Consider the following 137,901-nt stretch of genomic DNA (forward strand, 5'->3'; position numbering starts at 1 on the left):
GTATAGATTGGGCATGAGTGAACTGGGAGTGGGAACTGACAGAACGGGATACTCTGGATAGTCTTATGTATCTTTCAGTAGGAGTAGCAGAGAAAGCGTTATTATTATTTGTCCTTGTTACAGTCTCATTTTTTTTTATGTCGGCATAGTAAGGATAAAACGTGTTTTTAATTATGTCGCATTGTGTATTTTCTGTCTCTCACGAGCGCAAGCGGTAAAGCACATCTATACGATCCCACCATCTATGGTACAAAATTTAATACTCAAATTACTCAAGCCAAAGCCGTGTATGTTGGGTATAAATGTGTATATGTTCTGTAAATGTATGTAATATAATTATGTTATTGTTGTTTTAGCATGTATTTAGAGATGTGGATTTATCGATTTTAATCATTTTATATATCGATATTATCTACACAGCGGAAAAGGGGGCCTACCGCGAAAACCGAAATTCGCAAATTGCGGGGATCTTTCTCTTTTACTCTTAGTAAGACGTAATCAGAGTGACAGAGAAAAATGCCCGCAATGACGAATTTCGATTTTCCCGGTAGCCGCCCTGAACAGCGATTAATTGAAGCTTCAATATCTTCACTAAAAATTAACATCATAGAAATGCTTATAGATTATAAATAAATTAATATAATAGGGACATTCTTACACAAATTGACTAAAGTCTCACGGTAAGCCAAGAAGGCTTGTGTTGTTAGTACTCAGACATCAACGATATATATAAATACAAATACTTAAATACTTACATAGAAAACGTCCATGGCACAGGAACAAATATCAGTGCTTATCACACAAATAAATGCCCTTACCGGGATTCGAACCAAATTCGAACCCACAGGACCATCGGCTTCATAGCAAAGAATATAATACTCTTCATAGGCAGGGGCATACCGGTCATCAAACTGAATATAATAAAATAACTCAATTATTGTGGAAAACAAATTTTTGTTAGTTAATAAATATCTGTTACTGAACGAAATTGCTGATGCTGCGTCGTTGCAAATCTAGCAAAATACGAAGAAAAACGAAAGCGAGTTGAGTTTCAGAACGCGTGGCCATTTGACAGATAATGAGGTGTTTGAGAATATTTTTTGCCATTATTTCCAACACGTTTAAAGAATGTTATCAAAATAGATAACGATGCCGTATTATCATTCGACTAGCAGCTCGTGAAGTCGTGCTGGCGATAACAACTGCATTATAATAATAAGTTTTGGTTAGAAATGCGCGTTCCTTGACGGCACGGCTCGCCGTTTTTGGAGTCGTGTGTTTCGTTTATTTCTGTAAAGGGCGCGCAAATATTATGTATGTTATATAACGAATGTTGTTATTTTAACGCGAGTGAATTAATTTGTGTAAGATGAGGGTGGTGGCATTGGTGAGCGGTGGGAAGGACAGCTGTTACAACATGATGCAGTGTGTAGGCGCCGGGCATACGCTCGTAGCCCTGGCGAACCTCCAGCCGCAACACAAAGGTTAACACGTACGCTACTCGATATAGACGCATGTGTCGTGTGTCACATTCCCTAGGAGCTTGTTGATTGTGGCAACAGATCATGTCAACTCTTTACTGATAAGAGAATTGATGCGTTAATTGCTAATTAATTATTGTCACGGTGTTATGTACTCTGAAATACACAAGGCATTTGTCACTTAATGTGTACAATAAATTTTAAAATCAGAAAATTTATTTTTGTCATATCATAATGAAATAATATAGGTAATTTAATTTATACAATAAATTCGAATGTTGCTATTTATTGTAATGATTTTTAAAAAATCTGATAAAGACTACCATAACAGGTTTACTTCTAAACCTTTGTCTTATATGTAAATCCTTTCATTATGCATGAACTAAGTTGAATATGATTCCTGTACATTATTTTGTACACACAGGTCTATAAAAAAATTCTATGAATGTATGTAATATAATTATGTAATTAGTTCAGATAATAGAAAACACTACAAATGTATATTAATTGAAAGTACAACATTTGGTTTGGGCTCTTTTATTCAGAACCAGGAGTAAATATCTCAAAAACTAAATGTGACATGCCTAATTTTTTTGCTACTTTGTGATGCTTAAAAATGAGTATTTTGTATGAAAATGTTGAGACACTATTTTTATTAATACATGTTATAAATACTGTTCACTCAATAAAATGATCTTTAATACTTATTTCAGTGGTGGGCAAAGTATGGCCCACGGGCCATCTCCAGCCCGTGATAGGATTTTATCTGGCCCACCGCTGTTCCTTCAAAATAATTTGTATATGACCCGTGAAATAATAAAACTGCATTTTAGCTGCAATTCTGGCCCTTCTCTGAAATATCTTAAACTGTCTGGCTCACCATGAAGAAAGTTTTCACACCACTGACTTATTTTAATAAATTTTTATCTTTTTATCTAATATCTGACACAATATGAATATATAAGAAAAAACTTACCAAAGTCTGGGTGTAGAAAGTTTACATTCCAAACAAGTTTTCAACACACATTTAATAAATTAAAGTTCTATTAAGTCATTCAAAACTTATTCAAGTCTTATAAAAAGTAACAGCATATTAATATTATCATATTTTCAGATGAGCTGGATAGCTACATGTACCAAACGGTGGGCCATCAGGGTATCGACCTCTATGCGGAAGCCATGGGCCTGCCGCTGTACAGGGAGGTGATATCTGGCACTGCGGTGAACCAAGGCAAGATCTACAGGCCCACGGATGATGATGAGGTGGAGGATATGTACAGGCTGCTTGCTAGGATCAAGGTGAGTTAGTTTTGCAGTAGATAAATAGACAAACCCTTTAAAAAATACTTTACTAAGGGTTTATATCCCAGATACTAAATTAAGTAAGTAAACACAATATCAATCATTACATTTTGTATGGTAATGCAGCAGAAAAAAGTTTGCTCTCATAGAAAAATCAGGGATACATTTTTCAACATGGAAAATCAACATGGTTTTTGAAAAATCGATTTTTCTTTGCTAGGGACCATTCACCTACCTACACTACATTGTTACTCATACCTTTCCATGTGAAGTATTAAAATTAAAAACTAACGTAACTTCGAAATAAAAAAAAATTGTGAATATCTTTAATACCAGAAGCACTTTATACTTTTGCAACACTTATGCTTACGCCTACCATCTATAGGCATCTTGCTTACTGTTGCAGTAGAAAGTGCTGCTAGTTTAATAGATATTTGCCATTTTCTAAATTACCCTGCTTTCAAAGTTACCTCAATGCACCTTCTTATCCTTTTTTTTTTAAATACTGCTCCATGTTTTCCTTGCAGCCAAAAAGGGTCTCCTCCATAAGTGTACAGAAACATATCTATTATCATAATTGTGTAACTCTAGAAAAATATTTCAATGTAGTATTTTGCTCTACTCTTTTAAATTGAGAAAACATGAAGAAATAAGCCACATTCAAACACTATTGGCCTACCTTGCTAATCACAAGTGCAGTACTTGCATGAAAAATATTGTTTAAATAAAGACCTTTGAGTTTTCAACTGTGATTACTTGATTAGGTACTGCATTTGTTAAAAGGCATTTACGTCATTGTAAAGTTTTGTTTTACTTTTTTTCATGCCAATGACCAGAAAACTGTTTGCCATCTCAACTAATCAATGTATGTCTTGTTATCTTGCCGAGAGTTAAATATTTGCTTAGTACCGTATTCCATGTCATGAAACAGAATACTGTTAATACCTATGTGAACAAAAGTTACATGTTAAAATGTTGTGAGGAAAATATAACTAGAGTATTTAATAAAGTGATATTTTTATACTTTTCTACCCTTAATATTTTCCTATAAAATATTTAAACAGTAAATAGACTTCTCATTTTTCTACTTGTGGGACGAGTGGCTTGTTCTGTAGCAATTTTTAATGTTCGTCAAATTGATCTGTAGGAGAGACAGATATCAAAATTATCATTAACAAGTACTGGCACGTGTCATTTTAGGCAAGCCACACAGCCACATAGTATATAAGTAGGTACGGTCACGTCTGAAAATATCGATACGAAAAAAGTGCCAAAAATATGTATAAACGACTTTATCGCCCATTTAAGGTAGTGTTTACATATTTTTCGCACATTTTTCGTACCGATATTTTCAGACGTTACTGTACCTCATAGTACTAATATTATGCACCCTGCCCGGGTGTCATGTACTGACTACATTCAACTTACATCTGTAATGCACATGACTTTTAATATCAAATAAATGAAATGAAGCCCATGAATATATAATTAGATATATCTAAAATATCTTAACTTATATGTGTGTATGTTTAAAAAAAAAACAGAACGCTCGTGGTAGCAGGCCACTTAGTAGCAATATGTTTATTTTCAATATGACAAATGCTATGCAACACACCCATCATACGTAGACCTTATCTCGTAGCAGTAAGGTTCAATTGTGACAGTGGCTGTACACAAGCGTATCACATATAAAAACACTTGAAACATCATATTGTGTTTACAAAACTGTAACTTATCTCACATAATAAATCAGCGCTTATGATAACTATCTTATTTGCTCCTGTTTATAGTATGACGTCATTTTTAATCGTGTAATCAATTTCAGGGTGAGATGGATATAGAAGCAGTTGCAGTTGGGGCCATATTGTCTGATTACCAAAGAATTAGAGTAGAAAATGTGTAAGTTTGTATTAAAAAAACTGTGCGAAAGTTACTCCCACTTATGTATATGTTTTGTGTTATGAAATTATTAAATTGTTTAGGTATCTTATGTATTTTTACATGTCCAAATAAAGTTACCAGACCTAGAAGTAACAAGAAGTGTTTCCCTGAGTGTCTCAACCTTCTAAAATTTAGTTGATTTGTATTATATATTTAATATGATATGAGTGTTATTTTCGTTATGCGATGTGTTCTAACATTGACGTTTGAATACTGTATACTTAGTAGAGAAATTAACAATGTACTTTTTAGGGTTCCATACTACAAAGGTACAAAAGGAGCCCTTATGATGCGACTCTGTCCATCCGTCTGTTTGTCACAATGCTAATTATCTTGAGAACTACTTAAGCTATTATCGATTTGAAATTTGGAATAGTTATTTTATTTAATATTAATGCATGTTTTTGCAGTTGGTATAATCGCCATCAGGTATATCGTAGTGACAAAGATGCTCACAAATGTCTGAACATCTAATTTCAAAGTGATAGAGTACATGCTCAGATAATTTTGAGCATCTTGTTTTCTTCACTATATCTAGATGGTGGCTGGACATAGTATGTTATGCATTTATATTTTATTTTGAAGTTTAGGTGTTAGGCTATTAAATTGAAATTCAATGTTTTCAGGTGCCGAAGGTTAGGTCTAGTCTCACTCGCCTATTTATGGCGAAGGAACCAAAAGGAACTTTTACAGGAAATGATAACTAGCAATGTTGAAGCTATTATAATCAAGGTTGGTAAATTCTGTTATAACTTTTACTTTCTAACACATCAATTTGTGAAATTAATGACTACTTATAAATCTTCTTCACCTTTAATCGGATTTCGAGCGCGTCGTGTAGGGCGCGCGCATTATGTACGCCTCGGCCACGAATCAAGCGTGCATTTTGTGGCCCTACTCTCATAATGTTACGATATGTTCGCACTGGGCTGGGTGCGTGAAGCGCTGCATTCAAGCGAGCGACATGCTATGCTTTCACCCCACTCACGCCCCGCTGCAGTGTAACGAAGCTTTTGAGGTCCATTTATCACTTGGGAAGAACTTGGATAAAAACTGTCACTCGGTCCAATACCATATCAAAGGTAGGACAAACGGTAGGTAATTTACTCAATTTTGCCGTCTTACGTCCATAGGTGGCCTGCCTAGGGCTGGATCCGAACATACACCTAGGCATGTCAATCCGCGACATCCAGCCGCACCTGCTGCTGATGCAGGAGAAGTACGGTCTGAACGTGTGCGGCGAGGGCGGGGAGTATGAGACGTTCACACTTGACTGTCCGCTTTTTAAGAAGCGGCTTGTTATGTAAGTTTCGAGAAACTCATTATTACGAAACCCTGTTGTAAGTTTTTAAATATCATTAATTTCTGTAACAAAGTCTGTAACTTTACCCTTTGACCGCTAAAGACGGCCACCGAGGCGCATGGCTAAAGCCCAATATCAATCAGCCCTCGTGCATTCCGGACGGCGCGTCGAATGATAGGAAAGGTTGAAAGGTTAAAAAATCATATGCTGTTTTCTAGTTCCACTAATGCAATAATGACTTTGAAAAAAACATAATTTTGCTGCAGCACTACCCAATTCCATTTCTGATTTCTTATTTTCTAACTGGCATTCGTACATATTTTGTCATTTGATTTATTAAGGAAACATGAATTCAGGACGTACCATCTGCTTTTCGTTTTCAATTTAATCTACGAGTCACTTATACTCTGGCATCCCAACTTTGTCAGTAAAAAAAGGCGCAAAATTAAAATGGTTTATGGAAGTCTATTCTTCGCGCCTACATTTTTAAAATTTGCCTCCTTTCTCTACTGACAAAGCTGGCTTCCGAGACTATATGTAATTTTCTTCTCTACAGTGATGAAAAAGAACTAATAGTCTGTTCTGACGACTCCGTCGCCCCGGCCGGCTACCTCAACCTCAAAGTGCACCTTGAACCTAAAACCCAAGAAACAGCCATCGAACTACCTCCCACTGTGAAAAACGCCTTAGACTACGTAAATGACCTTAGTGACACCGTGTTCAGCGACCTAAGCGACATCGAGCTGAGCGAGACGGAGTTAGAATCTATAGAGAAGTTAGAAAAGGAGGAAAAGAAAAAGCATAAAGAACTGAACCCATTGCTCAACACTCAAGATAGCGTAGATACCGACCAGAATGATAGTGTAGAAAGTATAGGTTATAACTACGACATGCACGAGCATAGAGAGATCCACCCAGTCTTGGACCATAGCTCTATATATGGAAACAGCCACGGGTGGTACTATATTGGAGGGATAGTCGGAGAAGGAGTGGACACGGCGCTGGCAACGAAGGATGCTATGAAAAAACTCATTAGTAGGTAAACTTGTTCACGAGATGTATTATTTTGGTATTTAATATATATTTAACAGTTTAAAAAAAGAATTTGTGGTTAACAGTTAACACCACGTTTCTTCTAGCTAACGATAGAAGAGCGTAATTACTAATAATTATCGCTAACATGTTCTTCAGATGTGGCTGTGGCTGACCTTCTCTATAGTATGTACTTGTAGGTATTTAAATAAACGTAAACAAACAATTTGTTCATTTTCGGGTAGTTATAACATTTATTGGTTAACCAACCAAATACAAAACCACCTGGATCTGTCACTGAACGATCCGACTTTAACCTACATTATTTGATCGCGTAATATTCTCATCTACCCTCAACTGGCTTAAGGATTCAATTGAGGGTAGATTTTGTTTACGTTTATTTAAATACCTAAAAGTACAGACTATAGAAATGTAAATTTGTTCACACTTTACTGATTAGGGTATAATAAATAGACCCTAGCACTGTATAGTAAAATTGTTTTGAGCCATGCATTCTTGTTTGAATGATCTTGTCTGTTACGTCTGATGTATGTCTGTGCTTATCGTGTATTGTCCTTGAAAATGTGACATTCAGTGTTATTTTCCGGATAAAATTGTCTTTCGTTAATAATGAATTACTTCTATTTCAATATCGAATAAGTTATAAATTTGTTTCTAGCCATAATTTAAACTTAAATGAAAACTGCATCGTCTAAATTAACCCTTAAATTATTTTCCAATTTCATATTAATGTCCAAAGCTAATTCCATAATGAATTCCAGACCTCCTAACCTCGCAAGACATGCGTCTCGAAGACGTATGCTCCGTCAACATATATATGAGAGATATGGGCGACTACGCGGCCCTGAACGAAGTATATGTGGACGCCTTCAACTTCGTGAACCCGCCGACCAGGGTGTGTGTACAGTGCCCGCTCCCTGATGATGTGGGGCTCATATTGGACGCTGTAAGTATTAAACTACAAGATATACGGTCTGTCGCCATATATATGAGAGGCATGAACAACTATGTAGCCCTGAACAAAGTATATGTGGATGCCTTCAACTTCGGGAACCCGCCGACCAGGGCGTGTGTGCAGTGCTCCCTCTCCCTGATGATGTGGCGCTCATATTGGACGCCGTAAGTATTCAACTACAAGATATATGCTGCGTGAAGATATATATGAGAGACATGGGCGACTATGCGGCCCTGAACGAAGTATATGTGGACGCCTTCAACTTCGTGAATCCGCCGACCAGGGTCTGTGTGTGCAGTGCCTGCTCCCTGACGATTTGGGGCTCATATTGGACGCTGTAAGTATTCAGCTACAAGATATATGCTCTGTCACCATATATATGAGAGACATGGGCGACTATGCGGCCCTGAACGAAGTATATGTGGACGCCTTCAACTTCGTGAATCCGCCGACCAGGGTGTGTGTGCAGTGCCCGCTCCCTGATGATGTGGGACTCATATTAGACGCTGTGAGTAATCTAATATACGCTTCCTCAATATATACATATATGCGAGATATGTTCAACTTTTTACATACAGTTAAAATCTTTGTAAGGGAGTTCATCCAAAGTTGTGTAGTTTATTTTTGTGTAATTTATAACGTGATCGTGTCAATGCAGGTAGCGCATAAGTCGAGCAGCCAGAACTATGACCCTGACGGGAACTCGAAGGAACGAGTCACGATGCACGTGCAGGGAATCTCTCACTGGGCGCCGGCCAATATCGGACCTTACAGTCAAGCAGTTAAAGTAAGTTTTTCAATGATAAATATTATTTTTAATCGTTTTAAACTAGGGAGATATCCGTAGGGATGGCCTGTCAATAATCTGACCATCTCCAATCGCTGCTGATTAACAATTGTATGGATTATTGCATTCTGGTTAATTTGTGGAGGGTCGAAAAAAATGCCCATCTGCGAATTGTCGTAGCACTGTCTATTAGTGAGCCAAAACACATTCATTCCTACTACTCCCAGACATCAATTGTGGGCAAGTCATGGCTTTATTTTATATATGTTCTTTCAAAAGAGTACATTCGTCGCGAAATCTGATCTCGTCTTCGATCTGACCTACACACGCGATTTTTCCGGATGAATTTGTTCCTAATTATCAGTTTTAATATTGCATTTTTTTTTGAGGTGGGCGAAGTAATCGGCACATGCGGTCAAATAGCTCTCGTGCCCGGCTCCATGCAGCTGCTGGACGGCGGGGCGCGCCGCCAGTGCGCGCTGGCGCTGCGCCACCTGACGCGCGTGGTGCGCGCCGTGTGTCCGCGCGCGCACATCCGCAGCGTGGCGCAGGTATGTGGGGCCCGGGGCAGCTGCTGGACGGCGGGGCGCGCCGCCAGTGCGCGCTGGCGCTGCGCCACCTGACGCGCGTGGTGCGCGCCGTGTGTCCGCGCGCGCACATCCGCAGCGTGGCGCAGGTATGTGGGGCCCGGGGCAGCTGCTGGACGGCGGGGCGCGCCGCCAGTGCGCGCTGGCGCTGCGCCACCTGACGCGCGTGGTGCGCGCCGTGTGTCCGCGCGCGCACATCCGCAGCGTGGCGCAGGTATGTGGGGCCCGGGGCAGCTGCTGGACGGCGGGGCGCGCCGCCAGTGCGCGCTGGCGCTGCGCCACCTGACGCGCGTGGTGCGCGCCGTGTGTCCGCGCGCGCACATCCGCAGCGTGGCGCAGGTATGTGGGGCCCGGGGCAGCTGCTGGACGGCGGGGCGCGCCGCCAGTGCGCGCTGGCGCTGCGCCACCTGACGCGCGTGGTGCGCGCCGTGTGTCCGCGCGCGCACATCCGCAGCGTGGCGCAGGTATGTGGGGCCCGGGGCAGCTGCTGGACGGCGGGGCGCGCCGCCAGTGCGCGCTGGCGCTGCGCCACCTGACGCGCGTGGTGCGCGCCGTGTGTCCGCGCGCGCACATCCGCAGCGTGGCGCAGGTATGTGGGGCCCGGGGCAGCTGCTGGACGGCGGGGCGCGCCGCCAGTGCGCGCTGGCGCTGCGCCACCTGACGCGCGTGGTGCGCGCCGTGTGTCCGCGCGCGCACATCCGCAGCGTGGCGCAGGTATGTGGGGCCCGGGGCAGCTGCTGGACGGCGGGGCGCGCCGCCAGTGCGCGCTGGCGCTGCGCCACCTGACGCGCGTGGTGCGCGCCGTGTGTCCGCGCGCGCACATCCGCAGCGTGGCGCAGGTATGTGGGGCCCGGGGCAGCTGCTGGACGGCGGGGCGCGCCGCCAGTGCGCGCTGGCGCTGCGCCACCTGACGCGCGTGGTGCGCGCCGTGTGTCCGCGCGCGCACATCCGCAGCGTGGCGCAGGTATGTGGGGCCCGGGGCAGCTGCTGGACGGCGGGGCGCGCCGCCAGTGCGCGCTGGCGCTGCGCCACCTGACGCGCGTGGTGCGCGCCGTGTGTCCGCGCGCGCACATCCGCAGCGTGGCGCAGGTATGTGGGGCCCGGGGCAGCTGCTGGACGGCGGGGCGCGCCGCCAGTGCGCGCTGGCGCTGCGCCACCTGACGCGCGTGGTGCGCGCCGTGTGTCCGCGCGCGCACATCCGCAGCGTGGCGCAGGTATGTGGGGCCCGGGGCAGCTGCTGGACGGCGGGGCGCGCCGCCAGTGCGCGCTGGCGCTGCGCCACCTGACGCGCGTGGTGCGCGCCGTGTGTCCGCGCGCGCACATCCGCAGCGTGGCGCAGGTATGTGGGGCCCGGGGCAGCTGCTGGACGGCGGGGCGCGCCGCCAGTGCGCGCTGGCCCTGCGCCACCTGACGCGCGTGGTGCGCGCCGTGTGTCCGCGCGCGCACATCCGCAGCGTGGCGCAGGTATGTGGGGCCCGGGGCAGCTGCTGGACGGCGGGGCGCGCCGCCAGTGCGCGCTGGCGCTGCGCCACCTGACGCGCGTGGTGCGCGCCGTGTGTCCGCGCGCGCACATCCGCAGCGTGGCGCAGGTATGTGGGGCCCGGGGCAGCTGCTGGACGGCGGGGCGCGCCGCCAGTGCGCGCTGGCGCTGCGCCACCTGACGCGCGTGGTGCGCGCCGTGTGTCCGCGCGCTCACATCCGCAGCGTGGCGCAGGTATGTGGGGCCCGGGGCAGCTGCTGGACGGCGGGGCGCGCCGCCAGTGCGCGCTGGCGCTGCGCCACCTGACGCGCGTGGTGCGCGCCGTGTGTCCGCGCGCGCACATCCGCAGCGTGGCGCAGGTATGTGGGGCCCGGGGCAGCTGCTGGACGGCGGGGCGCGCCGCCAGTGCGCGCTGGCGCTGCGCCACCTGACGCGCGTGGTGCGCGCCGTGTGTCCGCGCGCGCACATCCGCAGCGTGGCGCAGGTATGTGGGGCCCGGGGCAGCTGCTGGACGGCGGGGCGCGCCGCCAGTGCGCGCTGGCGCTGCGCCACCTGACGCGCGTGGTGCGCGCCGTGTGTCCGCGCGCGCACATCCGCAGCGTGGCGCAGGTATGTGGGGCCCGGGGCAGCTGCTGGACGGCGGGGCGCGCCGCCAGTGCGCGCTGGCGCTGCGCCACCTGACGCGCGTGGTGCGCGCCGTGTGTCCGCGCGCGCACATCCGCAGCGTGGCGCAGGTATGTGGGGCCCGGGGCAGCTGCTGGACGGCGGGGCGCGCCGCCAGTGCGCGCTGGCGCTGCGCCACCTGACGCGCGTGGTGCGCGCCGTGTGTCCGCGCGCTCACATCCGCAGCGTGGCGCAGGTATGTGGGGCCCGGGGCAGCTGCTGGACGGCGGGGCGCGCCGCCAGTGCGCGCTGGCGCTGCGCCACCTGACGCGCGTGGTGCGCGCCGTGTGTCCGCGCGCGCACATCCGCAGCGTGGCGCAGGTATGTGGGGCCCGGGGCAGCTGCTGGACGGCGGGGCGCGCCGCCAGTGCGCGCTGGCGCTGCGCCACCTGACGCGCGTGGTGCGCGCCGTGTGTCCGCGCGCGCACATCCGCAGCGTGGCGCAGGTATGTGGGGCCCGGGGCAGCTGCTGGACGGCGGGGCGCGCCGCCAGTGCGCGCTGGCGCTGCGCCACCTGACGCGCGTGGTGCGCGCCGTGTGTCCGCGCGCGCACATCCGCAGCGTGGCGCAGGTATGTGGGGCCCGGGGCAGCTGCTGGACGGCGGGGCGCGCCGCCAGTGCGCGCTGGCGCTGCGCCACCTGACGCGCGTGGTGCGCGCCGTGTGTCCGCGCGCGCACATCCGCAGCGTGGCGCAGGTATGTGGGGCCCGGGGCAGCTGCTGGACGGCGGGGCGCGCCGCCAGTGCGCGCTGGCGCTGCGCCACCTGACGCGCGTGGTGCGCGCCGTGTGTCCGCGCGCGCACATCCGCAGCGTGGCGCAGGTATGTGGGGCCCGGGGCAGCTGCTGGACGGCGGGGCGCGCCGCCAGTGCGCGCTGGCGCTGCGCCACCTGACGCGCGTGGTGCGCGCCGTGTGTCCGCGCGCGCACATCCGCAGCGTGGCGCAGGTATGTGGGGCCCGGGGCAGCTGCTGGACGGCGGGGCGCGCCGCCAGTGCGCGCTGGCGCTGCGCCACCTGACGCGCGTGGTGCGCGCCGTGTGTCCGCGCGCGCACATCCGCAGCGTGGCGCAGGTATGTGGGGCCCGGGGCAGCTGCTGGACGACTATAGTGGCCTAGTATTCAAGTTGGTTGACTGTACAATCGAAGTCAGATTTTAAAGTACAAGTGCCAAAGAACATAACCAAAATTATACTTTTAATTATAGTTCTATAAAGTTTACTTTGATTCTTATAGAGTGTTTGCTACATGACGCACGGCGGCATCGCGAGCGAGGCGCGGCGGCAGCTGGAGCGGCGCACGGCCGGCGCCATCGTGCAGTACGCCGTCGTGGGCGCGCTGCCGCGGGGCGCCGCCGTCGAGTGGCACGCCTGGGCGCACACCGACAACAACCGCTTCGAGTGTGAGTAACAGAGAGAGACGAATGGCCGGCGCCATCGTGCAGTACGCCGTCGTGGGCGCGCTGCCGCGGGGCGCCGCCGTCGAGTGGCACGCCTGGGCGCACACCGACAACAACCGCTTCGAGTGTGAGTAACAGAGAGAGACGAATGGCCGGCGCCATCGTGCAGTACGCCGTCGTGGGCGCGCTGCCGCGGGGCGCCGCCGTCGAGTGGCACGCCTGGGCGCACACCGACAACAACCGCTTCGAGTGTGAGTAACAGAGAGAGACGAATGGCCGGCGCCATCGTGCAGTACGCCGTCGTGGGCGCGCTGCCGCGGGGCGCCGCCGTCGAGTGGCACGCCTGGGCGCACACCGACAACAACCGCTTCGAGTGTGAGTAACAGAGAGAGACGAATGGCCGGCGCCATCGTGCAGTACGCCGTCGTGGGCGCGCTGCCGCGGGGCGCCGCCGTCGAGTGGCACGCCTGGGCGCACACCGACAACAACCGCTTCGAGTGTGAGTCTATAACACTAAATATTGTGATACCCTCAACCGGGATGAATAGGGACTAGACTTAAAATGTGATTAAACTGATAATTTCTGTCAATATCTTAAAAAATACCTACACAAATTATATCATTCGGTTGAAAATAATACTAGGTATTATAAAATATAATTTGTGTAGATATTCTTTAAGAAATTGACAGATAAATCACATTTTAAGTTTTGTCCATATCCACCCCAGCCGTCCCTATTCACCCTGGTCTACGGTACTTCCTGCAGAATGAATGCGGCAACATCGCGACAGTTGGAGACCAGTCACAGTCGTTACAGACAACAACCGTGAGTCACTAATGATGCACGGTAGCATCGCGAGTGAAACCAAGTGACGATTACAAAAAAACGAAGGCTAGATTACGCGATACGTAGCCAATGCCTTACATATGTATGGAACCATGTATTCTCACATCACGTAACGATTCGAATGCGAACACAATGTTACATATAAAAACTCTTTAGGTTTTTTATTTTAGTCTGTTGTCTAAGAAAACAAATGAATGGAACAGAAGATGAATGAGTTGTTAAGGAATGAAAATGTAGTAAGTTTTGTGGAGATAAAATAAATATTTAATGCGTCTTCATTCATCCATTCCGATTTTGCCAGTTAATCGAACCCTTTTCTTATATTTGTGTTTTTAGATGAAGAAACTGGTTGCAACGTGGGCGACTACAAAGTGGCGATCACCAGGCGGTGGAACTACGAGAACACCGTCGCGGCGTTCGTGTGCTACGTCGCAACAGGTTCGTTGAATGTATTCAAGGTTGAACAAATACAACATTTTTGATTTCGATTATAGAACACCAAATTAAAAGAAAAAAATAATCTTAAAGTTGATACAACTGCGTCGACTTTTAAACCCGCAGCTTCCTTCGATAGCCTTTATATTGCACGTTAGATTCAAAATTATATTCAAAACTACAATATATTTTTGGAATGTCACCCTGTTTTTCCAGTGGCTTTCCAAAGCCTTTTTTCGGGGAATCCAACCTCAGTATTGACCAGACATCAACCGGAATACAGATTCTGGAAAAACGGACATAAAAGTAAACCGATAGGACAAAAAATTGTCTTTGGACTGTACACGACCGACTCTGCTGACGGAAACACTGACAGTTTAAGGTGAGCCGACGCTAGACGAGCCGAGCACGAGCAGAATCGTTCTGGGCGTCGTCGTTCGTGGCTCAAGTGTGGACTTACAACGAACCTACAACGATCACTGTCCTCTAACGTTTTCATACCTTTTGTATTCGTCAAAAAACCGACAATTAGCGGAGCACAGTCGAGCACGAGCCAAATGCTGGAAGCGCGCTCGTTCGCACCTAAAGGTTCCTCCAAGATAAAACGACACTTAGACTCCAAAACAGATCATTAATCTTAATATACAACAGTTTTGACTTCTAATTTTATTACAGGTTCTTCCCCCTCCACATGCCAGCTATCGTTCCCCAGCGAGGAAGCATGCGTGTCGCACAGAGCGCGCGCAGCCCAGATGACGGCGGCCGAGATAGAAGCTGTTCTAGAGTACGCACTCGGCAAGTTACTGCACGGGCGGCCTGAGCCCACCGCCGTGAAGATGAGGATATTCTACCAGGTAACAGTTGTTCCTTGTACATTCATACTCCACATGCCAGCTATCGTTCCCCAGCGAGGAAGCATGCGTGTCGCACAGAGCGCGCGCAGCGCAGATGACGGCGGCCGAGATAGAAGCTGTTCTAGAGTACGCACTCGGCAAGTTACTGCACGGGCGGCCTGAGCCCACCGCCGTGAAGATGAGGATATTCTACTAGGTAACAGTTGTTCCTTGTACATTCATACTCCACATGCCAGCTATCGTTGCCCAGCGAGACTTGTATCGCAGATACGACGGCCGAGATATAAGCCATGCTGAAATACGCACTGGACAACCTACTCTATGGTCGCCCTGAGCCCACTGCCGTGAAGATGACGTTCCACCAGGTAACAGTTGTTCCTTGTACGTTTATATTCCATATTATTATTATTATTTGATACACTAGCAGCTCTTGGAGCTGATGCGTGTATATCACAGCACTTGTCTTTATTTAGCACTTTTTAATGTTCTAATATGTGTATCTAGTCTATTTTTGAAAGAGTTCATCGACCGGTTTCTGATAGAGAGTTCCACACATTTACTACACGATTTGGTAAGAGTGTTTCCTAGGTAGGGATTGCAATCCGGTCCGGCGGATCCGGTAATCCGGCCGGATCCGGCACTTTTCAGGAGCTACCGGATCCGGTAAAAATCACCGGATCCGGACCGGATCCGGCGAAATAAAAAAACGCCTAAATACAGCACGCGCTGTGCGTTTCAGATGAGGAAAAGGCGCTGGATGCGAGGTATGAAGTTGAACAGAACAAAAAATTAATGAAAAAGTTTAATTTTAGTAAGATAAAAAATATTTATTATGACGATGACTGGGAACAGAAGAGGATTTCTTCTTCTTTCATGTTGGTGGCACGATATGACGATTACATAAATACTGTAATAGAAGGAAAAATTTAAGGATGGAAATGCCATGGAAGGCATTTGTAATTTATGCTAAAGAGAATGTTAATGTTGTCATAATGTTGGGATAGGAGATTAAAAGTAAACAAATGAGCAGGATTAAGTCTGCGGTACTCAACCGACTACAGTTGGGCTCATCAATATGTGTGAATGAATATATGATAATATTGATAATTTTTAGTTTCCTCCGATATATGTATATATATGATAAAATATAGATTCTTTTCTATTCAAATTTAAGAGAGAATTTATTGTCTTTACAATTTCATCCAATCTTATTCAATTTCCTTCATCTCCTGATACATGCTACTCTACGTCTAGCCAATGCTTTATTTGATCTATGTAACTTTTCTTAGGGAGTCCCTTTCCGCGATGGTTTTCAATCCTACATTCTATTATTTTTCGCATGTGATCGTCGTATCGTGTTTTGTTCCCTATAATTTGACCAATATACTTTTCTATAAATTAAAAAAAGGACAATTTTTTAAGTCATACAGTCTACTACTTTCTCGGACAAAAAATTAGAACAAGATAATACTCGCGCATTTATACTTGAGCGCATTTAATATCATAATTGGTTAAAAGTAAAATATCTTCTTTTGTTACTAGAATCAAAGAGAATTAAGAAGACCAAGAGTGCTCACTCCATACAACGGTTTTGTTACCAAAAATACTATTATTTTCGTAGTCTACATTTAGCGTCAAGTAGCGGAACTCTCAGTACTGCTACTCGACAATATCACGACAAACAAAAAGTCTAATGCTCAACGATTTTCATCTAATATTATAACCAGAGTAAGCGTAGGAGTTGAAAATATAGTTCCGGTTACTCTGGTTATAATATTAGGTAGATGTCGACTACGAATATAATAAGCGTTTTGGTACCAAAACTGATGTATAGACTGAGCACTCTATGTACTTCTTATTTCTCTATGCTAGTATGGATGTTAATACAAAGAATTCAATCAAAGAACAGTTACGAAAACTTGTCCTTTCAAGGAGCTCCACCCGACATCCTATCATCAGGCTTTGGAAACTAATCAAATATATAATTGTAAACGAAAATTTGAGCACTTGTAAATGGTTAAATATGATAAATTACCAATTTCAAATTTTGTTTTTAAAGTGATATTGATATTATGACACTTTTTACTACCAAGTTCTATTTTATTGTTAAGAAGTTATTGATTAACTTCAAATTATAGATTTAGGAATACGTATTACGCAAAAAATTCGAAAAATAAGTAATTTAATTAACTTTAATATCCCTATACCAAACCGGATCCGGTCCGGCCGGATCCGGCCGGATTATGGCCAAAATCCGGCCGGATCCGGCCGGATTGAAAATCAATCCGGTTTGCAATCCCTATTCCTAGGGTTGTTAGCACATGGAGGTTTGACTAGTTTTTTAGAGTGTCCTCTCAACTTTACATTCTGGCTTGATATATATAGGTCTTTAACATTTGGAACATTGTAGTGTCCAGACAAGATGTCCTTCAATGTTGTAAGACCTAATTCCTGAAGCCGTTCTTCATGTGGCTTGTCTTTCAGTGAAGCAACCATTTTAGTTGCACTTCGCTGTACTTTTTCCAGCAAAGTGATGTCCTTTTTATATGGCAGCTATCGTTCCTCAGCGAGACGTGTGTCGCAGGTACAACGGCCGCGATAGAAGCCGTGCTGAATTACGCACTGGGCACAGTGGTGCACGGCTGCCCCGAGCCTGCTGCCGTCAAAATGAGAATATTCTACTGGATAGGCGGGTCCACACAGAGCGAGCGAGCACGTATGTGCGAGGCAATATTGTCGCGCACAAAATGGCCAGTGTAGCCGTGCCTCGGCCGAGGCGGCGCGCGCGTTTTCCTCGCCTGAGCGTGTCGCCTCGGCCGAGGCACGTCTACACTGACCGGTTTGTGCGCGAGAATATTGCCTCGCGCGTATGCTCGCTCTGTGTGGACCCGTCTGATAACATTAATTTCTAGCATACGTACCGGTTATTATTACCTGCTGCCTGATAGCTATAGTTTTTTGTTTTTAATACCTTGATTGTACCAATGAGTTTTGAAGCAAGAGAAGGAAAACATCGTGAGGAAATCTACATACGTCTATGATGAAATTTAAAGCTATGACCCCAACCCGCATTGGGCCAGCGTAGGGACTAAAGCCCAAGCCCCCTCGCACATGAGAGGAGGTTTGTGCTCAGCAGAGGGACGTATTATTATTTTTTCATCACACTTGTTCGAAAAAGATCTTATTTCATGCAGGTGTACTGAAGGACAAAGGCCTATTTTGTTCCCGCGGGAATTATGGATTGAGAAAAAAAGCTATAGCTCCCTAGGGAGTTATAGCTTTTTTTTAAATTATGTCACTTATTCATACAAATCAAGTAGCATAAATGAGTTTTACATTTAAAATACTGACGTTTATAATTTAATATTTTTGTTTATGTTTAAAATTATTTAATTTGATTAATTTAATACCCGTTTAAAATATTTTTACATCATTTTCAATCGTGGCTGAATGCCGAATTAGGTCTGTGCCTTCGATGCCTAACCTGTCAAGAAATTACAAAATGGCGGACGAATGGTTGATATGTCACCGTATTTAAGAATAATTTCGCTTAAAATTTAGTTTTTTCTTCGCAAGTGTGTTGAAAAACATTGTGTGTAACTCCGGGGATAAGAATATTGCAAACTCGGGTCCTTAATTCCCTCCACCCTGCGGCTGTCGGGAATTACCACCCTCGTATCCAAAATTTAACTTACCCCCACGTTGCACAATGTACTATTGTGTTTGACCTTTAGAATAGTGTATAACCATTGCCTCTAGGTGTGGAGCGCGCCGCCGCCGGCGCGCATCCTGCAGGCGGCGCGCGGCGTGGGCGCGCGGGCCGCCGCCACCGCCGTGCCCGTGCTCGCGCTGCACAACGCCTTCACCTTCCTCTCCATCAGCGGCCTGCGCTTCGACGAGTGATCCTCGGGTATGCTGCACTTTCTACTTATTGTACGACACTATCTACACATACACATTAAGAGCTGGTTGGGGTTCTATCTCGATGACGAAAGCCCTGTAGAAGCATGTCACATAGACTCCCTTAGCGTGCCGTAAAAAGTTAGGAACCTATGTTGCTTCTCCGACGAGAAAACGTTGACACTACGTACCGCCTTCACCTTCCTCTCTTATCAGTTGCGCTTCGACGAGTGATCCCACAGGTCTACTACTATAGTCTAAAATCTCTAAGAATGAACTTTTGACACACCGCAACGCCCTTAGAACGTAAACGCGCAAGACACTTTGAAATTATAAACAAAATCCCATAACTAAGGAGTGGTTTAGAAAAAAAGTAGCAGCACATTATGTGGATTTTTCATTTTATTTAGTGATAATTATTAAGTAGCGCATTTTTAATAATCCGTACATATTATTCTATACAATTAAATACAATCGTATTTAAAATAAAAGGGCGAATTGAAGTGTTCGCCTTCTATATTACATGTCTCCTAAGACTTTTTGAACAGCATCTTCTGTGAGAATGTATGAGGTGTTTCTCATAAACATAGTTGTTTCTTTAAATTTGATAAGCTCCTTAATACACTATTAAATCCTATGTTCGATATTGCACATTTTTGATTTGACTTCACTTTGAAGTAGTTACATGGAATTTTCATTTTTGTGTATTTGCGATTTTTACAGATATTTGTCTCCCATAGAAAAACCTCTGTCAGAGGTTAGACTGGAGAGACTTCCTAACTACCGAAGATGAACTCCAGTATATTGGTATAATTTACTCATAAGATGATATTCCTAAAAGCATACAACTAGTTGTGAAAATTAAAATTCAAGTGTGGCATTGTGGAAAACGGCAGGTGAAGATCGTCAAATTGTGTTGTACAAAAAGTTACGAAGTACATTGCAATAAAAATGAGAAAAGTCAAACAATATGATATTTCTCAATATGATTTTATTGTTATTATATAGTATTTTATCTACGGATTACTGAAAAAAATAAACTACTTCATAATTAGTAAAAAATTATAAAATATACTAGATAATTCACTGCCACTTTTTTACTAAACCACTCCTTATATTACACCTTGTCATGTACGTAAACACAATATTTCACTTTTCATAAACATAACTTAATGAATGTTACATTTCTTCATATCTTAGTTATTGAATATTTTACGATAATTTAGAATGCAAACAGTTACGGTCTACGTATTTTTTTTATTTTATTTAGTGTTGTGACCATGTCTGCTGTTCGGATTCATGTAACATTTCCGTAAGTCGATAAAAATCGATTACATAATCAATAGGCAATATAAATATCTTATACCTTTAAACGAGCAATTATTGTATATATATATTTCTGTGATCTCTGAAACAGCTCTAACGATTTCGCTGAAATTTGGTATATGGGAGTTTTTGGGGGTATACAATCGATCTAGATTAGTCTTGTTTGGGAAAACGCGTGTTTTCGAGTTTTCATGCGTTTTTCTTTCGACGCAGAATATGGTCGCTAATTTCATGGTTCCGGCCACTGTCCGTCTGGTCCAGCGGGCTAAGACGCGGACAGGAAACGAGTGTTACGGGTTCGAATCTCGCCCGGTGACTAACTTTTTTTTTTTTTTTTTGTATGTTCAAGTTTATATATATTTTTTTAGACAAGTTTAATTTAGTAAAAAAATGTAGTTAAGATTATCACCTATACACCACCATATTACAATAAATAGTACTATCTATTAATTATGGAAATATTATAATGTCATACATAATTAGTAGATATCAATTATTAATTTGAGAAGATTTTTGATACTAAATATATAGGCATATAACAAGAAAAAATGTGTTGTGGTAAAATCGATTCGGATAATTCATAATTAATCGCTAAATTTGACACACGATACGTCTTAGCCCCATCACTAATTACGTAACTACTCAAGTGTCAAAAGTTCATTCTTAGAGATTTTATATTATATTAGTAACCAGTGCTGAACTTTGGCTAGTGAGTCTTGTCACAAGCTATTTTTGAAATTCTTTATATGGCAATAATTTTAATGTTATTGCTGGATGTTTTTTTTTTTCCGCATTTTTTTTGTCAAAAATATCTTTTCAATGTCAAATGCCATGTCTGGTTTAGGTATACGTCCATGGTGAAGGAGCGCGACCTGTGTCAATTTTCATTACAACATAGCTTGATGAAATTCAAAACTCAAAACAATTATAGCTTGTCGTTGCTTTGAAGAAGCTATATCACCAATTTTGGCAATTTTATTTTGATACAAAGCCCCCTTACAATCAAAATGGCGCGTGTTATGGCTCCTAATGGTCTTTCTTATTTTATCTACACACAACCATATCATAAACCCTCTTATCATGCTTAAAAATCCGCAAATAACGGCAAGTAACAGTATACACAATTAGGCATTAAAACACTCGTGTGGTCCTGAGTTTCATAAACCCAAACTCATATTTAACCCTTTTCCATGTGCGGCCAATCTACAAGGTTTTCCCAAAATATCCAATCATATTCCAATTAAACCAGCTTTGATGATTCATTTGAAGACAAGTAACATTTCCTAAAAGTGTAATCTAATTTGAACCTTAAATCGGGATGCTAAGGTTGAAATTCTAATGGCGCGTATGTGGTCGATAAATCGTACTATGCCTGGAAAAGGGTTAACGCCTTTCACTATGTAGCAGCCACTTAACTACTTTTTTATTTACTCCTTGAAATATACTTACGAAAAATATTTTTTGTCCACAGAGTGCAGTTTTCTTCTCCAGAGAGAATGCAGATATGCTTTATTGCCAGTTTATGAAATATATTTGCTGAATATTTTCAGTGTTTATATGAATTTTGTTAATTATGCTACCGAGTTTACGATAACATAAGTCAAATTATATAAATTATTTTTATTGCATTTCTTGTCTTTTTATATCTGTTTTAAGTTATGTAAAGAAAACAAAAGAACTCAAATTAAATTTATTTTATTTTTTTACAAAATTGACCGAACAGTGCGAGATTTCTAGAACGTTTACACTTGCATTAAGTAGACATAAAGTTATCAATATTCTCTTAGAAGTAAGTCTTAATTCACCTGCGTCAATAAAGCAATACGAATCAGAGGTGTGACACATGGGCCCACCCAAACCAGTATATATTTAATATAAAAAGTCATAACATGATTCGTTGAAATAAATCTGGGGACATAAATTTTGTCTTAAAAATTGTTACTAAGTAAACTATGATTAATAATAACCGAAGGATAACTATAAACTAAACATGATACATTAGAGGTCATCGGTTTGATGAATGTTACTGATACTGCACTTACAGAATTCTAATACAAGTATAATACACAACATAGGGACAATTGCACACAGCAGTGGTTAAAACACGACAGCGCAGAATCGTCAGTACAGCGAGCGTTACGTATAAGGCGCGGACTACGAGGAGCGGCGGCACACAATGCATCATCTTCGAGCTCGAGCTCGCTCTGGAAACGGATACCACCCAATTCGGCTATATTTTATTTAATACTATCTTTATAACACCGTACAATAAATAATTTTCTTCGTAATGAAAATAAACATATACTCTGAGTTTAAATAATTTATTTGATCTTTCTATTAATAATCTATATAAAAAATTGGGTTCATAAACTTTCCAGAACGATGAGTAAATTAGAACACAAAATAGCCTAATGGTTTTGTACTTTGAAATTAAGTATAGAAGAAAATGACATTGGAAAGCTGCTGAATTTCATTCGAGTAATTAAACTACAGAAACAAAATCTTATTTTAACTATTTAGTGCTTTTAATCAACAATACCTTAATTAATTGAATGATTCTGCGTAATATAGGGGGAACTCGCCCTCCATCATATTCAATATTTCATAAGTATATAAGCTTTCACTGGACTCCTACCGGCATCCAATGATTCCGGGCATATCTCACTTTTGTAATATATTTTAAATATCTCAAATACAGAGGACACAAGATTGTATACAGTTGTATCCATATAAAACTAAAATAAATACCTTACAAAGGAGAATTAACAATAACTAAGTTAATCTATCTCAAAACATAAAATGCGGACTGTCTTGATTAGATCATTTCTTTCACAGCGTTCAGCCGATATTCGAAAACAAAAGGGGAAAACAATTCATAGAAACATAACTCAAATGCATCAAAAGGCAGACGTTTCTATCATATTTTTTTATTATATCCAAGTAAAAAAACAATCGTAGAGAATACAACCTAATTGTCAATTTTATGCAAATATAGCTCATACAAAATTATCATGTTAGTGCTACACTAGTTATAAACAAATTCGTAATAATCATAACGAAACAGCGTGTGCTACTCTGCAGCGGCGCCACCCTAATGAAAATTTATAAATTATATGATGAAATGATGTACCTAAAACGTACATCATGTACCTATAATGTTTATGGCTGTACCTGTACTAGGGAGCGAAATAATGCGCATTGAAAGTGGCGCCGCTGGGGAGCATACTCTGTAGCGGCGCCACTTAGTACACATATATATATAAATGATATAAGCTATTTTTTTCTTATGTAAATTCATGTACTGCTGCTGTTTATTACGTACGTATTGAAAATAATCATTAAAATCATTTAGTGGTTTTATTTACTTTCATTAATTCCGCGTTCCGTGAGCGTCAGAATGGCGGGTGAACTTGAGCGAATTTCAACAAAATATTTACAAACATATTGTATCTTCTGTGTACTTCAGTGTACCTTTAACAGAAACCAGTGTACCTCTCCCTAAAACGAGATATTTAACAAAAAAGTACTACAAAATGGTGGACGTATTTTATAAAAATAGCTGCATCTCTTCCCAAAATAAGTTACGTCCAATAATATGTCCACCAGGTGGACGTGGTGTTTATAAATATTTCGTTGAAATTCGCTCAGGTCCACCCGCCATCCTGACGCTCACGGAATTAAAGAAAGTAAATAAAAACATTAATTAATGAATTTAATGATTATTTTCAATAGGTAGGTAATAAACAGCAGTACATCAATTTACATAAGAAAAAAAATAGCTAATATCATTTATATCTATGTGTACTAAGTGGCGCCGCTACAGAGTATGCTCCCCAGCGGCGCCACTTTCTATGCCCATTATTTCGCTCCCTAGTACAGGTACAGCCATAAACATTATAGGTACATGATGTACGTTTTAGGTACATCATTTCATCATATAATTTATTAATTTTAATTAGGGTGGCGCCGCTGCAGAGTAGCACACGAAACAGCAGCACTCGTGAATCTTCTCTCCAACATAACAATTCTCTGACCGAAAACGGTGCTTGTGTACAGAAACGGATTGGCGGTTCACATCTTCGCATCTCCCAAGCAGTTGCAGCATGAAATAAGTTATAATTATGAAGACCACCACGCTTCTTTACCCAAACATTCGTCCAATACATGATTTTGACTTACAGGATACTTTCAAAACAAAACTATTAATATTAAAAATAGTATGATTGCCCAGCTACCCAATATAGTGAAGTTAGTATTACTGTACAGTTTACATGTTAGTTTATCTGCGACCTACATCTATCTAACCACTTCATGTTTAACTTCTGTTAAATTAATCCGTCTACACCCACTAGGCATAATATAACCGCGGCGGCGGTCCGGTCACTCGGCCGCGAACATCACGAAAAATAAAGAGTCGGTCGACCCGGCCGAATACAGCTAGTATCTCTTCACTATCCGATAACTTAAACATACGTAGCCTACTAGTTAATCGTTACGTTAATCAGATTTACGCGACGGGGTCGCGCGAGCGTATCGAAGCGAACGAGTCTTACACAGACGGCACTATACACAGTTCTATACACTCGGACGCGGTCAGTCCTCGAAGGGCTGCGGCTCGGCGCCGTCGAGCGGGTCGTCGGGGTCGGAGCTGAGGTCGGGCGCGGCCTCGGCCTCGGCCTCGGCCCCGGCCTCGGCCTCGGCCCCGGCCTCGCCGCCGGCCCCGCGCGCCCGGGAGGCCAGGTACTGGCGGTGCGCGTACTTGTTGAAGCGGCGCTTGGCCATGAACAGCGTGGCGATGGTGCGCGGCGCCAGGCGCGCGGCCGCCGAGCGCGACGAGATGCCGGCGCGGCGGCAGTCGCCGCACGTGTAGTCCAGCACGTTCAGCGCCGCCACCGTCTGCCTAACGCAGTCTGCGCACACACGGAGATTAATCCTTGCCTTGCCCGAACTAATGAGCGTTACAACTCAGCCGTGTTAACCTTCTGACGCTTTATGAAGTTCTTCTCACTCTTTTGCGAGTTTTTCAGCGTACGCTGCTGAAAAAGTGCAGCGTCACTGCATCCTAAGTTGGTATTTGTTCAGAATAAACTAATTGGCGTTGAAAGGTTAACATGAAAGAGCCTCCTGCTCAATTTCGTAGACTTGCCATGTTTTTCAAAATAAATGCATAAAGAACGCTATAGCGATAATGTACCGCAGTCTCTAGCGCACACTCAATGAGCTATAGGGTGCAGTCTTAATCCTATTTTAACGACAATTTGCGGAATATGTATTTTTTTTTTCAATTTTTAAACCTTTATTTAAAGCAAAGAGCTTATTGGTTGTAAAGTGGTTTAAAATATAAGAAATAGTGCCCCTGAGTTTGACAGCTCAACAAGATGAAACATCAACTTCTGACAACTAAAGTTAGCACGCAATGTATGGAATGGAGCAACACCACAGCAACATCTTCATTAGCGGCACAGCGTCATTTACATTCGCCGTCAAATTTAAAATCCATGCACGTATGTCTAAGACTTAGAGGTCTCTAAAATCATTAATCTTTTTTTTATGGTATAGGCCGTTTTATATTCTATAAAGTTGAGTCTCTGCGTATCGATAACAGTGATATCGATATTTAATTTTGCCAATCCTTCGTTTTAAATAAAATAAGTTCTAGATCAGGAGTCACCTAATGGCGGACCGCGGTCCGGATCCGGACCGTCGACCTATTTTATTTTTTTGCTTATTTACTCGTAATAAACTCAAGTAGAAACGGACCGCGATGGTTATTTTATTTTAAGAACTTGACCCCTAGAGAAACTAATTGATGACCCCTGTTCTAGATATAGACATTACATGAGTCATGTTTTTTTACATCATGTTAACTTTCTTTGAAAAAGGCTGTTCAAATCAACGAACTGTTTGAATTTGTTAAACATTCTAGAAATCTAGATGATGTATTTGGAGCACTATTTTTATTTTGTTGAGCACTCAAATAAACAAATTTCGATCGAACTAGCGTCCTTCATGTATTTATTTTGTAGCAAAAGACAACCAATTTGTATTTCGGGTCACATTAAACTCGGTTTTACATGTAGCAGTTTAAATAACAAGAAATTAAAACAATGTATGTTACAGATTTACTTAGGGCCACTTGCACCATCCAACAAACCCGAGGTTAATCAGTTAACCCAGTGTCAAATTGTACTGGTAACCAAGGTTACCGGTTTAACCAGTTAACCCCGGGTTAGTGTAATGGTGCAAGAGACGCTTAGACAAACTTCTGACATATATGTTTTAATTTCACGTGAATGTCGAAAAATATTTTTTATGACAATATCTAAACAAATAATATAGTATGGTCACCTACAAATCAAATTGGTTGACAACGTCAGGTTATAAGTTATAAAGTAGACTTGATACCATTTGAGTTATTGGCATATTCAAGTTCACCATTCATAAGTAACCCTTTCTCACTTATGTCACATACGTTTTAAGAACCATATTTAAGGATACTGTATATGCCTCTCTATCGCTCTTGCAAAATCGAGCGATAGAGAGGCAGATAAAGAAATTTCGATTTTCGTTTCTGTCGGTTGCGCCTTGGAAGGGAACACATTATGCGATTCGAATTGGTATTTTCCAGTTGCGGTTGGTATTGCTGAAAAATGACATTAAACGTTTGTTTAATCGTCGCAACGCTCAAGATTCCACATGTCGAACCACTCGCTACCCTCGTGGTTCAATTTTGGAATCATTCGCTTGCTCGGGTACCAATATTAGCACGAGCGGTTAAACTACAACTTTGCCCCCTTGTAAAACAAATAAATATTATTTACTTCGCAGTGCCTTAATTAACTTGATAAAAAAGTCCGGGCTCATTTTTATACTTCGTAGCTGTCACGCAATACAGACTCAGAAATGTGACATTTAAGTAATAAACTTTCTCTTTTACTCTCACTAAGACGTAATTAGAGTGACAGCGAAAAATACCTGCAATATACGAACTTCGATTTTCGCGGTTATAGCTCCGAGCCTTATTCCCTTCTTTGAAGATATGTAACATATACAGCAGAAAGTTATTGTTATTATAAGTAATTTATCTCAAATGGCATCAAGTCACATAATCGTCATATCTTATTCTATATCCCTAACACGCTGGACAAAGGCACACAAATCGGTCTATCGGCCGATAATACGGGGTCATTTCATACGCGACCCGCTACCGACTAGAGGCATCATTCGATCGCTGTGTATATACATCATGCCACCTTACACTGTCTAATACATCTAAAACACAACTAAGCTTCCTATCGATGTGATGTCTCGTCTGTTTATTTGAGGATATATATTTGATTATTTATTTCCTTGGGTTTTAAGTTTAAGGTTGGAGGTGGTAAAAGGTTTACTAGTTTATGGAAACAGCGATACGTGATGCAATATAAAGAAGCGGTAATAGCGAATATATAGCTACTTGAAGCAACCGATCTATGTAATGAAGTATATGTAACATGCAGAAGGAATGGAGCAAAGCATCAATTTCGAGAACACGTTTTTCTAACAAAAATAATCAATCATATTTGGCAACAATAGAATGTGTGCAAAATGTGTTCTCGAATTTGATATCAAAATGCACACAGCATTATAGCAGGCAGTAAAGGATGGTATGGACTTGCACATTAAGCTACAAGAAATTTCTAAATTGAGTTTTACAGTAAGATTCCTTCTAGTAGCTTACTGGCAAGCCTTAAACGGACTGCAGAATCATGTAAATAACTCTCAATTTGAAGAAATAAATGGTAGTTAAAGCATTTTAATGTGATACATTGACAACTTGTTAAAACCTAAAACAACAGTTTACTATAGAACCGGTTTTCTGTCGTTGCAAAAAACCGGTAAAAATAGTATTAAATTCTGACCACTTAACTCTAATGCACAACAGGGCGTTACGTCTTACCCGCACTGTACAGTAGGTATAAGAAGGATTAAACACATAAGTAGTGTATTTGTCTATAATAAATATTAGTGTGAAGGTTTTTGAGAATTATTGTCCATTCGACCGCAGCCCGTGCCCTGGCCGTGACGTACCTTGGTGCAGCTGTCTATCGCAGAGCTTACATATGACGAGTTGCATGGTCCCCTTGGGGCCGATGAAGGAGCGCTCGCACAGCGGGCAGTAGCGACCGATGCGATACGCCCTACGCACGCACACACACATACGCAACGTACGCGCACAAGCACCGGAACACAGAAACACGCCATTAGTTCATACACGGAGCTAGGACTGTCGCTATTTTGTTACTTGCCTTCAGGTTTGTGGTGTTTTTGGGTAGGGGAATTGTGTTAGGTTTAGGTCGTCAAAACCGAGGTCAGAAAATGTTTAAGTTTAGCCAACCTTCATGTCTCTAGAAAAAGTAAATAAAAATAGTTGTGATTAACTCTTTGCTTCAAACTTTTGATTTTACCGATATTTTTCGAGACACAATAGTTGGCTAGACTATGATATTCTGCCGCGCTAAGTATGATCTCCATGTTTGCATTTGAGATCTCGTTCAATTGTATAAGTATGTTATGTATGAGAACAAAGAATACAATTGAATTAGTTTTCAAATGACCGGCGGATATGCTTAGTGCGGTAGTATAATAGGCTAGTTTCCTGTACGAGTCACACTGTCTAAAAGCAATGGAAATGCTTATATTTTGAACGATTTTTAAGTTGACAAAAACTCACATGCGACTTGATCGTTACACATATTGTGTCGCTAGTTTTTCTCTACTAACTTAGGTAGCTAATTTAATTATTATATAATATTTATAAAAAAAGGAAACTAGCCTAATCTTTGATTTGAAACTATATCTATTCTGGTGTATCAGTGTGCTAAATTTCGTATTTCGTTTTAATAGCCAATGTGTGGTTGTGTGGAAGTTGACATATTTACTTTTAAATTACACAGAGCTAAGTTTCATTGGAGTGGTTCAGAATTAAGATACATTTAGTGTGGCATGCTGAAATTATAGTATATAAAATTTTGTAGTGTTGTGCCCAAAGACAAGTAACAAAATAGAGTCGAGTTAGTTAACGCTGGAATGTATAGGATACTACGCCCGTGTTAGTCAAGTCTGACATAGAATGAAACATTAATGACAGTTAGTTGGCATAGTCACTGCGATGATGATGATGACACCCATTATCACAGATGATTCCAAGTTTAATGAGGCAATACGCAAAAAAAAACCTACGTCAAATATTCTACAAATAACAAAGTGCTCACAAATATCTGAACACGCACTCTAACGCCTTAACAATAGAGGCGTGTTCAGATATTTGTGAGCACCTTGGCCGCTCCGATATAACTGATGGCCACTGTACATGTCAATATTTTAGAGTTATTTTAGAGTGAAATAAGCGACCGATTGGTTTAACAAGTTTAGAAGGTATCTAATGCACAAGAAGTTGCTATATACAAATAAAGATTTTTAAGTACTTATTACTTATGCCAGTTATGCCGCTATTCATAAATGTCTAAATATCTTAAATAGTTCAATATAGTTAATTCTTATTTGTCGCAGTGGCACTTAGACATTAGTGTGTTAGAATGAAACAAATTTGAGTTTTATGAATAAGGGCGTTTGTACAACTTATAGCAACCTCAAGGCTTTATTTATTTTAAAATTTGAGCTATATTACCTCAATTAAAACATGGTTTTTATATTAATAACCAAATTACAGTAAAAATGAATAAGGAAACAGTAAAGTTGGCGTGGCTGCTAGGAAGAGACCCCAGATCATTTTGATACCATTTCAACAAATACCAATATTGACCAGAAAGAAGATATATACAACAGCAGTGGTGTAAGTTTTACAGTGACCTCCAAACCAATTTGAACATGTTAGTTGATTCAACTTTCCTGTTTATAATCGAAATAAAGATTGTTCGCTCTTCTAAACATCAAAGTAACATAAAACTTTATTTATTTGAACAAACAGCCTTCATACATAGAGATTAATAGAAATAACTTAAAAGGATGTGTAGCATGCATACCTATCGAATTATACTGGGGTTGTGCGAAAGAATGCTGCGTTGGGCATAGACTGCAGGGGTAAGGTACTATACCGGAGTAAGCACAAGTCAGTGAGCCGTCGTGTTAGTCCCACACGCTTGATGTCAACAAACTACCAAGACCAAAACGTTAACATTACACAGAGTTTGAAATTATGTACTTTCGTGAGAGCTTGGAATTGTTTTTCACGTTTTATTTGGCTGCTCTGGTTCACTTCAAATGACTCGGCGTAGTTTCATTTGACTGCATGAGTTCAATATTTTTAAAACTGGAACCAACTAAGAACCTATCCGTATTACATGTATATTTAGTTTGACATAAGTTGGGTGAAGACCTTAGGTCCAGTTCTAATTTATCTATAATTCTCAAGTTATCGTAATTTTTATATTTTTAAGGACTTCTTATATAAAACATATATATATATGAAAATATGTAGATACATATTGTTTTTGCGATACTTATTTTGTACAAGTTATAAGTCATATTATGTTAGTGAAGCCTTCCGCCTTCAAGCATTATAATTTATAATAATACTTAGCTAGTTAGGTACTTAGTTGAAATATTTACATTTTATTGAGTAACAGTATATAAGACGAATAGCTCCATTTTCAGGAAAAATATGTAAATCAAGTTATTTTTTTTTTAAATCGATATATGATCTATACGAGTCATTTGTGATACATTTGTAACTTAACAATCATTCCTACATTATCAGATATAATCTTACAGTATTCCTAACGTCAACAATAACCATTTAACTATGTACCTACTTGTTTGATAGATTCCTGATCCAGTAATAAAATAATAATAAAAACCACCTAGCAGTTGTAACATTTTATTCAGCTAAGAATGATGGCGAACCCTATTTTGAAAAGAGGCCTATCAAGAGACCGTGTCGGATCGGACGCGTACGGCGCACCGCGCACCGTACTGCAGGGGTACTGACCTGGCGCAGGGCGTGCACAGCGAGTGCGAGTAGAGCTTGTGTCCGCCCGGGCCGCGCCGGGTCTGGTGGTGCCACTCGGCGCCCGGCGCCGACACGGAGCCCTGCGGCGCGCCCGCCGGGGCCCCGGGCGCGGGCGCCCCCGGCGCCAGCCCGGAGGGCTCCCGCGCGCCGCACGACTTGCATATCGCGCATTCTACGCAGTGCCATCGCCCTGGAAAGAGAGTTATGCGTCACTTACAAAATAATGGTGCTTGTGTCGAATATTGGCGATCTCCTGGGCGGCGCGGGTCAATAAGATCTATTCTGCTTGATTCAAACTCCAAAAAGGAAGAAAAGTTATGAGAAATATCACATCTTACTTGTTTAATACGGTCGAGTAGGTTCCCAGCGTCAGATCCCAGTCCTCTTTTAGAAAGGCAAACGACCGACCGAGATGAGAAGCGCTACACCATAGAGTGAATTATGATAATCGGGACCCTCAAACTTAAATTATTAAATATTGAAAGAAATTATGTATAAAGCAGGTAGCGGGCACAGTCTTGTACGGCTAGCCGCTAAATCGCATGGACATTGGACACATGATATGAATGAATGATTTAATTCAGATGACGTCTGTTGTGTACTGACCGGTGGGCACCCGGTCCAGGCCGACGCAGTAGATGTGGAAGCCGCGGTCGCACAGGTCGCAGAACAGCATCTTGTCGTCGTCGGCGGGCAGCGCGCAAGCGCAGCACGTCTTGCACTCGGCGCACTGCCACGCGTACTCGCGTACTTTTCGAATCGTGTCTGCGGATAGCTCCACGCAGCGCGGGTGTACTGCGGAGATAACAGCATTGTTAAATCGTATAAAAATATATAAAACCGATCGACGCGACCATCGTCGGGCCGTTACTAGTAATCTCTACAACTTGCACCAGTAGGAAAACGGAAACGGATCAAAAACAAACATGTAAACCGAAATTCGTCCAAAATGAAGTGATTGACTTATAATTATTTTTAATTTTGTTTTGAGTCTCACGGGAGTTTCATACAAGATTCTTTGATACAAGAAGCTTTCTTTCAAACAGAGTTGCTATACTCTTACCCCCTTATTCATAAACGTCTACTAAAGTTACGATGCCGCTAATAATCGTTTGTCCCTTTCCATCATACCAATACGTCGGAAAGGGACAAACGATTATTAACGGCATCGTAACTTTAGTAGACGTTTATGAATAAGGGGGTTAGTTATTTAAATAAAAGCTAACAATTTGTACTTGTTAGCTTAACTGTTTGTACTTTCGGCGCGTGATGTATGTTGCAACAGCAAATGTGATGCAGGCAGTACGAAGAACGTACGTGTTGTAAAAAGTCTTCTGTGATTCAACTGTTTACAGTCTACTTTCTATACTATTCTGCTTCTCGTACTATACGGGAGCATCAACTTTTTCTGTTCACTTTCAAGTCGTGAATTTATTTTTACTTATATGGCCTTTGCAGATTAATCGAGAATCACAAAAAATCGTTTCTGATTTGAATTATCACAACCCTATAATTGCTTTTCGACATGTGTCAGCCTACCCATCAAGTTTGAAAAATAATTCTTCTTCTCATCTCGCAATCCAAACATTACTTGTTAATTTTATGACATAATTAATTAATAATTAATCATATTAAATAAAATAACATTATTAAAATTTTTACAACGGAAGATTAAACTGGTTTTAATGACTTTGTGTGTAACATATTCGATTATTCATCATAGTCGACCTGTGTTTAAATACCAGTCTTGGAAATAATTAGATATGGCACTTTGAAGTGTCTAGACAACCTAATATGCACTGGGGCTCGTAATCTGTTTACAGTGAAGTTACTCACGGCGACAGTTGCAGTTGGCGCAGACGAGGAAGCGCTCGTGCGAGTACTTGCGGTTGCCTTCTTCACGCAGGTGGCAGGCGCGACACAGCTCCTCGTCGCGGGACTCCTCTTTCGGCTCCACCACACTGCTGCTCCGCTTCACCTTCATTAGTTTCTTCCGCTGTGTTACAATTAGTACATTACGATAAGTGCGAAAAGTAGGAAATTCGCAACCAGTGGCGATAAATTCGACATGAGTTGCAAATTACCTATTCGCATGTGTATTATACAACGCTTTACAGTACAATGGTCCTTTAAGTTTTCGACATAGACACGTGAAGTGCTAATACGAGACGTTCCAATCCGGCCCGCGGACACACAACGCGACAGCCCACGGTCCGGCCCGCGGGAGGTAGCTTAACGGATCCCATGCTCTAGAGGTTCGGCATTCATTGAAAATGGAAGTGTTCCTAACAGTAGCAACTAGACCACCTCGGTGCAGAAACCGATGGTGGCTAGCGCGAAAGTTTCTGAGGTGCAATATGGCCCTCAGGTAAAGAAGTTTGGAGATCCCTGGTCTAGGGGATGGATGGGCCCCTCCAATTGGTATGGCTACTTACAAAATGTAATAGTAATAGTTCCCTGAGCATCATATACAAAAATCAAGAGTGAGAATATAAGTAAAGTTACTATATTTTTTGCCAGCTTTAAAGCGTCTGATTCACGTCACTTCTATGAAATTATGGGCACACAGAGTGGGCTATCAAAATCGCGGCCAATTTATCTTGGTCTGAGTCGAGAGAGGGATAAACATTATTTCGGCCTATAGAAACGGTTTTTTTCCCATTCAATTTATCCTTATATTTTTAATTTTAGAAACCTTTAAGTTATTTTTAAAGATCCGTTTAAGGTGGTTCGACTAGGTTACCCAAAGCTTAAACCTCACTAGATGGCGCCACAATTGCAAATTTTGAGTTTTAATTTTTTTGTGGAGTAGTCTTTGGTATTTCTATACTGTAAATTATGTTTAGCGCACTCTTTAAATAAATATTGAACTATTAAAACAAACATTGAACACTTCATTGTACAAAAACTACCCCTTAATGTCGACAGAATGTTTCTTGACTCTATTTCTAACTATCACTCACACATTCAAACAGTCGTACTGGAATCCTTGTAGTAGACAATTTGGCACAGCGTGAGTAGGCTTCAATAGCGTTGCGGTATGTACGTGGAAATACATGCAAGAGGATGTGGGTTCGAGACTCATAAATTTTTTTTTTGTTATCAGTATTATCAAGTACCTATTATTAATAAATTATTTTATGAGAAATATGAGCGTTTTTCCATAAAAATATTAAAAATCTGATTCTCACACATCATGATATTTTTGGGTTCTTCCAACTCAGAATCACTAGCATAATCAATCCTCGTGCTATAAAAACCCGAAAATTTGTATTGAAATTTTAGTTTTACACTGAAATTTCTTTCACACTAAAATGTGACGTAATGGTATGGATATTTTAGGATATCTTTTTTTAATGCTAGGGTGGAGAAGATTCTAAGTAGAATGAACCTAAGAAAGTCCAAATTTGTAAGTCAGATTTTCCGGTATTTTTTAAAGAAAAAAACGCTGTTTTCCCTTACTGCCCAGCCTTTAAAGAAGTAGGTACTATTTTACAGTAGAATTAAAACCTTTTTTTACGATACATTTAATTAAATTATAGTGAGTTACAAAATTGCATGGCCTTCTATTTATAACCATTATAAAAAGAAATGAGATATTTACCATGTTTGTTTATATTATTGATTTCCCGATATTTTGACACAACTAGAAGTTTCACACAATGCCTAGGGATAGAAAATTATTTATTTATTTTATTTATTGTCAATTTCATTCAACGGATCACATCATATCCAATTTATGTGTTTATGTATTGCATTGTTTTCTACCTAGTTGGTTATTAAATTCTGTTACTGCAATAATCTTTATCTACATAAAATATACCAACGAAAGTTTAATAAAGTATATACACCGTGGCCCAAAATTACGTTGACAAAATTAAAAAGTAAAATTTTTGAATTTGGAACGCCAAACGAATTCGGTTCATTTTCTGTTACATTCTTACACATATTGGCAACGTTTTATGAATAATAGCTTGTTTGAATTATATGAATATTTTTGGTTTTTATGATGTCTACGCAGCGTAAAGCAATAATTTCCTTGCACGAAGCGGGAAAACGACAGTGTGAGATAGTTAGATCGCTCGGTGTCAGTCGTCAACTGGTGTCCAAGACTATTGGGCGGTATAATGAACTCGGGCATCTTGCTGACCGCCCAGGAAGAGGAAGAAAGAGGACTGTTAGGACTCCGAGGCTTCGAAATGTTATAAAAAAACGGCTTAGTCGTAATCCACGGACCAAAGTGCGAAAAATGGCTCGGGAACTGGGTGTAAGTCGATCAACGGTCCAACGTATTGTCGCTAATGATCTAAAATTAAAGGCATATAAGCTACGTAAAGCTCAGCTTCTAGAAGATAAAGATAAAAAAGTTCGTCTACAGAGATGCCGTTTGATTACGCGACGTGCCGCTACTGAAAAATGGAAAAATACTTATCCTTTTTACTGATGAAAAACTTTTTTGTATAGAACAGGCCCACAATCACCAAAATGACAGAATTTACTCTTCTAGTCGCCCCGGAGAGGTCGCAGTCATTCCCCATCGTCAAAAGCCGGATTCAGTTATGGTTTGGGGTGGTATTTGCTCTACAGGCAAAACTCCTCTCATTTTTATTGAAAAGGGTGTAAAAATAAACCAAGAAATATACAGGAGAGATATTCTGGAAGCTGTAGTTCTTCCTTGGAGTCAACAACATTTCGGCAACCAGCCGTGGATATTCCAGCAGGACTCTGCTCCATCTCACAGGGCCCGAAGTGTGCAGCAGTGGTGTAAAGACAATTTTCCAGGGTTCATAAGCTCGAAAGAGTGGCCGCCCTACTCACCTGATCTAAATCCAATGGATTATAGTTTGTGGTCTATCTTAGAAACAAGGGCCTGTGCTACAAAACACAAGAGTGTAGACGCTTTAAAAGCGAAACATACCCAGGAGTGGGCAAAAATAACCATGGAGGAGCTGCGGCATATCGTTGAAAATTTTACCAAACGTTTGCGTTTGTGCATTAAAGCCAAAGGGGGCTATTTTGAAGACAATTGATTTTTCTTAAATAAAAAAGGCTGTATTTTTAATTTTAAGTTGTATTGAATAAGTTATGTAAGTATTTAATATTAAAACTTAAAAAAATCTTTGTCAACGTTTTTTTGGGCCACCCTGTATTATAAAATAATAAGTAAAATGAAGTACACAAAATCAGGAATCACATATGACAATATCATTCAAAATCGCCTCCTCTGGCTTTGACACAGGCCCTCAAACGACGAGGCCAGTCATCAATAGCGGCACGCACGATTGTCATGTCTAATTCCGTCACTGTCTTAACTATGGCCCGCTTGAGGGAGTTAAGATTTGTGTGGGGTTTAGCACAGGCTTTCTCCTCAATAACCTGCTATATGGCATAATCCAGGGGGTTAAGGTCCGGGCTGGAGGACGGCCAGTCTTCGTGGGCAATAAAGTCAATTTTGTTCCTTCGAAACCAGGCTTGAGTTGTTTTTGCCTTATGTGCAGGAGCTGAGTCTTGTTCAAAGATCCATGGCTGGTTTTGAAATAGGGTGTGGCTTAAGGGCTTCACTATTGGTTCGAGAACGGTTTCCAGTTTCCGGTTTTCACACCTTTTTCACAGAAATGAATCTGTGCTAGCCCTGAGTATGACACACCCAAAATCATGTTTGGCGGGTGCCCACATTTGTGCAACGCAATAGGGTTGTTTCCATCTACAAATCTTAGGGCATAATTGTATCCCAATAAATTCTTTTGGATTATAAGAACACGTTAAACTACTTTTAGGGGACCTGTAATGACCATATTTTTGTAAATATTGAATTTAAAATATCTTTTGGCACACGTCACGTGACCAAACTCGAAACGTCATTGAAGATTCTGATGACGTCACAACTCTTGGATTGACACTGTTGACAGTTAGGCGATTAACAACAAATGACAAATATCAGTTGACAGTTCGTATCTTCTACGTGTGTATGTAGTTATGTGTCAAACCATAAACTGTGACGTCACACAATTTTCAAAGAGCGTTTTGGGCGCGAAAGCATCTGTCAAAATATATTTTGTTAATTTAACATATTTAAAGCCGTTTTTAGTATAAAAGCTGAATTTTAAGGCAACTTTTAGTTAATATGCTGCTGATGAAGCAGAGTAAAGTTACTCCTGGGTCTCTATTGTTTCCCATAAGTCATAATGTATTGTTTGTCCGCATTTTCGTTAGTCATAATTTGGTTTCTCTCAGAAACGCGTAACTTTTCAGGATTGCCATAAAACAAACCTAACCTAACCTAACCTATCTATAGGATAATCTAAGGAAATTCCTGAAAAGTTAACGGTTTCAGAGTTATGACTAATGATAATATGACTATCATTACATTATGACTTTCAATAATTATGTCAAACAAAGGGATCCCGTTACTCCTATATTTAAGACGGGTATTGCCACCGATCCCACTAACTACAGGCCCATTTCAGTTTTGCCTACACTTAGTAAAATTTTTGAGAAATTAATACTGTCACAGTTACTAAGTCATTTCAATAACAACAATTTGATGCACAATAAGCAATTTGGGTTTACTCGGGGTCGATCGACCATTGACGCTGGAATAGAATTAGTTAAAAATATTTTCGGCGCCTGGGAGGAGTCACATGATGCCATTGGCATTTTTTGTGACTTATCTAAGGCGTTCGACTGCGTTAGTCACGAAACACTCCTTAAGAAACTTTATTTCTATGGAGTTAGAGTAAGAGCGCTGAATTTGTTGGAATCTTATTTGGATGGGAGAATCCAAAGAGTGGACGTGAATGGAGAACGATCTCCTGGGTCACTGGTTTCGATGGGCGTACCCCAGGGCTCCATATTAGGGCCCTTCCTGTTTCTCCTTTATATGAATGATTTACCGTATTTAGTGAAGGACCACCATGATATAGTGCTGTTTGCTGACGATACCTCTCTCATCTTTAAGGTCAAACGACACGAAGATGCCGACGTTTATGTAAACAGTGCTATATCAAATGTAGTGCAATGGTTCAACGTCAATAACCTAATGTTGAATGGGAAGAAAACTAAATATATAAGGTTCGTAACTACCAATGTCAAAACTACACAAACGACGGTCACCATCAAAGATGAGGAACTAGAACCAACTAGCAGCACAGTATTCCTAGGTTTAACATTGGATGCCAAGCTGCAATGGGGTTCCCACATAAATATTCTCGCAAACAAGCTCAGTTCTGCGGCGTTTGCGGTATGTAAAATACGTCACTTAACAGATGAAAAGACAGCTAGATTGGTATGCTTTGCCTACTTTCATAGTATCATGTCATACGGTATCTTGCTTTGGGGTAGTGCTGCTGATGTTAACGCCATTTTTGTACTGCAAAAGCGCGCCATACGTTCAATATATAAAATGAGTGCTAGAGATTCGCTTAGAAATAAGTTCAAGGAGATTAATATATTGACTGTATACTCCCAATACATTTATGATAATATTGTATATGTCCATAAATATAGAGAAAAGTTCAAAAGAAATTGTGACATACATAACATCAATACCAGAAACAAGGACAAACTAGCAGTGCCAACCACACGGCTGCAAAAGATCAAAAAGTCTTTTAAGGGCAACTGTGTACGGTTCTACAATAAACTGCCAAGTAGCGTAATTGAACTTCCACTGAATAGATTCAAGAAACATATTAGGAGTAGATTAATTTGTAAAGCTTATTATAATACCAAGGATTATATTAGCGACAAAAATGCCTGGGACTGAGTTGACATATGCACTCGTAATATTAATATTATTGTATAATTTCTGCTGTTATTCTTATTCCTATTGTTGTGTTTGACATTGTCTTTTACATTATTGTTAATTGTTACCAATTTCATTGTTTTTTATTTATTATTATTATTATTTGTTTAATTAATGATTATAATTGTACTTATATTTGTATGACTTGTCAAATGTGCTTATTATTAAGCCTACTTGAATAAATTATTTTTGAAGTTGAAGTTGAAGTTGAATATAGAAAGTAATACAAGCGTTTCAAAAAATTGGAATACGATTCTCTTTTAGGCCCCAATTCATTATAGATACGACGAGATAAGCGTTATGTGTGGTATATAATTATAGCTCACAAATCCACCACATTATGCCATTTTTTATTTTTTCGGTAGCATTTGTTTTAACGGGAATAAAGAGGTTGCAAATCGAGTAACAGAACTTCAGAACTGATATCATTTGATATTTACCAGTCGCTTTTCGGTGAAGGAAAACATCGTGAGGAAACTGGACTAATCCCAACAAGGCTTAGTTTTACCCTCTGGGTTGGAAGGTCAGATGGCAGTGGCTTTCGTAAAAACTAGTGCCTACGCCAAATCTTGGGATTAGTTGTCAAAGCGGACCCCAGGCTCCATTCAGCCGTGGCAATATGCTGGGACAACGCTAGGAAGAAAGAAAGAAATCGAGTAACAGAACTTAGTAACCAACTAGGTATAATAGTTATGATGTAAATGTCCATATCATGTTGGAGTCATATATTAGCCAATTAATTATTCAAGATCAATACACTTAGCTCCCTTAGGTATTCGCCTAAGTACAATCTCGGGCAAAATTGAGTTTTATAAAAATGAACTAATTTCTAGGTCATATTTTCTATGAATTGGTCATTTTTGTAGACTCCAATTACAGTTACACTTTTCCTGGTTTTTCGCGGACCAGAATATCGATGATTTTTGTAACTTGATTTAGACGTCGCTATCATTTTCAATCCAAAAACACATAAAATCACAATTCAGAACATGCGGCAGCGTTGTTTTCTATCAAGTACGTCAAGCACCAGGGCGGCTACCGGGAAAATCGAAATTCGTCAATTTCGGGCATTTTTCTCTGTCACTCTAATTACGTCTTAGTGAGAGTAAAAGAGAAAGATCCCCGCAATTTGCGAATTTAGGTTTTCGCGGTAGGCCCCCAGGTCCTGTCAAGTTTCAGCAGTGTTGCCAGGCGAGCGGAAGAGAATTATCGTACTTGAGTGTCAATATTATTGTACCGTTGAAAAAAATATCGCAAAATAAGCTTAAATTTCCAATTAATAATAAATAAAAAGACATTTTCGTCTAAATTGCGCAAAAAATCTGTTTATGTTTGTGTATTTTTGGGATAGACTCAAACGGTATACAGGAAATTGAGACATTTTAAACTTTAAACTTACACCAAGGAGCCGAACACCCAAAATATACTCATTTTAGCCTATTTCTGAGAGAAAGTGTCATATTTTGCTTCAAATTACTAGACTTTTAAGGTGGCATCATCCAAGGGCTGAAATTATAGTACTTTAGTGTACGATAATGCTCTTTGGAACATTATGTCATACCGGGGCCCAAATTATCGTACATGTACGACAATTATCGTACGCCTGGTCACACTGAGTGTCAGTGTCGACAGAGTCAGCTAAAAACACGTCAAACATCGCAACGTCGCGCCGATGGCCGTCCGAAGCATGGAGTGGCAACGCCGCAATGTATTTGTACGCGACATTTGTCACACACACATGAGTAAAATTTATAAAAATATAACGTTGATTATTGCATGATTTCTGTATGAAACAAAGTTTTTCTATTAATTTAGCGCAAATGAATATTCGAAAGTAGATAGATGCGCAACTATTTATGTAATAATATTGTGTAATTAATAAATAAATAGCGATTGTTTTTTGTATGAAAATCGAACCACCTTAATGATCTGCAACAGGTTGGTGGTTTTTGTTTTTGTTTTATGTGACAATTATTTCTATGTATGGAGTGCCCCTCTTAAAAATACATTTCTTTCAATAGTTTCAAGTACTTCATCCTGTAGCGGCTTACAAAATACTTATACCTATATTTCAAATTTATATGCCCCTTTTAGCACTCTAAATAGTTTATACCCACCAATTAGGATAAACAAGAGTAAATATACAGTGTGTTACCGTCATGCGGGCATTTATTAAAACTGATAATAATACGCTCAATTAGCAATTGTTTGCGTGTATTAGCAAATCATAATTATGTGAAGTAACTGCTCAATTAAATTTCTGAAATCCGCACATTCAATGTAGTGGGTGTACTATGTCATCGTTGTTACTCATATCGTTAATGCACTTGGTACAAGGCGTGTGGTGGTACGGGGGTAAAAAACTGAGACAACTATCAAAAACTTATTGTCAGCCTTATCATTGCGGTCATGTAGGTTGTAATACATTCAGAAACAGTTTCTAATAAACTTTGACATGACAATTTGAAGTGTTTACGTCAGGTTGTCAATACAAACCAAAATATTAGCAAAACTTGTATTTTATTTTCTTTAAAATGCCGGGTGGCTTACATTACGATGCCCGAGATTTGTTAAAACACGTGGAAATGCAGCTCAAGGCTTAAGGCTTTATCGGAAACGCTTCTCAAATTAACGACATCCACACAATACTCGATTGATAACCGCGGCTCTTCAGAGAGTTCGTGAGAATAGGTCTGGTCAGCTTGAAAGGGCAATGAACGGGATTGTGCCAGTGCAAGTTGAAAAAAGGATTCTCGATTACTTCAGACAGGTACCAACGTCAATTACTAACGTACTCGTATTGCTCGGTACTAATAACGAAACTGTGCACAAGATTTTAAAAATGCATAGAAAACATCCCTTCAAGTTTTTAAAGGTGCAAATATGACTCCCCGGTGATTTGTGAATAAGACTCGTTACTGAATTTGGTTTTTACAAAAATAAACATTAAGATGTGGGGTGTGTATTTAAGTTTCATTTGGTTGGTAATAAAGTGTTTATCAATGAGACAACTACCTTTAATTTGGCCGTAGTTATCTTAAGTGTAATAGTAATACTGGTATCGCTAACTCTTGAAATAAACGTCGCAATAAACAAAGTATGAAGGGCTGTCGGTGGCACTTGTCAATTTACTGCGCTGTACATTGCTGGCAATTAAATTTTTGTTAGAAAGTTAATAAAATCTTAATTTTAGTTTATTAATTTAATTAAGGTCATGGTTAAGTTAAAGAACTATGTTACTTGACCCTACTTAAAAACCACTTGCCGGTAACAAGACTGTGTAAATAAGTACTAACTCGGTACGAGGGCTGCTATTTTTATATCCGGAAACCGGGATTACAATCTTCTTAAATAGTATATTTGACCTCCACGGTAAAATTTGAACTTTTTTAAGTACTGGCCGGTATATGATTTCTTTCTTATTAACGCTAGTGTTTTGTTTTTGACGGGTTTTAAATGTCATCTCGCTGCAAGAATGGCACTCACTCGTGAAAATATTCGTGCTATGATTTATTATGATTTTCGGCGTGGTTTAACGCAGCAACAGTGCATAGATCAACTAACTTCAACTTTTGGTGATGAAGCTCCATCTAAAACTACTGTGTATCACTGGTTTAGTGAGTTCAATCGTGGACGTAGTATGCTTACGGACGAACCACATCTTGTACCACAAAATATTGAGGCTGTGCGAAAACTTATAATGGACGACCGACATGTTACGTACCGCGAGATAGAGGCGACTCTGGGTATTTCTATGACTAGCATTAATAGCATATTACATGATCTTTTAGCTGTAAAAAAATTTTGTTCGCGTTGGATACCGCACAACTTAACTAAGGAGCAAAAAGATGCTCGCGTCGAATGGTGCAATAAAATGTTAAAAAAATATAACCGTGGTGACTCAAAGGCCGTTTATAACATCTATACAGGTGACGAATCCTGGATTTATGCATACGATCCCGAAACGAAGCAACAATCAACGGTATGGGTGTTTCAAAATGAGCCGAACCCTACGAAAGTTACTCGTGCAAAAAGTACATTGAAATAAATGGTGGCCTGCTTCTTCGGTATTAATGGCCATGTAGCTACAGTGCCACTAGAAAACAGTAAAACGGTTAATTCAGATTGGTACACGACCATTTGCTTACCGGAAGTATTTGAACAAATTCGTAAAACTAACCAGCGACGAAGAATCATTCTTCATCATGACAATGCCAGCTGTCATACGTCAAGCCAAACAACTCTATTTTTGGAAGGTCAAAATGTGGAATTAACGGGTCATCCGCCGTACAGCCCTGACTTGGCACCCAATGATTTTTATTTAAAAATAAAATAAATAAATAAATAAATATTATAGGACATTATTACACAAATTATTTCCCAATATAAAAAAATAAATTACGCGGTCAACGATTTTCGACCGCTGAAGATGCTGTCGACGCATTCAAACAACACGTTATGGAGGTACCTCAGGCGGAGTGGCAGAAGTGCTTCAAAAATTGGTTTCATATGAATGCAAAAGTGCATAGATCATCAAGGGGAATACTTTGAAAAACAATAAAACCATTTTCAGCCGTATATGTTTGTTTGTTTTTTTGTTTCCGGATATATTGTCTGTTTTAATTTTTTTGTCTTTTAATTATTTATATAAGAATTCAAGCCTTGGCGACCCTCTACATCTCTAAGGATAATTTAATATATATTTTTATATTTTATCTCTGACACTTAGAGACTTATACATCTCTAAAGAATTTTAGTATTTTATGGTTTTATTTTTTTATCATAGTTATTTTTTTTGTGTAATTTGACATTTAGAGACAGTATACATCTCTAATAAAGTATTTATTATTTCATAGATTCGATATTTGTAATTGTTTTTTTTTTTAATTTATTGTTTGTAAAAATGGACATGTAAAAGTGCCCCTGTGGCCTATTTGCTGAATAAATGTTTGATATTTGATATATTTATATATAAGTAGCAACCCTCGTATTTACCCGTGACTTTTTACTCACTACCCATCTCTAGGAACCTTAGGACACGGGCAAGATACTTTTCATGACCAGACTGGGTGTAAAAGCAAATAATCAGGCTTTACCTTAGGCGGCTGGTGGCGGCTGTTGTCGTCGCTGGAGTCTAGGTTGGAGCCCCAGTCGGGCTCGGACTCCGAGCTGGACTCGCACGGCGACGGCGGCGCCGGCGGCGCGGCCACCACCGTGTTCAGCGGGAAGTATCTGAGAGAAATATCAAAGATAATGACTAATTCTTGCCAGTCAATATGGGGATATTATTGTAAATACACGTTTGAATTGCTGTTTCATTTTGATCACGCACGCGGACTAAGCATATGTATAGTGGCAGTTCAACAAATTTCTAGTAACTTCTAAACAAGCAAAAATTTATATACTTGATGATTCCTTGGTATTTGGGATGGAGTAAGCTCATTTGATTGCAGGTTAACAAACCTCGAGGATCCTCTGTTATTTGCTCGGGCGTATAATAAAATATCTTTAATTTGATGATTTGAATCCACAAAGGGTTACATTTGTCCAACGTCCAGCATGATCATCGCAGCAGCACAGGCAGAAGCAAGGGGATAGAAGCGGCTTCACGTGAGTCCTCTTTGTGGGAGCCCTACGCCGCTGCACGGTCATAGTCTGCGCGGACGGCATGCTTTACACTCTTCCCTCATCTAGCAGTCATTGTGTCTAGTTCCCCCCACTTCGTAGCGGTAACTCGCTACCCGACCCGCTCCGCTTATGGCGCTTGAACCATCGGCTAGACGCGCGGACACAAAGGGACAGCGCATACGTCACACGTCCCGCACGCCGCGCGCAACACCCGCCGTCGCCTCGAGGGCAAATTCTAATTGTAACGCTTTCTCTTAAGTTTTTTATGATTATAATTTAAAGTTGAAGCTGCTTTTCTCATTTCTTCGCTTCTCTGCTATCGCCTACCCGGACTACCCGGGTACGTCCTTAAACTACGTCCAAAGAGAGGTATGGGCATTGTGAATGTCATCTCGCTTTGTGTGGTAGGGCACAGCCAGTGGATGTCATTCCAGATCTAGAGCAGAGCCCAACTGGAGAAGTACCTCCACCTTACAGAAAACAGCAGCCAAATAACACTAGACCCTACTCATAGTGTTGTGTTCTTGCCGGTGAGTAAGGTTGCCAGAGCTCAACGAGGGGGGGCGGGTTTAGGGTTGGCAACGCGCATGTAACTCATCTGGAGTTGCAGGCGTACATAGGCTACGGAGATTGCTTACCATCAGGCGGGCCGTATGCTTGTTTGCCACCGACGTAGTATTAAAAAAAAATACGAAAGCTACGTGTAGTGACCATTACGGTACCCACAATATATATATATATATTTATTTATTTATGTAATGTATGTATGTGTCTTTATGTATTTAAGTAGTTTATAATTAATTTATGTGTATTAGGACTCTAATTCTTTCAATAACAATTTCTTTTAGTTTTAAACGCACCGCCTACAATCTTTTCTGCTTTGCCCTAAGGTTGACTGGTAGAGAAAGCCTCATGGCATTAAGTTCGCCTTTTGTACATTAAGTTTTTCTTTTGTGCGATAAAGTTTTAAATAAATAAAAAATAAGTTTAAGACAGATTATGTCACCTCAACTGGTCAGGAGTGTAGTATCTGTAGGTGTGCTGGTACTGGCCCGGCAGCAGCGCGTGCGGGTAGAAGCCGGCCGGGGGCTCCACGTGCGTGCGCGGGCTGCGGGCGGGCGCGCGGCGCCGCTGCACCGTCATGCTCTGCAGGTCCGCGCAGGCGCCCCGCCGCAGCGCGTTCAGCCGCGTGTTCCACTCGCTGGCCGACGCTATCGCCGCCGCCGCCATGTCCTGGCAGAATCAACTTTAATTAGGGCCAGGTAATGCTAAAATTATAAAACTCTCGATATAGATGCATCGGCAAACGTAAGTCATGATATTATAATATCTCATACCAATTGTGTACGGTTTTCTACCGAAATTGCATGGCATGGTTATGTTTGCATTTCAACCAAGAATTTATTGATTGTATCATTTGTGTAAAGTCAAAATAACGATTCGTAGTTAGAATTTGACAGCGAATGTAGATAACGCTGTACCACTCCGTACATAATGTGATAACTTTTGTTGTTAAAACTTTAAAAATAAGGGTGTACCGAAAAAAACTCTTAAACTTCAATTGAAAAGACTGATCTGATGCAATCTATAAGAAACTACTACTACTATATAGAATAACTATAATAAAGTTTCTTTTAATTTTGGTGATTATCAGTTATTATTATTTTTTCTGTAACAAGTTGCGACCAATCGCACACGTGGTACGACTCATGAACCAATCGTGTTGTGTCGTTAGCCTGCACGATTGGCTCGAATTCGTGTGCGTGACACCGCTATCCTTAGATATATGTCAATGATTGCAAGACGTTTAGTGCTCTTGCCCTGCTTTTCATCAATTTTCGACTTGGCCTAGAATTAAATTACGCAGATTTTCGGTTACTTTAGCTATCCGAACTTATGTACGAATCTACAGACTATTTTTTTAGCACTTTACCCCAAATTTTCACGGTAAATATGACGGGCATGCAGCAGCGGGCATTTTCACGGTAAATATGCCGCTACGAGGCAGACCTCTGTTCAAGAGACAACATACTAAATTAGTTATTTATTACAGATTGCGCGAACCTTAGAAGTATTTTTAAGTGCTTCGAAACCAAGCAGGATGTTGCAAATTTTCTTGCAATTTGAAAGAAAACAATTTTCATTGATTTCTTCTATTCGCCCGCGTAACGTCGCATAACGTAAAATTATTTATATTAGAATATAATAATAACACTTTTTACCGGGGTAAGAAAGCCATAGTCATCTTGTTTAGAAACAAAATCACAGTGACTTGAAATTTAATACCACAAAACATATGGCGCCGTTCAGTACCATTTACTACTGCTGTCAAATTAAGGGCAGTATTTTTTAGACTTTATATATCTACTACTAACAACCTGATTTTAACAAAGGCAGCAAAAAACATACCTGTCTAGTCTTCTCCGGGTCAATCTTAGGCGCTTCCGGTTTATCCGAAGACTTGTCCGAGATCTTCATCTCCACCCGGTCGACTCTCACTTCAGGTTTCTCTGGAGGCTCTTGTGCGACGGCGATCTGCCGCTCGCGCTGGTGCGACCGGTATTCTTCATATTTGTGGGGGTAGTCTGACAGCATGATGTCTAGGACTTCGCTGGCGTCCACTGCTGTGATTCCTGAGAATGAAAATTAAACTTAATAATCGCTGGGATATTCGTTCAAAGACAATTATTTTTTCTACTACTTGTGTAGTTTTTTGTTACATTAGACATTATGACAAACATACAAACATTACCCATATAGTCTGGCCAGCAACTATTGTAATTTTTTTTTTCTTTATACAATTTTGCCCATCAAGCAAAGTGTTGGATGCAAGCTAATATTCCTCTTGATTGGGACAAAAATGACTTTGTGAAATCACATTTGGGACACGTCTTGTTTGATACTAAGAAATATAATAATAATTTGATGATTGACTATCTCTGTATCTTTAGGTATAAAAGTAAACAAACAATTTGTACATTTCAAGATTCAAGATTTTGTGATTATAAGAATTTAATGAGTAAAACTTAAGCCTTCTAATAGGAGACTGATTAAAGTAAAACTGTAATAGAAGTATTAGTAAATTTTCGGGTAGTTATAACATTTATTGGTTAACCAACCAAATACAAAACCGCCTGGATCTGTCACCTGACTTTAACCTACATTATTTAATCATGTAATGTTTTCATCTACCCTCAACTGGCTTAAAGCTAGGTAGGAGCCATTTGAGATAATAGATATAAAGATACATAGTATAAGACCGATTTACTGTATGCTAGAGTCCATCTAAGCAACTTTGCACCAACTCAATAGAACAAAGTGAGGCAGCGCCATTCTGCCCTGCTAACAGTAAAAGTACTTGCATGAGAAACATAATTTAAATAAACTTATTAAAGAGAACAAGATAAATAGTTCGATGAGTTTTCAAATGTGATTACTGCATTTACTGTTATAGTGAAACACCGCTTCGAAGTCAATCTTGACAGTTATGAATTTACACTTATATTTACGAAGCTAAGACCTACCTTTAACCGATAGCGTTAGGGTCATATACACCCATAAAACCAGAGGAACCCAAAAGATATTAATCACGTATTTCTGAGGTCAAAGGAAGGAAAAAAATTTATACGATTTATGTAAATTTCGCCAAAAAAGTTTTTTTTTTGTTTATTTTTTCTCGTGTTACACCATGTATGAGCATAAGGGTCAATTTATAACTGTCAGGATTGGCTTCTTAGCTGCGTTTCACTATAGCAGGGCAGCATTATAAACATTTTTCCGATTCAGGTAATACTCTAATAACCTGGTGTCTTATCGCCATTGGTGTAGTTACACTAGTTACCAAGTACCCTGGACGAGTGGTACATAGTAATGTAAACTTACCAAGATCGCACAGAGCTTCAGTCACTATGCCTTTACGGAGGATGTAGTCGCGCTCTTCGCCGCCCACAGTTCGCCGCTTAAGCTCAGGGTAGCGGCGCTTGAAGCTTTTCACACCGAGGAACATCGCTACTTGCTCTTGTATCATCATCACCTGGAATCAATGTAGCATATTTCAAAAAAGATCGAATACGGAAACATTGATTACAGCTTAAATAATTAAGCTCTCAAAAAATACGTTTATAGGTTAAGAATATACTGAATATATCATATTCCGATGTCTGCCTTAATTTAAACAATAACACTTTGGTAAATACTATTATATTATATAATAAAATCTAAATAACAATTTAAGTACCTACGTAAATAAATCCTGACGCTAATAATTTAGAAATTGAGGTCGTAGTTGTAAACGTAAAAAACAAACTTGTAAAACATACCTGATGTTCGGCACTTGGGTTTTCAGGAGGAGGCCACATGTATTCTTTGACATCAGCAGCCGTCCAAACTTTATTGCTGAAAATTTAAAATAATATTAGTAATTAGTCGCAATTGTAAAACAAACAAATAAAACTGCCTATAAAACTTATATTTACCTGTCAAACAAGTCTGCGAACTTAGATTTCCTCATTTTATTACTACTTTCGTTTGTCGAGCTTTTTACAGAACTCTGGGAGTCTTCGTCTAACAAGTGCGAGGGTCTGAAAATAATAAATCACCGTAGATAGATTCCTTAAGCATCACATATTGCCGCCATATCATTGACATTTCATTTTCGAAAAAAAAAAGAATTCTTTTTGGTAACATTAATCAGGCAAAGGAAACCAGTACCAAACAGCCCATAGATATAATATTCCTAAAGATGGAATCTAAGCCAGCTGTCACTGTAGCCACATTTTAGGTACGAGAATAACCAAAAGTTGTGGCCAAATCGATAAACTATCGGCATTTTTTACAATTTTAATTTTACTTGAAAGGATTTTAACTACCTAAAATGAACAGATATCCATTATAACACAATTTTATATAATCTTATTAACCAGTATGATTTTGTGAGTTCGATTTTACATTAATCAACGGCGGTAATCCATGGAACACCGGCCAAAACCTACTAAAATATGTTTTCCGCAATAATTGAGTTATTCTATTATATCATAAAGTATACATTATCCAGTAGCATTTCAATTATGTTCATTTTTTGTGAAGATATTGAAGCTTCATTCAATTAATCGCTATTCCGTTCCGCTGTCTACACAGCGAGCGCGAATCTGTACAGATTATCGACATATAACGTGATTAAAATCGACAAGTCCCCATCCCTAAAACGCACACATACACAGCTTTCCCACCACCTAAGTGGCTACGGCTTGTAATGAGCAAAACGAAGACTGAGAAGCAAATTTTGTACTGAGAACAGATAACGGGGGGGATGTTGTCCTCTGTGTACTTACTTAGCAGGTGTAGCATTGTCATCCATCATACAAGTTTCCTCTTCGAATAATTGTACCGTCGTGGTAGCAGGTCCACATACACGTCCGTAAATACCCATGGTCTCCTAAAATAGTGTAATTTATTATATTATATTTTTATGAAAGAAGTTTCTGGTGCTCTGCTAATTTGATATTTATTTTGATAACTCTTTTGCGAATCAAAACACTACCGGGAAAAAATCTGTGATATTTTAGATTTATACACCGTGTTTTTATTGAATTCCGTTAACTTCGGGGTATTGGTAAGTACGTTTAAGGAAACTACATGACATAGTTAATTTTGCATAAAAAACAATTTTTTTGATATATTTATTTTGTTATAAAGTCATTAAATGTTGCATATAGCGTTATTGTTGCACGGGCATTACATTTATCTCAATCAAACAATTGAAAACTGTGACATGTCAATGACATTTCGAACATCGATCGTCCGAGATAGTACTTACGTTTAGTAGCAAATGTATTAACCCGTACTAAACACTAATCAATATGTGAACGGACCCTAAGGTAAGTGTACACACTCGTAAGGGCTTTATAAGATAAAAATAAAATATTGATTATCTCCGAAATGGAGTTAATTAGAATACCGGTTTCTTTGAGAAAGTTACTTAAGAGTCCTTATTCCTACAGACGAGCGTATTTTGTAAAATGCTTCCTTTTTCATTCAAGATTACGACGTAACTATTAGTATTTATTCAAAAACTGATAACGTACTTAAATAATCGTTTCCTAAACTAGGGGCTCCAACAGTTCAAATTTTCATTTTCGCTTTTAAACCTCTTTTTTATCGAGGTTTTTTGGGAGTCTTTTCCAAATTTTGCAGTGAGATGTGCCGTTTCGGTTCTCAATTTTGCTATAAACAAGAATCATTTGGTACATGAATGACTACAATTTGATTCAACATATCTCGTACGAGGGGCTGGAATGATTAACAATCGAAGATTCATTTGAAAAAACTGATAAAATACCTTCCGAGTTTTCTTCATTTTTTTGGCGAAAACAGGGTTTTATTATATTTTATTTCCGCAAATTGTACGCATATTTTGCTTTAAAAATAATATTATAGCAAACTGTAACTTTATGTTAACCTATAAAAAAAAAATCGTAACTATGGGACCTACATTGCCGTAAATTTATATTTTTTTAAAACACGTATAAATCACGCAGCAGCGACGCCCCGCTCTCAGTCCGCGCGGAGCGCGCTTAGAGGACGGACCTGTGCTCGATTGTCAGGCATTCGTTGCGATCGTAATCAGCTACGGAGTTCCGAGAAGTGCTATATACTGCGATTAGAAAATCTTAATAAAAGTTCATTTTTTACAGTATGCCTAACAGACTCGCTTATTGATGGATTTTCAGTGTTACTTTTTTTTTTAATACTAAGTCGGTGGCAAACAAGCATACGGCCCGCATATGTACGCCTGCAACTCCAGAGGAGTTACATGCGCGTTGCCGACCCTAACCCCCTCCCGCCCCTCGTTGAGCTCTGGCAACCTTACTCACCGGCAGGAACACAACACTATGAGTAAGGTCTAGTTATTTGGCTGCGATTTTCTGAAAAACGCATTTTCACTTGAAATTACGTTAGGGTTTGCATTATTATTTTTGACCCGGATGAAGTCCAAGTTCTCATGATGGAGTCAGGAGTTGGTCACCAGAACTCCTAATCTACTAATTATAATCCCATCGTGTTTGGGCTCAAAAGATTTGCCCTGACGAACACCATCGATCTAGATGAGGTCCAGGGTCTCATGATGGAGTCAGGAGTTGGTCACTAGAACTCCTAATCTACTCATTATAATTCCATCGTGTTGGGGTTCAATAGAGTTGCCCTGACGAGCACCATCAATCTAGATGAGGTCCAGGGTCTCATAATGGAGTCAGGAGCTGGTCACCAGAACTCCTAATCTACTCATCATAACTCCATCGTGTTTGGGCTCAATAGATTTGCCCTGATGAACACCATCGATCTAGATGAGGCCCAGGGTCTCATGATGGAGTCAGGAGTTGGTCACCAGAACTCCTAAACTACTCATCATAACCTCATCGTGTTCGGGCTCAATAGATTTGCCCTGACGAGCATCATCAATCTAGATAAAGTCCAGGGTCTCATGATGGAGTCAGGAGTTGGTCACTAGAACTCCTAATCTACTCATTATAATTCCAACGTGTTTGGGCTCAAAAGATTTGCCCTGATGAGCACCATCGATCTAGATGAGGTCCAGGGTCTCATGATGGAGTCAGGAGTTGGTCACCAGAACTCCTACTCTACTCATCATAACTCCATCGTGTTTGGGCTCAATAGAGTTGCCCTGACGAGCACCTTCAATCTAGATGAGGTCCAGGGTCTCATGATGGAGTCAGGAGCTGGTCACCAGAACTCCTAATCTACTCATCATAACTCCATCGTGTTTGGGTTCAATAGAGTTGCCCTGACGAGCACCATCAATCTAGATGAGGTCCAGGGTCTCATGATGGAGTCAGGAGCTGGTTACCAGAACTCCTAATCTATTCATCATAACTCCATCGTTTTTGGGCTCAATAGATTTGCCCTGATGAACACCATCGATCTAGATGAGGTCCAGGGTCTCATGATGGAGTCAGGAGTTGGTCACCAGAACTCCTAATCTACTCATCATAACCTCATCGTGTTCGGGCTCAATAGATTTGCCCTGACGAGCATCATCAATCTAGATCAAGTCCAGGGTCTCATGATGGAGTCAGGAGTTGGTCACTAGAACTCCTAATCTACTCATAATAATTCAAACGTGTTTGGGCTCAAAAGATTTGCCCTGACGAGCACCATCGATCTAGATGAGGTCCAGGGTCTCATGATGGAGTCAGGAGTTGGTCACCAGAACTCCTAATCTACTCATCATAACTCCATCGTGTATGGGCTCAATAGAGTTGCCCTGACGAGCACCATCAATCTAGATCAGGTCCAGGGTCTCATGATGGACTCAGGAGTTGATCACCAGAACTCCTAGTCTATTCATCATAACTCCATCGTGTTTGGGCTCAAAAGATTTCCCTGAGTTGCCCTGACGAGTGCCATCGATCTAGATTAAGTCGAGGGTCTCATGATGGACTCAGTAGTTGGTCACCAGAATTCCTAATCTATTCATCATAATGGTAATTTGATGGTGCTCGTGAGGGCAAATCTATTGAGCCCAAACACGATGGAGTTATGATGAGTAGATTAGGAATTATGGTGACCAACTCCTGACTCCATCATGAGACCCTGGACTTCATCTAGATCGATGGTACTCGTCAGGGCAAATCTTTTGAGCCCAAACACGATGGAATTATAATGAGTAGATTAGGAGTTCTGGTGACCAACTCCTGACTCCATCATGAGACCCTGGACTTCATCTAGATCGATGGTACTCGTCAGGGCAAATCTTTTGAGCCCAAACACGATGGAATTATAATGAGTAGATTAGGAGTTCTGGTGACCAACTCCTGACTCCATCATGAGACCCTGGACTTCATTTAGATCGATGGTACTCGTCAGGGCAAATCTATTGAGCTCGAATACGATGGAATTATAATGAGTAGATTAGGAGTTCTAGTGACCTACTCCTGACTCCATCATGAGACCCTGGACTTCATCTAGATTGATGGTGCTCATCAGGGTAAATCTATTGAGCCCAAACTCGATGGAATTATAATGAGTAGATTAGGAGTTCTAGTGACCAACTCCTGACTCCATCATGAGACCCTGGACCTCATCTAGATCGATGGTGCTCATCAGGGTAAATCTATTGAGCCCAAACTCGATGGAGTTATGATGAGTAGATTAGGAGTTCTGGGGAGTTCTGGTGACCAACTCCTGACTCCGTCATGAGACCCTGGACCTCATCTAGATCGATGGTGTTCGTCAGGGCAAATCTTTTGAGCCCAAGCACGATGGAATTATAATGAGTAGATTAGGAGTTCTGGTGACCAACTCCTGACTCCATCATAAGAACCTGGATGGACTTCATTCGGGTCAAAAATAATAATACAAACCCTAACGTGATTTCAAATAACACTGAAACTCTATAGCACTAATGTGCGCAAACGATTGGCATCTTGACTACGCAGCATGGGTGCGTAGCCACCATGCCAATCGATACGACAACGAAACACTATCTGTCTCTCTCTCGTACTAATATGCACAAACGATTGGCATCTTGGCTGGGCAGCATGGGTGCGTAGCCAACATGCCAAACGTTTACGATACGACAAGGAAACACTATCTGTCTCTCTATCGCACTAATATGCGCAATCGATTGGCTTATTGGCTAGGTATCATGGGTGCGTAGCCAACATGCCAATCGTTTACGATACGACAACGAAACACTACTCTCTCTCTATCGCACTAATATACGCAAACGATTGGTATTTTGGCTAGGCACTAAGCAAGTGTGTGGCCAACATGCCAATCGTTTACGATACGACAACGAAACACTATCTGTCTCTCTATCGCACTAATATACTTTATTTATACCTGCAGTCATTTAGTAACTTCTTCATTTTCCATTGGTGTGAAAGAGACAGAATAAAGAGCAAGGGTTATAGTACACTCTGTAGTCTGTACACTTAGTAGTAGTGTTAGTAGTGTACATAAAAAAAAAAAAACTACTGTGCATATACAATAAAATAAAGAGTGCCCATATGATATCATATGACACTAAAATTAATGTTGCTTGAAATTATATTGAAAACTATCAAGATTATTCTAGTCTGCATTGAAACGCGCGTCGCGTTGCCGGCGCTCGCGTACCGAGCGCCAACGCCATCTATCGAGCGTTATTTCGTGAAATCGGAGAACGCTTCAAGGATTAAGGGCTCTTAATTTAAGGTCAGGAATGCTCCATTGAAATTAACGCAAATAAAAAAAAAACACGGTGTATATATAATTCCCATTGGCGAGGCGCCCTTTAAACTAGAAGAAGCTTACAGCCGCTTTCTCATTTTTGGTACAATTTAGCTCTTTTTCTACATGTCCTTAAAAAGTAAACCATATTAGTTTCGGATTGAAGCAATTACACTCCACCAATGACTATCACTAAACATGAGCAGTAAGTACCCACCTTCATGTACATAGCGCCGCGACCACCACCTCGGCCCCGGCCACGACCGCGAGGGGTCTTAGCAGCGCCGCGGCCTCGTCCGCCGCGGCTGCCTCGCCCGCGCCCTCCTCGGCCCCGACCCTCACTTCCTGGCGTCTCTGGAGACTTCATAAACGTGTCTTCCAATTTAGGCAGTGTCGTTTCTAATACAACTTTTAACTCCTGAGTTTCTGGGAATATTTTCATATCCATACTGCTGCAGGAATCCCTACTTTTTCGACTGCTCAGAGGCGTCGTGCAAACAGATGGCATTTTATCCAGTGCCTCGGTCATTCGCGGCAGTTTCACCCGTGAGCTAGTCGGGTCAATCTCTTCAGGAGTTTTGTCCTCTTTGTTAAAAAAGTTGGTAGCAGTTTCAACAATCGGTTCAGGTTCTTTGGGCGGCGAAGCCAGTGCGCGCTTCACGCCGCGACCCCTTCCCCTTCCCCGAGGTTTTACTAAAATAGCTGGACGATCCCTGAAAGTAATTTTATATGAAATTAGTAGATTAAACAAACAATAAGATTTTTTTATTATAATTATTTGTTAGATAATTAATTATCATTATACATACCTAGTTAATCTTAAAGATCGCTGCGGACGTTCTTCTAGTGCAGGGGTAGGTAAAGTGATAACCGGTTTTGCACCCTCTGACACGGGTAATTTGCGTGGTCTGCCACGCTTCTTCGGTTGCGGGGTAAACGGAATGCTTACAGCACTAGATACTTCATTTGTTTTCAAGTGATCTACTTCTAAAGGATCTTGAGATAATTCATCATTGGCCATGTTGAAGTCGTGGGATTCAGAATTTTCATTAATAATCATTTCCTGTACTTCCGGATGTGATCGTTCAATTGCATTTGCAACTTCAGTTACATCAGAGCTGCCAGTCGATGTGCTAGAGTCTATCTCTATAGACTGAGTTTTTTCTACACAGTTAAGGGAATTTAGAGGCATGACCTGAATTTGCTTGGCTTGTAAATTTGACAGAATATTATGAAGTTTAGAGTTACCATTCTTAGAACAGTTTTCATTGTTTAACATAGAATGATTGACTGTTTTAGTGATTGGTTTACAATCCAATCCAGTTTTAGGATCAGAGGTTGAATTTTGAGATTTAGGATTTACAGGGCTTACTGTCAGAGCCTTATTGGATAGTAACTGGCCAAGTTTTAACCGCTTTGTTTCTAATACTGAGAGTTCTGGTTCCTTTTTCTGTGGAGGGCTGGTTTCCACAGAAGGAGGCCTCTTTCCAGCATTTCGCTTGGTGGTAGGAGACTTTTCGGATTCCTGAACAACCCTTGAACTACGTAATCTTTTTCCCAAGGCTAAGGCTACTGTGGGTGAAGCATCTGCTAGTCCTTTTCGTTTGCTATTTACAATACCTTTTCTTTGCTTGTCATTTACCATTTCTTGAGTATTTTCAGGTGACCAATTATCTTGTACAGTTTCAGGTTTTTTAATGTCTTCTGTTATAATTTTCGCAGAAGGACCATGATCAGTCTTATTAATTTTCAAAATAATTCGTGGAGAATCTTGACCTGAGCTTGCAGTTGTGATCTTTTCTGAAGTATTGATTTCTAATGGTTTTGTAACACTTTCATTTTCTGCTCTACAACGATTAAGTGACTGAGCATTTGGTGTGAGGGAAGGTGTTTCATTTTGCACATCCTGGCTGGGTGCATTACTTCTTTTTTTATCATGAGTTGACTTTGAGTTCACTTTATCAATTTGGTCACAATTTGAAATGCTTGTTGAGCCTGCTGGATCTAATTTAGTTTCTTCAGGCACAGTTGGGTCACATTCTTCTGGTTCTTTTACTCTTGTATCTACATCTTTCTTTTTGTGCTCTAACAACTTCTTTAATAATGTACAATTGGATAAAGTTGTCTGCTTGACAGATGGTGTGGTTATAGTAAGTTCATTATTTTCTGGTTCTACATTAGTATTTACATGTTCTTTCTTATTAGATACTGCAACTGAACTGTTTCCATCTAAATCATTACTATGAGGAGTTTCCCTACTTAGGGTCTTTGATTCGTTAGGAAGACAATTTTCCTTTGTTGGTTTATGATCTCCAGCAGTGACAGGTATTGTTTCTTTTTTATGCAATGAATTAAACTTTTCGGTCTTTGGGACTTCCAGACAATTTTCTGTAGCTTGACTTATACTGGAGTCCTCATTATGACAATTACTCAATTCGTTTTTAACATGTTCATCTTCTATGGGTTTGACAAGTGGTTTAATGTTAATTTTGGACACAACAGGTATGCTATCATTAATATTGTTATAAACATGTTCAATTTTCTCATCTAGATTATTGATTTTCATGTCAGCCTTTAAACTTTCATCACTTGATGCATCCGTAACAGTTTTCATATTAATTTTCATTACTAATGGAGGATTCTTCACATTTGCATCTTCAGTGTCTCTGCTTTTGGATTGTTCAATTTCATCAGGCTTAACAACAGGCTTGATGTTCAATTTGGTGATTATTGGAATTTCCTTCTTAGGGGATGAAGGCTGCGCATTTTCTTCTGGTTTTATAATAGGCTTGATGTTAAGTTTAGTAACAACAGGTATGTTAGTTTCTGTTGAAGTATTTGGTTTAGCAATATCTTCATCACCTGCACGTTTTAATATAGGTTTTATATTTAATTTAGTAACAACAGGTATATCAGTATTGTCGTCACTTGAATTTCCTGTTTCAGAGGACTGGTTTTCAGTATCTTTCACGTTTTCTTCTTCTAGTGGCTTAACTATGGGCTTAATATTAAGTTTAGTAACAACAGGTATACTATTTTCTTCACTGTCTGCATTCCATTCATCACAGTCTTTTTGTTCTGAAGATTTTTCTTCAGGGTGTTTTAATGGTTTTATATTTAACTTTGTAACTTTAGGGATATCTTCTAAACTAGAATCTAGTTCACTATCTTTAGGTTTTAGTATAGGTTTAATATTTAATTTTGAAACTACAGGAACTTCATCTTTTATTTCTTCAGAGACTTCTCCATCTGTAGGTTTCAAAATAGGTTTGATGTTTAATTTTGTTACTACAGGAATTTGTTCAAGATTGTCACATTTTGATACAGACTTTTTCAGAGATGGCTCAATATCACTTTTAAGAACTGGTTTAATTGTGATTTTGGGGATATGTGTAGTCTCTTTAACTTCTCCACTAGTATCAGCACAATCTCCTGACTTACTCTTAGACATTTTAGCATCAGAATGATCAGCTATACTGTCCTTGCCAGTGTTTTCTACAGGTTTTATAGGTTTTATTGTCAGCTTCGGACTTAGTTGGCTGTCAGACTTAACCACAGTTTTTATTGTCAATTTTGGTATCTTGTCCACTTTTTCTTCGGATGGGCTAACAACGACCTTCAGTTTCGAATCTGAGGCTTCCTGGTCAGGTTGGTGTAGACCTTTTATTGTGAGTTTAGGCACAGTTTGGTCTGTGTAGAATTTGCCCTCGCCATCAGTACCCGGTTTACCAAGCTTTATGGTAACTTTTGGTATGCTGTCAGAAGGGCCTTGATCTGAGGTGGACGCCTGATCTGATGTGCTTGTTTCATCATTTTCTGAACATTCTGATTCTGATATTTCACTACTACTAGATTTTCGGTGAATATCGTTTATCCTCTCTGGTGGTCTGAGAATAGGTTTAATATTGATTTTTGTAATGTTAGGTATTGGCTCGCTATTTTTAGTGTTTTCTATTTTTAGCTCATCTTCAGCAGGTGGCTTTATGGGTTTTATAGTCAACTTCGGGATGGGAGACTTTATATCTTCTGGTTGCTTTCCACTTAGTTTTATAGTTAGTTTAGGGATCTGCTTTGATGTCTCTGGTGAATCCTGAACAGGTCCAGGACTGGGATGTTTTTCAATTTGTTTGTTTGCATCATTAACAACTGGTTCTGGAGCATTTGACACAGCCAAATTAAGTTTAATAGGAGGAACTTTCTTATGAAGATCCTTATTTTCGGAGACCTGTAGTGTTGATTCCCCTGAGGAATGGCTTGGTTGTTCATTTTCTTTACTTACAACAGGGGTTTTTTTTGTCAATTTATTGATAGGTTCCACAATGGAATCTGCGATAACAGATTCTGATTGGCAACCTTGACTGGGCTCTGCTTTATCTATTTCATCTGTAGCATCAGTTGTACTAATGCATTCTGAAGAACATGAAGCTGTTACTGTTGATAGTACAGTTGCAGAAGAAGTTGATGGAGCCTCACTCTCAGGTGTAACTGCTTGACTTTGTGATTTTTCACTTTGACTTGTTGATGGTGTAATTTTCTGTCGTACTAACCTGATTTTCTTAGGAGCTGTTGATGTCTCTGCTTTGCAGACACTAATTTCACTTACATTGCTACTTTCAATGTCTTTTACATTACCATGTACAGGGGGGATGATGTCTGAAGAGCTAGACACATCCTTTGCTACACTCTCACTGCTTGTCTGTCCAACATCATTATCACTAACTTGGGAATCAACAGTAGAGGAGACAGTGGTGTCTGGACGGCGATCATATGGAGTTGGCCGAATAAGTCTGCGGCGCAAAGGCGACCTTGTTGCAGACTCCTGTGTCCCTTCACTTACACTAACATCACTTGATGTAGACTCCACACTTTCAACAGTCACATTGTCTCTATTATCACTGGAAGTCACATGCTTCACTGTCCGGTCATTTGATTCACATTCACTAATCTCACAAACACTTGGTACAGTTTCTACACTGCTGGAAGGAATATTTACAGCTAAGCAAGTGCTAGCTGCCTCTACATTCAAATGTTGTGCCTCTGAGGCATCTGTTTCTGAAGGTCCACAGACTTCTGGCACAGATGAACTAGCCTGGGGTTCTATGTTACTGGTATTAGTGTCTACAGAAACGGAACTTTCAGATATGTTGTCTACTGGGGTTTCAGGTAAGATCTCAGGTGCACTTTCACATTTGGCACTAGAGACTGAGGATAACACCGGGGCAACTTGTGGGTCTTCAGTGTTCTGTGATGTACTAGCAGTTTCCTCTAGTTGAGGAATGTTATGCTGTGCTAGGTGTTCAGTGGCGGGCAGCTCCAGCGGCGGAGGCTCGCTCGGGGCCGGCGGCGCGGCAGGCGTGGGTGGAGAAGTAGCCGGTTCGTCACATTCAGTCGACAATGGAACTCGTTTCGGTGCACCAGGTCCGTCACAAATTTCGTCAATCATGTCCAAAATCGCTTCCGTGCTCGCATTGTTGTCGTGCGTTGATGGCGATGGGACGCTGTCACCGTCGAAGTTATCCTCCGACATCGTTCCGGACTCGCACGGCGTTTGGGCCCCCGATGCTTCGCGAGACGCATTGACGGTCGCGTCGACCTCCTCGTTGAGCCCGAGGTCCTTTTCCCGCGCCGATGCACGGCGGGAAGCGTTCGTCGCGGCGCCCGCATCGTCTTCCGAACTCTCCATTATCTACTGTTTTGCGACGCTGTCATGTCTGAAATACAAAACGCTCGCTGGGTGATATTTACGTTACGAACGGGTAACCTGACGACGTGCGAGATTGACAAGCCACAGGCACCATTCTAATTCACCATAACGCTACTAAAATTTCTTCACGGGGTCCACAGTGATGATTAATATACGTACACATGTATATTATTTTCATATTCACAACGTTTCAATCTCGCTCGATTGACCGCGAGGTCATAGAAACTATTTAACAGCGTAAACCGGCAAACAAAAAGCTTGTATACGCCATTTTTAAAACCAAAGACATGGCAGGTTTGGTCGTATTGGCCTATAAAAAATATCTTGAAGCAGACAGTTCGGCCATTGTCGTGTTGGTAAACTGCCGAAGCCCATAGATCGCTCCACTAGTGCTCTTAGCTTGTAAAAAGAGTAATAAATATGGCTTTCAACATGTGTTAAAACGAGTCAGATAATATTTCTTCAATTTCTTTTTCGTATTGGATGAATAGTGGGACTTTGTAGTAATTTTTTTAAATGGCAATAATATAGAAAGAAACGGAAGCAAAATTGAATGAAAATTATTGGATTTATATTTCACTTTACTAGAAGATACAAGTACATTCTTAATAAATCCTTTAATATAAACCTTAAATAATCACTTTTAATTTAAAACACAATTTATCCCAAAAATCTAATTATTAATATGTTGGTACAATGTTGTTTGGCTGGAAACTCGAGGAACATAACATTATCTATTTCTGTAAACCTATCAAAATTTTATTTAGAAAAAAAAGTTTATTAGTTTAACACCGATTTATAAAAAAGCAGCATTAGGTTATATTATTAGTTATTACTAAAACGCAATATTTTCGTCATGACTACAATCAGACCATTTACATGTGAAGATATGTTGAAATTTAATAACGTGTAAGTTCATTAATAAATTTGGATTTAAAATTTACTGCCATATACACTGTAATTCATAAAAATGTATTCACAGGAACTTGGACCCTTTGACCGAAACCTATGGTTTATCATTCTATACTCAATACTTGGCTCATTGGCCAGAGTATTTCCAAGTTGCAGAATCACCCAGTGGAGAAATAATGGGATACAGTATGTATTTAGTAAACTGAGTAATAACCTATTAATCATTGCTGTCACTGCAGCAACTAGTCTGTTTACTAACAGATGGATGTGTTGAGGCGCATTTGTTTGGATTATATTTTGCATGTTTCTGATAGGAAAGCTAGCTTTTTAATAGTCACGTTGTGCTATTGCAGTCATGGGAAAAGCGGAAGGCCTTGGTGAGAACTGGCATGGACATGTTACTGCATTGACTGTCAGCCCCGATTACAGAAGGCTTGGGCTAGCAGCTAGTTTGATGAGTATTTTAGAAGATGTGTCAGAAAAGTAAGTTCTTACAGCACCTAGGTTCATTAGCTTAATACTCGTGTAATAAAGAAGGAATATTTACATAGTTTCTTTAATACTATAAATAATGTCAAGATGTTTGTAATTAAAATTCATGTCTGCTTTAAGAAAATGCTTTTCATTTCTTTATATTCAATTTGTGTGCATAAATTCCTTGTAATTTTGTATTTTAATATTTTTTTAGGAAAAAGGCATATTTTGTGGACTTATTTGTGAGAGTGAGCAACAAAGTAGCTATCAACATGTATAAAAACTTGGGCTACATTGTGTATAGGACTGTATTAGAATACTACTCTGGGGACCCTGATGAAGATGCCTATGGTAATTTTTTAAATTAAATTTTACAGTATTTTAAATTTTTTGTTAAGTAGAGTTAATATATATTTAAATATTTTATTTTTATTCCAGACATGAGAAAAGCCTGCTCAAGAGATGTCAATAAGACTTCTGTTATACCATTAGCACATCCTGTTAGACCTGAAGATGTGGATTGATTGACAGAAAAAATATACCAAAATAAAATTGACATGATTTTTTAACTTTGATTTATTTTTGATATCAAACTTATAAGGATTAACAAATTTGTCTCAATCATGATTAGGAATCACTATCACTGCTGCTGCTGCTGTCATCAGAATCATTGTCAACATTTGTCTGTGGCTGGTCTTGTTCTTTATCTGGGTGTTCCTGAGGCTCCTGCGTCTCGGGAGCAGCAGGTGTTTCCGGCACTTCCTTTTGTTTACGCCATTGTTTAGCAGCAGCAAGGAGTTTAAGATTGGGCCTAACCATTTCATCTTCAGGGAATATGTAATCAAACACTTCTTCCCACCCTTCCTCTACACCATCATCACTAACAATCTTCTGCCTCTTCTTGACTCTCCTGGGCATTTTAGCCAACACCTTTTCTAGTTTAGTATCTTCACCAATCTCAGTCTCAAAATCTTTCCAAGCTTCTAGGAGGAGAACTCTTGCTTCCTTTTCTCCAAGACTTCTTAGGCTGTCATTGGCTCGCTCATACACACGTCTGGCTAATTCCACATTGATATTATCAGCATTCTCTGCATTCAATTCAAACTTAGCATAAGAGAGCCACACTTTGACATGTACTGTTCTTTCTAGCAATCTCTCATAAAGTTGTCTAGCTCTTTCAGTCTCTCCTTGGGCAACTTCAAAGTCAATAAAACTCTTCCAAAGCAATTCAGGCATATCTAGTCTTTGCTGCCCAACTGCAATTTCATAAATAGCCCTAGCTCTGTCTATGTCTCCCAAAAGTGTTTCCAATTCTGCAAACTTTATCCAAGTAATACAGTTTTCAGGGCCATATTCTAAGAATTTCTGATACAATATCCTACATCTGTCAAACTCTCTAAGCTGTATCTCTAAATCAATGTAACCCCTGTACAACTTATCTCTTGGGCACATTCCTAAAGCCATACCTAATGTCTTCCTTGCCTGTTTCAAATCTTTACATCTCACCTCAAACTGAGCATACATAAGCCAAATTTTGGAAAATGTGAATATTTTATGTGGTATTAACTCCAAGCACGTTCTGTAGACCTGCCTGGTGCGTTCAACATCTTCTGCCTCTAATTCTTCATACAAGGCATAATTGATCCAAAGGTAAATGTAGCGTCTCCAAAATTGTTTATCCTTGGAAGGAGGTACATTAGCTATAGCTCTTTCATATGTGTCTCTTATATCATCAACATTTCCTTCATTTTCAACAAGTCTGATGTAATCAAACCAAGCATCATAATTAGTAGGATTTTCAATAACTTCTTGTTCATACATGTACTTTCTCTTGTTTACTATGACATCTTCAATGCCAGATCTGTCTCCATACTTTTTCTCATGTATGGTATATGCTTTGTATAATTCCTTGTTTCTATCTTTTGGGATGTGATCCAGAGCATATTTGTAAATGACCCTTGCTCGGTCATGTTCTTTCTGATTCTCCTCAAACTTAGCAAATGCTATGAATAATCTTTCATCTAAATCTTCATCACCAAAGAATTCAACAGCTCTTTCAAATACTTTTCTAGAGCCATTGATAAAGCCATGGTTTTCTTCAAATTTAGCATACTTAATCCAATTTTTTACATCAGGATGTACCATGACAAATCTTTCATATATTTGTCTAGCTCTTTCAAGTTCTTTGTACCTTAATTCAAAGTTGATGTAGGTTTGCCAAGCTTGTTCATCTGGTTGCCATTCCATCCACCTTTCAAATACCTAGAAAAAGAGAATTATAAAGTCATTATTTCAAGCCAACCATTTACCTAAAAAAATCTCATACACAGTTTGTTTGTCTATTACATACTTGCCGGGCACCTGCCACATTTTCCAGCATCTCTTCCATGTAAGTGTATTTGTACCAAAATTGGGAGACCCTGGGCAGTATGGTGACTGCTCTGTCCCACAAGTTACGAGCATGATTGACCTGTCTGTTTCTCATTTCCATTTCTGTGTACTTCAACCTGAAATATATTGAAAGAGTGAAATATAGTAATGGGAATTATGCTAATTGTCTCCAAAATGTTGGCTACAATAAAATCTATGAAAAACATATAGCAAATATTAGGGAGACAAAGTTAGGTCTCTTATTAACTGCATTAATACAATCTCTTGTTATACCATTTATGATTTTAAATATCTACTAAGACACATCTTATGATGTTACATAAACATGAAAGGAATACCCCATATACCGCACTAAGTTTTATATCTACAACAGAAGCAAATACCTATCATGAAATAGTAATACATACCATAGGGTAACATTCCTGTGATCCACATCAAGTGCTCGTTCGTATATGGAGCGAGCTCTTTGTACTTGTTTTTGTGATTCCTCCCATTGAGCATATTTGAGCCAATTTCCTATAACCTAAAAACAAAATTTATAATAGTATTGTTGTTATCTAAGTATCATTTATATGGGATTGACAAGTTTCAGACAACTGAACTTACAAGTCTATTTTTCCTTATGTTGTCTTCAAATGCCTTTCTTTTACGGTGCTGATAATCTCTCAACTCCTCTGGATCAGAGATTTTCTGCTTAGGTGGAGGTGGCAATATTTCCAAATCTCTTTCTTTTGCTTCGCGAAGAAGTTGCTCCGCAGTGATTTGAATCTCTGCTGGCGCTTTGTTTTTAACCTGTAAAATAAGGAAATTGTCAGAAAATGGTAAATAACAACGAATTTATGCTTTGGTTTGCTGTTATTTACCTTTGCCACTTTGGGCATTTTAGTAGCTTTTCCCTCCATAACGATATATTTAATATAAAAGCAACTTAAGACTTTTCACTACTTTAATAAGTTATCAATAACGTGCCGTCAAAATAAATAGATGTGCCGTTTCAACGCGACGCTCTTTAATAACGTTGATCATATATCGTATCATTATCATATTATGAAATTGACATGACAGGATTGACAGGACATGACCATAGACTAGATCTTTCTACTTTACCCTGGGTCACATTTTATAAGCAGCGTGTACAAAGCACGGACTTGTAAGATTATCCGGATAGGGTACATTGGCCAAAAAGTGTGTCCACATGAGAAGTCGAAGTGGGCCGTTGCATCTCTTTCTAATTAGGGTGACCATTAGTTATATGTATCTGAGATATTAAGATAACGTGGAATATATAGTTTGCCCAAGATCTTTTCTCATGTATAAATTATTAACTAATATAAACAGGACTTAATCGCGTATTAAGTTTTATGTTCACATCCGACGTTCCGAGGATAGCGTTGTCCCCGTGGTCTCGAAGAAGACTGGCTAAAGTTGACATGAACATCTTCTAGCCGCGTGAGTTTTTCGAACTACTCGCACTTGGTCTTGTTTATTGACTTATCACGCAAAATAGGCGCAAGTCGTCGAGTTGCGGAAAAATCGCCCGAATACAATACAATACATGACTTGAACATTTTGCGCACTAGGGATGTTACTCTGTCGACACACAACACTAACGATATCCGATTTTTCGACTGTCGATATTCGTTCTCGCTTCCACATACTAATAACTGGGGGCCTACCGCAAAAACCGAAATTTGCAAATTGCGGAGATCTTTGTCTTTTACTCTAACTAAGAAGTAATAAGACAGAGAAAAGCGACCGCAATTGATGAACTTAGAGTTTCGCGGTTATAGCCCTGAATTCCATGTGGATGAGATTTATATTTTCTAATTAAAATACTTAAGGTGTTACGATGCCGGACATAAATAAATAAATAAATATTATAGGACATTATTACACAAATTGACTAAGTCCCACTGTAAGCTCAATAAGGCTTGTGTTGAAAATTAACAAATGGCAGCCGTTAGCCGCCACTGTCGAATTCAAAAATGGTCACGATTTTTCATTTGTAGTCTGCTTTTTTCGCACTCGTGGTATGTTCATATGCGTGATGGCTTACGTTTTGCACACTTTAACTATCTTTAATTCTTTAAGCGTCATCTACTAATCGTAGATCTGTGATTGCAACTAGTTTTCAAATTTGCCGCCTTTTTTGACTAACGAAAATGTGTGTCCAACCTATATCGAATCGATTACGTATATATAAATAGTTAGTGAAACCGTTTCAGTATTAAAATATAATGTATAAACGTAACTCTGGAATGTTTAAGGACTTTGGATTTCAATTCAATTCCACCAATTTAATCATGCCGAAATATAGATATACCTAATTAGATAAACTTACTTAAGTACTTAATAAGAATTGTGTATAACTGATTCACATCGTGCTGACATCATGGTCACCCTAATGAGTTTGACAATGATCGTCTTGTATTTTTATCGTAAAATTGAATGATTGTGGTTCACCTGTGAAAATAATACCACAATCAGCAAAACTTTCACTTCTACAACCTATCACACAACATTTTTTACCTATTTTTTAAATATTTCGCAATTAAATGCTGAGCCCCACCATTTACGTATTTTGGAAATATCTTGAAAATATGTCATCAAGTTGGGGATAACAATAGGGTTGTTTCTATCTACAAATCTTAGGGCAGAATTGTATCCCAATAAATTCTTTTGAATTATAAGAACATGTTAAACTACTTTTAGGGGACCTGTAAACCTGTAATGACCATGTTTTTGTAAATATTGAATTTAAAATATCTTTTGGCACACGTCACGTGACCAAACTCGAAACGTCATTGAAGATTCTGATGACGTCACAACTCTCGGATTGACACTGTTGACAGTTAGGCGATAAACAACAAAAGACAAATGTCAGTTGACAGTTCGTATCTTCTACGTGTGTATGTAGTTATGTGTCAAACCGTAAACTGTGACGTCACACAATTTTAAAAGAGCGTTTTGGGCGCGAAAGCATCCGTCAAAATATATTTTGTTAATTTAACATATTTAAAGCCGTTTTTAGTACAAAAGTTGAATTTTAGGGCAACTTTTAGTTAATATAGAAGGTAATACAAGCGTTTCGAAAAATTGGAAACAACCCTATTAATATCAATAATCAAAAATAATCAAAGTTTCTACAATGTCTACCATATTAAAATTAATGTTTTTTTTGTTGTGCACATGCTTGGTTTAATCAGTTAATAATATTGACATCATAATTATTTACAAATCACTTAAAAGATTTGAGAACCGCACTCTGTATATAGCACTAAAATAGTATAAGACAGTATTTAATTTCAGTAGTATATTATAAATACTACCACAATGGTATGTTATTAACATTGGCAACATGTGCGAGTGAGACACCACGCCTCACTTTTGCTATCTCAAGTGGACCGTTTTCTCTTTGCATTTTATTTTTTGCATATTATCTTTGCATGCTATTTAAGTTTAGTTCATAAGTTATTTAAGTATTGCATACCCGAAATGGGTAACTGTTGGAACTAAAAAATTGTATCAGGATTACCATCTACAAATGTACACAGTACTGCAATAAATCATTCTTATTCTTATTCTATTCCCTAGTCTGATAAGAACACCTTTCTGCCTCAGTGATAAGGTTCTTTTTACTATAACAAAAAAAGTTAGAGTGTGCTCCATTTTATATCTCCATAAGAAGATTGTGGTTTTTCCATAGAAACAGTTAATGATTTAAAAAAAAATCCGCACCCATTACGGATATATGTAGTATGCCAAAAAATCACAAATAATTCGTAGTATAACCACCTGCGAGGATATTACGGTTTGTTTTGTGATTCTTGGGTAATAATGATTGCTTGTTCCTGCTCCATACATTAAAAAAAAATCGTAACTCGACATTTTTCATTCCAAATCGTTTAAAATTTATGTGTTACCATAACAATGCTGGAAAAAACTTATTTCAATAAAAAAAAAAAAACAAAAATAACAACTTCGGTTTCTATGTCAACGAGAGCCGGATTTCAGCCCACAGTGCGAGTATAGGTAGCAAAAAATCTCTTTGATTGGTAGGTATGGTTATCTCAGAGACTTGTCATACGCTTCCCTTGACAGACAGATGAAGTGTGCGAAAGGGAAGCCATCACGTATATGAACAAGCCACGAGTGTGAAAGAGGCAGACTACATATGAGAAAACGTAACCATTTTTTGAAGTCGAAGGCGGCCGAGGCGGCCAAAATCATATTGCCGTATTTTTTAACGTTAAAAATATACGAGAATCAAAAACAAAAATAAATATTAAGTAATTTAGTGACGATGGTGTCATGTTGTGTGCCGGGTTGTTGTGTTTCAGGGCCAAAAACCCAGGGAAATACTCATTTCACAGGTAATTATGATAATCGTAGCGAAATTTTCGTAACAGTATTTTATAAAATAAAACAGCATAAAAAGTGTAAAAAGCCAATTTATACAATTCATTATAAGTTTTTCTTCAACTGTGTGTTAATATTTCATGATATTAGTCAATAATTTAGAATATTTTTTGTAAAAACCTAAACTGTTACTTTACGCTAGGGCTTGACAAAATGTTCATATGACTGTATCGATAACTTGTCGGTATATTAGTAGGTATGGAATTAGTTGTTCACAAGACATCATTAAGATATTACCTTTATTGATAAGATATTACCTATATATATACCTTTTTTTGAAGGTGCACATGTTTAGCAATAAATTTAAACTTCACTTTCCAACACATTACTTACATTTTAACCACTTTTCCACGGCTTTACCGCCAACACAAGGAAACACAAGACAGCGTATACACACCCAACCCAACTTGTCAGGCGGAAAAGGCGCGAAATTCAAATTTTCTTTGGTAAGTCAACTATTTGCGCCTACTGTTAACACTTAGCATGTGTTTGTGTTAACAAAACTGCACATGTTACACCACTCACACCCGCATACGACAGAAACCTGCTTTATCAACGCGAGTCACCTGCTTTACCGACAGCGCCGCGTTCCTTAATGCTTGTTCGGACTACATTAGTAATTTAGTCAAGTAGCGAGTATTTTAGTTACTAAATGTGAAGTATGTTCTACTTTAACATACCTTCTTATTTTTAGAAGACTAATTGTCTATGACAATCGTTGCCGTGGAGGCAAATATCTAAGGAAAAATATGTCTGTCAAATGATACATCAATATTCTCAAAAACATATTTAATTGTACTAAGACTTATTAAATATATAATTATAAAATGCTTCAGTTTCTTCTATTATGAATAAACAAAGTTCTCACTTACGCCACAGTCATACTACAAGTTGAGATCTTTATATGGTAGCAGAGGTGAAACTGTGACTACCAAGTCGAAATGTCGAACATAAAAATCGATCCACTCACGAAGAATAATTACGACACTTGGGTAATTCAAGCCGAAGCCGTCCTAGTACGACATAAATTATTTAAATATGTTGTTTGTGGACCCATCCGAACACCTACAATAAGCGGAAACAAGTACTTCGTCACATTCATCGATGATTACTCCCGATACAGTCGAGTTTACCTGCTGAAATGCAAGAGCGAAGTCTTAGAAAAATTTAAAGAGTTCAAAGAGTTAGCAGAAACGCACACGGGGAACAAACTCAGAGTACTACAATCAGATAATGGCACCGAATATATCAACAGGAACTTCGATGATTATCTGAAACGCTGTGGGATACAGAGAAGATTTAGTGCCCCGCACACAGCGCACCAAAATGGATTAGCAGAGAGAAAAAATCGTACCCTGATTGAAAAATCTAGAGCCTTAATGATTGACGCAAACGCGCCCCTAAAATACTGGGGTGAAGCAATCATGACAGCGAACTATTTGTGTAACAGGAGCTTAAACAGTGCTATAGAAAACAAAACACCATTCGAACTATGGGTTGGTAGAAAGCCTATTATTCACCACCTCTATATATTTGGCTCTAAAACTTTTGTTCTCATCAAAGGCACTAATGGTCACAAATTCGCACCTAAAGCAATTCCTAGCATGTTCGTTGGCTACTCTGAAACATCAAAAGCATTCAAGATTCTTCTACCATCCAAAAATAAAGTGGTGATATCGAAGGACATCCGTGTGATGAAATCCATGTTTTACGACAACACAAACAAAAACGACATCGCCGATATGTTCAATAATGACTGTTCCTTCGAATCTCCAGAACCTTCAGAACCATCAAGATTACCACATAAGCAAGTAACAGTACAGCTTGATGACAATGAAGATGGAGACGTCACACCACTAAGCGACTATAGCGACTGTAGCGACAATAACGACACGGAAGACGAAGATCTCGACGATACGTTGCAACCAAACTCGGTCAACAGCACTGAAGATGTTCAGCAACCACCACAAACTTCAACTCCACCTCGAACTTTGAGAGACAGGTCTACTATCGAAGCTCCAAAAAGGTATGACGATTTTATTTTGGCTGCAGCTGAAGAAGTCGAAAATCTTTATAAACCGAAGGAACCTGAAACTTTCAAAGAGGCTATGGAATCGCCAGACAGTGAAAAATGGCAAGAAGCAATGAAAAGTGAAATTCGCTCATTGGAGGACAACCAAACATGGGATCTGCCCAAAGGACGCAAAGCCCTGCCAAGCAAATGGGTATTTAAGTTAAAAATGAACCCCGATGGTTCCGTCGAGAGGTACAAGGCCAGAATGGTCATCAAAGGCTATTCCCAGATACCTGGAGTGGACTACGACAGAACGTTCAGCCCAGTGGTTCGTCTGAGCACTGTACGTTCATTGCTGGCTGTCGCTATTCGTGAAAACCTGAAACTGACACAGTTCGACGTTACGTCCGCCTTCCTAAACGGCGATCTAAAGGAAGAAATATATATGAAACAACCCGAAGGTTATCGTGACGTGATGGAACCAAAAAAGTCTGTAAATTAAAACGCAGCCTTTATGGATTGAAACAAGCGCCACGCTGCTGGAATACCTGCATAGCAGAGTATTTACTGAAAACTGGATTCAAGCAAAGTGAGGCAGATCCATGCCTGTTCGTGCGAACCAAAGGCCAATCCAAGGTCGTTATAGCTCTTTACGTGGACGATGGACTTGTAGCGCACAACTCAACGACAGCAGGTGACGAGTTTTTAAAGGAATTAAAAGCTAGATTCAAAATAACGACCAAACCTGCATCTTACTTCCTCGGAATGGAAATAAACGTGCAAAAGGACTTCATATCTCTATGCCAAAAGTCATGTATCAAGAAAATCCTGGAAAAATATGGAATGTCTCATTGCAAGTCAGCACCATCACCCATGATCAAAGATAATGATGTGGAAGCTGATGAAAACATGAAGTCGAACTTTCCTTATAGGCAAGCTGTAGGCGCTTTGGCCTATCTGTCTGTAGGTACGAGGCCTGATATCTCCTACGCTGTTGGAGTCGCCTCGAGACACCTAGAAGCACCTACAAAGGAAGATGTGATGCTAGTTAAACGCATCTTCAGATATCTGAAAGGAACCCAAGAAAAGGGCCTAATATTTTACGAAAAAGTCAACGCCGCACTTGGTCTGCTACAGCGACGCAGATCATGGAGGAGACCAGTCTACTGGAAGATCAACTTCCGGTATGGTATGCCTATTCTCTGGCGCCGCTATAAGCTGGAGAAGCCAAAAGCAAACTACAGTTTCCATTTCTTCAACGGAGGCTGAAGTCATAGCGGCGAGCGAAGCGGCTCAAGAAATACTATGGCTGAATCGACTGTTTAACGATCTAACAAAGACGGAAAAGCCAATCCTAAACTTAGACAACAAATCAGCAGTTTATTTAGCGCACAACCCCAAATACGAATATCACAAGCGCACCAAACATATCAAACTAAAACACTTCTTTGTTAGAGAATGTGTGAGCAATGAAGAATTCAGTGTGAAACAAGTTCCAAGCGAAGTCCAACTCGCTGACTTATTTACCAAGCCGCTATTTGGGCCCAGACTACAGAATTTGAGTTCTAGAATGGGACTTGAGAATTTTACCTAAAATTCTTAAAGCTTCTGAGGGTGTGAAGTATGTTCTACTTTAACATACCTTCTTATTTTTAGAAGACTAATTGTCTATGACAATCGTTGCCGTGGAGGCAAATATCTAAGGAAAAATATGTCTGTCAAATGAAATGATACATCAATATTCTCAAAAACATTTAATTGTACTAAGACTTATTAAATATATAATTATAAAATGCTTCAGTTTCTTCTATTATGAATAAACAAAGTTCTCACTTACGCCACAGTCATACTACAAGTTGAGATCTTTATACTAAACGTCCCAGAACACCAAACCAGGTGAGAAAAATAAAAAATCGCAATGAGTGGCGATACGATTTTAAGTCGACACGAGTTTCGAATTAACTATTCGCAAATGTATTACAATACATATGGCCCTTAAAATTTTCGATATAGTTACGTAATGTGCTAATTGGACCCGGGTACGTCCTTAAACTACGTCCAAAAGAGAGGTATGGACATTGTGAATGTCATCTCGCTTTGTGTGGTAGGGCACAGCACAGCGGATGTTATTCCAGATCTAGAGCAGAGCCCAACTGGGGAAGTACCTCCACCTTACAGAAAACTGCAGCCAAATAACACTAGACCCTACTCATAGTGTTGTGTTCCTGCCGGTGAGTAAGGTTGCCAGAGCTCAACGAGGGGGAGGGGGGTTTAGGGTCGGCAACGCGCATGTAACTCCTCTGGAGTTGCAGGCATACATAGGCTACGGAAACTGCTTACCATCAGGCGGGCCGTATGCTTGTTTGCCACCGACGTAGTATAAAAAAATAATTATCGCACTAGTGCGGTAAAGTAGCTCCATATGTACTGTAAAATAAGTAACAATATATATTTGACCATTGTGACACATGTGTACCTATATATTTGACCATTTTGATGCTGACTGTAACGACTGTAACTGTAGCCTCGGTTATCACTATCAGTATTGTTATTTACTATGCGTCCGCTGTAAAAGAAAATTAAAGGTACTAAAGGCGCTAATAAGGTCTAATAGTAGTAATAACACTCATACCTATTACATTTTTTATAAAAACAAACACATTTGAAAAAGTAGTCGATAAAGCAGTTAAACATCGATAGATTATTGTAAATAAATAGTCATGTTGTAACATGACATCACTATTTATGTTCGACATAGACAATTTACGCACACACTTGCATTTCATTTTTGGTCACACTTTTGAAGTTTGACAGTCGTTCTATACTATCCTATTTCTATGGGTTATCTACATAACACGAAATATATGGTAGACGCAAATAAGTACCTCAAGGATATATTATCCCTTGTTTATGGTATTATCATTTGATTTAAATAATACCCGATTTCGGGCCTTAGAAGAGTATTTTTCCGTTTCACCAAATATCAGCACATCGTTTACATTATTTGAAATGTAAAAAAAATGGTTCATATGCAAAAATATCAAACTTTTAAAATTTTTTGTCAATTAGAGGTTTATTTAGAGACAAAGAGATGAGCTGATATTCCGTGAAACGGATAACGGCCCGAAATCGGGACAGGCCCGATATCAAGAAGTGTGGATAAGCTATAATGGCTCCTCTACACGATGGCCCTGCGCAGGCCAGTTCTAGGGACGCATTTATGCGTTAGAGGGAGGAAGTGATATTGCTCTCATTCCACCGCATAGCTGCGTCCCTTATATAGACTGGCCTACGCTGAGCCATCGTGTAGAGGAGCCCTAACACACACAATAATTCAACATTGCGGAAGGTGGAGATAAGGAACGAAATCTCCATGTACCAAGAAGTGTCATCAAAAAACTTTAAATAGGTGGCGCTACAATACCTAGAGTACTTGAACAAAAAAATCAAATCATAGACAGCGCAATTCACTCCGTCAATAACGCCTAGGTTCTTAGCTACTCTGGAAAGATTTGGAACTATTATTTATAGCTGACAGCTGGACACTTTTGCAACAGTTCTACCATAAGAGATGCCACTCCTCTTAATTCCACACTCCATATTCAACATGTCATGTCATCTAAAAATTCTTAAAATCTTAACTGTCAATTCAATGTCATAAACATGTGGAGTAAAGCAAAGCAAATTAGTCGAATTTTGATCTAAAATGGTTTTATAAATAGCCAATAACTGCATTAAATAGTATAATTATCTCACAATTAATTTTAGCATGATGTCTACGTTTTTTCGGCGGTCTATTTTAACTCATAAAGCCTGTAAGTCTCTCAACTTTGTTAATTCATTAACGTTCTTTACAATACTTATGTTAGTCTAATATGAATTGGTATAACGGTATTACAGATATTCCTTATGGCCGACAATTCGCAAATAAGGCCAGCTTCTTAGAGGATCAAACCCGTGAAACAGACTACTTTGAAAATTTGAAACAAGCCATACAGAACCACAATCAAAACTGGTCACAAATAAAACAATCTTTATTGAACTCACCAGGAAAATTAAATCATAAAAATGTGGATGCTATTATGTTAAAATTAATGGTGAACAATAAAATACTGGATACAGCCCAGTCTTTTGCTAATTATTTACAAAATGAAGATGCACTTACTCTAGGTTCAACTAATGGCTTATTGGGTCTGTATTATGAAATTGGAAAAGAAAGAAAACTGTCTGATGCAGAGAGAGAATTTATATTGGATACCTATAAGACACTGTATGATAAATACAAGATTTTAGATTACACCACAAGTGAGAAACTGTTACATGCTCTGTGTGTTATTGATGAAACAAAAAAAGCCTTTAGAGTATTGGACGAAATTCATTACAGTGGGGTTCCCAGTCATTCTGCATATAGTACTCTGGTGGCTACGCTATTTAGAATTAACAAGAAAGCTGAAGCATTGGCTCTAATACAAAGAAGTTTAAATGATAAAAGGCCACTACTTTATGTTGCATATGAGCAATGGATTAATTACATAATGAGGAAGTATAAAACAAACAGTACAATTGTTAAGTATTTGGATGAAATTTGCATACATATTGCTAGAAATTGTTTAACATTAGATGCTGCTACATCAAAAAAATTAGCAGAAACATATACATCATTGGGCTGGAATGCCCAGTTTTCAACTATAAGGCGACACAGGTTAGAACAAATTACATAAATATTACATAATATTGTCTGGACTACATTTGTGTTATGACAAAGCATGTGGCAGATTACCTTTGTGTTTGATTACAAATAAAATACTTACACAAATTTTTGCCTGACATGTTATTCATATCCAAACTTATTCACTTTTTTACTTTTCTTCTGTTTCTTTTTTACAGCGGCCTATGTGAGTGCTGCAATGAGACATTAAAATGTTTAAAACTAACATCAGACGAGTTTCAAGAGCTTCAAAATAATGTTAAAGAAAAGCTGATAGTTGGATCCGATTTGTTCCTAAAAACATCCCCAGAAGAACTCCAGAGATTTTTAATCCTTGTTGAAAAGACTGCCCCTTATGATATTGTCCTGGATGCATTAAATATAGCTTTAGCTGTTGGGTCACCAGATAACAGACAAAGAGCTATATTTTTGAAAGCAGTTGTTGAGTATTTTAAAAGGCAAAATAAGAAAATACTTTTATTAGGAAGAAAGCATATGCTGAAATGGCCTAAACAACCTTTTGAGTACTTGAAATATAATACTACTTACTTCTTTACTGATAATTTGTAAGTATATAATTTAGTGGCAGATTTGCAGTCTTGTCCGCCCTAGGCTCCAGGCCCTATAGTAACTTTCTCAGCACCCATCATATAAACAAAATATGGATTGCTGTTTGATCTGAAATAAAGAATTTTTATTTTATTTTATACACCGCCGCCTCTAATGTCTTGCCGCCCTAGATCTGGGCCTACTTTGGCCTTAGAGCAAATCCGCTACTGATATAATTTGTGAGAAAAGTTATAAAGAAGACAGTAATGAATCTGTAATATATAAGATTTGTGTCCACAGTACAGGCTGTGTTTAGTTTGGCGCTTATCGGTTGGTCTGTGTAAGATTGACCGCAAATATATTATAAGAAAAAATACATCTAAATTGTTTTGGACTTAACATTACAAACAAAGATAAAGTATATTCAGCTAGTTTTAAATCATTTATTTGTGTGATGAGCATGGATATTTGTTCTTGAGTCATGGGTGCTTTTGCTTTTGTATGTATTTATACACCGTGATTTTTTATTTCCGTTAATTTCATGTGTGCATCCCTGAGCTTAAAGTAAGTAACTTTCTCAAAGACACCAGTATTCTAATTAACTCCATTTCGGAGATAACCAATAATTAATTTTTATTTTTTAATGCTCTTACGAGCGTGTAGACTTCTCTTAGGGCCTTTTTACATATTGATTAGTGTTTAGTCCGAGTTAATACATTTGCTACTAAGCATACATACTATCTCGGACGATCGATGTTTGAAATGACATTGAGATGTCACAGTTTTCAATTGTTTGGTTGAGTTAAATGTAATGCCGTGTTACAACAACGCTGTATGCAACTTTTTATAAAAATTAAAATAATAGAATAATTATATATATATTTTTTTTAATTAACTAAGCCATTTAGTTTCCTTAAACGTACTTACCGATGCCCCGAAGTTAACGGAATTCAATAAAAACACGGTGTATATTGTATAAATTGGTACCTACAACACAAGCCTTATTGAGCTTACTGTAGGACTTTTATTAAATTTCTGTAATAATGTCCTATATATAATATGTTTATATATATTTCCAAAAATGGACTTTTTTAACTACCCAAATACATCTTATGCAGATTAAATTTGTTTTTCAGATCGCAAGATGACCCATATTTCATCACAGCTGCTATTCTAAGTGGTCCACACACAGATATAGTCTCCAAAGACCTGCTTCGAGGGCATATGTTTAACTTGAAACATGAAAACCTCAGACACATATTCAGAAGGTGGCAGTGGCAGCATCAGTGGATGGTCTTAGGCAGTCAAGGAAAACCACAAATAATAGTACTTTTCATTCCAGCCTAATCTTTTGTAATAATAGTACATTACGATACAAGTGCGAAAAATAGGAAATTCGAAACGAGTGGCGATAAATTAAAACACGACCAAAGGGAGTGTTTTAAATCGACACGAGTTGCGAATTACCTATTCGCACATGTATCGTACAACGTTTTACAGTACATATGGCCCTTTAAATGTTCGACACAGTAACGTATTATGCTACTTTTCGCACTAGTGCGGTAAAGTAGCACCATATGTACTGTAAAATAATTTTATAAGCATACATCATGGAGTGGTTTCGCAGCTGATGTTGCTATATGAAAGCCTAAATACCTATTTCACTATAGTTTTATATAATAATACTAATGTTTTAGAACACAATTGCCATAAAACAGCGCCGTGTAGTGCCATAACGTTCAGCTACCGAAACCGCGGCACAATATTCTATTTATTTAACTGTGAATGTCTGCTACAGTTCTTTTGTTTATGTCAATAAGTAAGAATTAACCCTTTAATAGCAGTTGTACACATAGCCTCCTATGGCCCAGCCGTACAAGAAAGAAGTCCAAAATTTGCTAGTCAAATTTGAGTCTATAGTGTAGGAAAAAGAGTCGATTTTACTTCGTTTGTAAATTAAGCCAAGAAAAACAAACCAATTTCAATTGAAAAATATTTTAATTTAACCCTCCCGCCTACCCTCCTGGCGAAGACTGCGTTGAGGATATGGACTTGTCATTATTTTAAATTTCATCGAACTTAAGAAGTACTATTATAGCTAGGATTGTGAGCTTTACGAGAATAGGGCTAACATTGGCTTAATCTACGGGACAATTATGATATGAGTTACAGGGAGAAAGCGTTATTGTTATCTCGTTCTACCACATAGCTGCCTCCTTTAGACCATTAAGAAATAAGTAAGCATAGAGTGCTCACTCCATACATCAGTTTTCTTACCAAAACGCTTTTTATTCTCGTAGTCGACATCTAGTGTCAAGTAGCGGAATTATTACTACTGCTGAACGAAAAGTCTACTGCTCAACTATTTTCAGCATTTTCAATATTAGGTATAAGTAACCGGATTTACCGAAACTCTATTTTCAATTCCTTCTGTTTGGAATATTAGTTGTAAATTGTTGAGCAATACACTTTTTGTTAGTCGCGACACTCGTGACATCTAGTGTGAAGTAGCGGTATCGACAAATCCGCCCCTTGACGCTAGATGTCGACTACTAAAATAATAAGCGTTTTGTGACTGATATATGGAGTGAGCACTCTATGCACTGAGCCCCCTATTATGAACATTTAGTTAGTGGATATTTCTACATAAGTCGCTATACGGCATTTTTTAAAATATAATTTCAGTAATATTGGTTGCATTATAATTGCGATTCTTAATTTCATTTTTATTTCAAGTATCTAGATCATTATAGAAATTCAAATACCTTATCTTATTATTTTTCAGGTGCCGGTAAAATTCACCCCCTTCGCACAAAAGGCAGATGCAGCTGGCTGGCACTTACCTTATGACAAAGAAGACCCTAGAAGCACTGGACAAGTCAATATGGGACTACCTAATTTAACTAGTTGGCTGTGTCTAAAGTCGAATGTCGTTACTAAATGAAATATACAATATTATTGTTATACACCTTTATGATTATTATTTTTTACTTTTACTCATCCAATATTTACTTTTGCGCTTTCTATTAAGATTATTTTTGGGACATTCCAAATTCATACAGAATTTGTTTATGTTACGAATGGTACCTGCGATAAAGGGCGTTGTTCCGTGTATTGTGTATCCTGTAACTCCCTATACATTTTTTTTTGGGAAAATTATCCCGTCATACCTTTTCTGTTTAGTTACTAACTGCCACTCAAGATGGCGATGTACAGGCAAGTATAAATAGTGAATCACGCTCAAGATTTTTCACGGCCTAATTGTGGGTATACTATCATTAGATAACATTTTACTATTCAGTTTTGCAAATTTCCAATAAGATATTGTGACAGTTTGAATTACAATCCGACTAAGCTAAATTTACAGCGAAGCGTTTGAGATGTCTCTGATTTACACCGATTCGTACCTATACCTAGAAAAAAGTGAGGAGTATCGTTATAAACGTTATTATGCATAATCAATTTTTCGTGTTATAGCTCCATCAAGGTGTTGATGATTCTGCCAATGTCGAGGTTGGATAAGACACGGCTTGCAGAGATAGCTTGGATCAAGCTTGGATCGACTCTAAAGCCCGAACAGAAATATATGATTATTGTCAAGAGGGCGCTGTTATTCTCATGTATAGGGTGACAGTTCAGTTTAATATGAAAAATGTAGTTCTAATGAAATTCCGCAATATGGCGCGTGATCATATATTACTGGTCAGGCTTTAGATGTTACTTGAGCGGACTATAGGGAGCGTGCATGAACTGTAGGAGGCAGCACAGGAGCCGTCAGATTTTTGGCACGAGGCGTAATTGTGATGTTTATTGTTCCGATCATAGAAATAGGATAGTATAGAACGACTGTCAAACTTGGAAAGTGTGACCAAAAATGAAATGCAAGTGTGTGCGTAAATTGTCTATGTGCGAACAAAAATAGTGATGTCATGTTACAACATATTAATAATCTATCGATGTTTAACTGCTTTATCGACTACTTTTTCAAATGTGTTTGAAAAAGTTGAAAATGATAAAGTTGAAGTTGTTTGAAAATGTGTTCGCAAAGAGTTGACTTACCAAAGAAAATTTGAATTTCGCGCCTTTTCCTGCTGACAACTTGGGTTGGATGTGTATACGCTGTGTACAAGTATACGCTGTCTTGTGTTTCCTTGTGTTGGCGGCAAAGCCGTGGAAAAGTGGTTAAAATGTAAATACTGTGTTGGAAAGTGAAGTTTAAATTTATCGCTAAACATGTACACGATCAAAAAAGGTATTATAACAATCGTTATTATTTTAAGTCGGTTATAAAGGTAATATCTTAATGATGTCTTGTGAACAACTAATTCCATACCTACTAATATACCGACAAGTTATCGATACAGTCATATGAACATTTTGTCAAGCCCTAGCGTAAAGTAACAGTTTAGGTTTTTACACAAAATATTCTAAATTGTTGACTAATATGATGAAATATTAACACACAATTGAAGAAAAACTTATAATGAACTGTTATAATTGGTTTTTTACACTTTTTATGCTGTTAATTTGATAAAATATCGTTACGAAAATTTCGCTAGGAATATCATAATTACCTGTGAAATGAGTATTTTCCTGGGTTTTTTGGCCCTGAAACACTACAACCCGGCACACAACATGACACCATCGTTACTAAATTACTTAATGTATAATTTTCTTTTTGATTCGCTTATATTTTTCACGTTAAAAAATACGGCAATATGATTTTGGCCGCCTCGGCCGCCTTCGAACTCAAAATTGGTTACGTTTTCTCATATGTAGTCTGCCTCTTTTGCACTTATGGCTTGTTCATATACGTCATGGCTTCCCTTTCGCACACTTCATCTGTCTGTCAAGCGAAGCGACTGACATGTCTCTGGTTCCGATGTAGCCCACAAGATGGCAGAACCTACTATGCACAAGAAAACACGTGACGTGTAAATGTACATTATGGTTCCGATTCAGGCCACAAGATGGCAGACCCTCCAACATGTACGGTCCCTATCAAGTCCCTATACTAACCAAAAACTAAATCGCATGGTGCCTTTACCTGACATACTTTACTCCTTGGTAGCTATGCAGCGGTGGCAGCATGGTTGCATTTTTATCACTTGTCACTGTGCCTGTCACTTTCGCAATTATATACATGTTAGAACATGACAGGCATGGTTACAGGCGATCAATGCGACCATGTTACAGGTGCAGGATACCATAAAGGGCTTTATATGGTTTGTTTCACACCTTTTTGGTAATTTATACTAAAATTAAATCGCTTTGACAGATTCTTGTTTGACAAAGTAAAACCGCAGCCATCAGGAATACCAAACATTGAGGATTAGTCAAAATTTTTGTTAATTTCTTAGTTTTGGATCTTTAAATTTAAAATTCTTAAGTTTTATATATATATCTGTAAATTTATGGTTAAAATGGCTCCTAAAAATGAGAAGAAACCGAAAAAAGAAACATCGGTGTGTCAGACCTCCAAATGTGATATGTCCCAGGACGCAGGTAGATATTTATTATTTACCTACATGTCACAATGTTTAGAATAGTAGTGGTCGATAATTAACAACCGAGGGAAACGAAGCTCTTATACTTGCGTAGGTATTATTAGATACGGTTATCTAGTCAACAAGGAATCATGTTCCTTGGATTTCACGTTTTCCGTCTGTCGGTTTGTCTGCACGTCAGTCCGCCCTCGAGCGGCAATCTCAGTGACCAAGTTCTAGAAAGTTGTGATTTGCTATGAATAAAAATAAACATTATTTGCATCGACAAACTGGTTCTCTAATAATACCATAGTGTGTGATGTGGGTTCAGAAATGAGCTTTTCGACTAACAGATCCTTCACACTTTTCTCCTTCACTACCTATGTCTTTTATATGACCTTAGGCCCCTTTTGCTAGGCTAATAGACAGCTAAGAGAACAGGTATAGGTAATTAACAAGTTTGGAATAATTACTTCCACCTTCTCTTTAACCAAATACATAGAATGCGCCGCGAGCTGCCCCGGCGGTGTCAGCATAGCCTCAGGGCGAGGAGCCCCGGGCGGAGGAAAGCTGACGGATCGGCAACGTCGCAACATGGAGCGGGTTGAAATGCTCGCGCGACCCAACACGAGGCGGTTGCGGAGTCTCTGGGACGAGAAGTGCGCAATACTGCCACCTGATCGTCGAGACAAGATCAAAAGCGCGCTCGAGGAGGACTATTTTCTTAGTCCAGAGTAAGTTTTATTTCCATGCAAGCACAGAGATCAGAAGACCTTGAAAAATATCCCAAAGTAGAGTAGGTGTATAATTGCCATTTTTCGAAAGCTGCATAATAACAATTTCGAAATACCTACCATAATTTCCGAAATCAATACGCTAGAAAAATTACGTCAATGATGTCCCCTCCTAGTTATATCTAGAGCGTAATTGAGCAATGAGACAGAAAGTGTTTGATTATGTCGCATTACAAAATAATTTATTTATTTAATCATATGACACAAATTTCAAGAGAACCGGAAATAAACCTCATAAGATTTAAATATCAATAGAAAGAACCGTCAGCCACTTGATGACTGTTGTTCAGGTCGATCATACACTAAGCTGCGAAATTATGAATGAATTCATGGATAAATTTGCCATGCACTTTTACGGCTGATGGCACCTAGTCAAAACAATACAAGCTTTAAAAATAAGCTATTTGAATGTTTTTTCCCTTGGCAGGCAAACGGAGCAATACTTCCAAGCCTTGAACCAGCATACGGGCAAGTTCCACGTCCCGGGCGCTGGCACCGTCAGTCGCAAGGAACAGGCGGATAGGGCCAAGGAATTACGGCAGCGGCAGAAGTGGCTCGTCAACTTTAGTGCACAGGTGGACGATTAAATCAGCTTCTCGCCCCGAATTTCTATAAAAATATCGAAAAAAAAAAAACTTATCAATATGACCCTGGACTTGTCTCGACATTAATAATTTATAAACCTACCTACATAATGGCTGTTGCAGGCTACGAAAATATAATCCAAGAATGAAGATAAACGTAGACAACTTAACGCAGATGGCGCTGCAATCGTTTAAAAAAACATGTAATAAGATATCCGCCTCCCTTGCTGCGGCTACCAGCAAGTGGCTACTGCCTCCCTTCATTTTGGCAACACGTTGGCTTACAAGTTGCATTATACCTACCTACCTTATATAGGTACCTAATACCTGAACAAGCCAGTTGCAATGCCTTTGCCTATACCTGAACAACGCTGCATTACGCATGCGGTATAATTTGGCTTTCATAGTAATTGTTAGTAATAAAGCTTTGCGTATTCTCAGGTGGCGTATCGCATTTGCGACTACATCGCGAAGGGCCAGAAAGAGATGCTCGTGTCCAATAGGTTACGGAGCATCGCTGATGTGGTTTTGGAGAGAGTGGCGGACATACTGGGTTAGTTGTAGTAATTTTAGGGGTGAAATACACTAAGGTAGTACTTAGGTTTTAGGTAGGTAGCTTTATGGCATCGAACATCGCTATGTGCGTGCATAGACATTTCTCATTTACACATCGGAGCAGCGTGCTCATTCGCATCAGTGTGATTAAGCGTATGTTGTAATACTTGGATCTTAAACAAGTGACTGTCTTGCAATTGGATGGCAATCCAATTGATCCAATGTCGTAACGTAACGTAATAGAACAGCTAACCTACGAGTATAACCACCTTTTGTTACCTGCGCCGGAGGAACGAACCAACCACTTTTTATTCCCTGTCCAATTTTAATTTCAGGCTCACAGGGAACATTTTTTTTTTCAAATTGAAGTGCAGTATGCTTTTGTTTTGTAGCACAGCCTAAAAGTTATAAAGTATAGAGATTTTTTAAAATTTATACATTATATTATATAGGTGAGCCCAAACCTACACGCACACACCCTGGCCGCCTGGCGCGCTTTATGGTCGCGATATCCGATCGCATCGCCGTCTGGATTGAAAATGCAGTCTATCGCGCCGACGCGATAGAGCCGCCCGAGGAACCCCAGCACGAGCATATGCGGCTGGACCAGGAGCGCCCGGTCATATGTTGATCCGGTGAGTAATAGACGCAAGTTATATCCGACCGTATTATCGTGTAGATAGACAATGTACAGGGTGGGCAAATAAGAGGGATACATTTTGTTTTTAAATTTTAATTATATTAAGTGCAAAATACAAGCTTATGAAATTTAAACAGTTAAAACGGACATAAATTTACTAAGATATCGCCGAAAATGTGCGAAAATATGCTGAATATTGCGATGTAAGGGCTCACATTTGCCTGCTTTTAGTGGTAGACATATGTCAGATATTATGTTCTGCATGTATTTGCCAACCCTGAATAATTTATTTTAAAAACAATACTTAATAATCTTTGAACTTTTTAATAGTTAACATTTTTAAACAAAATGTATACCTACTTCTTATTTTCTCACCCTATGCCGCCGATGCCATATAACCGCCAAACGAACCCCGCGCATGTGCGGCTGGACTAAGAGCACTCGCCAGAGCCATATGTTGATTATCTACTAGATGACAGTCGTATCTGATCGCATCGCCATGTGGAGAGAGAACAGTCCACCTCGCTGACGCATTAGAGCCCCAGCTTTAGCATACGCGGCTATACCAATAAGAGTGCCCGCTTATGTGTTTAACGGATATGGGTAAGTACCTATATACTGGGCCGTAGGTATCCGATGCGCCGATGCGATAGAGCCGCCCAAGGAACCGAAGACTAGGTCTACCGAGAAATACAAAAAACAAAATTTCGTTATATTTGCCCCTCAATCACTTGAATATAAAAGAGTAATAGAGAGGCAGATACTTAACGAAATTTAGGTAGGTACGAATGTCGCGTTGTACTTCTTATCTCAGAAAATCAGAAAGTGACAACAATTAAATTGTTATTATTGTACAACAATAAGCATGTCTGCACATCGGCTTAAGAAATCAAAGGTGAGATTCGGTTTTCTACTATAGTTCGTTTGTTTAGCATTACAAAAAAGGTAAACAATCTTGATATGTATTGTTATTGAAAAACGCTTTTTTTTTTTATCAGTAACTATTAATGTGAAGTAAAAGAATGTACACGATTGATCGTATATGATTTTAAATTGTGATATATTTTGCTGTGAATTATTTTTGACAAGTTTTTTCAATAAAAAGACACGTCAAAATCGCGTACATTCTTTCTAATCATGCTAAAAAAATTACCTATTAAAATTATGCATAGGTTACCTGTGTTTCTAGAATAAAAAAAATATGATAGCCAAACTTGGAGGATTTAACCCCACTGTCGAAAACCTCACCCAATGGTCATATAGACTGACGTTTATATGACATAACATAACGTAACGTATATATAGCCATACATTTGACGTTCCCTCCGCAAAAATGTGCAGACTGTTTTGTACAGAAAATTACAGACAAGGCGTCTCCAGTTGTTAAATCTTCCAAGTAGCCAATGAATAGCCAACAGCGCGAGGCTTCCAAACTGGGTTTGAACCCCTACTTGTCCCATTTAAGTTCCAAAGAACTTTGGTACCATTAAAATATCTTATGAATGCCATTTTAATTACATTGCGTACTATTCAGGCTACAACCAATTCGGCCGACCGATCAAATACCGCAATGTAATGAAACTCGCATGCGAGTTCTCGCACCCTCTAATTGAGCCCTTATGATGTTTACTAGTTGTTCTCCGCTGAAAGAAAATAAACGTTGAAATCGGACTGATCCCATAATGATGTTCTCTTCTGGATTGGAAGGTCAGATGCCAATGGCTTTCGCAAAAATTATGCCTATTCGTTTACGTTACAAATAAAATGCAGTAGCGGCAAATTTTTTATCATAGGTACTGCATTCATTCGAACATTCGTGAAATTTAAATCTATACTTACCTGTTGTATTGATATCTATTTTATGCAAAACTAGGCTAACTGAGTCATTTTGTTAAAAGCGTCATAACTCTCGTTTTATTATTTTATTATGAAGAAGGTAATAAAATTGCAGATAAGGTGACGTAATAATTATGTACAGCCACGGCCACAAACATGTAAACATTTTTTGACCCTACTACATTGAAATAAAGTTTAAACCTTTATACATATTTATAATACTTACCTCATTCTTTTAGTCATTAGGTATACGTAACCGTGCTACGTACCACGTTACATTGTTAGACGTTTAGACGTATTCGCAGTTTTCTAATCTTTCAAGCATGGATAGGTAATAGTCTTAAATATATCATAGTAAGCACCATAAATTAGGGCTATTTTAATATCCGATAAAGTAGGTAATGCGATAAAGTAATAATACCAGGCGCAACAATCAACCAATCCACATCCATGAACTGTAGGGCTAATATGGTCGGCTCTTTATCATTTGTCACCATGCCTGTCACGTTCTAACAAGTATGTTAGTGCGAAAGTGACAGGCATAGTGACAAGTGATAAAAATGCGACCATGATACCGCTGCTGATTGCAGCAGGCATTGGGACTATTGTAGAAAAAGTGAACCGTATAACGGTCTATGGATTGAAGTTTGGGTGGACAATGAGACTGGGTTATATATCACAATTATAAACCATATACTGGGTTTGCACCTGCCATAACAATGTTTTCACTAGTTATCGAGGCAGGCGGTGACTTGCCGCCCACTAGATGTGCCCCTGAAACTGCCGTCGTGAAGACGACCAGGAGCAACACCGGTGTGAGCGGCTCAGGGGTGTCGAGAAGTGTTTGCCGCTATCTACCCAGTGGCTGGTAACAGCCACTGTGCTAACCCGCGTCTTATGCATGTTTCACTACCACCCCTGGAGCATATAGCTCTAACGTCTCCTCTCTGGACGGCTTATTATTGTTTCTGTCGTTACATTTTGGTTGAACTGTAATGTCAGGTAAACATTTTTATCAATAAATAAATAAACGATTTTCATGCGAAAACCTTCCGAAACCGGAACTTCCATCAGAGACTAGAAATTGCTTCAATTATAGTTTTTGTTACTTACACCATTAATTCGTACGTATTTTCAGGCTGAAGATATTGTGTCCGGAAAATCCTGAAGTAGCAATAGCGTCAGTCCACGAAGAATCGGCCATATAAGTACAAGTTATTTTTTCTCAGGACCCGTATTTGGTTGTAAAATTATGTCATTTTATAAGTAAATGTCATGCGTTTTATTTAAATACATAAACCAAACAAAGAGATAAACTTGTATTAATTTATTAACAATTGTATGCTTAATCAGGTTTACTGTTTGCTACTGTCGTCGTAAGGCCATCCTGTATTAAATTTATAGGTACGACTAGTAATCCGACCAAGACATCGTTACTGTAGAACACTCCATATAATACAGATCTTAATGTACTTGACACTGCATTGCATATGAAAAATAGACAGCATACCGATTATACCTAAATCGGTCAAGAGTGAATAGGGCTCTGTCTCACAGTGTCTTTTAAGGCGAAAGTGGAGAGCCCGCGCGAAATCGCCTTTTCATACAAACGTAGTCCTCATTTTCCTCTGTAGGTACTAACATGGTTGAAAATATGTTGATATAATTTGTTGTATTATTAACCACAGCTATGCCCCTATATTTGATTTTTTCGAGATTTTCATTATTAAAGAGTTATGAGCATTTAAAAAATCGTAAGAAATCTGTTTTTTCCTCCTAATTTTTATAATAATAAAAAAAATCGCTGTTTTTTACATTGATGATTCGAAACTAGCCGATTTTAAAATTCCAAAAAGAGGATGTTCTGAATTTGATTGTATATTTGTTTTACTATATGTGTTGTGTTTTGTATCAATGGCGACCAAATTGTTAATTTAGGAAAAAATTATTTGATTTATTTCCTAAGCAGTATTTTACTACTCATGTTTATTTCTGATTACCCAAATAAGTATTATCCGCATCATATATATCACTAAATTATAACTTTATTATTTTTATATACATGCGTAATGTCCATCTTTATCTAAACGTAACAATAACGTCTGAAAAATCAGGTCTTTGATTATAATTATAATGCAATTATTATTTATAATGTATATATATAATATCTTATTGTGTCCGTTGAGACACGGTGAAATAAAAAACCAATTTGTGTTGCTCTGAAAAGAGAGTACATTTTTATTAAGAACAAAGGTACAATGTATGCATGAAATGCATGTTTCATTGGACAAAAACTTAACTATAACTCTTACCTGAAAAGAGAAACAACATTTAAGGCTAATATTCCACGTATATCTTTATATTTTAGTTTATTCTTCATGTAACGTTATTTATTCAACGACTCCCTTGACATTTGACACGTCAAACTATATGTCAGTTCAAACACAAGTGTCACAGATAAAATATACAATGAATGAAGGAGAAGGCTTCATTTACATCTCCCCCTCCCACTCAGAAATATCATATCATGATATTTATACATATTCTATACTACCTAGGTACTTAAAATTATTTTGATATTGGAACAAGTTTAGTTATGTGGAAAAAATTTGACTCCAATTTCCTGTGTCCCGTGTTTACCTTATAAATCGAGTTTGATATTTTTTCTATGATTTTATACGGACCAATTTTTACTTCATCCAGTTTCTTTCTATTTAAGCGATTTCCGTTTTCAACGTATACCAAGTCTCCTACTTTGAGCTCACACATTTTCCTGTTCTTATCATATTGTTGTTTATTGTAATTATGTGATTTTATCGTATTCTCTAATGCAATTTTTCTATCTTCTACTAAATTCTTCCACGTTCCTCCTTGCTTCAATTCTACCGGAAGAATATCTACACTTTGTCCTTCCAGCAAATATTTTGGAGAAAATCCTGTCACTGTATGTTCGGTTTCATTATACCGTTGGGTACATTCGTGAGCAATGGTTGTCCATGCCAACTTATCCTTTCTTTCATTAATTTTACACCTGATTTTATTGACCAGAGTTTGGTTTAATCTCTCGTTTAATCCGTTAGAAAATGGAGCATTTACTGCAGTAAATATAATGGGTATACCTACATGTTCTAAAAAGAGTTTAAATTCTCTTGAGTTTATACCCGGGTACTGATCAGACAGAATCATACCAATTTTACTGCCCTGAGGAACTTTTTGAACCAGCTTTATAAAATCACTAGCATTCTGTGTTTTTGATGTCAAGACAAAGGCATGTCTTGTAAAATGATCTACAAGTAAATGCAAATATGTTTTTGTGGAGCGTGAGCCACCAAATCCACCAATAGTATCTATAGACACTATTTCAAATGGGCATGTAGCAGGACCTAAATGTGACATTAATCCAAATTTATATTTGCCTCTAGATTTATTTTTTATGCAAATTTTACAGTTGTCACAAAACTCTCTGATATGCTTAGATAAATTTTTTGCTACATAAAAAGGTTTGATCTTGCTTTCCATTTGTTTTATGCCTATGTGACAGTAATAATTATGTGTGTTTTCAATTATCTTCTTACAAAAATCCTCAGTTAGAATAATCTTATCTTTTTTTTTAATATTTTTATAGTATACATGATTTTTTAGCTTCAGTTTGTTTCTATTTTGTCTTATATCTTCATTATTATCTTGGTCATTTATTATGTCCTCTAGTTTGATAAAATTAACGATTTTTAAAATTTCATGTTGACTTTCGCCTGGCTCTAATACCGGGTTCCTGCTCAAACAATCTGCCTCTAAGTTGTATTTTCCCGGAGAATAAACTACTTCAAAATTAAATTGTGACAGGTAATATGTCAGGTCTCCTAATTCTTCATCCGGCCTAGCTTTAATATTCATCCTTTCAAGAGGTTTATGGTCAGAGAAAACTGTGAACTTTTTCCCCATAAGCCAATGTTGCCAGTATTTTACTGCTTCCTTTATCGCTAAACATTCAAGGTATATAGCTTTTTTCTTTTTCTGAGTGTCATTTAATTTTCTTGAAAAATATGCGCATGGTTTCTCTTCTGCATTATCCTGCGGTTGTTTCAAGATCGCGCCTATGCCTTGGATTGATGCATCCGTGTAAATGTGTATTGGCAGATCCGGATCAAAGATTGCTAAAATTGGTTTTGAACACAGTAGTTTTTTTATGGTCTCAAAGGATTGTTGGCATTTTCCTGACCATATGAATGTCTGTCCTTTTCTTAATAAATTATGTAAAGGATCTAATATAATCGATATATTTGGAATGTATTTCCCGTAAAAGTTTATCTTACCCAAAAACTGACGAACATTTTTTTGTGTTTTTGGTGTTGGGAAATCTTTAATGGCAATTAAATTATCTTTCAGCGGAGATATAGTATTATTTTGTATCTCGTGGCCTAAATATTTTACCGAATTTTGTGCGAAGTTACATTTTGAGAATTTCAATCTAAACCCTTCCTTGGATATTGCCTCCAACAGCAAAGATAAGTGTTTTATATGGTCTGCAAATGTTTCTGAAAATATTAAAATATCGTCAATGTAATTTACCGCGAAATCCGACAACTCATGTTTCCTTATAATACTGCTCAGTATTCTCTGAAAAATGGCAGGTGAGGTCTTTAAACCGAAAGGGAGACAGGTCCATTGATAGTGCCCTTCTTGCGTAATAAAAGCAGTTTTTTTTCTATCCTCAACCTTCATAGGGATTGACCAAAATGCTGAGTTTATGTCGAGTGTTGAAAAAAATTTACACTTCCCTGTTTTAATCATTAAGTCCTCAATTAGTGGAAACGGTTGTGATTGAGGAACTACAATTTTGTTTAGGTCTCGAAAATCTATACACAACCTTGTTTTTCTCCCATCTTCTTTCTTGTAAGCTAATGTTACTGGAGCGGCAAAAGGACTATAGGACTCCTCAATTAATTTTTTTTGTAATAGCTGTGATACCTGTTGTTCTATTTCCTTCCTATCCTCAATTGTGCACCTATAAGGCCTTTTACTACAATATTTATCTATTTGTAAGTCAATGTGTGCCTCATAATCTTTCACTGTACCTATATCAAACTTGTCTTTTGCGAAAAGTGCTGTATATTTGCTAATCAGTTCATCTATTTCAGATTGCTGCAGCAAAGTCAGATGATTCACTGCAACAACAAAGTTTTCAACCTCTATGTGTTCATTAAAGTTTATTTCATATCTATTTTTTGTTTCATTTTGAGTTTCTTTTACTAAACATACATTTTTATGTTCTAAGCTCATATTTGTTTTTGTTCCTATCTCGGGACTCGATACACAGGGATACATTATAGCATTTCCGGAATTTCTTGTTTTCTCATTATTTTCTTTTCCTAACATCAGTGTATTTTGTGTAATTTCCAAAGTGTCATGTTGAGTGAGGTGAAATTTCCCTATGCAATCTAACCCAATCAAGAAATCATAGTCAAAATTTTCCTCATCTATTACAAACACATTAACATCATGTTCCATATCAAAAATCTTTATCCTTAAAGTCACCATTCCTATAGGTTTTTTAGCGCCATTAATTGTTTTCAAGTTAGCAGTTACACCCTTATTGCTAATAGTGTTATTTTTAATACGTAACAACTTCGAATTAATCAAAGATACATTAGACCCTGAATCGTAAACTCCTAGAAGTTGTAAAGTATTATTTAACAATAGCTTAGTCTTAATTAATGGCGGAAACACTAGTTTTTTGGATCTATTTCATTTAATTCTACCTCTAACTCTGAATGATTAACGCTTCTTATTTGCTCCCGTTTTGGTCCGTCATTATTCTTATTTTTAAACCAACATAAGGATTCGGGATGATACCGGTTTCCTTTATTTTCTTTTTCACAAATTCTGCATGGATGATAGTCCTTTCCATTCTTCTCTTTAGTCTTATTTTCTAAACCCACAGAGTTTTTTTCCCAAATCTTCTTGCTCACCAAGTGCTCTAAACCTCTGAGACTATTAAATAAATCCTCGGTTTCCTTTAGATCTTCTCTGTCTAACCTATCAGCCACAAATATTGGTAAGCCAATAGCAATAAGATCTATCAACGTAGACTTATCCATCCTTTTATTTATCTCTAGCAAAAGCCTTTCTTTTTTTATGGCATATTCAAGTAAAGATCCCTGTCTATATCTAAAAAACATTGCATACCTGACCGGCGACCAACCTTTGTCCGCATAAGTTTCACAAAACATTTTCTTCCATTGCGACCACTCTGAGTCCACTGTAAATTTAATTATCATTGACCTGTACCAGTCCAAACAGGAATCTTCCAAAAACAACCTCAGCGCCTCAATCTTCGGTATATCCTCTTCTATTCCTACACGACGGCACTCAGTCTCAAAAGTAGTTAGCCATTGACTTGCATTCGTCGTTTTATTGGTAAATTTATCTAAAACCATTCTCTCGGTCTGCTTCTTTACGTTCTGATGCTTGAATATATCCCTCTTTTTATCAGCAAAATTTTCCAAAATCTTTGCCAGGGCCTCTTCTGAAATACCCGCAGCTGATGCTTGTAGTTGAGGTCTAACTGTAATCTCTTCTAACAAATATCCTTGAAACTGCATATTTCCGTCTTCATCCATATAAACCTCGAGCTGTTCTGGTGTCATCGATATCCATACTTGTCTCTTATCATGTCTTCTTTGTAACGTGAGTTTTACCTTTTCGTATGCTGGAGTTTTAATAATCATCTCGTGCAATCTTACTGGTTGCAACTTCTCAGGAATCAAAAAAATATTCTTGTCGGCATTCGTAATCGACGTCATGCAGCATACATTTGTTTTCGGATCTTCACCCGCTTTCACAACAAATTCAAACTTAAGTTTTTCCATGGTTGTTCAATAGCCGTAGAAATGTTGTTTTATAATATCTTATTGTGTCCGTTGAGACACGGTGAAATAAAAAACCAATTTGTGTTGCTCTGAAAAGAGAGTACATTTTTATTAAGAACAAAGGTACAATGTATGCATGAAATGCATGTTTCATTGGACAAAAACTTAACTATAACTCTTACCTGAAAAGAGAAACAACATTTAAGGCTAATATTCCACGTATATCTTTATATTTTAGTTTATTTTTCATGTAACGTTATTTATTCAACGACTCCCTTGACATTTGACACGTCAAACTATATGTCAGTTCAAACACAAGTGTCACAGATAAAATATACAATGAATGAAGGAGAAGGCTTCATTTACATATATTTACAAAACGGAACCCTAAAAACATGATCTAATTCAAATAACACTCATAAAGTAGGTATACCGAGAACTGAATGACTAAATAATGAGCGACGCCCACAATGTACCCTGTTATGCTAGAATCTAGATTTACATTGACCTATCATATGTTTATGTCTAGACCTATTGATAGACACATATCGATAAATTCATCAAAAATGGAGCATTTAATTTAAGACCCGTGCGATACCGCGTTTTCATATAAACGTAGTCCTCATGTTCCTTTCTGGATAAGTATTAACATTATTAAAAAATTTTTTACACAATTTGTTGAATATTAACCACAGCTATACTCTAAGTATTTAACATTTTGTATGAAATCTGTTTTTCGCTCCTAATTTTTACAATAATCATAAAATCGAAAAAAGACAAACGGGTATATCTATGGTTAATATACATCAAATTTTGTAAAAATATTTTTCATAATTTGAATATCCAGAGAGGAAAATGGGGGCTACGTTTGTATGAAGAAGCGGCCGTCCGCTTTCCTCTTAAGGGTACATTATAACAACACACATTAACCCAGTGCACGTGGTGCCCATCTTTCTTATATTCTCCTTCTTGACTATTGAATGACAACAAAACTTATTGTATTTCTTTCTCCATAGTTGCCCAGTGTCGTTGGTTGGTCGTCGTTACATCAATACAAATAAAAGTTAAAAAAAAACGTATAAATACTTACGTAAAAATTTGATGTGGGTCAGTACCCCTAGTGTAAATTTGATCGACATCATAACGTGGCGAACGCGTTTGCGTTAAGTTTCATTTTCTATAGGATTTTGAGTTTCCAAAACGTCCCGCTTGGCGCGCTCTTTCTAAATCCAATACAAAATGAGACTAAACGCAAACGCGTACGTCATGTTTCGAAATCCAATTTATTTACACTAGGGGTACTGTACCCCTAGTGTACATTTTATCGACATCATAACGTGACGAACGCGTTTGCGTTAAGTCTCATTTTGTATAGGATTTTGAGTTTCCAAAACGTCCCGCTTGGCGCGCTCTTTCTAAATCCAATACAAAATGAGACTAAACGCAAACGCGTACGTCACGTTTCAAAATCGAATTTATTTACACTAGGGGTACAGATTAGATTTGCACAGGTATTATATTAATTGGTTTTATTAGCCATTAGTCCAAATGTGTACCTACATTTAGAGCACTAATTTCAAGTGGCTAGGACAAAATTATATTTTATTGGTTTATGTAATTATACTACGAGGATACAGACTTCGTAACAACCACAAGTATGTCAACTATTTGTAAAAAAATTGGCCAAGAGCTTGTCGAGCTTCCGTACTTTTGTAGCCAGTATATCATATCATATCATATCATATCATATCTTTATTCATAATAGTTCATATTATGTCACAAAATGATTAGCTAAAAAAAAATTACAAAACATGATTTGTAACATTTTACATAGGTAGTTTCCATTAATATATCATATAAATTGAAAATAATATTACATCTAAGTTTAGGCACAGATTTCGTACTCGATAAACTCGTTAAAGCTGTAAAAAGTGTGCTCGATAAGCCATCTCTTGAGTTGTGTTTTAAAGTTTATTAATGACGGCAGTATTACAAACAAGTACACAACCTCTCAGACTAGACTCTAAACATATTACCAATAGGTATGTATTAGCTACACTTCGATCGCCGTAGGTGCGATTCTTCGACGGACAGACAGTAGACGGACATGGCGGAACTATATAAGTTTCTTGTACGCAGCCGTGTATGACTGTACTTTTCTTTCAACAGGCAACTCATAGAGTAAATTCTAACAAATCTAAACACAATTTGATTGCATTGTTTTAGGTATCACAAAGTCCCTATGGTCACCTTCTGTGACCATCATGCATATGGTACCATAATAATATTGCGTTTTCACCCATCTTACATATAAAAGTGAAGTTTCAGCTCAATTGAATAAGTGGGTCTAATTTAGATTACAAGATTTGACCCACTAGATTGATTAGACCCACTTGCATGTATAAAAAATTGCAAGTTAAATAAAACCTTGTAAAAAAAAAATTTGAAATTGTAGACGTTTACAACCTTTTGTATCATGCCCCCTAGTACAATAGTAATGTCGTATTCCCATTGAATTTCATGGTGATAAAACCATGACTTTAAAAAGGTTTTAATTAGTACTAATGACACTCTGTATTATTTATATATTGTAATAGTATTTTAACCCTTTTCCAGGCATAGTACGATTTATCGACCACATACGCGCCAATAGAATTTCAACCTAAGCCATCCGATTTAAGGTTCAAATTAGATTGCACTTTCGGAAAATGTAACTTGTCTTCAAATGAATCATCAAAGTTGGATTTATTGGAATATATTTGAATTTTTTGGGAAAACCTTGTAGATTGGTGCGGCCTGGAAAAGGGTTATACAACCGTGACATAATATAACGCTTTTTAGTCGAGTACCGTGTAAGGTACGAGATTGAAAAGCTTGATTATAGCACCACTGTATACAATACTTTTTCTACGAGTCATATAAAATAATACTTTTTTATACTATAAAACCTAAATAATTAGTGAAAATTGGTAAATATCTTAGTAGACAAAAATGTAGGTAGTACAAAAGACATAAACGCCCGACCATAATACGCTCGCTCGTCCGCCGTCCTTTCCATGGGAGCGCGGGGCACGTGATTGGTAATTTTGTTTTTTATAGTTGACTACAGCGTTTCGAAATGAATATTATACTTTAGTTGGGAGATCATACATGAAAAGTACGTAATTATAGTTTGGTATACGAAATCTTAATTCAACCATTACAGTCGACGAGTAGAAAAAAGGTGTTAAGAGTACCTATTGACTTAACTAGAATCCAGTTAACTCTGTTGTTAATGAATGCAACTGTTCAACCTCTCATATATTCAATTCTAATTGGTGATTGCCAGTGGTGACATTCTTGACTTGGTTGTTATGAATGTGATGCAATACTGTGTCTTATGATGTTTGAATTCTGAGCAATAGCCTATTTGTTATTGAACGCCTAGGCGAATGTCTTGTCTCCATAAGATATATTGGAGCGGCTAAATGTGCTCACAAACATCTGACCACGCCTCTATTGATAAGGCGTTAGAATGTGTGTTCAGATATTTGTGGGCATCTCGGCAGCTCCGATATATCTGATGGCAACTAAGCATAAGGGCTCATTCCATACATAAATATAAACGCATGTATAATCAGTTGCTTAGTAATAAGCATTAAGTTTAAGCAAGTTTACTATTAATAAGTGAGTACTAACCTTACTTATTTCTCTATGGTAGGATAGGTAAATCGAGATTTCTATAACATGAGATGAGACCTGTAAACACAGCCTCAGTAATTTAAAATAGCAACAATTTGAAGCATAATATTTATTATCTAATAAGTTACATAATAATAGGATCTAAAAAAATGTTAAACAAGGGATGAATATCACCTATTTGACCAATATCAGAGGGGATATTTTGGCAAGTAGGTTAAGACTGAAAGTGAAATGACCCCATTCATTTAGATTTAATATGACTTTTAATTTGGAATAGGTAGTTCCTAAACAAAATTTTGATGTAAATGCTGGCAAGGCAAATGGACATCTAACTTTTATATTACTTAAACGTCGTATTCTATTGCATTTGGGAGAAAATGACAATTATAAAACTAATATACCAATACGGGCGCCATACTGTCATAGATCTTCTTCAACTTGCTTATTGCGCCCAAGCAAGCGAAAGATTCCAAAATTGAAGTCGAATTGAATTGGTTCAAAAAGTGGAACCTTGAGCGTTGCGAAGGTTTCAAGGTACGAGAGTTAAACGAATTTTGCTTCCGAGTAAAACAATTTTTTACTACACCAATACTAAATAATACCTGTAAAACATCAAACAAAGTCAAATCCAAATCTTCTTCTTCTTCCTCGCGTTGTCCCGGCATTTTGCCACGGCTCATGGGAGCCTGGGGTCCGCTTGACAACTAATCCCAAGATTTGGCGTAGGCACTAGTTTTTACGAAAGCGACTGCCATCTGCCCTTCCAACCCAGAGGGTAAACTAGGCCTTGTTGGGATTAGTCCGGTTTCCTCACGATGTTTTCCTTCACCGAAAAGCGACTGGTAAATATCAAATGATATTTCGTACATAAGTTCCGAAAAACTCATTGGTACGAGCCGGGGTTTGAACCCGCGACCTCCGGATTGCAAGTCGCACGCTCTTACCGCTAGGCCACCAGCGCTTCCAAACAAAGTCAAATCCAAATGAAATTTTAAATATTCATTATTGAAAATCGCCATTTCTACCAGCCAACACAAGGAAATAACTCATAACGTGCATCAAATTACTTTGCCACTCTTGAGGATAAAGTGCGACTTTCTCATCAGTTTGTGAGCGGTGAAAAAGAAATTTCATTTCTACTAATAACTTGCTCAAGAAATACTACCTTTTTCTTCTCAATATAAATTTACATCAATAATAATTTACTGTACCTCCATATCGAGCGGGCGTTAGTTTTTATCTCAGGTATTTCTATTAGGTATTCATGCAACCTTTGGAGGTTCTACCTAGTTCTAGACCTTGTTAAGTTCTGTGCCAGGACTCGGTGACCTTCTGAGGGCCCTATATATGCGGCTGTCTTTTGTACCTCGATGTAGTTTGCACTTAGAAGGCTTTACAAGCAGTTCTTGTGAAATCTATTCATCGTCAAAATGAAATACGCCGTAAGTTTTTATTTTTATTTTTTACAAGCTTTTTATTAACTTGCAATGCACCTGTGTATGTACGGGTCAAATCTTGCAAGTTAAATTTGACCCATTTCCTGGTTTCCCATGAAGCTGAAAATTTGCATATGTAAGTTGGGTGACAATCTGACAACGCAATATTATGGTACCATCGAGCTGATCTGATGATGGAGACAGGAGGTAACCATAGGAACTCTGTGACAAAACAACGCATCCTAATTGTGTTTGGGGTTTATATAATTATCTCGATGAGTATTAGTTGCCTGTGGAAAGAAAAGTACAGTCAGCGATAAAAGCTATACCAAAAATGTCATTTTTGCCAAAAACTTATTTTGCGTTTGATTTTGTACTTCACATTTACGTTCTATTTCTTTCTTGTACAATAAAGTGTTTACTTACTTACCTTAATGACCTGATGACTGTAGTGTAGGTACATCTATATTTTAGACACTTTAATATTGTTATATAGGTACTTATTTTAGACAATAAGTATATAACAATATTATTTTATATTTCTTGCGGGCCTATACTGTCAGCACTTTGAAATCTCCATTTACAATAACGTGCATTTGTTGGCTGGTGAACCTCTTTATGGGTGTTTCAAGGATCATAGGGTGACCAAGATTTATTGGGTTTATAAATAAATCTATTTTTTCTCATGTAGCAAATCGTAAAGCAATTGAAATATCTATTAGTTGAAACAAACAGAAAAGGCGCTCATATCAATTATTTAGGTTTATTGTACAAACGAAAATTTAGAAGCATAATTTATCGGGTCTATATACTGCTTCATTGAGAAGGTTTAAGACGTGACAGACTTTTTTTAAAATGGCTGACTATGTGGTTGCAGCTGATGTTCCACTGTTCGTGTTTTGCTCATTAACTAAAAATTAACACAGACTTACACCAGACTCGTCCCAAATCAAGCAACAAAACCATAAACCATTTTAGTCAGGGGCAGTGCTGAAAAATCTGAAATAAAATCTTATAGCCATGAAAATATATATATGTCTCCTTAATATGAAACATTAAACTATTGATAATGAACTAACGTTATTTTGGGACCGGCAGGTGTTCTTCCTGCTCTGTTGCGTGGCGCTGGCGGCTGCTGCCCCCCAGCTCATCTACCCGGGTCTGGCTCCCTACGCCCCGTTGGGTCTGGCACCTAGGGTAAGTGTAAACTGTAGGGTAACTCTAGGTTTAAATAAAGCCTTGGCCTCTGATTCACGAATAGCACAAAATTTAATGACTCTTACGCTGAACGCAGCATAAAAGTGACTGGGTCAGTAACTCGGTGGGTGAATATTTGAACCTGAGGTCATCTCGGCCAACCTCATAGCCCAAAACCGTGCTGCAAGCAATACAGAATCTCTTAGATCGGCTGTAGTAAACTGTGAATCTAGCAGACCTTGAACTCCAAGTAGCTGGGGATCTCAGCTGGGGATGCTATCGAAATAAATAAACACCGATATGAGATAGCTGTCACTGTGTCAAAGTTGACAAATATTATGGCAATTGGCAACTCATCCCATATACCTATTGTAAAAGAGGTGCGATATAATAGGTGTCATTTTATTGGTTATTTTGGCTGTGACTGTAGGCACCGTCAGTTTTTTCTATTTTTTTGAATACTACGTCGGTGGCGAACAAGCATACGGCTTTCCTGATGGTAAGCAGTCTTCGTAGCCTATGGAGTTATATGCGCGTTGCCGACCCTAACACTCCACACCCTCGTTGAGCTCTGGCAGTCTTACTCACCGCCAGGAACACAAGCTTTGTTGGGCTCTGCTCTAGATATGGAATGACATCCGCTGCGCTGTGCCCTACCACATAAAGCGAGATGTCATTCGCAGTGCCCATACCTCTCTTTTGGACGTAGTTTAAGGACGTACCCGGGTCCAAAAATAATACATAAAATGTAATGTTACTTAATTTTCCAGACCGTGGTGGCGGGTCCGACGGTGGTAAACGGCCTGACCCCATTTGGCCTGGGAGCTCGCTTCGTGGCCCCCGGGTACATCGGCACCACCCTCATCTAAGCCGACATCTGCATCGACACTGTTAACTGACACCTTACCGTAAAGGCTTATAAGGCTCACCGATGGTCAGTTAAGAGTGTTAGTACTCACGCCCATTGGTTACCCTGTCCTTGTAAATATTCGCTTATCATCAATTAAAGTGCTTCCCGTATATTTTTTGTTTGAATAATAAATCTTATTCCGTGTTTTTAATAACGTTTAACTATTCACGAGTAACCGCTATGTATAGTCAGCATAAATAGTAGTGGATAAATTTACGCTTCAAAAGAAAAGCCCGACCAGAAATATATGGTCATTGTCAAAAGGGCGCTGTTATTTTCATAGGGTGACAGTTTAATTTAGTATGAAAATTTTTGTTCTAATGATATTCCGCAATATGGCGCGTGATCATATATTAATTGGCCAGGCTTTACCTATGTGATTCAATAGCCTGATTAGTTAGAAGCAATTTTGACAGCCCAGACAGTGCAAGTGTTATTTAAAACGTCAAACTTCAATGAAATTATTACGATTACTTAACACTTGCACAGGCTTGGTTATCAAAATCGTTGCCAACTTAGCTTGGTCTGACTCTACCTATGTTTCTAAAATATGTGAATAAGAATTTTACATTCACCTATATATTTTACAAATAGATGTAAACCTTTTAAAAATTTGACACGGTTTTCTACTGTTGATGCTGACTGTACGGAAATTTCTGAAAGCAATAAAATGAATCATAAGACCGCCGGTAAATTATAAAAAAAAAATCTGAGAAAGTTAATATGGCGTAGTATAAAATGTCACATCAAATAAGATGTGAGATATCATTGAGGGCTAACATAACATTTGCATAATTTTAATATGCTGTTACGTAAGGAACTTGACTGTGTTCGAATATTTTTACAGTTATATGGGCATTCAACGAATTTTTATAATATTGTTAATTAGTTTGAAAGTCAAGATCGCATTGTTAAATTCTTTAGCTTTACGAGTATGTGTGTAAAGGTGTATTCTCTACCGCCTTTGGATACTAAAATGTCAATTAAATTTTCCTGAAATCGGTCTTGTTTTAGAGAAGCGCTGGTGGCCTACTAAGAGGGTGCGACTTTCATTCCGGAGGTCGCCGCCGGTTCAAATCCCGGCTCGTACTAATAAGTTTTTAGGAACTTATGTACGAAATATCATTTGATATTTACCAGTCGCTATTCGCTGAAGGAAAACGTGAGGAAACCGGACTAAACCCAATAAGTCCTAGTTTACCCTTAGGGTTGGAAGGTCAGATGGCAGTCGCTTTCGTAAAAACTTGTGCCTACGCCGATTCTGGGGATTAGTTACCTTTATGAGAAAGTATAAAGTGATTTTAATTATTTAAGCTCAGAATCCCTTACGCCAATTTAAAAATGTCACTTATTCGCTAAGGTATGGGCCCGAGCGAGGTACCAATATCTTACCTGAAAACATTGAAAACGTAGTATGCTATAACATTTATACGAGTAATCGTTTCTGGCGCTGTGAGCACGGCGACTAAAGGCACGTTCGAAGAATGAGTTACGATAACGATAAGTTCTGGTTTAGATAAGTTCTCATTTAGATATCGTTTGTATGTCGTATATTTGTCAGAAACAACTCGATACAGGCAACCAATGTCCCTTTGACGTTAGAAATATCGTAGATAGATCTTATTGGGATCACAGCGGAATCGAAATAAACGTATTTGACATGTCGTCGATCTTTTAACGATTTTTCCAAGATCTTAAACGTGTCTTAATAATTCTTCGAATCGGGCCGTAAGTACTCGCAACGAGTTTAGAGGTTCTTGGTATCCACTATGTCAGGTGTCGGCTTACGTGAGCGAATAACTCGCGAACGCGAAGCGGCGCGGCGCGGGTGAATTTAATCCTTTGATACCTATGGAAGTGTCCCACGTGGGCGATCTCGTTGTGACCGCGAATGCCGTTGGACCGCCGCGCTGCGCCGCGTCGCATCGCGAGTTATTCGCTCACGTAAGCTACTGCGTCACATAGTGGCAGCGTCGGCAGCGTCGCAGGAAAAAAGGTGTTTTTCATTGAGTTATGTGTGTGTGTATTTTCGGCACACGATGCGTTATGGTGGTGGTGGTGGGTTAAAGTGAATATGCATTACATATTTAAATGTATCCATGCTCCATACATACAACTGACACACAATGTGTTTGGAATAGGGAGTTTTACTGCAATGTTCTGCCGCAAGAGTGCAGCATTAGCGCTAACCGTAGTAACTTATATCATAGATTTATATCCGCCAATCCCCTTGACGGTCAAGGGGATTGGCGGATATAAATCTAAAGGTACGATATGTCAGGGTCAAATTGTTTTTGTTTGAAGTCAGTTTTGACACTGACATATCTAAGCAATATTGTATCTTTAGCAAATGTTTGACGTATCTCAAAGTTCGAATCGAGCCGTATAGGGACCGTGCGCGTTGGTGGGTCTGCCATCTTGTGGTCTGAATCGGAACCATAAACAGGCACATTTACACGTCAAGTGTTTTCTTGTGCATAGTAGGTTCTGCCATCTTGTGGGCTACATCGGAACAAAAAACATCACATTTACGCCACGCGCCAAAAATCTGACGGCTCCTGTGCTGCCTCCTATAGTTCATGCACGCTCCCTATGCCGTAAACAGTTGTTTTCTCAGATTATTTATTATGAATGATATTGATGCATCAACGCGATTTGTTTACCGTTTGTGCTAGTGGCGCCTCTACGCAGAGTTTTGTCTAATATTCCCTGATTAAAATAACATTTTTTAGAAGTTTACTATTAATTTACAGAGAAAAAGTTTACTATTAATTTACCGCGAATAAAGTGTTTCGCATTATTAGTATAAACTTATAAAAACGTTAAGGTTTTTGTAATGAAAACAGCATGGCGACAAACACTATTAAAAAACTTTATAATTGATTGTCACCCATGGGTTGTGGTCATGATCGGAACCTTTAAACGTAGCGGGTAAATAACTACAAAAAATTGTTATCTATTTTATACTCAACTTTGAACAATTTCATCATTAGTTTAGAGTAATAGGAAGTTCTTTTTAATTCGTCAGAACCTTTTTAGGGTTCCGTAGCCAAATGGCATAAAACGGAACCCTTATAGTTTCGCCATGTCCGTCTGTCTGTCTGTCTGTCTGTCTGTCTGTCTGTCTGTCTGTCTGTCCGAGGCTTTGCTCCGTGGTCGTTAGTGCTAGAAAGCTGAAATTTGGCATGGATATATAAATCAATAAAGCTAACAAAGTCGTACAATAAAATCTAAAAATGTAATTTTTTTAGGGTACCTCCCCTACACGTAAAGTGGGGATGAATTATTTTTTTCGCTTCAACCCTAGAGTGTGGGGTATCGTTGGAAAGGTCTTTCAAAACTAATAGGGGTTTTCAAGAAACATTTTTTGATAAAGTGAATATATTCGGAGATAATCGCTCCGAAAGAATAAAAAAATGTGTCCCCCCCCCCTCTAACTTTTGAACCATAGGTCCAAAAAATATGAAAAAAATCGTGGAAGTAGAGCTTAAGAAAGACATTAAATGAAAACTATAGCGGACATAATCAGTTTAGCTGTTTTTGAGTTATCGCAAAAAGTTTTCCCTTCATAGTAAAAAGACTTACTTTAATTAGGTACTGATTATGCAAATTTGCCTATTTGTTTAACTCGGGTGAAAGGTTCATCCCTTGGTTAACAATTTACTATACTTTAAGCTCCAGTTTAGCTTAATGTGACGGAAGAGTAACTACGGAACCCTACACTGAGCGTGGCCCGACATGCTCTTGGCCGGTTTTATTTATTTCTATTTTTTACATATCTCTTTGCTATATTATAAAATAGGTAACGCTGATTATATAGATTTTTGAAAGATTTCATTTCCATTAAACACAAGACTAGTGACAACACAACAAGATTAGTGTAGATCGTCATGTCATTCACGACCAACCGTGCCTTGACTCGTATGGCCATGTTTTTAAAGGTTAGATTTGACTGCACGTCATCGTGGATGATACGAACTATATTTGCCTGCCTAGTCAATTAATCAGGTTACTGTTTAAGAGTATCCGCACTCTTAGTCTATTTTTGTCAATTTTAGCCACTATCGTCAGTCTTTTGTTTTTACTACACTTTTACAACCGTTTTTTAGACCGTGTCTAACTCAAAGCTAGATTACTGGCCTATTGCCTCGCTTATTGGCTGAAATTGACACGTAAAGTTACTAGGTACTACTGGCACAGAACAATAAAAATGAAACTATATTTTGACCTAGTTTGTGTCTCTCAGTAGTATTGCAATTTGAAGTTTGTTGCTATTATGTCATGAAATCAATGAAGTTACTATTATTATATTTGTCTCATTCAATTTGCTCTTCATAGTATAGTTTTTGTATCTATGTTTACGGTTCGCTACCTAAACATAATTCGCCTACTTATTCAACTTTAATCTAAATAAACGATACCGTGTATGTTCTTATTAATGTTATTACATTTTATTCTTAAATAGTTATTTACGATACAAATGCAGAAAATAAGAAATTCGTAACTAGTGGTGATAAGTTAAAACAGGACCGAAGGGAGTGTTTTAAATCGACACTTGGTCGTTTTAAGGGACGGTTTAAAGGAACGCAATAAAATAGGGCTTAAAATAATATATAACAAAAGCTTAATAAGCAACCCCATTGTTCATGGGAATTTTAAGTTGTTGACGTCCTTTCAAAAGGACGATAGTAACAAGTGGGTTAATACAGGTTATAGTTGAGGTAGAGTAAACCTATCTGCAACCTTCCAATAATGGGCCACTTTATACTTAAAAATATCCCCTGAATATTCACACAATCCATGTAAATATTAAAAACAAATGTGATTGGTTTACAAATACAAAAAAAAAATGTTCCTTTATGGTGGCCAATAATAGACTGTTTACCCTATATACCTATTAGGTGCATTACCTTCCTATGTATAAAAAAAAATAGGACATTATTACACAAATTGACTAAGTCCTACAGTAAGCTCAATAAGGCTTATGTTGAGGGTACTTAGACAACGATATATATGATATAATATAGAAATATTGTAGAAATACTTAAATACATAGAAAACACCCATAACTCAGGAACAAATATCCATGCTCATAACACGAATAAATGCCCTTACCAGGATTTGAACCCGGGACCATCGGCTTCGTAGGCAGGGTCACTAGTGGCCAAACCGGTCGCTAAACCCGCCCGATGCGATGCGGTGGTTAAATGCGGTCGGTCGCGGTATGTAATATGTATCAGTTAGTTGATTGCACGTGTCTATCCATTGTTAAGGTATGTAGGATAAGTAGGTATTATATGTACAGAGAGTATTTAGAACCACCTTGTATCCAGTTTAATTTATTGTAGTTAGGTTAGTTTATTAATTTCATAATGATAAACTACAGTAACATCTCCTTGGATTTCACGGGCCTATAAATCCCGGTCTTTTGATAGGCTTGCGTGGGGATATAGATCCAACACGTAGAGGCCTTTTGGAGAGCCAGTATACATTATTCTTACGTTAATCGATATTAATTTTTATGATAGTCAATAATTTGGCATGCAAACATATAATTAATAATCATCATCAAAAAACAATCCACATTATGAAAACTAACAATTGATAAGTTAATATGGTATAACAAAATTACCGTCAAATTAAAAACTTAGAAACGAATTAAAAATAACAACTTTCCTATACGGCTGCACAGAACAAACATTACGGTGCTTACTTCAAATAAAACTATGATTAAAAATTACATAATAACTCTTTGTACGGTACGATATGGAGCAAGCACTTCCGCACTGTGTATCTTTTCTCTATTTATGTCATAACGCGACGCTCACTTCACTACATTTTAATTTATTTTCCTTACTTAGAAATAAAGACAAGTAAACAACAGAGACTCTCAATCTTTATCTGCGTGGATAACATAAGAAAGATCGCGGGTTATTTCTTAATGAGACAGGCTTCGAACAGGGATCAGTGGCGTACACGAAGAGGCCTATGCTCAGTAGCGGGTGTCAAGACACTGATATGATAATGATGACGATGATCAATTTCAATAAAAAGTAGCGGACACTCTTAATGCTACGAGTAAATTAGAGCCTAACGTTCTAAAAATATATTAACACGACCTTATTGTCAGTGTCTTATAGGGCTTTGATCTCACATCAGCTGATAGGTGTTATTATGACGCCTGAAATACTTATAAACTACGCAACAATGTCTGTAGATTATAATATATTTTTCCTAGTCTATATTTAAAATATGTAGAGCATTGAAATTGCACCTGCGACAGTGCCACCTATACCTATCTCTTCATCAGTGATGTAATGACGCGACCTAATCCCTCCTACACGTACACCGGCAACTCTACTGGACAACTCTATTGAGAATTGTAGTCATCTTCAAGACAAAGTGTTGTTTTGCGAGCCACATCCTAACGTAGTACCCTAGCATTTCAGTTTTCTAGGTAACTACGAAACCCTAACTAGCTCAGCCTATTTACTTAATCCTGTTTCCGAAAATGATAAACACGGAAGGCGAATTATTTAGATGTTATGTATTATGTACTATAGATCGCAAACATCGCAATCCTTTCCGACAGATAGTGACAGGAGCGTTGATCTAGTTCAAACTAGCTTTCTATTTCAAGTTATCAAAACGATAGCCATTTGGAAACTGAGGACAATGTAATATTTAAGTAGGTACATTTTACTAAGGATTTCATCATACCGCTTTTAAGAAGTAGAAGGTTAAAGATAAAGATAGTTTATTTTCCAAGTAGGCATATGACAATGCGCTTGTGAGCGTCAAATAAAGCTACATTGGTTTGAACATAATTCTCCATTTAGGAAGTTAAGATTCAAAATCTATATACTTTAATAGCGAGAGCGAGCCGCCCCGGCTTCGCACGGGTAGCAAACGCGTGATTTTTTCCGACATCATTAGCAAAACAAAGATCGTCATAATTCAGCTAATCAACACAAAACCTTAACAAAGTATACACCTAAACCTTCCTCACGAATCACACTATTGACAGGTGTCAGAATCACAAACCGTGTAAAATTCCGTTGTAGTTATTGAGTTTATCGCGAACATACAGACATATAGACGCGGTGGGGGACTTTGTTTTATATGGGGTTGGATGATGTCCACAGTTACAGAATAATTTATTAAAAACATTTAAATCGCTTATTTATCGACATTCTTTATAAATTGTATGAAAATGCCGTAATTAGATGTTGTGCGGTCAAATATCATCAGTTTTTAATAAAAATTTATAAGGTAAGTACTTATATAACAGCAAACAATTAGTGAATAGTCATTTGATATGTTAAAACAAGTGGCTAATGTATCTAATTAACTTCATACTAAAAAAGGTTAAAGTAATAACATTCATAACATTAATTTTATCATGTAAACTTTCAGTTTCTGACAGATATTGTTAATATAACCCCATCTCAGCTTGGATGACCTAACCCTGCTCGCGTTTCGTACTAAAACCGGATTCCATTCGTATTTGTGTGTCACTTAGTATTATTTTCGTAACCGTTGCGCTAACTTTCTTGTGAGTCATGTTTACGAAAGAGATGACTGCATATCACATAGTTGTGTGAATCGATTGAAGTATGTCTTGGTTACCTACATCTATGATAAACAGAACGTCTTTATATCAAAATTTGGGTTCCGTACTCGATGGTTGACGAACGGAACCCTATTACTAAGCTTCCGCTGTCGATCCGTATGTCTGTCAGTGAACTCTGTCTCAAGAACCACAGGTATGTAGTCTAAATATTCTCATGTGTGTTTATTTCTTGTCGTTATAACAATAAATACCGGTACTAGGAGCTTCTTATTGGGATGAATAACTTTATTGGGGTGAATTCATCTAAGCAATATTTTATAAATTGCTCCAGATTTTTTTCGGATTACACCAGATTGAAAGATACACATACCTTTAAACTGGTAAAATTTTAGTTATAACTTTATAATATACGAGATCAATTAACCTTGACACTAGAGAAAAGCTCTAGTTCGATCAAGTCATCGTAAATAATGGGCAGCATTCCGTTTACAAAATAACGACATCGAAATTAACATATCAGTGCTGACTGATTGAACAACAATCGCATATCTCCATGTAAATGCGCTTAATAACATAGTCGCAAGACTTTTAACTAGCGGTATAACAACGTAAGGTAATGAGCTAATGAGTGTTGATTGTTACGGAGGCATTGTCAAGTTACGCATACAAATAGCAATAGGGGAACTAGCATGCTTGCATTATTTGACGAATATTGGCGCTTCTATCGCACTAGTAAAAAAATTCTTTTCAATAATTTATAATTTCATAATTTTTAGTGTAAACTCTATATAAGGAGTGGATGTTTTGTTGACGCATAGAGTTTTCGTTATACCTATAGAGAGAAATTAATACTAAAATTAATCAACTGTAGCTAACAAATAACAACGTTATAGGGAGTGAATCGTTATATCGAGTGACGTTATATTTTTTTGCAATTGCAAGTAAAATTGGTAACTACAACCAAGGAGAATTTAATCATGTGTCGAAAGATGACAGTAAATTTACCGTGGCTACAAAGTTTACTTTGACAATCCACCTTCATTTTAAATTATCTTTGCTTTAACTCAGAACACAGACCATGCTAGTATAATTATACAATCGTATATAAAATATCATTCATTATCTTCTCAAATTCATAGAAAGTTAGTTAGCTCCGTAGTCCGTTTGAATGATGTAGTAATTTATTACTAACAACAGCTAAATTGTTATCTAATTAATGCGCAAACATTATAAGATGTCGCAATAGCAAAAATATTTAAAATTCAATCATAAATTTAGCTTTCCCATTCCTTTCCTTAAGTAAATTGAAGACTTGGCAGCGTTGGCAACGAACTAGGTGCCAACGCAACTGTCCCTGTCGCACTAATAAGGAAGAGTGATAGAGAGAGAGATAACTACGCTAGACTACGGCGTTAGAATGATTGGCATCTTGTCTACGCGTGCTGAACCGAAGAGACAGACGGAATCCATAAGAATAGACTTTTGATATGATTGCCAAAAGAAAGTGAAGTTATATATAGAATAATACAGCTGTTAGTAAACTATAATAAGTAAATAAGGTGTTCTTGTATACAACAGGGGTTAGTTTAAACTTAACGAGCTAGTTTTGAGGAATCCCAACATAAGCTTGCCCCTAATCAGCCATGGCCGTCATCAGGGTAGCGCTAAAATTTTGATTTCCTTAGCCCCTAGCTCGTATTCCAAAATGTCTTCTACCTTCTTTCTTAACTTCGTCGCGGAGGTAAAAAAACTATATTATAGCTAATGCTTAAGGAAAATCAAATTTTGCACCAATGTGTGGAAGACTGAGATGCCCCCACCTTCCCCGGCCCCACCCTAGCGGCTATAGTCATGGTACTATGAAAATGTTGTCCCAATGGAAGTTCAAAATTTCCCACGCTATTTGTTGTCGCTAGCATTTCTTCCACCAGGAATAGTAATACAGAAAAAAACAATTTCTCTCGCACAATATTCAAAAGCTACTAAAGCTTTGGTTATCTAACACACGTACGTATATAGTAAATGTTTAAATATTATATTGTAACAGATTCCGTATCATACAAAATACAATAAATACATGTGGGTCCAATCGAATAGAAAAGATCAGCTTTCCTAAATATACAATCTACCAGACGGACGAGTTTCGGGAAAGTGGGTCGCTCCTTCGAGACCTTTTCTCCGAGCGATGCAAAACGTAGCCATCTAGACTTGTGATAACGTCCGACTCGGTGTGTCTGCGGCTAATTGATTTCCAATCGTTGAACGGACATCCATAATAATATTAATAATACAGTAATAGAATACATGTATGCAGGTACTCTTTACCATTGGTGAAATGCACTAGACGAGGAAGAGGCTGTACTTTTTAGCTGTACGAATGTTTATTGCGTCCGATAATGTTAAGATAGGTAAAACGTCTGTTTTTGTTAGAGTTATGAGCCCCTAGTGTAAATTTATTCGATAGCGTGACGTGACGTACGTGTTTGCGTTAAGTCTCATTTTGTATGAGATTTAGAAACAGCGCATAAAAAAGGAAACTTAACGCAAACGCGACAACACGCCATCGAATAAATTTGCACTAGGGGTACTGTAGACAACTGGGAATCTTTAAAGTTACATTTGTCTGCGTGCCGCGACTTAGTGGATTATAAAAATGACACTTGATTATTATTTATTTTGCGGGTATCACGCTGTCGCGGGGTTATTGACGTCGGTGTTTAACACACAATGTCTTCCAACTCAGTTTAGTACATACTTATGAAAGCTATGCATTATAAGCTTAACCCTTTATAAGACACAATAAGATAATACTTATATGGAAAAAAAATACCATCCTATAACGTCATATTTTTGTATTATTGCTTAAGCAGAATTTTTAGGATTATAAGGTGGGATTGAGGTTTTTTTCATTTTATAATCTGGTCAGTTAAGGCTGAGTTTACAAGATGTGCGAGGATGCGTAGCAAGGGGTGTGTTTGTTAAGAACCAATATGAATATAATCATTTCACGCTGAGCGAGGATAGGTAAATGAAGTGATTCTATTGGTTCTTAAAAATCACATCCCTGGCGACGCATATTCGCACATTTCTGGTAGCAACGCAGCCTTGAGGGTTAACACAATATTAAAATATGAGAAATAATTAAAAGGTTTCGCATAACATGATATCTACGAGTTTTTTTACATAGTAGTATACACTACAACTTGTTTGTCACACCTTTACTAAGCACATTTTAATCTATGCCCTGCTAACTTGCAAAGTTACATATTTCCTTGCTATAAGTGCTAAAGGACTTAAGAAGCTTGCTGGTTCCTTGCACATAAGCCGTTTTTAAACCGAACTGGCAGCACAAATATGTAACATATTATTATATAACTTTGTCACTGGTAATGAAGAGGCGGGTTGCATAAAAGTGGTTACATGGTGGGCAGTTTTTATAGGAATTAATATTTGACCACAACTTTGATGTCATCGGGCGTGTCTAATTACATATATTGCGGTGCCACCTGTTACTATAAACAACTTTTATAAGGGTCCCCAGCAAGCTCGGTTCTCCATACAAACGTAGTTACGATCTCATTTTAAAACGACTAGATAGATTGCTCTGAAAGTTTGTAGGTAGTTACAATAGAATAAGGTATATCTTTATCTTACATAACGGACGGGACTGTGTGATGGCGAGTGTTACCTGCTATACGTTTGTTTACCTATATAAGTACACCTTCCTTAATTGTACTTACTTATTTACTACACATTAAGCATGCAGTTGAGCGGAGTGATGCATTTGCAGCACGCATAAACTTCTTTTAACAAGTTTCAGTGGTGTATCTTAGTTTTAAGTTTTTTGTGTAATTTGTTGTAATATAAAAAAATTTAAAAAAAATCTAGTCCTGTAATTAGTTTATCTAGCTGCAGATATCATAGTTAAAAAAATTAAGCGTATTTAAGATTTTCATACAAAACTTGTTTTTGATCCACTTTTTCTTTTTTTTAGTAGGATCTTTCCTTAGGTAATATTATGTAGACATGCGTAGAGTATATGCGTATAGATATGTTCGAATGTATTATTCACAACCGTATTGTAACTTCCACTTCCCTTTCCGACAGGGGATGATTTCCTTAAAAATTACAATTCAAACCCAATGTCCGAATTCTCGTGATGGTCTTTGCCTTTACTCTTTATCCTAGTATCTAACGGGCATTCTTATTTATGCTTTATATCCGTTTCTTTTCACATGGAGCTTTTATCACGGCGTTCGCCTTTCGTAAGCGACTATGGCAAAACTATTGTACCTACCATTTAAAATTCGTAAAGTTATGTAATTGCTCTACTGTTCTAGATAGTCGTCGCCTAGTCGCATAACATCATCGGTATTCGAAAAAGTAGGTATTTATTTCCGTCATTGACGATAAGACATCAACGCGCAAATTTTCTCAGTTGTTCTTTCTAGGATGTGACGCCATAACGTACATAGCGTAGCGTACGTACGCACTGTGGCGTCATGACAGACACTCTTAAGAGGATCTGGATATTGTAATTATGGAAAACATTTATTTTACAATTTGATGTATGTATATTAAACATAGCTATGCCCCTTCGTTTGACTTTTTTTAATATTATTTATCTGATTAGCACTGGGTTTATCTGGTAAGTTCGTTGACCGCCAGAGCCAGACTGCAGTGACCTTCACTAGGTCGTCAAAGCAAAGGCCGGTGCCACGGTTATGGTTTCTAGGTCAATTGAGTCCGATTCGCAGTGTCATCAAAATGTACTTATACTACGATTATAAGATGCTTATAATATAATTATGAAGTTTTGTATGTATTTTTCTATATAAATATAAATTAGCTAAATTTTGAAGCTTTTTCTAAAGTCCTTCTTTTTTGGATCAAGGAGGAGGTAGTAGCGACAGAGAGATATGGAAAAGAAATATGGCGACGATGATAACGAACTGTAGGATCCAATCGATTTGGAGTTTAAATATTCATGAATAAAATGAAGTTGCTCGTTAGATACTGGAAAAGCAATACTCTCAATATACACACGTATAAGTTAGGTATGTAGAGCAGATGGCACTTCAAAAGTTGCACGAGAGGGCTCTCTTATACTATAATTAGTTCCCTATTCGTCGGATTCTTGTTTCGCCAGATTCATTTTTCGTCGGATTCTCGTTTAGTCGGATTGTGACGTACATCCGGCTAATCGGGAACTAATCATATATACTACTCTTTAGTTCACCTTTTTTCGTTCTTGTACTACGTATTTCGCACATTGCCAATAAACAAGTGCTACGAAATATTTATAATATACAACAATTCATTAATCACTGCACTATAATATATGTAACTGCAGCCACACCTGCATTGCATAACAAGCAGAATGCAAATCTGTGTCTTAATAAGGGTATTTTATACAAGAATTCAGAGCACGCGATCAATGTCAGAAGACAATGGCGCTTGCATAACGGTGACAGAAGAAGTGTCTGATCGCACACAATGCTGATATTAGTGTATTGTCAAAACAAATCAAACTTTCGTGTTTGGTAACAGTTTGATTGAGAATGATTGTTCTTTGTAATGTTAAATGTACCTATATAACCGAGACTCGTGAATAATAAAGACTTTCGAGGAATATTTCATAATAATAATAATAATAATTCAGCCTATATACGTCCCACTGCTGGGCACAGGCCTCCTCTCATGCGCGAGAGGGCTCGGGCTATAGTCCCCACGCTAGCCCAATGCGGATTGGGGACTTCACATACACCTTTGAATTTCTTCGCAGGTGACTTTGAATATTTCATAGGTGACAAAAAATTGTTTTTTTTTTAATCAAAAAAAATCAATATCGATACAAGCTTTTATCACTGACTGTACTTTTCTTTCAACAGGCAAGTAATACTCATCTAGGTTGCGTTGTTTTATCACTGTTATGTAAAATCGTTGTAAATTTTGATATAGAGTCAATGAAGGTACCATTTTCAATCGATTCAATTAGCTATAAATTCCTAAGTATATATATGGATCGTTTCAATTATTGTCTCTAATAATGTTATTCATGCAGCTTTCCACGACCTTAGCAGCACCTTGTCTACCTGTTTCGCTCACATGCTGGTGAGTCGTACGGGCGCTGCTAGTGTGATCACCACTTTAGCAGTTTCCAGAATATATTGGCAAAATAATAAGGATAATACAATTACCTACGCATGGAGATGTGAGAGTCGGACTCGCCCATGAAGGGTTCCGTACCATTTATGACGTATTAGAAAAAAAGCTACTTAGTAGATCTCGTTGAAACCAATTTTCGGTGGAAGTTTGCATGGTAAATAAAACATCATATATTTTTTTTAGGTTTATCATTCTCTTATTTTAAAAGTTACAGGGGTGGGGGGGACACACATTTTACCACTTTGGAAGTGTCTCTCGCGCAAACTATTCAATTTAGAAAAAAATGATATTAGAAACCTCAATATCATTTTTAAAGACCTATCCATAGATACCCCACACGTATGAGTTTGATGAAAAAAGTTTTTTTGAGTTTCAGGAACCCCCAAAATTTATTGTTTTTTTTTTTCTATTTTTGTGTCAAAATCTTAATGCGGTTTATAAAATACATCTACTTACCAAGTTTGAACAGTATAGTTCTTATAGTTTCGGAAAAAAGTGGCTGTGACATAAACGGACAGACAGACGGACATGACGAATCTATAAGGGTTCCGTTTATTGCCATTTGGTTACGGAACCGTAAAAATTATCTATCGGGCATACACTAAAGTGATTTTCATTAAGATTAACTGCTTTATACAATATCACCAAATGTTTGAAAAACTGTTAATTATAATACAGAAACGTTAACTTTTTGAATATCTCTAAGTATTGAAAAAAACGATAAACATTACCGTAATACTCAAAACAGTTAAATTTACTGTGTTGCGCAAGAATGGCACTTGTCCAAAGGGTCCGTTGCTTTTCGGAGTGTATCCAGGTCCTTCAAGTAAGTATCATTAAGAGTATCCGAAATTAATCTTTAGAACTCCTAAATGATTGCATCATACAATACGTCTGCACATCCTATTTAATAGATTACACAACTGAAAAAAAAAAAATTAAATAAATTAATGTTGTACCTAATTACTCCCTGCCTCATATGATCTACATAAATAGGTATCTTTACGGTAGCTATACATATGTAGACTATTACTAAACCAGACAGTTTGTTGACCCGTTATGTTATATCAGAATTTTGAACTTATCAATTAGTCTCGCTCTGTTCTACACCTTTCAATCGACTCTTTTAAATGTTACATATTCTACGATAGCTATCGTATCGGTGAAAAAATTCCATTCATACTAATAGTAATTGTACCTCTTACCAAAAGGAGCAAAACTAACGTGTTACCTAATTCACTTACCTACATTTGTTAGAGTATCGGTGTGGGACAGAGGCTTTCACCAGGAAGGGATTGGATGTTGTTGTAGAAGCAATTGTGTTTTAAACAATTGAACTGTTAGGCATTGAAAGGCTGGCAAGGTGGGGTTCTGCGTGAGCCTGGGGGATAGCACCTGCGTTAAGGCCAATATTACACACCAGTCATTCACTTAGTATGGATCCACTTCTGTAAAAAATCGCCCAAGTGCGAGTCGGACTCGCACAGGAAGGATTCCGTACCATTATCTATAAAAACAGTCCAAGTACTGACCCCGCCCGACGTTGCTTAACTTCGGTGATTGGATGAGAACCTCGAGATTGGAAAGAAATATTTATTTTATTCTGTTTTTAGTATTTGTTGTTATAGCGGCAACAGAAATACATAATCTGTAGAAATTTCAACTGGCTAACTATCACAGTTCATGAGATACAGCCTGGTGACAGACGCACGGACGGACGGACAGCGGAGTCTCAGTAATAGGGTCCCGTTTGACCCTTTGGGCACGGAACCCTAAAAAAGATAACAAAAACTATTTGAGTAGCAAAATGGAAAGAGGTTTCGATGAGGCCGCTCCTCGTCAGAAGGTTATCCAAATAATATATGGAATATCTAAGCAACACATTTTTCAAATAAACTCGTCGAAGCATGTGCGGGTATCAAAATATGTAAGCATTCCTATGTTACTTGTTTTTATGTGAATACTGAAAGTAATAGTGAACAATCCAGGATTATCCGTACGAAGATACGAGACTCTCGATATTGAGTGTTATAGACTAACTTGAATTTGAGATGTTATTCGTTTAGTTTCAAGGTATTATTATTAAGTTTCTGAGCCATAGACCTCGCGAACCTCACGGCTCTGCCATGTTCAAAAATTTCCAAACACTAGGTCTCTAAAAAAATCCATATAGTTATCGAACTTATTCACCAAAACATGAGAAACGGTTAAGGAATGTGATTTATAGAAGAGAACAGCCGGATAGCTGGACATACGAAATCATTTTTGACCAAGCTGAAACGGAGGTGCTTCGCTCGCGCCTCGCGCTCGGTCAGTCAGTAATAGCGATTCTTAGGAATCGAATTTGACTTGTGAAAATGACAAGGTGACATGACTGTGTAATTTGTGGGTGTTTACATGGGTGTGTAATATCAACTATGCGTAGGAATATGCCTATATGTAACTCGCTTAATTATTAACGTTACGTAACGTAAGGTTTGAATAAACCTTGTGAACAGAATCTTCAAGTTCTGTTCTTGTGTTATCTTTTACTGATAATTATCGCTTACGTCTACCAAATTTGGGTATGAAAGAGTGTAAAATTTAGACACAGTTTAGTAATTTGTCCAAAGAGTAATTTCAGGATTGAAGGATTATCATACACTCAAGAGCAATAAAACGGGGGTCAGGTTATCTTAACAAACTTTCCATTTCCACTTATATTAATCTGTAAAAAAATATACTATAATCCCCTAATAAAGTTTTTTTTTAATGAATGCCATTGAGATTGAAAATTGGTCTACTAGCCAGATTTCTTACTTCAGATCTATTATGCATCCAAATTGATAATCCGGGGGACTTATTACTTGCAAAAGTGACAGATATAAGTATATAAGCCGTGGTCAGAATCTTAGAATAGATAATGTCATGAAATAATCGGTTGGCCACATTATGTAATGGTCAAACCTAATCTAAACATATCACGTGATCAATTCTAAAACGGCATTTCATGAAATGATCAAAATCTATGATCTTGCCACGACATATACATCATGGTTTTATGGGTAAATTTACAAGGAACGTAAATTCACCTGCCATTTCGTCGGGTTCAGTAGGCACCATTCCCTACATTTTCCGAGATCGAGCTTGGGCAAACATTAATCTTTGCTATATTGAACAGTCTCCGCAAATTAGCCTGCTCTTTTCTCGCGGTAGGACAGTATCTTCATTTGGAGTTACAAATAACTTCATTAAATCCGCATAGTCCTTATATTTATCTTATACTACTCCAAAAACAAAACGTCATATAATCCCAGATAATAAGAGTATCCATCACCCTTTGAGATTCCGGGCGCCAACATTACTTCACTGCCAACGATCGTAGTGCGTACCAACGACTATGAAAGTGCAACGAGCACGTGCAGATGGCGACCCATCGAGATTAATGCCCACCGCTTTCCTTGTGCCCGTGATTTGTGTTGCATACCGCGTCGTTATATCGAGAACACTACACTTGCACACTTGATGTCCTTGCTAAATACTACCAATGATAATCAACATTATTGAAGTCAATTACAATGCTGTTATACAGAAGCCTGTAACTTCGTCTGCATATTATAATGATGAATGATTTCTTTAGTATTGGAAACTATCCTATGATGGCGTTTCTCCTGGTATTTATACCTGGCGTGACATCGCTAAATTATTTGGTTGTTTTATTTATATTATATTAAGGCTGATCGGACGACGATGATTTCTGCATGAAAGATATTTCTTTTTTGCAGGTTAGTCATATATCGTCATAAAGCAATACAACCGATAGCGAAACATTGAAAAACAATTGCATATTTAGGCGTTTATTTTCGATAAACAAGCGGCTTCAATGAATGGTAAAGTAAAGAGGTAGGTGGGTATCCCTGATCAGCAGATTTTTGTTCTCTTTTGGACAAGCGGTGGAACTTTACAGCGGCTGTTGATGTGCTGCTCTTATCTGACGATAGGTAAGTTATTCATTGCAATTTGGAGACAATGTTTAAAGTTGTGGAAAGACTAAATTACCAAATTACCGATTGATAAACGTTTTGCAGAAAACTGAATTGATAAGGTTTTTAAGGAATTTAGAAATGCAAAAGTTGCGGTTACTCATTTTTGGTGAGTTCTTAATTAAGAGGAGGCTAACAAGCAAAATTGCAGTTTTGATATTGATTTTTTATTTTACACGTTTTAATCAAAGGCAAATGCGTTGAAAAAAATATCTCAGAAACTAGATTATATTTGCGCAGATTAAAAAACTTTACCTTAAAATCGATCTTACCGAAATCATCAAAATAATATGAGATTCTCCCAAATATCTCTGTAAAAACCGCATATTATAATAAAAGCTTATATATGGCTGCTAAATTATCTATTCTTTTGTTCCATTCTTATTTCCTCGCTTTACGCCTCCTCTTAACGTAATTGTGAACGTCTAAATATTATATAAATAGTATATTTAATAAGCATTTTATTTGACGTTAGTACCTTAAAATGACATTCTTAAAGAAAAATCTAATCTTAAATTCGAAATCAAATAATTTGATATGGTGTTAGTTCTCATGTTATATGGATACATTGAATCCAGTCTACCGTAGGTACTATGTTTCCAGTACTTACCTGCATATATAATAATTATATACTCTTGTGACGCATGCAGGAAAGCAGTATAATAGGACAAGTTGGTTTACGTTCATGAGACTGGATTTAAATTATGGATCAGGTATTTAAATGTAATGTAAGGTGAAGAATATGCATTCAAGATATAACATTTTTTATTGAGAGATTCCCCATATTATTAGTTATAAATTTTATAGTACGAGTAGGCAGGTATCTCCACACCTACAAGAATAAGAAAAAAATAGTGTTAATTTCTCGAATACAAAATTTACAAAACATATGTATACAAACATTTTTGTGGGAATAAATAGATATTGCGTAACTGTAATTAATCGTTTCAGCTGTTAACCTAAACAGATCCCTTTTATGTACCAATGCTGAACAAAAGTTGCTACAAAATATTCGATGTCTGGTTATAAAATAAAACAACATCTCACAAATTTTATGCAAAATATACATCCATCAGAGCCAAGAAACATGCATTTGCCCTACATCGGTCTTACAACCGCGGCGCGGACGACACCTGTCCCAGTAAGTGCACAAAAATTGCGATCGACTACTTGTGACGCAACTTCCGGCCGGGTTACCTCATTGCTGGGTTCGGAAGCTCACTCGCTCCCATTCCTTCAGCCCACAGTGAAAGGGTCGTCGTTACTTTTACCCTCGTGCAGGCTGCGCGCTGCGCTTGCGCCCGGTGCACCTCTACCTCTCTTATAAATTCGGTGAAGACTCGACGCTTTGACATTACGAATTCGGCGGTTGTCCCATCCGGCCGTCCGATACCGCGTGTGTTGTGCCCAGTGATTTAGTTTCCAACACGCAACGAGCATAATAAACAAACAGAAATGAAATTCACGGTGAGTGTGTGATCAGTGACAAGCGAAATTTAAAAGTGTTTCTGGAGATGAATTGGGTCTGGAGTTTCTAATGCAGTGTTTGGAAAACAGTTTAATACCGAGGATTATTAATTTATTATTTAAACTGACTGGACTGGACCAAGGCTGCGACCAAGATGTCCGTAATGTCACATTCGAAACGTCAGACCAAATAATAAGCGATTAAAATCCGATTCAGTATACTTATGAGTGAAAATAGTGTTAGTTTTAATATATAAAAATACCGAGGATTTTTACGATATTTAAAGTAAATTAACTTTACGAATGTTACTAATAGTCGAGTTGCACATTGTATTAGTTTTAATTAGTTATAAAATTATATTCGCAAGAATGACTGTGTGCATGTAGGTTCTAGCTTAGAAAGGAATTTTTAGCAATTATAACATGTGATTCAAATAAAGCTCAAGTAAAAGCGGTAAAAGTGAAATTAAAATTTATTGCTATAGAAGTTTAATCTCTTGGAAATTACATGCGGGCCGCGCGGGCACGGGCATTAAAGTAGTGTTTTCGTTTTTTTTCTAAAACTCGTTTCGGGTTTCCCTTGTTTGCATTAACGAAAGTGAAAATTAGATTAGTATTAATTACATAAGTCGGATGAGCGTGCGCAGAAATGCCGTCATGCGTTAATAACCTCTAGCGGAAATATTTTTTACGTTTGTAAGAAAGAATAATAAATGATGCTGCTTAACTATGCTAATGACAGTTTTTGCTATAATTCCAGATTACATTAATCGCTCTGCTGAGCATTACAACGTCCTGGGCTAAGAAAGAACAGAAGGCGGATGAATTGAAAGACAAGAGAGAAGCAGCAGTTGGATATCCTGCAGCGTCACACAGTTACCAGGCTCCGTCGCTGGGAAACGAGGGTGCTAGCGCCATTAGCATCGGGGCTGGCTACAGCGTCGGTGGAGCCAAACCTAGCTACTCCAGCTATGAAGGACAAGGATTTAGTGGATCTCATTCACTCTCACCCGAGAGCTTGCCAGCCAGTGGCCACGCAACCATCCAGCTCGCGCCCATCACACTACAGCCAAGTCACGGTGGCCTAGTAGGAACCGACCTCAATCACTTGATGAGTCAGCTTCAGCAGCAATTGAACTCTGGCGCTCTGAGCCTGCAGGCGCCGGAAGGCTACGGAGGCTCGATCCAATCGGAGGGCCACAGCGGTTATAGTGTACAAGAACAAGCTATCCCACAGTATACTTTCTCGGCACCTAAACAGCAATACAGTATTGCCGAGCAACAGCCTCAACCTAGTATACCCTCGTACGCCGCCGGTACGAAAGGTCTCGGATCTTACAGTTCCACAGGCCCAGTCTTGTTCAATCCTACAGAAGCTAAACAAATGAACGCCCCTTCCTTCAACTATGATGCTCCCAGTGCTGGCCACTCCTTCGGTTCAGGAGGCCTCAGTTTAGGTAGCGGAGCCCAATATTTCACTGGTGCTTCTGGCTCTATTGGAGAATCTCTTGGTGGTGGACACTCTTTAAGTGGCCCTTACAAATCCTTCGCAAACAGTTACGCGTCATCTGGAAAGAACTCTTTTAAACCCTCTGCGTACATAGGATCTTCAGTTCAAGCTGATCCAAGCCACGGTATATCTGCTCTATCAAGTTCCTACGGCGCGCCTTCCTTTAGCGGTGCCTCTTCTCAATCTGGCAGCCATGGTGCCCTTTCTCTAGGTTCTGCGAGCCATGGAATCAGTTTGGGCTCCGGTCACGGTGGTCATTCACTGGGTTCCAGCCCTAACGGACACTCAATAGGATCAAACAGCCTCGGCGGTCATTCTCTTGGAGGAGCTACTGGCTTCGGTGGTCACTCTTTGAGTTCTGGCAATCTTGGCGGTCATTCTCTAGGTTCTGGAGGTCATTCTCTAAGTTCTGGAGGTCATTCTCTAGGTTCTGGAGGCCTTTCTTTCTCCTCCGGAGGTCATGGAAGTCACGGTGCTTTATCTCTAGGATCAGGCGGACTCGGTGCGAGTCTCGGAGGATCTCATGGCGGTTTTGGCGGCGGTTTTGGCGGTGGTTCATCTAAGTACATTTCTAATGCTTACCTTCCGGCTAAAGACAGCTTCGGATCTCTGTCCTCTCACTCTTCCGGTCTGTATTCGCCACCTGCTACTAGTTACGGTATTCCTAACTCCGTTCATGCCGCGTCTTCTCACAGCCCTCAATACTACAAGTCGCAGCCATCATACAGCTTTGGAGGCGGTAGTTCGTCATACAGATCCCCCTCAAGCGGCATCAGCTCCTTAAAATCGTATCCCAAATATAGCTCTGGTGGATATAGTAGCCTTAGTTCACAGTTCGGATCTCCTAAAGATCCTCTTCAAGGCTCTTATAGTGAGAATACTTATAACACAATAAAGTATAGCGAGGAACTAAAAGCCAGTCCTCAATAAATGACGAGGTCTATTAGGAGGGAACTTGGGTGTAAATAGTGAGCTTGTGTGTGTGTGTGTATGCGTGTGTTCTGTGGTGTAGGGCGGAGAGTATTGCCCTAGCGAAAGTGTTTTCATTAGTATGATTTATTTTTGTATGTTCCGCTAATTAATTACTTGTAATGACCCGCGCGGGCGACCACATCACTGGCGCTTGACGTGTTTTGGATACATGCTTTCTTTTTAGTAACAACCACATAATTATGTTACTAGTTACCTATAATATATATTACCGCTTCGCCTCTGGTTGCGTCAACTTCACCAAAACATCCGTCAGTTTGTTTTCAAATGGTCAGCTCAGAACTGTAAATATTATTTTAAGTTAATATAGCATAGCTTATTTATTAAAGATAGCCCGTAAATCGTTATTGTTTTTAATAAATTTGTTGTAAAAAGTTGTTTAGTTTTATTTGCTTATTCGTCCTATATCAAATAGGTAAAAAAGGCGTCTATTAGTCAGTCGCCATCAGATATACCGGAGCGGACAAGGTGCTCAAACATGTCTAAACACGCACTCTAGCACCTTGACGATAGAGGCGTGTTCAGATATTTGCGTGCACCTTGGTCGCTCTAATATATATGATGGCGACTGTACCTAGTCAGCTTTAACTCAAGATGATGTCAAAACGCATGGGTTGGATCGTAATATGTACGAGATATGTATGACGTGAAAACATGATATTCCGGCTTGTATAATCGACGGCGCTCTAACAATTTCACTCGTAGGAAAGTAAAGAATATTATAAATAGATAGCTGGCTCATGTAGTTTTCTAACCGTACTTAGGTGTTGGATGAGATCTATATTTTGTTCTGAAGATATACCTAGATAGAGCTTACAAGCTACAGTTAGTAATAAATGCAAAAGGAAAATCCGTATCGTACCGTATGTAAAATTGATTTCGATTTCTAAACATACATTTACATTAAGCTAACGTAAAACTCACCAAAACGTTCCATTGCCGAACGATATATTCTACATACAATCTAAAATGGTTACAAATGATAAAAAAGCAAACCATACATATTACATAATATTTCTAACGCTGAGGAAGCAAAATATCTAGAATCTAGACTAGTGGCATGCTTTAGCTGGTCTACAGAAATAGTTAAATTTACCGAAAATTGTTACGTAGGTAATTTTCGTAAATATATTGTACCTATACCGAATGCGGCCTGTAACAAACACCTGCAATTAATCATAGATTGTACGCCTAAAACGGTGACACATTTTTTGAAAAACTTTTTAAAATTATGAAATTTTTAGAATTCCTATTTTTCATACATATTAAATTTTATCTTCAATGTACGCCATCATCATATCACATCATAATTGACGTTGCTTGTCACGCCTTAAACTTTAAAGTGTACTAAAAATCAAAAATAGAACCCCTTGTGTAAATTTATTCGATAGCGTGACGTGAAGTACGCGTTTGCGTTAAGTCTTATTTTGTATGGGATTTAGAAACAGCGCGCCAAGCGGGACGTTTTGGAAACTCAAAATCCCATACAAAATGAGACTAAACTCAAACGCGTACGTCACGTTTCGCTATCGAATACATTTACACTAGGGGTACAGAAGTTATTTTTAAAAGTCGACCGTTAATCCTGTTACAGGCTCAGCTCGGTGTAAGAAGTCAAACGATACATCTTTTGAATTTTAGTAGAGTCTAGTCACAGAGCTTCGCAAGGCTGATAAATGAGAGAGACGAGAAAAAAAACTAAAATAGTAATTACTTAGTGCTTTTCTTCTAGCCTAAGTTGGCTCCATAAAATGATTTTTTTTAAGAATTTTCAAATTTCAAGTGTTGCTTCCCCAAAGTTGCCTAATTAAGTATAATTACGATCAGTATTCAGAATATCTACGTTAGGTGTCACGTTTAATTTGCCCAACGGCCTCTAAGTTTTAAAAACTCCATACAAACTTAAATTTTCATCGATGTGTTTTGCTTAGGCAGGCTGACATTTTTATAATCTTCAAAATATGCAATCCAAAATGACTATATTTTAACCCGATATTTAATTTGATATTTTTGAGTTGGTAACTATTAGAAATTGAAAATACATACGAAAGTGCCACACCCCACTCCATGACTTATGATTTTATTTGGAAACCCTAAAAGCCAAGATGCATAACATAGGTAATGGAGTGGAACGGTGGCCATCACATAAAAAAGAAAATAGAAACGGATGCCCTGATCTTACAATGAGATGCAGCTTAAACGAACGCGCATTAGCTAACAGCTGACCACTGTGCATCCTAAAGTTATAAGGATGTAACTACAAATGATGCTGATACCGAATAATGACTTAAAGTCCACGAGGTTTAACATGAGAAAATTCGCTCTAACATTGGTGATTTAAAACCTAATTTGAACACGAAGTAGTTTGAGGTAGGTCACTGCTCTTGCCTAAAGTCAAATGAGCTTCGTGAATTGTTACGACTTTTGTCATTTGCGGGCGGTTATTCAACGATACGGTCCGAGGCGCATGTAGACGTCGCTTACTTCCGAATTTTCTTATTATCTTATTATGTGTCTGGTCACGATCTGTTGCAACGCATAGGACTGGTAAGCGGATTTGTGTCTAGTTTTTGTTGTTGTGGTTTGGATTGTGAGGATCATCGTGAGTTACGCGATGTGATCGATGGAGGATGAAGTTCTTTAGGTACTGCCTACTTAAATTACTTACTTACCTACCCCTTGTTTTTATTAAATAAGAAACACAGGAGCAAGAGAAACGCTTGTAGGGAATCCTCGTACTGTTTCTCTTGCCTCGAGCAAAATCAACTATGTTTCTTTTAACCCCATGATGTGCTTAAGGCTCGGCTGTCAACCTTAATTTTCTACAATTATGTAGGTGCTGGCATGCCCAAAATGCACTCGACATTTTCGCAGGAATATTGGGTACACGAGCCACCTAAAGGCGCACCGGAGAAAACGGCTACATTCTAATTATACTAATTATAAGACTTCATTATAAAAGCATACTCCAGAGCACACAGTCGCTGTGGTCGAAATCAGTCAGGAGAATCATCATGACCACAAACTTTTCTGCTTTCATTATAGTTTTGTGTGACAGCTACCTACTACGCACTGATGATAATACAATAATTAATCAAACAATTCAAGGATCGTATCGAACTTCTTAATATTTTTGATTAAAAATTCATGAGTAATGTATTTCAAGCAAAAAACAAAAAATAACTTTACAGTATATATGGCGCTAATTTACCGCCCTAGTTCATTAACTAGCACTATACGTCCGTATGCCGAAAATTTAAACTGTACAGTAAAACGTTGTACAATACACGTGCGACAAGATAACACGCAACTCTCCACTCGTTGCTAATTTCCTACTTTTTACAGTGTTGATATCGTAATGTACTATTTTAGTTCGCTGTTGGTACTTAGGCACCTATAAGAACTCACTTTTCGTATACTCGAAGGTAGGAGCCCAAATAGCGGCCATATCAGAAGCAATCGTTAAAACATGTTGATTCTGCCTTCAAGGCAAACGTGATATTTTCTTCGCTTGCCATCAGAAGAGAAAGAGGATTATGTACAATTGTAGTCACTTGCAATTACGAGTATATCTTAACACAACAACGCTCGGAAAAATATATCAGCCGACCTTATCGGCACAACTAATTATTTGTGTTGCAGGTTAGGTTAGGTATTAACTTCCATACATTTCGTGTGGTTGGACATCGTTGTAAGTGGCACTTTAGATTATGTTTGCATTTTAGTTACACGCATCTGCATCGAAAACTGTCACCTTACTGCTTTTAAACCTTGGGAATGTAAGTAAATTGGCACGTGCCTCACCGTTGTCAAAGCCTTTTTGGGCTATCCCTAAGTTAATGGCGCCATTTTATGGCAGGAAGGTAGTTTTAATAACGACATCCATTCTTTTAACTTTTATTTCGTAATTTTGTGCTTGTACGCCACACTGTTAACTGTCCATCGGTGGACCTTATTACAAAAGGCATTATTACGAGTGTTGCTGTTTGTGCCTACCATCGGTTCAATTATTATATTACCTACGTTCAATAATTGAACTTCAATTACGTTTCGAAGTTATAAATAGCAGTAAGTACCTAATCGTGATGATATTGATACCCAAGCAAGCGAAAGAATATAAGATTCGAAATGTGGAATCTTGAGTGTTGCGAGGGTTTCAAGGCACAAAGTGCAAAGAAAGCCTTTCCGAGGTGGTGTGACAATTCTCGCAGGATTGTATAATACAATGTCAGTCTTCTATATTTTCTTACCTGTACTACTGAACGTAAGGATTATTAAATAAATTACTTATTTAACGCTATATTCCACTAACAATAACTCAATAATACATTGCATGTTGGATCACCGTTTAGCACTTGAATTGAAGTACTTATATTAGTTTTACTACCATATCGTAAGCGACTGATACAGTAATCGTGATTGATTACTGTTAATGATTACCTTTCATACACATTAGTTCCCTTTCCTAGTTACATATACCTACTAACATAATATCTACCTATTATGTATCTTAGTGTGCAAAAATTATGTAAGTTGTTTATCATATCATAACATAATTATTACATCTGGTGTCTATTACTAGACCAAGCCAATAAAATTGGTATTATCCTGATTATAAATGAAACAAAATATTTATTACAAATAATATAATTCGTAAAACTAGCGCTAAAATAAGCGTGGAGTTGATAAAGGCTGAGATGCAAAAGTGCCATAATGCGAAGTTAGCATCTTAATTTTTTTTTTGCGAAATTCCCGAGGACTTTAGAACTATTAAGGATGTTACTAGAACTCTCATAAAACAATGAGATGCTAGTTTCACAGACATCTTATACCTAGGATGCTTCGAGATCGTATTATCAGGCGGAGACTTATGAAGGGTAAAAGGTTCACGAATGCAATTTTTAGTGTAGTTGTTGGTGATTATAAGTTTATTATTTTATTTATTTCGAAAAAATAAATATTTGTCTATTTATTGTTATTGCATAGGGTCTCATATTAAACAGACTTTAGAAAAAGGAGGAGGATATCTTCCTTCTTTTACACATACATTTGTTACCTCAGAACTCCGTAATTTTTAATCCGACGACTTCAGGAACGAACCTGCAGAATGCTGTGTCACTCATTACAAAAACTTAAAACTAAAATTGAAAAATGTAATGTAATAACATATTTAAGAGTAAAGTGGTTGATTGCGCGTGACTTCGCTCGACAAACGAAGGGGATGCATAAAGGGCTGTGGCACATTGTGTAAAGATATTTTCCGTAATATCAATATCTAGAGAGGAAAACAAGGACTACGGCGACTATCTTTTTAAGTATTACACATTACGCCATCTATACTCGGAGCGATGAACTTTCTTTCAGTATCGTGAGGGCCAATCTGCAACGCTATAGAACGCTCCAACTCATGCGTATTGGATACACATCTGTCAGCTAGATGGCGTTATTATAAAAATAATTTTTCGTTTCTATTTGTATACTCGATTTAAAATTAAATGAGGTAATGGAAAATGTTAAAAAACTTAGGTGAAAACATTTTTCTTTTTTTAGGGTTCCGTACCTTAAAATGGAAAAACGGAACCCTTATATGATCACTTTGTTGTCCGTCCGTCCGTCTGTCTGTTAAGACAAGACCCTTTATCTCGGGAACGCGTGGAGGTATCGAGTTGAAATTTAAACCATATACTCAGGTCTACAGCTAGTCCCTTGAACCTGTGAAAAAATCAAACTTCTAAATTAACGTAAAAAAAGTTACGGCCTTTTTCGACACTTTTAACGGAATCAAAATTCATAGGGTACTTCTCGTTGACCTGAACTACGTGAAAAGTAATATCGTCTTACACTATATTACACTAAAACTTTAAATTTGTAAAAAATAAAATACATAAGTTAAATTTGTACGGAACCTCCGATGGGCGAGTCCGACTCGCACTTGTCCAGGTTTTTTCTTTAATGTCATTGTAAAAGTACGTCAAACTAAGTAAAAAATGTCAAGCATTCTCTACAATTAACCATTAATTTCTTTTGCATTTTTCCTCTACTCATTAAATACTTACCTATGTATTATCTAACATAGGCGTTAGCCTAGAGGCTAGCAGATGAGGGTAGTTATTCAAAATTCGAAATATTCTACGTAAGTAGTATACAAATATTTAATTGACATACAATGCATACAAGTTTCTTATTTTATTTTGAACCCAAGTATTTAAAGCACGTATAATGTAGGTAGCAGCAAAGCCTTTCAACATCACCAAAAATGAAAAAAATATGACCCGTGTAATGTGAAAATAATATACCCAGCTCGATTCTGATCAAAATCTGATGATGGCTTTACGGACGATTAAGAGCCGTAGGTGAGTGTTCTGATTCTGATATGCATGGTGGCTTTATGTAGGTAGCGTTCCGTAATTATTTAGAACCTAAAAGTTAATATACATATTTATACCATGCAGTTTTTTATATTTGGTTAGCAGGTGACTTAGCTTGCTTATTCTAAACTAAAACTGTGTAAAAATGTGTGTAAATTTATCGATTTCCGATAAGACCTATAATTGTTTACCTCTACTTCGCATGCTGTTTTCTCTCTGTATTGTTTTTATTGAGGTATAGAGAGTATTTGTATTTGTGAGTTATAATTAACAATTACTAAAAAACGACGTTTTCTTAAATCATCTATTTTTGTCTCTTTGTTAATGTAGCTCCTAAACTTGATCGTAAAAATAAATTATAATGCTATTCGTAAAGATATTCGAGATATGAGCAAAAATCAGAGAAAAGGTACCTTCAGCTCCCCCCCCCCCCCCCTACACAGTCGGCGTCAGCACAACCCCCACCCTCGAGAACTTTTAGTATGTTATTTTGACACTACAAGGTATAATTGTATCAATTTACAAAACTACACGAATTATTTCCGCTGATTGCCCATTTTCGGGTTAATTTTCTTGAGCTATCTTGTGAGTGATTGAACTAGTGATTCAATAGCCGCCCTTATTATGTAACAATTGTAACAACAGTCTTTGTTTCTGAGGCAAGTTCATTAGCAAACCTTTATCGGATGCCTGCATCTTTACATTCCTATTAACGGTTTGTTACAAAACGACAAATTACTGTACGCGAATATGCTTTCTACTGGGTTTACTTTACTTATCTGATGAACGATATTTAGGTTGTCCTAAACTTTGACCCAAGGCAATAATAAACTTATGAAGATGGTTCAAAGACCTATTGATTTCTATAAAATATGGTAAGTACCTCCTTTTACGTACGAGTTTAACGGTTTAAGGGAGTTGAAGTCATAGATTTATAAAGCATAGATACCAATTACGTACACCCCTACTGAGGCCACTTCAACTGCGACATCGTTTGAACGGCCCTCGCAGTCAGTTTGTGTACACCTCCCGGTTGCAAAATCAAAAATACAGGAAAAAAGATGGCTTTTTGTGCGGTGAATGAGTGTTGGTCATATCTCATCACTAAATAAAAACAAATCGCCTGATATTACACTTCACGCACAAGTATCGAGTTTAATATGATACTTTTACGTAATTGTGAATACAAAATGTTGCCAGTAAAATGAATCATTTTTACGTTTACATTCTAAAATAAATACGTTTACTTTAACTTACTTGCACTATTAAAGAAAATTACATTTTATTCCAACATGTGTAATACCATGGCTGGCAATGGCAATAAATAAATGATCATGATAAAAGTATATTTTTTAAATAAAACTTCAGTTAAAACAGTTGTTTTTATTTTATGTAATGGTAATGTTACATTTCCGACACTGTAGCCCCGATACCGAACAGAGTCAGCTCGTAAGGTACCTCACAGTTTGTAAAAAAGTATAGAAATTTATTCAAGTATAGTATCTTTTGTATATTTAAACCTTAATGCCCAAAATCAGGACTGGCTTACCCCGCGATTTCGTCGCGCCGCTACAAGCGCGTAGAAAATGTCAAAAACATTGTCACTGCCAGGCTTTTGACATTTGCGACAGTGCATTACTGCCGCAAATTTCATAAATCCTGGCAGCGACATTGAATTTTACATTTTCATCAGTAAGGCAGCAATGCCGCGCTACAATACTGCTGCCGACGGCGATATTACTGCCGACTGCATTAATGCCACAGAGCTTTAGTTATACTACATCTACACACTTCCAAATGATTTATAACCATTTATTTGGTTAATAAACCGCCTACGCCTGCGGGAGAGAGGTCTCGACCCCCGCTCCGGGTCGTTCCTGCCGAAGAGATTGTCCATCGCGGTTCAACGCGGAAACGCGGCAAGCGTAATGGGCACCTTTGCGCCGGGAACGATGCGGGGTGGGTTGTTAGAATAGTTTTTAGGGTTTAGTTTAGGTTAAATTTAATTTATCACGAATGTACTAGTTTTTAAGTATTTTGAAAAAAAAAATAGTATTTTTTTACTTGGTTATCAATAATTTAATGATTGTTGTTAAAATATCTCTATTCTGACGGAAATAAAAATACTGACAACATATTTTTGTATACGTGTGTGCGTTGCTGAGCGTAAGACACGAGTGTCGCACGCACACGTCGATCGTGTTTCGGCTTGACTTTTGGCAGATTAGCCGTATGAGGACTCTACGTCTACGAGTATGTGTAATACGAGTAAATAGGTCGGTGGTTGAAGTATAATAAAATTCTAGATCAATGATTTTCCGTCAACTGTGTGATCATTAGAATAGATACTACGGCCTCGTCTCTACTTATAATAATAAAAAATAGAAATTATTATGTTGCGAGCATCTATATAATGTAATCGGATTGAAAATTACAATGACGAATGATATTTATAATTGAACAGTTGAAAGTTTTTAAAGTTGTTTATTTGTTAATAGTATTGCACTACACGATGCGTGATGGCTTATTTGTGTTATCGCAAAACTAGAACAATAAACAGTAACCAACGCTCGTCTATCACAGAATTATTCATGCATAAATATAAAACATCAGTAACATTAGTTATTACTATCATTGCAAGACAGTTTTCTGTCAGTAGTTCAAGTTTCAAATGCAGTATTTTTAATGAGTATAATAGTCGTGCACTGATCGTAACATTCGTAACTCCTGGTTGGTAGTTAGTCGGCCCCTTCATTCTCGCTGGCCAGGCTCCGTAGAAAGCTCTCGAGATATTCTATAGATTACCTAAATTACTGTAGGTTTATTAAGCCATTATGAGCATTAAGCATTAATCGTAGGCAGTTAGGTACGTTTAAACGAATGAGTAATGAATAGGCAATGATATATCATCTGATAGGTATGTATGTTATTTTGGTCATGATAGTTTTCTGTTTATATTTCCCTCCTTTGTGGATTATAGAACGGCTTTAAAAAAATACTTATATATATATATAGGGTAATATCCTTTTACCCTTACATTCCGATATTTCATCGTATAAATGGTAGGCCCGAACTAACACAATGTAAACAGGTTTATGATAATAGTTAAGGATCTTCATACAAAGTTGTTTACCTATCTACTTATTTATCTTTTATTTGATCGGAAGGCATTGATTTTGGTCGAAATATCCTGTCAAGTTTAAATTATCAAAATTGACTGCCCTAATTAACAGAAAGCATTTTACAACTAGGGCACAACCTTGAGGAATGCTGAATGGTTGTGTAACGTAGTGCCTTCACCAAACGTGACTCACGCATCCATAATTCGATTTTTTCTACCTTTCTACCTTTACTTACAGTAATACGCGATCAACGAAGAACAATCGACATTCTTCCGTTTTTTGGGACTAAAGTATTTCGGAAGCAATCCAGTCGCATCGTACCAATTCCAATAAGTACTTACTATTAATCGCGTTTTGTAACTAGAATGAGGTATATGCAATAGTTATTTGTACAACAAGAGAGCAAAGTTTGATATTTCTTCGAGTGCTTATATTGAGTCCCGTACAAGCGAAAGATTCTATAATAGATTCACGAGCGTAGCGAGTGAATCTTATTTAGAATATTGAGCGCAATAAGGGACTCAAAAGCGCACGAGATGTAAATAACTTTGATCTCGTTTAGTACACAAATTTTTTCACGACAGCAGTGTGAACATATTTGAAAGGTAAAAATACAACCTGAAAAAATGTAATCCGTCTTCATCACTATTTCACTCATGTTTTCTTAAGGTATTCGAACAACTAAGTTTAATTACCGCAATAAAGAAAACGAAAGAAATTTCAATAAAATAATACGGAAATAATGAAGTAACGAACATCAATTGACAGTTCAATCGACAACTATTTTTTGTAAAAAAAAACTTTCTAAGATACGGTCCGAATTGCGGATACAACTATTTGTCAACTATAGTAGAGATCGTTAAAAGTAGAAGTTATTTATTTTGCGTAAAAATTGCGTATTTTTTAAGTTCATTTTTTTATTGTATAATAAAATACGTAAAATATGGTGTTTTTATTAAATTTAAAACTTTTATTTCATTAATTAATTATTACTATTGAGGACTCGTAGGGTATTTAGGAACGATGCGGTCTGACTTATTCGGGGGTCTAATATAAACCGTCTATATACCGTTGAATTACGTATGCACTTATTTTTGTCTCTTTCTTTTTGCTAATGACGTGAAAGGGACAAAGACCATAGAATCCAAATATTTCGGACTTGTATTACCACACGTTCAAATGACATTCGAATATAAAGGTAACTTGAATGTTATTTTGTCTCACTCAGTGAGCAAAATGCGATTTTGCTCACTGTTTTTAAGCAGCAAATTACCCTTGTTCCAGCTGCTGACGTGAAACGTATCATTTCAATACGGATTTAATATCTATATCAGTTTGTCATGTGTCCCTTTGCTATCATGTGTAATATTTGACGACCGGTCTGGCGTAGTGGGACCCTGCCTATGAAGCCGATGGTCCGGGGTTTGAATCCCGGTAAGGGCATTTATTTGTGTGATAAGCACAAAGATTTGTGCCTGAGGCATGGTTGTTTTCTATTATTTAAGTATTTATATATTATTTATATCGTTGTACCCTCAACACAAGCCCTCTTGAGCTTACGGTGGGACTTAGTCAATGTGTGTAAAAATGTCCTATACTATTTATTTATTTATTTATTAGCTGTGTGGAAAGTGTTTGTTGGGAAACTTGAAGTGCAGAACGTGTTCATAGTGGTAAAAGGGTTTTATGTGCTTTTTGTAGCCATTGTAGGTATACTATTTAACATCTGTCAACTATCAGGTAACGAATGTGTCTTATAACCGCCAGGTGGGTGCAACTGTCGCGCAAGCAGCCAATACTAATGAGAGTAGGTGTTGTAGGAAATGGTCGCAAATCGAGCACAGACGCACCTCCGTCGCATTTCCGTGGCACCAGGGTGTGTACACAAGATATCAATCGTTCACGCTCCATAGCGTAGCATAGCATAGCATAGCGTAGCATCTCTCCCTATCACTCTTCCATATTAGTGCAATAGAGACATTTGCGTTTCGTTTGCTACGGAGCGTTAACAATTGGCATCTTGTCTACGCACCCAGGTACCATTCAAATTGCTCAGCGAGGGCAACCTAATCGTGAGGCAACACAACCAGCACATATTTGCTCTACCATTACGTATAGTTATTACGAGTCTTGAGGCCACCATTGTAATGGTATTTTACAGTACACAGCTTCCCCAAACTAGCTAAGCAATATGAATGTATGTCCAGGAAACTATCTCAAGTATCTCGCAAACTGGATATGTAGCGATCGGACAAAGACCTAGCGGTCATTCCCTCGATCTGGACCTAGGAAAGTTGCACACGAACGCTTATATAAATGCCTGAACTTGATACAGTAGTGCACTTTTCCATGCGACTTCGCCTAGAGCGCTTTTCCTTTCACAATAGAAAATAATGTAATTTTGTAATTTACAAAGCGCAAACGTCCATCATGTCAAAGAGGATCCTAGTAAGTATTAAACCTATTAAATGTTTAAAGATAAATTAACAGGCGATTTGTACTTTTACAATCGTTTGTTACGTAAAGTAAATAAGCCATTTAACGAGGTAGCTGATTGATGGCGTTCCACGCCTTTCTTCAATAGGCGATGATGGATCATTAAACTAATTGGTGTTTTCAGATGTTCGTGGCTTTCGCCGCGCTGGTGTGTGCGAACGAAGTGGAGGATTCGGATCAGAAGAAACGTGGCGCCGGTAAGGGGACCAGTTTGAATTCCATCCCTACTGGAGCCCAAAAACCGGACTACACGTATCAGGTTTATTCTCAGACCCCGAGTTCACAGGGCAGTTCTTACCAGACTCAAGTCCCGAATTCCTTCTATCCGAGTCAAGCGTCAAGCCAGTACTACTCAGTCCCGAGTCAGCAGGAGGTATCTCCGGGGTATTCCCCTCAACCACAAATAAACCTTATTCCTCCGCCGGCTACTTCACCATTCCTTCCCATTAATTTTGTTCCAAATCCAGGTTATCAATCGAAATATCAAATAATCCCTTCTAAAACAACAAACGGGAACATACAGCTACTTATACAACCATCCTCTAATTACCAGTCGAGTCCTTTTCTGCAATATCCACAGTCACTGTTCTCACCTAACCCCGCAAACCATCAGTACAGTCAACAGCAACTTCAACTGCCTTCTCAGCAACAATTCAATGTGGCCTCTCCGTACCAGCAATTGCCTTTGAGTCAGTCTTACTTAGGCCAGCCATCTACTATGTTTCTTTTAGCGCCGCCTAATCCTTATAATAACTTGTTGTATCCTGGTCCGAATCCTTCGCAAAGTTTTTACAACTACTATCCATCGAACGCCCAGCAGAAGTATAATTTGTCTTATGGATCATCGTCACAGCCGTCGGTTGAGTATGAGAAAGTTCAGGGGCCTATATCATCGAGCTTGCCCAAGGAAGATAATGATATTGGGTCGCACGGGAGTGACTTCGTTCCTTCGGACACTAGCAGCAGTTACAAGACGGCGTACGCGACCAGCCGCAGCGGCACGTACTCCAAGCTAAAATGACTCAATGTGTATAACTAATTAAATCTAGTTACCGCTTTTCGTGGCTTTAATTTAGTCGTATGTTACAGGTGTTCAGTTGCCATTTATATTACGTTACAGTGTTATTTATTAATATATGGCAGTTGTTGGTAATGTTATTCAATGTACAAAATAAAATATCTAACTATGTGTTCAAAATGTTTTCATTTGTTTATTTTAGATCCGTTTTAACATCAGTTGCTACAGTTAAATAATCATATTAAATAAAAAAAAACTCTACATAAATAATAAATTACTCATAGCTATAGAAACACAAAGCCCGATTGATTAGGGATATGAATGATACTCATGTGATAGTTTATGTCAATTCCTTAAATAACGGATATAAATCCAACGACACATTAGACATTACATACACCAATCACATCGGATACTCTGAAAGATCGTGTACTTACGTTTCATTCAGGGCGATGGACATATTAATACCTACGTTAAATTACATTAACTGGTAAAATAGTTATTACCCGTCGTTCGAATATTCTTCGTCACTCGGGTAAATAGTCTGATTTTATAATATTGCTGAATGGGTGAGTCGCATTATGTAACAAGCGAGACAAATGTAGGTTATGTAGGTACCCATTTATGTGGGCTGAGGTTCGAACTTTTGCAGATGATATTACATAGCAGGCCTTGGGTTCTGAATTAGTATCATAATATGCGAAAGAGATGGTGTGTGAGAGATGGACAGATATGTAAAATTGCATTGAAAATGTAATAATATGCATAAAGACAAGAATTTTTGTTCGTTATACAATTATTGGGTGAATCCTTTTTTTTTAATACAGTTGGTCAAAAAGTGTTACTTTACGTAGCTGTTTAGCGTGCGGAAAGTTGGATTTCGCGAACTAGTGCTTTTTACTTTTCCACTTGTTCCAATTCATGACTACTTATTGATGAGTGTTAATGTTAGTTTCTTTTAAAAGTCGTAATCAACATAAAAAACCGTCTGTTAATGTAAAAATTATAAATATAAGCATTTTTCATATTTTATTACTTACCTCTTCATCATTTTAACACGTTTATGTTTTAATATTTAATATTGAAAAACCGTTCTTAATAAGTTGTCTGAATAGAACGGAATAGCTGCCGAAACGCCTGTCAAAGCAGAGGCGTTTTTTCTTACTGCAAGAATGTTTTATGTTTCCTAAGGCAAAATTCGATATTGTTTTCATAAAATTTAAATATACGATACACAAATAATAGTACATAACGATACTTAGGTAATAATAGTATAATATTTACAATTGTTTCTGTCTTATAGAACATATGTATAAAAAAAGTAATTGTTTTTTTCTTATTTTTTCGCAACTGTATTAAAAAACGTCGCTCGATACACGTGCGGAAATGTCATTCTTCACTCGTCCCGAGTTGTGCCACGAGCCGTAGGCGAGATATCTCGGTACTCGTGAAGTAATGACATACTTTCCGCACTAGCATCGAAATGTAGTATTTCGTTACTATATTTATTTTGACTCGTACTGTATAAAACGCCATGCTCCCATGAACCGAAGCAAAACGCCGAAAAACGCTAGGAATATGATGACTGTAGGTATGGGAAAAATTACTGGCAAACAAGCATACGGCCCGCCTGATGGTAAGCAGTCTCCGTAGCCTATGTACGCCTGCAACTCCAGAGGAGTTATGCGCGTTGCCGACCCTAAACCCCCCCCCCCCCCCCTCGTTGAGCTCTCTGGCAACCTTACTCACCGGCAGGAACACAACACTATGAGTGTTATTTGGCTGCGGTTTTCTGTAAGGTGGAGGTACTTCCCCAGTTGGGCTCTGCTCTAGATCTGGAATGACATCCGCTGGCTGTGCCCTACCACACAAATCGAGATAACATTCACAATGCCCATACCTCCCTTTTGGACGTAGTTTAAGGACGTACCCGGGTCCAAAACCCAAGGTTGACCAAACAGTATGATTTAACAATATATTGTGTTTTAAATAGTTTTTTTTCACTTTAAAAATAATGTGGCTAATAATGTGGTTTGTAATTACAAGCTACAAACCCCTTTTTATTAAAATTCCCTTTTAATTCTCCATTCCTGCCTTGTCATTTGTGATCACGTTGCTGATCTCACCCTGTATGTCTCGACGCGCTACGTAATTAGACAAGTTTGGTTTCAGTGCAAGTGATTCTGCGGGTTTCCCTTCAAGCCCTGCGCAGTTGCGCACGCGCCCGCTCTATCGATCGTAAATCGAACTTTCACTTTAAACTTAACGCGCAATAAGTAAAGCTAAACACTTTATCCTATTTTCACTTTCTCAAAGCAGGTATGATATTCAGAACCTTGAAATTTCGAAGCTCCGTTAAAATAAAATGAAAATATACATTGTTAATTTTTTTACGAACTACCACTGTCTCATTTCACACGGCCAATGCTCTTTTTTATACTTCTCCGGGATCGAACAATGCAACTAGGTATAATTTGTATGTTCATAAAAACTAAGATAGTATGTATTTCTTGTAGTACCAAACTTCCATCAGTTGTATATTTCAAAACATAAATATCATATAAGAAATATCATTGGCACGCTTTAATTACAAAATTCCAATGACTTATCAGCACATAAATTAACAGCCGTGATTAAACTTAAATACAAACATGACGTAACAAGTAGGGTCATTTATTATAATTAGTACTTGTTGCGCTTTTCAAGTAAATTGGCACGTCTTTTTGCTTCACATCACGTCAAATTAACGTGAGAATAAAAACTTGTGTGGATGATGTAACTGTTATCATTATCACTTGTGGGTGCTGGGTGCTATCAACACAGTGTACAGTGTGAATACAGAAGGAACTCACTGATTTAAGCTTTCACGATTTTTACTTATTATTGGGACTTGATCGCGTAAAACGATCGCGTTTGGTTTTAAATTTACCTCCGACGTTGCTTGGTCTCGGAGGAGACTGGCTAAAGCTGACACCAACATCTTCTAGCCGCGCGAGCTTTTCGAACTACCCGCACTTAGTCTTGTTCA

The 137,901-nt window shown here is 38.5% G+C and overlaps 10 protein-coding genes across 12 annotated transcripts; 7 read left to right on the forward strand and 3 right to left on the reverse strand.

Annotated features, from left to right (window-relative positions):
- Positions 1 to 1,089: 1,089 nt before the first annotated feature.
- Positions 1,090 to 21,938, forward strand: LOC133525893 (uncharacterized). Its single transcript, XM_061862305.1, has 14 exons — positions 1,090 to 1,484; positions 2,596 to 2,780; positions 4,609 to 4,682; positions 5,351 to 5,456; positions 5,858 to 6,027; positions 6,584 to 7,062; positions 7,842 to 8,026; positions 8,694 to 8,822; positions 9,212 to 9,373; positions 12,786 to 12,951; positions 14,132 to 14,233; positions 14,906 to 15,084; positions 18,844 to 18,994; positions 21,782 to 21,938. The coding sequence occupies exons 1-13, from the start codon at positions 1,370 to 1,372 to the stop codon at positions 18,985 to 18,987; spliced, it is 2,196 nt and encodes a 731-aa protein (XP_061718289.1). The 5' UTR covers positions 1,090 to 1,369; the 3' UTR covers positions 18,988 to 18,994; positions 21,782 to 21,938.
- A 51-nt stretch (positions 21,939 to 21,989) lies between these two features.
- LOC133525890 (mucin-2) lies at positions 21,990 to 61,144 on the reverse strand. Of its 3 annotated transcripts, XM_061862300.1 has the most exons (15): positions 60,844 to 61,144; positions 55,790 to 60,691; positions 55,198 to 55,693; positions 50,081 to 50,184; positions 49,226 to 49,330; positions 49,070 to 49,145; positions 48,633 to 48,783; positions 47,160 to 47,383; positions 45,757 to 45,983; positions 44,219 to 44,354; positions 33,158 to 33,317; positions 31,928 to 32,116; positions 31,301 to 31,511; positions 28,381 to 28,490; positions 21,990 to 25,220 (listed from the first exon to the last, which is right to left on the reverse strand). In XM_061862300.1, the coding sequence occupies exons 2-15, from the start codon at positions 60,661 to 60,663 to the stop codon at positions 24,904 to 24,906; spliced, it is 7,380 nt and encodes a 2,459-aa protein (XP_061718284.1). In that variant the 5' UTR covers positions 60,664 to 60,691; positions 60,844 to 61,144; the 3' UTR covers positions 21,990 to 24,903. The 3 variants fall into 3 exon arrangements, with proteins under 3 accessions (XP_061718284.1, XP_061718286.1, XP_061718285.1); XM_061862302.1 differs by lacking the exon at positions 28,381 to 28,490 and having other exon boundaries at positions 25,078 to 25,220; positions 55,790 to 61,142; XM_061862301.1 differs by lacking the exons at positions 21,990 to 25,220; positions 28,381 to 28,490 and adding an exon at positions 29,692 to 30,466 and having other exon boundaries at positions 55,790 to 61,142.
- Positions 61,145 to 61,410: 266 nt separating this feature from the next.
- Positions 61,411 to 62,639, forward strand: LOC133525892 (N-alpha-acetyltransferase 20). Its single transcript, XM_061862304.1, has 5 exons — positions 61,411 to 61,593; positions 61,667 to 61,782; positions 61,950 to 62,079; positions 62,285 to 62,421; positions 62,509 to 62,639. The coding sequence occupies exons 1-5, from the start codon at positions 61,541 to 61,543 to the stop codon at positions 62,592 to 62,594; spliced, it is 522 nt and encodes a 173-aa protein (XP_061718288.1). The 5' UTR covers positions 61,411 to 61,540; the 3' UTR covers positions 62,595 to 62,639.
- A 58-nt stretch (positions 62,640 to 62,697) lies between these two features.
- Positions 62,698 to 65,448, reverse strand: LOC133525891 (protein crooked neck). The gene is made up of 5 exons (XM_061862303.1): positions 65,325 to 65,448; positions 65,068 to 65,253; positions 64,869 to 64,984; positions 64,421 to 64,577; positions 62,698 to 64,332 (listed from the first exon to the last, which is right to left on the reverse strand). Exons 1-5 carry the CDS (start codon positions 65,361 to 65,363, stop codon positions 62,698 to 62,700), a joined length of 2,133 nt encoding a protein of 710 aa, XP_061718287.1. The 5' UTR covers positions 65,364 to 65,448.
- Positions 65,449 to 74,255: 8,807 nt separating this feature from the next.
- Positions 74,256 to 79,121, forward strand: LOC133525907 (mitochondrial ribonuclease P catalytic subunit). The gene is made up of 5 exons (XM_061862324.1): positions 74,256 to 74,709; positions 74,795 to 75,596; positions 75,782 to 76,168; positions 77,288 to 77,477; positions 78,937 to 79,121. The coding sequence occupies exons 1-5, from the start codon at positions 74,664 to 74,666 to the stop codon at positions 79,093 to 79,095; spliced, it is 1,584 nt and encodes a 527-aa protein (XP_061718308.1). The 5' UTR covers positions 74,256 to 74,663; the 3' UTR covers positions 79,096 to 79,121.
- A 2,318-nt stretch (positions 79,122 to 81,439) lies between these two features.
- Positions 81,440 to 87,362, forward strand: LOC133525910 (uncharacterized). The gene is made up of 6 exons (XM_061862327.1): positions 81,440 to 81,656; positions 82,140 to 82,371; positions 82,859 to 83,006; positions 83,457 to 83,568; positions 84,023 to 84,205; positions 87,185 to 87,362. The coding sequence occupies exons 1-5, from the start codon at positions 81,566 to 81,568 to the stop codon at positions 84,199 to 84,201; spliced, it is 762 nt and encodes a 253-aa protein (XP_061718311.1). The 5' UTR covers positions 81,440 to 81,565; the 3' UTR covers positions 84,202 to 84,205; positions 87,185 to 87,362.
- A 4,046-nt stretch (positions 87,363 to 91,408) lies between these two features.
- Positions 91,409 to 93,285, reverse strand: LOC133525909 (uncharacterized). Its single transcript, XM_061862326.1, has 2 exons — positions 93,098 to 93,285; positions 91,409 to 93,004 (listed from the first exon to the last, which is right to left on the reverse strand). Exon 2 carries the CDS (start codon positions 92,913 to 92,915, stop codon positions 91,773 to 91,775), a length of 1,143 nt encoding a protein of 380 aa, XP_061718310.1. The 5' UTR covers positions 92,916 to 93,004; positions 93,098 to 93,285; the 3' UTR covers positions 91,409 to 91,772.
- A 4,597-nt stretch (positions 93,286 to 97,882) lies between these two features.
- LOC133525913 (uncharacterized) lies at positions 97,883 to 100,251 on the forward strand. Its single transcript, XM_061862332.1, has 3 exons — positions 97,883 to 98,038; positions 99,131 to 99,229; positions 100,000 to 100,251. The coding sequence occupies exons 1-3, from the start codon at positions 98,027 to 98,029 to the stop codon at positions 100,096 to 100,098; spliced, it is 210 nt and encodes a 69-aa protein (XP_061718316.1). The 5' UTR covers positions 97,883 to 98,026; the 3' UTR covers positions 100,099 to 100,251.
- An 18,624-nt stretch (positions 100,252 to 118,875) lies between these two features.
- LOC133525895 (uncharacterized transmembrane protein DDB_G0289901-like) lies at positions 118,876 to 122,245 on the forward strand. Its single transcript, XM_061862308.1, has 2 exons — positions 118,876 to 119,369; positions 120,130 to 122,245. The coding sequence occupies exons 1-2, from the start codon at positions 119,358 to 119,360 to the stop codon at positions 121,807 to 121,809; spliced, it is 1,692 nt and encodes a 563-aa protein (XP_061718292.1). The 5' UTR covers positions 118,876 to 119,357; the 3' UTR covers positions 121,810 to 122,245.
- Positions 122,246 to 133,443: 11,198 nt separating this feature from the next.
- On the forward strand, positions 133,444 to 134,913 carry LOC133525896 (uncharacterized). The gene is made up of 2 exons (XM_061862309.1): positions 133,444 to 133,807; positions 133,980 to 134,913. The coding sequence occupies exons 1-2, from the start codon at positions 133,790 to 133,792 to the stop codon at positions 134,874 to 134,876; spliced, it is 915 nt and encodes a 304-aa protein (XP_061718293.1). The 5' UTR covers positions 133,444 to 133,789; the 3' UTR covers positions 134,877 to 134,913.
- Positions 134,914 to 137,901: the final 2,988 nt, after the last annotated feature.

This window comes from Cydia pomonella, chromosome 15 (assembly GCF_033807575.1).
Source record: "Cydia pomonella isolate Wapato2018A chromosome 15, ilCydPomo1, whole genome shotgun sequence".
Classification (NCBI taxonomy): Eukaryota; Metazoa; Arthropoda; class Insecta; order Lepidoptera; family Tortricidae; genus Cydia; species Cydia pomonella.

Bases quoted from the DNA above. Each gene is read 5' to 3' on its own strand.
- LOC133525909 (XM_061862326.1), bottom strand. From the start codon at position 92,915: ATGGAAAAACTTAAGTTTGAATTTGTTGTGAAAGCGGGTGAAGATCCG.
- LOC133525913 (XM_061862332.1), top strand. The intron at 99,230-99,999 runs GTAAGTGTAAAC...TTAATTTTCCAG, and splicing joins CGTTGGGTCTGGCACCTAGG to ACCGTGGTGGCGGGTCCGAC.
- LOC133525893 (XM_061862305.1), top strand. From the start codon at position 1,370: ATGAGGGTGGTGGCATTGGTGAGCGGTGGGAAGGACAGCTGTTACAAC. The intron at 6,028-6,583 runs GTAAGTTTCGAG...TCTTCTCTACAG, and splicing joins TTTAAGAAGCGGCTTGTTAT to TGATGAAAAAGAACTAATAG. The intron at 8,027-8,693 runs GTAAGTATTAAA...GTGTCAATGCAG, and splicing joins TGGGGCTCATATTGGACGCT to GTAGCGCATAAGTCGAGCAG.
- LOC133525891 (XM_061862303.1), bottom strand. From the start codon at position 65,363: ATGGAGGGAAAAGCTACTAAAATGCCCAAAGTGGCAAAG. The intron at 65,254-65,324 runs GTAAATAACAGC...CTTATTTTACAG, and splicing joins AAATGCCCAAAGTGGCAAAG to GTTAAAAACAAAGCGCCAGC. The intron at 64,578-64,868 runs GTATGTATTACT...AATATATTTCAG, and splicing joins CACAGGAATGTTACCCTATG to GTTGAAGTACACAGAAATGG.
- LOC133525907 (XM_061862324.1), top strand. From the start codon at position 74,664: ATGATGTCTACGTTTTTTCGGCGGTCTATTTTAACTCATAAAGCCT. The intron at 74,710-74,794 runs GTAAGTCTCTCA...ACGGTATTACAG, and splicing joins TATTTTAACTCATAAAGCCT to ATATTCCTTATGGCCGACAA. The intron at 77,478-78,936 runs GTACTTTTCATT...ATTATTTTTCAG, and splicing joins AAGGAAAACCACAAATAATA to GTGCCGGTAAAATTCACCCC.
- LOC133525890 (XM_061862300.1), bottom strand. From the start codon at position 60,663: ATGGAGAGTTCGGAAGACGATGCGGGCGCCGCGACGAACGCTTCCCGC. The intron at 55,694-55,789 runs GTATGTATAATG...AATTACTTTCAG, and splicing joins CGATCTTTAAGATTAACTAG to GGATCGTCCAGCTATTTTAG. The intron at 28,491-31,300 runs GTCAGTACCCCT...GTGCGTGCGTAG, and splicing joins CTGTGCACGCCCTGCGCCAG to GGCGTATCGCATCGGTCGCT.
- LOC133525892 (XM_061862304.1), top strand. From the start codon at position 61,541: ATGACTACAATCAGACCATTTACATGTGAAGATATGTTGAAATTTAAT. The intron at 62,080-62,284 runs GTAAGTTCTTAC...ATATTTTTTTAG, and splicing joins TTAGAAGATGTGTCAGAAAA to GAAAAAGGCATATTTTGTGG. The intron at 62,422-62,508 runs GTAATTTTTTAA...TTTTTATTCCAG, and splicing joins CCCTGATGAAGATGCCTATG to ACATGAGAAAAGCCTGCTCA.
- LOC133525910 (XM_061862327.1), top strand. From the start codon at position 81,566: ATGGTTAAAATGGCTCCTAAAAATGAGAAGAAACCGAAAAAAGAAACA. The intron at 83,007-83,456 runs GTGGACGATTAA...GCGTATTCTCAG, and splicing joins TCGTCAACTTTAGTGCACAG to GTGGCGTATCGCATTTGCGA. The intron at 83,569-84,022 runs GTTAGTTGTAGT...TATATTATATAG, and splicing joins GAGAGTGGCGGACATACTGG to GTGAGCCCAAACCTACACGC.